Source organism: Lygodium microphyllum, chromosome 30, assembly GCF_053477565.2.
Source record: "Lygodium microphyllum isolate KBCC chromosome 30, Lygodium_microphyllum_v1.1.10, whole genome shotgun sequence".
Lineage (NCBI taxonomy): Eukaryota > Viridiplantae > Streptophyta > Polypodiopsida > Schizaeales > Lygodiaceae > Lygodium > Lygodium microphyllum.
Window position 1 is genome coordinate 34,154,907 of NC_141164.1, and position 144,179 is coordinate 34,299,085.

At 39.8% G+C, this 144,179-nt stretch overlaps 1 protein-coding gene across 4 annotated transcripts; it reads right to left on the reverse strand.

Moving 5' to 3' along the window:
• Positions 1-19,934: 19,934 nt before the first annotated feature.
• On the reverse strand, positions 19,935-109,604 carry LOC148009711 (uncharacterized). Of its 4 annotated transcripts, none has more exons than XR_015689789.1 (6): positions 109,246-109,604; positions 75,193-76,050; positions 40,265-40,437; positions 40,062-40,119; positions 39,812-39,898; positions 19,935-20,152 (listed from the first exon to the last, which is right to left on the reverse strand). XR_015689789.1 is itself a non-coding variant. In XM_087673458.1 (6 exons), exons 1-6 carry the CDS (start codon positions 109,435-109,437, stop codon positions 20,148-20,150), a joined length of 1,350 nt encoding a protein of 449 aa, XP_087529584.1. In that variant the 5' UTR covers positions 109,438-109,604; the 3' UTR covers positions 19,935-20,147. The 4 variants fall into 4 exon arrangements, 3 of the variants coding, with proteins under 3 accessions (XP_087529584.1, XP_087529586.1, XP_087529585.1); XM_087673458.1 differs by having other exon boundaries at positions 40,085-40,119; XM_087673460.1 differs by lacking the exon at positions 39,812-39,898 and having other exon boundaries at positions 40,085-40,119.
• Positions 109,605-144,179: the final 34,575 nt, after the last annotated feature.

Here is a 144,179-nt window from a genome sequence, read left to right on the forward strand (position 1 = left end):
ATAGGCACCAACCAGGCATAATCGGACATCAAATGACCATGTAGCATGAGCATAAAATGTAATGACAAGGGGCTGCCCTATTTTGGGCTACCTCTGGACTGTGTAAAAAAGTCAATGGCTGAGAAAATTCAGCCCCAAAAGCATCTCACATCATAGGCATGCATTCGCCTAGCATTCGGGGCGCATTTGGGACCAAGCGGGCAACCAATGTCAATGCCAACCAAGCATAAACATAAAGTGCTAATATAACACTATTTTTGGTTGCCTATAGACTGTGGAAAATAATCTTGGAATGAGGTAAATTAGTCCACAAATCAATGCCAATGATAACCACCAATGTCGAGCATCAAAGGGGGTGTTCCCAAGTGCCAAATGAAGTGTTTTCAAGCTGCCAATGAGTACCAAGGGAGGGTTGAAGTAAAAAACGAATTTTTGTGCAAGTATTCAAGTTGACCCAAACTAATCTAGGGCCTGTGGAAAGGCTAGGCAAGGTCAAGGCAAGCAGTCAAGGACCCCTAGGAGCTCCCGTTTGAAGGGAAAAGTCACCAATAGAGAGTAGGCATCACAAGAAGCAAGAGGGCATGGCTGCCCTACTTCATAAAACCTATGGACTGAAGTAAAATAACAAAAGATATCTCCAATACCTCTAAAAGAATGCCCTGAGGGTGCCCAAATGGACCGAGTAGGTGCTCGAGAAGCCGAGGAGTGATCAGAGCTCGAAGGAGTCGGATATGGCTACCGAGAAGGAGACCCAATGAGTGTAGGTAATCGATAGGAAGATGAAGGAGTCACGAACCAAGTCGGAATGCTCGAGAAACCATGCTCTGATACCATTGAAAGGTGAGAAGGATCGAAGCTTGCTTGAAAGAGTTATGGCGGGAGAGAAAGAGAAAGAAAGAGAGAGGGACCAAATGGGAACTCCAACAATCATAGTGTGCGACACTTCCTTTATTCAAATTTTCACTAAAAGAATAAATAATAAAGTGATGATAACAGGCACCCGCGCCACTTGGAGTGTGCATGGTAGGTACTGTCAGTGTATTAATACACATGCAGCTAGGCACAGGCGTCTTTACTCCCAACACAAAGGAGATCGCAACTCCCTCACTTCCTACCTATCTCAAGCACTAATTTAGGGAAAACCCTACTTCAATGCTCTATTCGGAGTGCCCAAGCACTCAAATCTTGAGTCTATTTGTCTCGCTAATGAAAATAGAATGTGGATGCTCATGCTCAATCACCAAGATCCACGAACCACTTATTATTTCAAGTATTTCAAGCCAAGTGCAATGGCTACCTCTCACATAGCCATGCACACTCTCACACCTACATGTGTACTGAGCTTACCTTCATGCTTGATCGAGTTTCCTCTTCCCCCAAGTACTCTTGTAGCTCCAAGATCCAAGGTACAAGCTCAAGCAAGCTTAATCTCCTCAAGCTCTAATCTCCATGCTCCATTGCCGCACTCAAGAGAAGAGAAGAGAAGAGAAGAGAAGAGAAGAGAAAAGAAGAGAAGAAGAAGAGAGGAGAATATGGATAGATTCTCCACCACGGTCCCTTACCCTCACACACTCACTCCCTCTCTTATACTCAAGCACAAGAAGAAGAAGAAGAAGAAGAGGAGAGCTACTTTTGGCCACATACAAGAATGAGCTTCTTCATTCACTTTTTTCCTTTTATACAAGCCCCTCATAAGCCCTAATCCCCTTTGGACACCATGATCGGCCATTTTAGCCTAGGTCCTCTTTTCCTATTCCCTTCCTATTTACAGTTTGCCTTCACCCATGCCCCTCTACATTTACAAATTGTATAGGAGGGAGCCTAGTGCTCTCTTACAAAAATTTAGGGTGCACCTTTGCATTTAAAATGTGCCTTTCCTCTTTTGCAATTGTTCTGAACTTTTAAGGTTACCCTTGCACTTTTGGCATTTTTTCCTCCTATTTCTTCAGTCGGGCCACCTTTTTCCTCTTTGCCTTACATCGTTTTAATCTTCTTTTGGCTTTCTTTGTACTGGGGTTAATACTTGGATTCTTTTATATTAGGTATCATTCTTTGGATTTTGAGCTAGTGCAAAGGACTTTGGGTAGTATTGGTATTAGTTGGGATGCATATGCATAAATTTTCTAACTAATGCAATCAAAAATATGAAACAAGGTCAAATATGAAATTCTTTACTTCTAAGGCCATCTATGATGAAGTCTATTAGACAAAGAGTTAATGGCAAGGTGATGGAAGTTTTTTGTAAGCCTTTCCATATCAAGGCCAACTTCAAGAGCAAGAAGAAATAGGTTGTTTACAATGAATTTAACAATATTTTCAATGATCTGCCTACCATGCAATGTTTGATGATTAGATTCTATGATTTATCTTTAGAAGAGGCACAAGGAGTAGCTAGGTTTGTGATTAAACTTGATGAAAGTGATATCTTAAAGTTTACAAAATTAAAAAGGTCCTCCATTACTTTGATGAATAGAGAGCTTTCATCAAGTTATTGCAATGATTCAATGTCATTTAGTATTCAATCTAAATACAATATGTAGTGGTTGGGAGTTTTTGAAGTAGACATAGAGGATTTTGATATATTGTATTGGGTTTTCTATCAAACTTCAATATCTAATGTGATTAAGAGGCAATAAGCAAGAGAAAAGCTATTTGTGGAGGGATTTGGAAACTAAAGATTGAATGGCACATAATTTCTAACTTAAAGATACTCAAATGCATGTGCAATGTGTCTAAAGGAGCAAACTCTAGATGTCCCTTCCTATATTTTATGTCCCCAGCTACATAGTTGAGCTCAAGCAACTAGAATAGAGCCCCCTTTAGACATATCTTTAGATATTTCTTTGGTCAATACTCACATATGTACACTTTATGTAATCTACAAAATAATTCAAAAGCTCATTCATCTTTACATAGGGTTTGCTTGGAAACTAAGACCCTTATCAACTAGGCAAGGTGCTTGGAAGCTGAAACCCTTATTAGTTAAACAAGATGCTATAACAAAGATCAAGTAAGCTTTATCTATAATTGGTTTGCATGGAGATAATGTTGTTGTTGAACCGAATCCTCAAAAGTCCAAGGATGGAAATTGTATCCCCAAAAAGCCATCTATTGGTGGGGTGAAAGCTAGAAGGTTCCTAGGCTTTCATGGAAAGCTTGGCAAGATTAACTATAGAAATGGGAATTCAACCATTAAATATAATCAATGAAATCCCTAGATAATACAATTAAGGATCATGCTAATAACAGACAGACTCAAATAGAAAAGCCAAAGTTTGGAAACACTAGATAAAATATTTTTTATTGTGATAAAATTGATTGAAAAGATGATGATCTCAAAGACTTCAAATATCAATTGAACCTTTTCAAGAAGGCAATGAGATAGAAGCTTGTGGTAATCAATACTTCACTCACTATATGATAAGAAGTTATTATGTTTGTATCGTAAGAAGATGCTATGTTTCTTCATTGTCTAACTCATATAAGAATTTTAACTAACTCTCTTTGTTTTTAATTATACAATATATTTTATACAATTATACTCCATATTTTATCAAACACTATGGAAGTCTATCTATCTAGTCAACCCAAGGCATGAAAAAATCAAATTCTCAAGAAAGAACAAAATACTTTAGGCACACAAGACATGGAGGAGGAAGAGTCAAAAAAATAGTTTATTAGAGGTCTTTCAATGATTTTAGAGACAAATTTGGCATAAATTCAAGCTTCAACATGCAACCACATTATGCAATACATTATCGTTAGCAAAAACCATACAAATAATTACACAAAAAAGGAAAGAGGGATATCTAAACTCTTGTGCAAAGCAAATATTTTTAGAATGGTTACAAACTAAACAAAGAGAAGACAAAAGATGGGTTTCAAGAAACCCTTGATTCTTTAGGATCTTTCAATCTATCTCTGTTGTAGAGAAATCCTTGGATTCATCCCACTCAACAAGAACTCTACATTTTAAAAACTCTTGCTTTCTGTAGCCTAGGAGAATCTTCAAATACTTTTCATCTCCCACATGGGAGAGTAAATAGGAGCTAAGGACTCTAAAGTATCTAGCTTTAGACCCATTGTAACCATGCATGTAGCCAAAAACCCTTATGGCTTCTTCCCTATCTACAAATTGTCTTCTCAACTCCTCTATCAAAAACTTTAGATCCAATGACTTTGCAAATGGCTTTTAAAGCCACCATTGGAAAACTTGGAGATCTTGAGATGTGTTGTGATAAGTTACAATAGTTTGATTATTTAAGCTTCCAATATGGTGACCAAGTCCTTGACTTTTTCCAAGCTTTAGTGGCCTAGAGCCCTTGGCTCTTCCAAGAAAGTTATCAGGAACTTCAATTTCAATCTGCATAGGAAACCAAAAAAAATTCATTGCCAATTGCTGAAAATATTAAAGTCACTTACCTTTAATACCTATTATGAAGATCTTTGAAATATCTCTAATATCGTTGGGTTTTCATCATCTTCAAGAAGTTTCTCATCATAGAAATTTATTAAGTTCTTTGGCTTCTCCTCTGATGGCTGCTTCAATGTGTCTTCATACCCCATGCCCTCAATGCCAAGCCTCTTTTGCACCTCCAAGAACTCTTCTATGGATAGCCCCTTCTTCTTATATTCCATAATCTCATTGATACATGCATGCAAGGCCATGGAGCTATCTTGAAAATTCTCTTCCTTAGAAACCAAAGCTACTAATGGACATGGTTCATAACTTAGGAAATTCTTATTAGTCTAGCCCCATCAACCCCTCCAGTAAAGTATCACTTTCACCTTCCCATTGTAAGACAACCTCATTTGAAATATGACAAACTATTGAGATATAGCAAGAGCACTCTAGCAAGATCTGTTGAGAAGTAACAAATGATGTATGCTCCAGGAAGAGATGTCCTAAATCCCATATGCAGAGTGGAGGAGAGTGGAGAATCTGAAAAGCTATAAAGATATGTACTTGGTTCACTTTTCAATGGAATGTTATTGTACTTTATACTTAGATTCTGTAACTCTATCCACTCAAGATTCTGTTTATGAGTCCAAGCTAATCTATCTTGGAACCTAATTCACTTGAGTGAAAGTCTGTGTCTAGTCATTAGTCTATATGTCTCTTGCTTACGAGTTCAAACCTCCATAGCTAAATTGTGTTCAAGTTCCATGTTTGTCAACATGGTATCATAGCCATGGTGAGTTCAGTTTAGCTCTTCTCCATGCTCCTTCAACTCTCTTGAATCTTAGATCAGCTCATAGCCACAGAAAGCCTTCAATCTTTAACTCTACTTTACTCAATTCACACTCTATCTTGAATTACCATGGATGTCTACTATACCTACTAATCTTGGAGGAGTCAATGTGAACAAACCAGACCATCTTAGCTCTTGCTCCTTCAAGAGATTGTTCTTCAAGTTGAGGTGCTTCTCCCCATAGCATTAGATGTCGACATTGCGCCCTACAAGACCTGACATTGTGAAAATACCCAAATCTGGCACAAATTTTGCCTGCAACAATTCCTACACTTTGCACGCACAACACACGGTGCAATCTCCATGACTTCCATAGGGCTTTGATAGCTCTACATATGAGCTATGTCCAACTAATGTAGCTTGACAAAAAAATTTCTCTACAGAGAGATATTACACAAACCCTAGCTATGTACTGTGTAGGAAGCCATAGCCAGAAATTTGAAAAATCTTGGCAACCTTGTCCCTTTCTCATTACCATCATCAATAGTGATTTTGGTCATCTGACATCACCTCTAAAGTCTATTGCAGATCTGGAAGTGCCAAGGAAGCTCAAAATTTACCTAGTAACATCAAGCCCAATATAAAGATCTAGTATTTATTGATACTCAAATAATGATTTTTAGCACTTAAGGTTTTTTGGCTTACTCAAGAGTAACTCATTTTCAGCTGCTTCAAAAGCCTATTCTTAGTTTGTAATGATTTGAATTTTTTATTGATCTAATTCCTTGTAAGTCTCAATCTCATTGTAAAAGGATAAACACTGCACGAGTATTCTCGTGGTAAGACTTCCTTCTAAGATGACTGAACTAGAACAGATAGCAAAGTTTAGTGGTGAAGGCTTTCATGCCTGGAAGGAGAAAACCATGTACCATCTCATGAGAAAAAACCTCTGGGATCTCTTTGAGGAAGATGATGCAGATGACAATGCTAAAGAGGAAGATGCTACAGAAGACCAGCCTAAAACAAAGGCATGGAAGAAGATGAACAACAAAGCTCTAGGTATTATTGCCTATGGTCTATTTGATGATGTATTACATCATATTTCTGGCATCAAGGATGCAAAGAAAGCATGGGAAGAACTTTAGAAGATCTTTGGTACACACAAGCAAAGAACTTGAAGGTAAATTTACTTATGCAGTTTTATAAGTTGGATGTAAAAGACAGTTCATCTATGGTTGTACACATCAATAAGTTCAAGAGCCTTAAAACTCAGCTAGCGACTCTTAAAAAAAACATTGATGAGGATGAAGCAATAGCAGTGCTACTTGCCAGTGTTAATCACGAACCATATGAGAACCTTGTTTCAACACTAAGTAATGTTTCTAATCTCTCACTTAAAGATATTGAGCACTCTCTTCTTGATGAAGAGAACAAACAGAAAAACAAGAATGCAAAAGATGGTATCCCATCATCTAGGAAAAATCTCTTATACACCAAAGGAGCTGCTAGACCCAAAGGAAGAGGTCGAGGATTCAACACTGACAACAAAAGTCGAATGACATGTCATTATTATGGTAAGACTGGCCATATTGTCAATGAATGTTTCCACAAGAAAAGAGCACAAAAAATACAGAATGACCACCACCAAAGTCAATTCATGAATGAAGAGGAAGAAGAAGATGCGTCTGCTACCATCAACAACTCTGACAGATTGTTCTAAGGAATGTGTTCCCATAGTGGATCTCTATGTTTCCCTTAGTGGATTTGATTTGTAAAAACCCTTGCCAAATATGTAAAGTCTCAAGCTTTAACTTGACTAGGCTGCCTATGAGCTAGTCTCCCAGGCCATATTATCATGTAGGGGGGGCAAAAGCCAGCAAGTGTAGGGACTCATCCTTTGAGGGGGGTGTTGACAAGTAACAAATGATGTATGCTCCAGGAAGAGATGTCTTGAATCCTACATGCACAGTGAGGAGACTGGAGAAGCTGAAAAGCTATAAAGGCATGTACTTGGTTCACTTTTCAATGGAATGCTATTGTACTTTGTACTCTATCCACTCAAGATTGTGCTTATGAGTCCACGCTAATCTATCTTAGAACCTAATTCACTTGAGTGAAAGTTTGTGTCTAGTCATCAATCTACATATCACTTGCTTACGAGTTCAAACCTCCATAGCTAAACTAAGTTCAAGATCCATGTTTGTCAACAAGATCAACTACCTCTATGGAAGAAATTCATAGTCCAAAGCAAAATCTTCAACAATTAGGTAGGTTTGCATACATAAATCTTACATTTTTGGATTCCTTTCTATTGTCAAATTAAATGCTTCTTGACTACTTACCTTCATTGTTATGCTCAAATGTGACATTCAATGTCGTATTAAACACAAAATTAGTTACCCTCCTTCTAATTCCATTGACCTAAACTCGAACTAGTTGCTTCACATTTCAATGTCGTTTGAAATGCAAGAGTTGTTGCCTAGTTTCTAATTACATTGTATTAAACTCACATTTCATATGTTGCTCTATCTCTCTCTAACACACACACACACACACACACACACACACACACACATTACATTTATATTTGTTGCTTGTGGGCCAACTAGTACAACTACAAATGTCTCCCAATGGTAAGCTCATGGTGTGGCATTATTGGACTCCACCATGACAAGCCATCCCATCTTGGAGAGAGTATATGGACTATGGTTCAAAGTTGTCTTTCTTTAAAATCGTGTAATGATGCACATTGAGAATAATGATGAGAACTCATAGACCTGCGAGATACAATCAGGTCGACGTGTGGATGCACCTCATCCCCCCATTTTATAATGGCTAGCAGTCGTGACTCCTGAATTGATGTGATCCTCTTGACTCGTGACATTGAATTGTTGCAATGACTTTGAAACTCTGCCATGTGAAATGTAAATTTAGTTGCAAGGTTCATTGTTTCTTTTTTCATTTCATAAATTTTGTGTTTTTTTTTTGTTATTTGATGAAGGAAACACAATATATATGATTTCATGTTATTGGATTCATTGATTTTCATGTTTTATACATTGTTATTCAATGTTGTTGCAGTTCATTAATTTTCTTATCATGTTGTTGCAATTCATTTCATTAAGCTATGGCTAGAGTTAAGGGTACTGTAAGGAAGCAGAAGATTGATCCTATGAACATTGTTGAGAAGATCCATCAGCCATCTAAGCCAACCAAGACACCAAAAAAGTATAAAAGGAGATTTTCACAAGGTGTAAGATGTCTTAGTAATTCCAGAGAGTGGTTAGGGAAATATGTGATAGACATAGTCTTGATAGCTTTAGGTGGATAAAGAGTGCATAGACATAGTCTTGATAGCTTTAGGTGGACAAAGAGTGCCCTTATTTGCATCCGAGAGGCTATAGAAGACTTCTTGATTGAATTTTTTCACGATGCATACGTTTATGTTGTCCATGCACATAGGGTGACACTTATGGATAAGAATATGATTATCCTACAAAGATTGACATATAAATCCTCCAAGGTTTTGGAGCTAGTTCCTCCTACATATGAGAAGATATATAATATTCTTAATGTGCCACCATATAGGACGGAGGCATCTAGAAGGCTATAGAGGACATATAATATTCTTAATATGCCACCATAAAGAAAGAGGGAGGACATAGGTCCTAAAGTGGAGGATGTCACACATGAGAAAGACACAAGATGGCATGAGAAGGAGAAAAAGGCTACACAAGAACAAGCAGAGAAATGGAGGGAGTATAAGAGGAAGAAAGTAGAAAAAAAAAGAAGTAAAGCAACTAGGACCTTTAGAGGATGAGCTTTTTGACATGCTTGAGAGGATCAACCCAATAAGTTTTAGTGTATATTGCTTCTTGCTTGGTGACATAGGCAAAAGAAATGATATTATTTTTTTGGAATCAGAATGTGTGCAGATCCTTAAGGATAAGAGGAGAAAAGTAAATGTCTCCATCCTTCTTGTTTGATTGAGGTATAATATATTTAATTTTATTTGTTCTTAAAAATGATATTTTTATCAATCATTTTTTTCCCATGTACTCACTATTTTATTGCTTTTACTAGATGTATGATGCATGACCTCCCTTTTGATATACAACAAAATGTTAAGATTCTTGATCCTTCAATCTCCCACTACATGAGGCTAAGTGAGCTTGAAGCAAATGCATTTGACCATTGGCTCAATAAAATTGATTTTGATACCTTGGACCTTGTTGTGATTTCATATCATGAAAAGTCGTTTGATATTTTTTCTACTTTCAAAAGAGGTTATTATACTAAATTATTTACCTATGATTATTTTCATATCAATTCTTTGAAAATAATACATAAAAATACTAAGATATAAGTTGACTTTTTCTAAGGCTCCCTTATCATTTGAATCTTTATCTATTGTAAGTACTCTAAATTTTATTTATTTTTTATATAAAGTTGTAAAAATATTAATTGAAGTTCTACAAAAAAAGTCTCACATGCCTTTTGATCTACTTGCACAAATAGAGTATATACAAGTTGTGGTAAGCTTTTTACCCAATACATCAAGATACTTAATTCCATAAACTACCACAAATAAAATGTATAGTTTTGCTTTGTGTTGTTATTTATAGAGCCCTCATCAAGCTAGTAGTCATTCTTGTGGTTGGAGAATAATTATAAATGCTAGATGATTGGTTAAGTTTATTTATTTTAATGATGACAAAGTTATCAAGGTAATTGGAAGATGTTTAATTTTAAGATATTATTTCACTCAAAAGAGAGTACATTGCAAAATACACTAAACTAGCATTCTTATCTTTCGAATGTGTGACAGTTTTGCAATGATTGTTATAACAATGAGCATGTTTGGTATGTACAAGCAAAGATTTTCAACTATATACTTGTCAATTGCATACATGAAGAACAAGGAAACAAAAAAGCCACTGATAAAGAGGGGGTAGAGGAGGAGGTAGAGAGTGTGAAAGTAGAGAAGGGGTCCTCAACACCTACGAAAATCAAAGCATCAAAGAAGGGTAAAAGAGCTCCTAAAAAGGATATTTCTCATTTTAAAAAATAACATTTATGTATTGTCTTATATAACCTCATGTATATAGGTCATGAAGAAAGCAAATAAAAATTTGCTGCAATATTTGAACTTGTATTTATATTGAAAGTAAAGAGATCTTTTCTTCAATGTCCTTACAATGTATATTTTTCTCTCTTCTCTTTGATATCTACAAAATAATTAGCATAAATGTTTACTATTCAAGAAGTGGAATCAAATATATATATACTATATATAACTTGATATACAAACTTACTTGTTTGTTCTTTAGTTAAAATGCAAATAAACATGGCAATTTGATATCTTCATTCTACAAATCCAACCTCACTTGATGTAGTGTACATGATAATCCAACCTTTAGTATTATAATAATGTGCTCGGATAGTTAGGATTCTATTCTATTATAATGGAGATATTCTCATACTTTAAGATAAGCTCATAGAAGTAAAATACAAATCCTTATTGTTTGTAGAAATAGATTAATAAAGTCTGATTATTCTTTTGGGTTGTAGTTTTTTTCACACTTTAGAATAATTTTCATAGTTAGGAGTCTATTTTAGTTTTTGAAGACTCATTAACACTCTAAGATAAGCTCACAAAAGTAAAATGAAAAAACTCTTATTTATATGAATGTACAAACAGAGTTTGATTATTGTATTGTGTTGGAGAATTTCTCACACGTTGGAATACTTGTGATAGTTGGAGGTTTATTTTATTGTCTTGGAAAATTTCTCACTCTTTGGAATAATTGTGATACTAGTTAAAACTTACGAGTTTATGTTATTTTATGGTGTTGCTAAATTTGCTTGGTATACCCTAGATTGTAATAATAGTTCATGGACTAGATTAGGCATATGTGGAAGAGTTGATGGCTACAACAACTTATTTGCAATTACAATGCAAGAGTCATAGCCATACATTTTCATGTTACGCTACACAAATTGAGTATTTTTTCAAGTGCACACTTCCAATAGTTGGCATACATATTTGCTTAAATAAATATGTAGTCAAAATTTCTCACAGTTTGGAATAGTTGTGATTTAAAACTTAAGATGGTATGTTAATTATGGTGTTGCTAATTTTGCTTGCTATTCGCATGGTTCATCGACTAGAGTAGACATATGTGGAAGAGTTGATGGCTAGAAAAAATTATTTGCAAAGCAAAAGTTGTAGTCACACATTTACAAGTAATGCTATACAAATTGAGTATTTTTTAAATGACTATTAGTGATGTGAATGGGTGCACATCTATAAGGGGAGTTTTGAGGTCTTGAAAATGCCTTTTAAGATGTAGAGAGACTAGACCAACGAGACAAAAGCCTTGTAACAAAAGTTCTATTTTTGAAAAAGTAAAAAATAATTTCATAAGTAGATATGCATACAATATTGCTATGAATTTTTATTATGAATATCTATTTTTATCATCTTGTAATTGTGATTATGACATCCTTCATATTACTAACATAGGGTCTTAGCCACTTTGCATTAATGACATATTTAGGATTATATGGTGATGAAAATTGAAACTAAATTCAAATTACCAAAAAATTTAGTGTCCATCTTATTTTCCTCTCTTGTTTTGTTGTTCTCATCTATTTTCTTCCTTGGTGGTTGCTTGTTTCTCTCTCTTTGCCATGGATACAGAAATTCGACCTTCGACAAGGTGCCCAAGCTCTGAAATCACACCCATATATGGGTTTAATGTAGAAATTTGGTCTGCATGTCCGACCATATTATAAATCTTCCCTAATTAGCTAGGGAATATTTCCTTTATCGTTGGGTCTATCTAACCCAAATGCTAGATCGACAAAGGTCACCTTTTTCCCTCTCCTCAATATGGGCCTTACAACTTAGAGTACCATTGATCATTGGTGGCACCTTAAGAGGGTGGGACATTGAGCGTATCTAACATTTAATTCATTCCAAACTAATAGAAGATGGATTCCTACCATAATTAGCAAAGATAGCTAAATTGCCATGCAATGAGAAAATTGTAAGAAAAGATAGATATGTGAGAGCTCCTTCATCTCTGCTTGGAAGGATAGGATTTTAAACTTGGAGCAAACAAGAAAAGCATAAAAGATGTTTTAGTACAACATGCATTTATGCATAGAGAGTTGCATTTGAGATTTGGAGCATCAAGTTTTCCATTTTATTCTCAATGTTTTTCTTTTATTAAACCTGGTATTAGGTTTTATTGTGACAAGTTTCGTTCTTATTTTTAGATATCTATCCTTTTAATGTTGAGGACTGGTAGCCCATACTTGAGTCTATTGTTGATGTTATTGATGTTATGCATGTTTAATTGGGAAAAAAATGTATAAAAGTAGGAGAAAAACATGACTACTAAATAATGATATAATTTTTAATGATCATTCTTATGTTATCTCTATATATAATGGCCAATGGAGAGCAATATTATTACTTCTTTTGCTTGATTTTACAAGCCTTGAGTAGTCTTTACCAAGTCTAGTCACTAGTAAAAGCTATAGATGTAAAACCTTTTTTGAGATATAGAAAACATTGAAACCTAATATCTCTAGTAGGCTTAGGAAGATTACTTTGTTTATGCATATTACTGTGTGTATTGATATATTTTCCAATATGGAGATACAAAGATCAAAGGCCATGCTGTCAATCTTCAAGGGGCTGTCATACGACCATGTCCTACAATTTGTTGATGACGGGTAGGATACAAGGATAGTTGCTACTCAAATTTTCATATTTACCTTTTATTACAATAGATGGCATTATGTTGGTTGTAGTCTAATTGCTTTGGATTAGAACCTTAAGCATTTTCGCAAAGATTTTATAGTGGATTTTGATGTTTGGCTCAATGTGTGAGGAATTCTATATTACAACAAACGAATCAAGATCTTCCACCTATAGTCTATCATAATTATTCTAAAATGTAAAACATTGTCTAATATAATGAAATAATCAAAATCACTTAATTAAAATTGTAATTATTTACTATAATTTTTTTATTATTATTAAATTATTAATATTTTAAATTAAAATTATGTATTATCAAATAGTTATATCAGTAAAAAATAATTAATAAATTCATTTAAATTAAAATAAATTTTAAATTAATTAAGTACAAGTAATTCTAAACTATTTAGCTAATGATTTTTCTTGCAAGATTTCTCGCTCTCTTTTCTGAAAGAGTTTGCCACAAGCACGTGATTTTATGAAAAATTATAAGAAATGTCAAAATGTTGAATTTCCTTCATTTTATGGTGGCACCTAGTCTTATTCTATCTATGGCCATCCAAGGTTGCTCTACTCTTTTTTCATATGAAGATGGCATTGACTATCTCATATCTAGGGTTCAAACATATAAAATATCATGTTTTAGATTTTTTGTCATTATGAGCAATACATTTTCTTAAGCTTGGGTATTCTCTTCTATTGTGAGCTTGAGCATCATCTTCGAAGGCAAGAAGTCAGTGTACGTTAAGGTGAGTGTTTCTTACTTCATTCAAAGTATCTCTAGCTCACACGAGATGAAACATAAGGGCCAAGCTAGTATGAGTTAATAGATCAAGGCATTTGCAATACTTTTAAGTTTTGCTTCCCACCACATGAGGCAACTTTTTGGGTTAAAAAACCATCCTTATTCATATGGCTACTTACAGCAAGATGATAGAGCATAAGATAGTCATAATAAGTCCCTCTAGTGGGCCTTCAGGTTTTGACATATGGGAAGGATGAACAAAGTTGCAATAAAGTAGAAAAGGGTAGAATATAGAAGAGGATCTTCTCATATTGATAGGGCCCTCCTCAAAAAGTAGGATAGCACCTAAGAATGTAGGGATGTTAGGGAACAAAAATACATGTCACAACGAGCAAGGATAAAGGGCTATTGTTTTAGATTTCGTAATGAATTCCTTTAAGACTATTTTAGGGTCCATGTTAAGCAAGGTCCTTGAGACAAAAGAAAGTGAAGACATGTTTGACTTAGGGTAATAACTAGGGTGAACCCCAATGGCTATTTTTGGGAGGTTTTCTAGGCTATATGGCTAAATTTGTGTGCTTAAAAACTCAAAAAATATCCCATATATAAAAATCTTACATAATTTGGCTTAAACTTTGCCCAAAAGTACTTTAACATAAGGTATTTTCATTACATTCACCCTTTTCCCAAGGATATTAGGTCATGCCTAATCTCCTCCTCCTTGTTAATGTGATCTTTCATTGTAGGAGAATCTACAACAACAGAGAGTTTTTGTAGCTTCAATTAGAGAGAGAGATGATGCCCAAATGTGTAGATCTGGTAAGGAGCCACGAATCTCTTCCAAACTTCTTCAAGGGTGTGGATATGTTCTACAGGTACAAGCACAAAATCTATTCAACACAAAAGGAGAAAAGAGTGAGCTCTAGCATTCGACCAAACCCATAAAGTTGTGGAGTCCAAGGTCACTCCAACATGGGGGCACAAAATCTACACAACTCAAAAGGAGAAAATAGTGGGCTCTAGCATTTGGCCAATCCCATAAGGTTGCACAATATGTCAAGTTATATAGAGCACAACAAAATCCCAAATGTGGTAAGTCTCAAGGATGCACTTAATTCAAATTTCTAAACTCTTAACCTTTGATTAGCAAAACATTCAACCACCTTTGGTATGGACCTCACTTTGTTTCAATAAAGCATGAAATTAGTTTAAGGCATGTTCTAATTTTCGTGTCAAAACTATTGTTCTATTTTTTGTGCTAAAACTATTGAAGTAAATATCATGATGTCTTACATCCATCTCTACCTTTCTCTATCTCTTTCTACTTTGCTCCACTTGGCTCTACCCCTTAATTTCTTTAGTTTATTCTCTCCTTGCCTCCTTTACCTCCATCTACCTCTATATATGGCCCTCTATCTCTCTAGCTTACTCTACCTCTCTTCCTCTTTCTACATTCCTATATCTTCATCTCTCTCTCTCTATCTTTTTTACCTCTCTTAACATTGATTTTTAGCATAGAATCCAAATCCTGAATGTGTAAATCATTTTGGAACCTTCTTATGAGGGGTTCCCCATATGGTAGGCTTTTCAATGCTCTTTGAGGTAACAACCCACTTTTAGAGGCCTTGTAATAAGATGATATGAAGCACATCTAATTTTCTATTGCTCAATATCTTTTTCTTTTGCAAAATATTAGTAACTTACTTTGAGCATACCACAAATAACAAACATCTCTAGTGACATGAAAAGTTTAAAAAACGGAAATTGTGCTTAACTCCATATTCCCTATGAATAATCTAAGCATTCAAAGCACTTTTGATCACGATATGGAATATACAATCATTTCAAGTTTCTCATATATTGACTATGCTTCTTGAGTTAGCATATCCATCGACTAGTTGAGGGTTGACTGAGGTAGATAAGTTCCATAATCACATGTTCTTCAATGAGAACATGATTATCTTTGTTGTGGAGAGAAATTTAGTCCAACATTGGGTATTGAGTGAGTATATTAGCCAATGACATGAGTTTTAAAGATCCCTTATTTTTCAAACTGTGCTGGCTATAGTATCTGAAAACATGAATTCAATTAGTGACCCACTGAACTTACACTTAATTGCATCAACAGTCCAAAAAGATCTAATCGTCACAAATATCTTTGAAGTAGAAATCACTTAAGGTGTAGCATGTCTCAAATATATAGCATCCTATATTACATATCATCATCTAGATTCATATTTATCATCAACTTAATGCTTCTGAACTTTCACAAAAAATAAATAAAAACATTTAGGATACTAAAAGTGCATATGAACTTATGGGATACTGTGCACACAAATGACCAAGTAATCGAGTACAATTGGGCATCATTCTCTTACTAACAAATCAACAAAGAAGTGTGTGCATGCCTCAACAAGGTAGCACACCATATTCTCAAAGGGCATAATTAATCACATTCACATCATTAAGTGCAAATGCATAAAACAAGAAAAGCTTGCACATCTCATCATATTCTTAAAGGGCATAATTTTTCTCATTCACATCATTAAGTGCAAATGCATACATCAAGTATAGCTAACAAGGCAAAGAACATAGCAACAAGTGAGGTTGTTAAATCCATATTCTTTGCCAAGTTTGCATTACTAATAATCGCATATGCATTGGAAATATGATATCGGATCCATAGACCTACTACATGGGTACTCTTGCACATTCTATAGTTCATCAATGACAGCAATGCATTTGAGAGAGAACAACATCCTAAGGCCTAATTAAGGTCCACACCATAATCTTTTGGAAAGTAAATTCCTTTCACAAAAAAGTGTGTTCCTATTTAAAACAATTTGTATACAAATAATCTCATTATCCCGTTGTGTACCCTATCACTTGCTTCCACTTGTTACTTTTCATAGATGGCTCGTACCTAGTAAACAAAGATGTGGTCCCTTCGTGAGTGGCAAAATATTGAGGTTGGCACACCCAATGCATAACCAAAACAACACAAAGGTGTTAAGGAGGCTAAAGATGATGAAGCAAGCAATTCACACATGGATAGTGTAATATTTTTTCTCTCGCGACGCATGGACACAATGGTTTTCGATGCCTTTAGATGCAAGGGTTTTGGATGCCTTGTATTGCTTAATGTATAGTTTTACTAATTTGATTGCATCTTTGGTTGTCATAGTCCATGTGGTTGCAAAGTGACAATTATTGCTTGTGGTTGCCACAGATGTGTCATGTATATCATGTAGATGATTGCTAAGAAGCTTCATAAGAGTAAATATTAAGCATAAAAGTTACAGATAATATTTACTCTTATGAAGCTTCTGTTATCTCCGTCACAAGGACGTTAATGGTTCAGAAGATAGTACTTACTGCCACTCTAAATCTGCGTGGCATCTAGCTGCTACTCAGCCAGTGAGCTTGGAGCGGGTTCGAGAGGCTTTTTCAGGAACTTTTGCAGGCAAACGGTGAGAGGAAGACCTAGCACTCCAATGATGGGGGATAGGAATAGAGAAGCCGGACAAGAAAGCAGACAATCCAATTCTCTCCCTAATCAAAGGGATGGGAAGTGACTAGCCACTTGCCCCAATTCTAACCACGTGAATGGAACGACTACAGCTGCCAAGAAATGCGGCAATGGTCCCGACTGGCAGGACCTAACGCTATACAGGGCGGCTTAGAAGCCATGGATCAAGCAATAGGGATTGTCAGTATGGAAAGAGGTGCTGGAAGAAACCGAATGGACAGGGCAGACGAATGGAAGAGGCAACTCGCACTGCTGAGAAGCATGTGGCTCTTTGGTGAAGCCTACCAAACCACTTAACCTGCCAATCATGCAGAAACAAGAAAGGACCTGTGCACAGCTGGCAAGCAAGACTATCTGCAGGTGGAGGAGCATATCGGCACTGCAGCTGGGCAATTCAAGGATCCTGAAACCGTGGGGATGGAGAAAAACCCTAATCCAAGGGAACTCCAAGGACTGAAGGGCATCGGACGTCAGAGAAGAGAAGATTGGCCTTCTGTTAAGGTCGTGTAAAGGACCAATCGAATCCTCGGCGATGAATAGAGGTAAAAGGCTGTGGAGCTTTTTAGGAAAAGGAGGGACTTCAAAAGGGGTGACAGAAGGATCTTCCTCAAAGTTGAAAGGAATGGAGGAAGGTAAAGTACCCCTTTCCAAACTTGGCACTTGGAGAGAAGAGAAGGATCAAAGGTTGGTGGACTGCATCTCCATCATCCTGATGAAGTTAGTCACCATAATCTTCCCGGCAAGGGATTAGTTCGCAACAGCGATTAAGGTGGGCTCAACTTCCTATGTAAAGGGAGTAAAGAGTGAATGGAACGTCTATTCAGGGTTTAATAATAAGATACGGATGCTGCTGATCTTCTTTGGGGAGGGGTCCCACAGGGATGAAGAGTTCCTACGGGCCTAGAGTCTAATCTTCCCAATGGTCATTTGGCACACGGATGTTTTAGGAACACGGCTCTTCAAGAAAGCACCTAATTCTCTAGATCTCTTTGAAACTTGAAGGGATGCCACTCGGCTGTGTTGAATGCCTACAAAAGAACTAGGAAGATGGCTCGAGTGTATAAAGTTTCTGCTATAGCTCTTAACAATTTTGCTGATTAGAGTTTAGGATAGACTTCCTCCTTTTTTTCCTGAGATAACCATACGCAACTAGGATAGCCCACAAGCCAAATGAACAATGGTCCTTGATCACACAGCAACCTTCCTAAGTGATCTACGGAGGAGGACCAACCGAGTAATCGAGCAGATAAGAGTCCAGGTTACATGAAACACCATGCAAACATTGGCATCCAACTGAGTGATCACTACTGCTAACCTTTTTCTTTGGTGGAACCATGTAATATAAGTACACGACTGAACATGAGAGAATGAATGTACAAAAAGGTAATATATTCTATGTGAGTAGTAAACCAACCTCAGATGCACTTCATAGAGAAACCAACCTTAGATGTGCAAAGGAAAATGGTATCTTAATCTTATCTCACGCAATAAACATGGATGCTTAGGGATGGTTGAATTATAAGAGCCTACATAACAAGAGTGCTAAAATAATTTACAAGAATGGCCAGATAGCATAGAAAAAATGTTACTGGTATCTTTATCATATCTCGCACAATAAACATGGATGCTTAGGGATGGTTGAATTATAAGAGCCTACACAAAAAGGATGCTAAGATAATTTACAAGAACCGCCAAATAGCATAGAGAAAATGCTACAGTCCAAAGCCGATGGCATGCATAGGCCTCCTAGAAACCTGCAAAAGAAGAAAACCCCAACTTCTTTTGCACATCATGCAACAAGCTAAAGGGCTGCATTGTAAAGTTAGTCCCACCCCTTGCAACAAGGGGTATATCATGAAAAAATCCCTCAAGCCTACATAGGGAAAGGGGATATCAATGTTAAGACCATTAGTCTCCTCAATATTGCTCAATAATCAAGCACCACTACCCTTCTTGAAACCCTCCAAGGGAAAGCATTTAGTATGTTTTGTGACCAGTGATAAACCCTGACAATTCAAGAAATCTTACCTGGTGGGCTATTGTGAGCTTTATAGCTCTCAAAGGATGGTGGAATAAGCTTTTCAATCTTACATTTACATCTACCACAAATTAAACTTGGACAATGATGTATCACCAAATAGGAAACGCCAAACATCTCAAATTCTCTGTCAGCTATTTTTGCCTCCTTTATTCATTTATAAAGCACCAAAGCAAGCAATCAAATACTCCTTAACAAACTTGTCCTTACAGATATGTACTTTTGCTATTAAAAAATGCTTCTCTGAAAAGTAATAAGATCATTTCTCTTGTGAATCCCTGCACTTTTCACAAATGGTAAAACGGTAGTGAACTTCAACTTATTATATCATGCATGGCAGTTACTACAATTATTGCAGGCTCATCCCTATAGTATAATAAACAAATCATGAATAAGTGTTCAATTGCATCAAAGCTTATGAGCATCAAAATATTGCAATGAGATTAATAAATTGTCATAAAATTTTAACAAGTGGATGGTAAATCTTCCGCCAACACTTAACAATAAGGAATCTTCAATGAGGTCCTATTTATTTATACAGATATCTTTAGCTTTGAGTAAAATATATGCATCAAAATATTGCAATGAGATTAATAAATTGTCATAAAATTTTAACACGTGGATGGTAAATCTTCCGCCAACACTTAACAAAAAGGAATCTTCAATGAGGTCCTATTTATGTATACAGATATCTTTAGCTTTGAGTAAAATACATCCATTACACTTTTTGAATAGATTTGTAATATAATATCCTCACGTTTTTTCTTGCCCAATGGGCCCAAGGTCCATGATTGTCTTTCAGAATTTCTATTACTCAAGTAACCCCAAGGTCCTCCAACTCTTTCTTCACACGTAAAAAATATGTTTCATCAGGCTACAAAGACCAGAAAACAAGAGCAAACTAATCAACAATATGCAGGTCATACTAACATCATTGATAATTCATTTTGAGGAATCCTCTTATGTAGGCAAAAGTTTACTCAAACTAATCAAGTGCCTTAAGAAGCCTAGTGATGAATGGGAAGAACCTCTTATCAACTTACTTTCTGTAAGGAAAGATAGACATTAAAAGCAATGGACTCTTAATACAATGAATCATGCAAGAAATCTAATATTATAACCACAAGAAGGAAAGCCCCATAAGTGAACCATGCATGAAGTCCAACACTAATGGTAATAAGGGGCTTCTAGGTGACACCATCAACATCCAAAGAGGTACAAGCAGCATCATTTCATGAGGTTATGTATCTAAGCCCTACAACCGATATGGGAGAGACTTCCAGTATATTAGTCACAATCCCTACTATAGCATTGAGAGGGAACTCTTCAACCACATGGTATGTAGCATTTACTCACGGTCTCACCATTCATGAAAACCAAGTTATTCCAATTCTTTTTTATTTCAGCCAACTTTCATTGTGAATGCACTTCAATAGTTATTACCTCCCAAGTTTTAACAGTAAATCCGATTATATAACCCACTTGCTCTAGGGCTTATTTGGAGTTTTATGCAATGCCTATAAGATACAGCAATGATTTGGAGGTATGCGATGACACCTTTGTTTAAATACTCTTACCCCAACCTTGCTGGCATGAGTGTAGTGCAACTACATCAACTTCAAAAACAGTAAAGCCATACAAACATGCATAGAGGCTTGGTGAGCTGGTGCTTGGTAGAAGAAAAACCATGATCTCTCTCTCTCTCACACATAAAAGGTAATTGTATTAATTACAAAAAAGGTACAAGATTACATAGTTACAAGATACAGGATGGCTCTAGGCCATCGTGCGTATAATCTGAGACATCACAGTCAAGGTACAAAGGAAGCAGAGTGACTAAAGGAGGGCAAAAGAAACTACAGTGTGCCAAGCAAGCAAATCCTGTCTAGGGAGAATATCTATTAACTCAATCAAGTGGAGCTGAAAGTGAGGAAATCCTTCAAGTGGGCTATATGACTCTGCACACCCGATGAAGCATCAAAAATGAATGCATTCCTCATAGTCCATATATGCCAACAACCCCAAAAGCGTAAGAAAGGAAAGAGCACTTTCATATCAGCCTGCACGGGGTCCACAAACTTGGGATGTCCATGTTAGATATGCTCAACGTCCCACCCTCATAAGGTACCACCAATGATCCATGGTGTTCTAAGTCGTAAGGCCCCCATTATGAGGAGAAGCCATGTCCCACGCATGGGTCCTAACTTGTATGTTAGATGACTAAATTGTCTTAACCATTGAGTCTTCACTCATGACGTGTAATGAATCATGATTTTGATCATATGACATGAAGACTCAAAATTTTTGTACAAAACTTCGATACATGTTGTTGTAGGATTGATATATTTACATATCCATGTAATAGCATATTTATTTTAGTGTACAATCCGAAACGTCGCTTCCCCGTTTCCAAAATTTGGCCGAAACTCCAAAACTCGGAAACTCCGTTTTTCTCGTTTCTGAAACTCCCCCGTACTATACAAGAGTGTAAGGACATGCAATATGAAACCATCGGCACCATGATTGTTTGCACTATTTTTCATCTTACGTGGAAAGGCCAAGCCCATTCCAAAAGACAAACTTATCCATAATATCCGAGGAGATCCAATCCATTAGCACTTTAGGCGAAGCCTACACTCCCAAAGGTTAGCCCAAGTGCCTAAAAAAGAAACTCTAAAAACCACCTCGCCTTGTCAACCCAAGGCCTAGAGATCACTCTTAGTGTAATTGATAAGGGCCGATTTAGATGCATTCACGTGTAGTCTTAAGGCAAGCGCAAATAAGTCCCATGTGGCCATCACTCTTTGTATATTATCTGGATCAGCCTTAAGAAACATGCAGGTGTCATTTGCTAAGGCCTACCCCACCAACTATTCCAGTGAAGGGAGAGAGTCCGACCACCTTACCATTGGCCACTAGACAAGACAACATCGTTAGAATGGGGTGGGTAGCCAAGGCAAAGAACAAAAGATTCAACAGGCAACCATACCTAACTAATCGACGAAGGCGGACGGGTGTTGTGACACCACCATTGAGCAGAACTCTTGAAGAGAAATTTGCATTGGTAGTATTGATAAGTCCAAACATTCTCAGACCAAAACCCATGGCTTGGATCAACTCACCCAAGAAGGAGCATTCCAAATGATCCAAGGCTTTTTCAAGGTCCAACTGAACCATCACCATTTCCTTTTTCATGTATTGACCATAATCCATCTCCATCTAGACATTCAAGATGTTGTGCAGAATATTGTGCCCTTTTATAAATCCATATTGGGCAGGGTGAATAATGGTTGGAAGGTGTTCATGTAATCTATTAGCCGGAACCTTGGTAAAGATCTTATACAAAGAGCCCATCAACGAGATTGATCACCAATGCTTCAAGGCTAAGGGGATGGCACTTTAGGGAGTAGTTTAATTAGACCCTCCTTCCAAGAGGGCAGCATGTGTCCAATTGTCCAAATCTACTTGTATAAGGCTGTCAAAGGTGCAGCCAAGTGAGTGGCATAGATCTCAAAAAACTCATTGGTGATACCATCCCACCCTGGGCTCTTATCTTTAGGCAAATGCAAGAGGACATCCATGACCTCATCTTGTGTAATATCCATATTCAAACTGCTAGCAACATTTGATGGGACTTGATCTTTAACCAAATCACAAAACAATGAACGTGCTGCACTAATTGCAAGAGAAACACAGGACTGCGATCCAAGCAAGTCCATGAAATAGATTCTATACATTTGCACAATTGCTCACCGATCTATGACCATTTCACCTCGGAGCCCCTCAGAAGGACCACATTTTCCCTAGCAAAGGAAGCATGAAAGCCACAATAAATTTATGTGACTGATACTTAGTGACTTGCACTCTCTCTAATAGTGTAGCAAGTTTGGCCTATTGGTATGATCTCTTTTGAAAAGTGTCAACAAGCTGTGCCAATCTTGTAGAGATGGAAAATAAACCAGAATTTTGGGGCGAATCCATCAAAAGAGAGTGTATCCGATCCAAGAATTTATTGGCAGCTTGCAACTATTGCCTCCGTAGGGTAGCATAATGTATTCCATATTGCCTAGCAACCATTTTCACATTATGTATCAACTGATCAAGGGAAGCTGTCCTTTGGGATGGAAGGTCCAATGAAAATTGATATAGCAACTATTGCATGTAGCCATCAAATATCTCATGCCAGAGGAAGCACGAGTTGAAACGCAATCGGTGCTTGCTCAAAAGGGCTCAAAAAGGATCAAAAGGATGCATATGCATCTCAAATAACAAGGGAAGTGATCCAAGAGAACGTGGCTCAAGACCGTCTGTTATTATAGGACAGTTAAGAGCACCAAGAGGGCTTTCAAAGATCACCAACACCATTGGAGTAAAACAAGGATGCCTACTCTCACCTACACTATTCGGCCTTTATATTGATGAGATAGCAAGCGACATTGATGGACTTGGAGGGAAGAGAGCTATCTTGGAGGGAGCATTGATACCCATATTATTGTATGCCAATAACATAGTCCTCGTCTCTAGCACACTCAAGGGATTGCAGCACCACCTAGATGCACTATAGGCCTTCTATAACTTAGGACAAGGATCTCACGATGTACCTTGGGAAAACAAAGGTTATTGTGTTTAACACTTCCTCCTAGTGGATTTGACGATTAGTATCCCATTTCACATATGGAAGAAAGAGAGTGAAGGTCATCTAGAGATATGTTTACTTGGGGATTACATTTGCAGGGCTGAGATTTACTTTGAGGAGAGAAGCAAAGGATAGATTGACACAATGCTATGTGGCTCTAGGGTCGATGGAGAGCTTGTTGGGAATAAAGAGCCATTGTGTCTTTTATATGTGCACGGGTGTGAACACACCCTTAGCACATTTGTACTTTCATATATATCTATCTAAAACCTAAAGAGGTACACTTGTCATTGTACCAAATATACATTGTGTCGTGCTCACACTCTCCTCTCTACTCTGCACTCGCTCTCTCTCTCTCTCCTATGAGAAAGCATTGTGTGTCTCAATCCTCACACTCTGTCATAACAAACTAGTATCAAAGCAAGAAGTGTCGCAGGCGAGGAGGAAGTTGCAGGTGACGCAGGTGAGCAGGAAGTGTCGCAGGTGAGGAGAGGTTGCAGGTGTCGCACGCAAGCAGGAGTTGCAGGTGTCACAGGGCACGCTACAAGTCGACGGGTAGGTTAGGTAACTAACGCGCTGCCAAGTGGACGGGTCAAGCAGCTGACATGCGGCAACAAGACGAGCTTCAGCGGGCGCTCCGACGTGAAGGCTGTGACCTGTCCGACAGGTCACACGTGAGGGCATGACCAGGCGTCATCAACGTTTTTTCTTTTTTTCTTTTTCTAAAATCTAAAAGAAAAGAAAAAATGAGGTTTCCTTCCCTTTCCCTACTCGACATTCGCGTGTATAAGCACAGAATACAAATCTATGCACATTTGCTCTTGAAAAATTGGGGTTTTTCTCGGATTTGGAGACTTAAATGCAGAACTGGACAATTTGACTTAGAAATTGCAAAATCGGTGCACATTTGCTAGGGAATTTTGGGGCTTTTCACATTTTAGTGAATTTTTTTTAATTTCACTGGAATTTGTGCATACTGAATTTTTTCAATTTCATTGGAATTTGTGTATATTGAACCCGAAAATTTTGGGGCTTTGTCCAGATTTGATGCGAGCAAGACATAACAGTGATATTTGTCTCAAAAATTGCAGGAATTTGTGACATTTTGCCTCCGACATTTGGGGCTTTTCATGTACATGAAAAAATTGGGCTGAAATTTACCCAATTTCTCAACATTGATTCACATTGAGCCCCATGCAATTTGGGGCTTTTGCTGTTTGGGCGAAATTTGTGCGCCATTTGGTCATTTTATGTACATGCAGGTTTAATTCCATGCAATTTGGACATCTAGCTCTTGGAAAAATTTGGGGGTTTTGCTGAAATTGCTCTATTTTGGCATAATTGATCTACTCTATGCATGTCAGAGACAGTGCAGATATATGGTTGATGCTTTGAGCACAAAAATTTTAGGTTTTTTGACCGTGCGTATCAAATTTTGTGCCCGTGGGTACATGTACAACAAAAATTGCAGCTAAAATTTGGGACTTCTCATGTAATGTGATGCATTTGTCCTTGGAACAGCTGCAATTAGTTGTGGAGTGCTGTAGCACAAGGTTTAGTGCTTCTGAAAATTTATCTGCAGATCTGAAATTTTCTGCTTTTACGTGGTTATTTATTGCTGGTTCGTGCTTTTTTGTACCTTGGTCACTTGTGTGACGGTTTGGGCGTGCATTTGCTGAATTTTTTTGTCACATTTGTACTGAAAATAATGGTTGGCAGTAGTGACAACAGTCATCTCATACACATTAAGAAGCTTGAAGGAGCACATAACTTTGCAGTCTGGCAAAAACGGTGCTATAATATCCTGTTGCAGAAGAACCAGGCAAAGCCGATTAAGACCAAAGGGGCAAAGCCCGCAGATATGGAACAAGAAGACTGAGATGAGTTAAATGAGCTTGCACGCTCAACCATCGAGCTATCGATTTGTGATGCCTTGTTGTTTAATATTGAAGGTTTGGATTCTGCCTATGCTATTTGGACTCCACTGGAAGAACTGTATGCACAAAAGAGTGCCGCAAGCAAAGTTTATTGGCTGAAAAAGCTTATGGATTTGCGTATGAAAGAGGGTACAGCAATGTCTACTCACTTGAGTGAGTTTAACTCCATTTTCAGCCAGCTAGTTGCCTTGAAGTTCATGATTGATGAAGAATTTAAGGCTAGGCTCTTGCTTTGCACTCTGCAGAGAGTTGGGATACATTCAGGACTACTATGAGTAATTCTAATGCGATCCTTATGTATGTTGATGTAGAGAGTGCTCTACTTATGGAAAAAATGAATCAGCAGAACAATGCATCTAGTAAGTCTTCCAATGCTTTGCATACTAGGGGCAAATATGATAGCAAGGGACGCAGTAAATCACATAGTAAGGATGTTGAATGCCATCATTGTGGCAAGAAGGGTCACTTTAAAACGTGACTACTACAAAAAGAAGAAAAGAAAGGAAAGGGCAAGAAAACAAATGATAGCAAGGAAGAGAAAAAAGAAAGTCAACCTAAGAATAGCAATGTCAAAATTGAAGAGGTGAATGTAGTCACTCATGACAGTGATAGTGGAAATGACGTACTCTTTGCCTCTTCACACTTTAGTACACATGCTTTACTTGCAGATACGGATGATGGCATGCATACTTGGAACGAGGGTGCGCTCACTTTTAATAAACAAACCACATTTAAATTTAAATTTACCCCAAAAAGTTTTTAAAAAACCAAAAAAAAACACAAACCAAAAACCAACAACAAACACCATCTTAATCATTGAAAACAAAAATTATTAAAATCTTTTTTTAAAACCAAAAATTTAAAAAAAAACAAACAAACAAACAAAAAACCAAACGAAAGCCAACCACAAACAAAAGAAACAGAAAACCAAGAAAAATAGAAATAAAAAACAACAACAAACATTTTTATAAAAAAACAAACAATATTTAACAAAAAAAGCCAAAAAAAAGAAAAAAAAAATAGCAAACATAGACCACACAAACACACAGAAACTACAAGTCCTGACATTGCCTTTGCAATGGAAGTGGTTAGCAAATACATGGCAAACCCTGGTAAAAAGCATTGGGAAGTGGTGAAAGGTATTATGGGATACCTCAAAGGCACAAAGTATTTGTGCATCTACTTTGGAAAGTAAAAGGCATTTGTCGTTGGCTTTACGGATGCAGACTATGCTGGTCATGCGGACTGCAAAAAGTTCACTTCTGAGTATGTGTTTACCTTCACAGGAGGAGCAGTCTCTTGGATCTCCGGGCTACAAAAGTGTGTTGCATTGTCTACTACAGAGGTAGTGTATGTAGCTGCCACTAAGGCATGCAAGGAGGCTTTATGGCTTTCACGTCTGGTGGGAGAGTTTGGCATTACAAAATTACATGTTCTCCATTGTGATAGTCAAGGTGCTATCATGCTAGCACGGAATCCCGTCTTTCATGCAAAGACGAAGCACATACAGGTGAAGTATCACTTCATTAGAGATGTACTTGACAGCAAGAGCATTGAGCTTGTCAAAGTGCATAAAGATGATAATCCTACAAACCTCCTCACGAAGGGTCTTCCAACAGAGCGGTTTGCTCATTGCCGACAGATGATGGGAGTTGGATAGGTATATGTATTTCAGCTTTGTACATACCTAAATTTAGCTGATTCTTTTGTCCTATTAAGACACATTGCCTTTAGGTGGGAGGTTGTTGGGAATAAAGGGCCATCGTGTCTTTTATACGTGCACGGATGTAAACACACCCTTAGTACATTTGTACTTTCATATATATCTATCTAAAACCTAAAGAGGTACACTCGTCATTGTACTGAATATACATTGTGTTGTGCTCACACTCTCCTCTCTACTCTGCACACACACACACTCTGTGTGTGTGTGTGTGTGTGTGTGAAAGCATTGTGTGTCTCGATCCTCGCACTCTCTATCATAACAAAGCCAGTATGCACACATACAATTTTAGGAGCCTCGGATGAAGCTCTAGCTCTTCAACACTCTGGTCACACCATGTAATACTTCCACGCAACTAAAAGTTAGTTGGTTAGTTCAAAAGTTAGTTAGTCAATTAATAAGTTAGTAAGGTTACTAACTAAAGTAAAAACTAACTAACGTTAATAACTAGCTCTTTAATTAAAAATATCAATTTAAAAAACCGAGAGTCGTAACCCAACATTTTTTCCGAATTGACAAGGAATGTAGCCACCCATCACGGAAGTTACAACGTGAACGAGAGTTATAAACCATATTAATCATTAGTGTCAATGTGTATAGTATAGATGGTCCAAAAATATTAGATTTTTTTACAAGACTAGTATATTTTAGATATTATTTATTGTAAATATCCTAAAAAGATACGAAAATTTTTAGAACAAGATGTCATGTAAAAAAAAAGCAAGTGATTTCTTTCAGCCAGTTTTGAAGATTTAATACAAAAAAAAGAATGATTGGCGAAATCGTGCACGTCATGATCGCAGTTTACAAACAGTAAACAGCACTTCGAACAAGGAGGAGCGATCTGAAAGATTTCTAACCAAGTGACTTAGTGGTTTTACCCCCCTTTCGGAGCCAACGGAACCATCAAATTTGTGATTTAAGCATCAAATTGCATCCCAGAAGTTTCAGATCGCTGATTTTACCAAGATCCTCTCCATAAAGAGCTCTTCTTCTCAGCCACAACCCATCTTCTCTTGTTTAGCTATAAATAGGAGGTATGGGGAGCAGTTTAGAAAAAGCACAAGGAAACCCCTAGAGACTGCGAGAGAGAGGTAGAAAGAGGAAAGTAGAAGGATACCCCCCCAAGAGGCTGCGAGAAAAAGCTTGAGAGAGAGAGAGAGAGAGAGAGAGAGAGAGAGAGGTTACCCCAAGAGGCTGCAAGGGAGAGAGTAGCTCAATTCCCCCCTATCTCGGTTTTCGACTGAGCCATCTTCTCTTACGCTCTCCCATCTCAAATTCATTCCTCCTTTGTCTCTCGAATCCACTTAAGAAAAATGGCTCCAAAGCGACGAGGTCGAAGGACCATGGGAACCATCGCAACTGAAACAGGTATTGCCAAAGATACGGGAGTGCCCGAGATTGCCAGAGTTACTACTACCAACGGAACATCAGGCGTGGCAAACGTGAGCACGGGCAAAGACGAAATTCCCAATGTCGTTATGCCAAACCAAGCTATTCATTACTAGGTTATTATTTCGTCACATAAAATAATAAGGTTTATGGCGAAATTTCACATCGAGAAAGCATACTAGTACATGCATAAACGATTAATCACTATGAATTGCAGCTAGATTAATTGAGATTCTAAATCGTAGAATCATGTTGAAAATAGTTGCCAGAGGTTATTGCACATATGTCTTTATGTGCACTTGATATAGTTATGGTCAAACGCGACAAGGTTAAAGTTAATTAATGCTTGTTATGAAAAGTGAATGTTTATTTAAGCATCTTATAAGTCATCTCATTAAGTTATTGGCACAATATATTTCTTTAAGGAATTTCGCTTATGTTGGGTAAGATAGCCCAAATGGAAAATTTATGCCTTGCTTAACATGTTGTAAGAGATATACTTAACACTTCTTTATGGAGAGGAGAATCCTCATTAGAATGTAAGGTTACCTTAAGATAAGGTCTACCTTGGCCATGTGAAGCTGTGAATTACACGATGGTGTGATTGTCATTGCATCATTTGATATACATTTGAAAGAACTGTTTGTGTTTGCTAGAATCTAGATCTCTGATTGAAAATATTGACGAACAAAATAAAAGAAAAGATCATGCTAAACTACCCCCAAGCTAGCTACAAGACCTACTCCAAGGGGATCATGATTATCGCTTCGAGAGGCTTAGACTGGCTCTGTTAGCGAAAGGTCTGTTCATAGGGATAGTCTCGTGTAGTAGGAAATGCAAGTGCTCGGGGGGGTAGCCTAGCATTGTTTTAGGGGGTTGGAATGGGATTTTGCCTTATGGGTAGGAGGTTTGACGTATCGCACTCCCCTCCGTCTCCTATTCTCTTTGAACCAAGTGCAAAGAAATACCACAAGGGGTGCTAATTTTGGGACCAACAAACTATCCAATGTCCAAGATTAAAGTGGTAACATTTGTATTTTCAGTTTATGTGAATTTTATGCTTGCTATAATTATTTATTAATCAAGTTAGTACCACCCTACCCAAGAAGGAAGGCTGGTTTCAAGGTTCCATCACTGGGACGCCATTAACTCCCTTAAATTGGTGGGCCCAAGGCACCTAGTTAAAGGTCAAAAGCTTTCTGGTGCTAATAATGTATTCAACTGAGCATTTATAACAAGAATGTCTTTAGATAGTGAGATGGATCAAGTAGGGATGATGCTTCTTAATCTGAAATTCAAAAAGTGTTGGAAAAAATGCAATGCCTAATCTTGGAATAGGCTTACAATATGGACAGCAAAGCTAACAATGTAGGTTTAGACCAAAATGTGGGAGGAATTTGATGACCTATATAAAGACCAGCTGAGGACAGCAGCTGAAATGTTTATGCAATTGGCAAAAGATTCTCAGTTCATGTGCTTTTTGTATATTGGGAATAAAGGCCTCGTGCCTTTTAAATGTGCTCGGATGTAAACACACCCTTAGCACTTGTACTTACACATATATATCTATCAAAAAAAAAACTAAAGGTACACTCTCGTCATTGTACCTGAAAACGTGTTCACTCTCTACTCTGCTCTCTCTCACTCTCTTTGTCTCTCATTGCACGTAACGACAGTGTCTCGATCTCCGTGCCTAACCGGTCCCTACAAACTGGTATCAAAGTTAGCAAGAGACAGCCAAGGTGTTACAGGAGTTCGACGAGTAGCAGTTGACAGTCGACAAGTATAGGGGAGTCGCAGGCAAGCTCGTGTGTTGCAAGAGTTCGACAAGTAGAAGTTGCGAGGCAATCGACAGGAGCAACGGACAGGTCGCAGGCAGGCTCGGTGTGTTGCAGGAGTTTGACGAGTGGCAGTTGAGAGGCAGTCGACAGGAGCAACAGGCAGTTGACGGGCTGATGAGCATGCGACGGGCTGGGCGAGCAGGTGACGAGCTGGACAGGTCAGTCGCGTGACCAAGCGGGCGACTTCACAGCACGCGACGAGACCAGCAAGCGACATGAACTTCACGGTGGGCGACTTAACGCAAGCGCGCCCAGTCCTGACCTAACGAGTCAACATCATACGTGACATTTATTTTCTTCTTGTCATTTTTCTGGCAAATTCTTGGAAAAAAAAAAATCTTCTTCCCTTGCCAAGCATTCGCGCGTACAAGCACAAAAGGTCAGATTTGTGCAATCTTGGCCCAGAAATTTGGGGCTTCTCCAAACTGAGTACTGTTCATGCAAAATTGAGGCATCTACGTCAAAAATTGCAAACATTGTGCGCATTTAAATTGGAAATTTCACCACAATTATTGAAATTTTGCTCATCTGAGTGAAATTTCTCAACATTGGATCCATAAAATCTGGGGCTTTTTCTAGATTTGGGGATTGTGATGCAGAACAAGCAAATTTGCCTCAGAAATTGCAGAAATTTGTGACATTTTGTTCCCGACATTTGGGGCTTTTCATGTACATGCACAAATTGGGCTGAATTTTACCCAATTTCTTGACATTGATGCACATTGGACCCCGTGAATTTTGGGGCTTTTGCAGTTTGGGCAAAATTTGTGCAACATTTGGGCATTTTATGTACATGTAGGTTGAATTCCACGCAATTTGGACATCAATACTTGGTAAAATTTGGGGGTTTTGCTGAAATTGCTCTATTTTGGCAAAACTAGCCTGTCCATGTATGACAGATGAAATGCTGATGTGTGTTTGATACTTCGAGCACTAAATTTTGGGGCTTTTGACCGTTCGTGTCAAATTTTATGCCCGTGGATACATGTACAACAGAGATTGCAGCTGAAATTTTGGGATTCCTCATGTAATGTGATGCATATGCCCTTGGAACAGCTGTAATCAGTTGGATAATGCTGTAGCACATGGTTTGGTGCTTCTGAAAATTTAATTACAGATCTGAAATATGTGCTTCTACATGGTCATTTATTGCTGATTGGTACTTGTTTATACCTTGGTCACTTGGGTGACAATTTTGGGCCTACATTTGCTGTTTTTTTTTGTCACATTTGGGCTGAAAATCATGGTTGGCAGCAATGACAGCAGTAATCTGATGCACATAAAGAAGCTTGAAGGCGCACATAACTTTGCAGTTTGGCAAAAGCAATGCTACAATATCCTGTTGCAAAAGAAGCAGGCAAAGCCAATCAAAACCAAAGGGGCAAAGCCCGTGGACATGGAACAGGACGATTGGGATGAGTTAAATAAGCTTGCACGCTCAACCATAGAGCTATCGATTTCTGATGCCTTGCTCTTCAACATTGAAGATTTGGATTCTGCATATGCTATATGGACTAGACTAGAAGAACTGTATGCACAAAAGAGTGCTGCAAGCAAAGTGTATTGGCTGAAAAAGCTTATGGATTTGCATATAAAAGAGGGTATAGCAATGTCTACTCACTTGAGTGAGTTTAACTCAATTTTCAGCCAGCTGGTTGCCTTGAAGTTCATGATTGATGAGGAATTTAAGGCTGATTTCTTGCTTTGCACTCTACCAGAGAGTTGAGATACATTCAGGACTGCTATGACCAATTCTAATGTAATCCTTTTGTATACTGATGTAGAGAGTGCTCTACTTATGGAAGAGATGAATCGGCGGAACAATGCATCAAGTCTTCCAATGCTTGGCATACTAAGGGCAAATCACTGTAAAAGGGCAAATATGATGGCAAGGGACGCAGTAAATCACGTGGCAAAGATGTTGAATGCCATCATTGTAGCAAGAAGGGTCACTTTAAACATGACTGCTACAAATGGAAGAAAGAGAAAGGAAAAGGCAAGAAGATAGATGATAGCAAGGAAGAGAAGAAGGACAGTCAGCCTAAGAAGAGCAGTGTAAAAATTGAAGAGGTGAATGTAGTCACTCATGACGGTGACAGTGGGAGTGACGTACTCTATGTCTCTTCACACTTTGGTGCACATGCTTTACTTGCAGATACAGATAATGGCATGCATACCTGGATTCTCGATTCAGGTGCTTCCTTTCATGTCACCCCTCATCGTGAGTGGTTCTCCGCCCATACAGGGGGTCGACATGGTGTTGTCCATCTTGGGGCCAACTATGCATGTGAGATTGCAAGTATTGGCAGTGTGCAGTTACACTTTCCGCATGGCTCTGTCTTCACACTTCAGCATGTACAGTATGTACCTCAGCTCAAGGAGAGCTTGATTAGCACAGGGCAGCTAGATAATGATGGTTTTCATACCACCTTTGGTGATGGAAAATGGAAGATCTGTAAGGGATCTAGGGTTATTGCCAGAGGTTGCAAGAGTGGTACTTTGTATCCACTTCATATATCTAGTGTGCGTAACCATGTGTTGCCGTGATTGAGCAGCCAAGCGTTTCTTTGTGGCATGGTTGGTTGGGACACATGAGTCAAACAAGAATGAAAGTGCTTTCTCGTTTGGGTTACTTGCCTTGCCTTCGTTATGCTGATTTTGAGCATTGTGATCATTGTATTTATGGAAAACATTTGAAATCTTCTCCTCTAAGGTTAGTACATTCGGATGTATGTCAAATGCCACAATTATCTTTAGGGAAAAAGAAATATTTTGTCACCTTTGTCAATGATGCTACACGGAAGGTATGGGTTTATCCCATTCGTAGCAAGGATGAAGTGCTTGATAAGTTTTAAAAATTCTTGGCATTGACTGAAAATCAGACAAATAAGACACTTAAGTGTCTTCACTCTCACAATGGTGGTGAATATGTGTCCAAGGCCTTTCAGGCATTTTGTGACAGCAAAGGGATAAAGAGAGAGCTCACTGCCCCTAATAATCCGCTCCAAAATGGAGTTGCAGAGCGTATGAATCGAACCATACAGGATAAGGTTCGTATGATGCTGTCTTATGCTACATTACCCCATGGTTTTTGGACAGAGGCTATTATGACAGCCGTTCACTTGATTAATCCATCACCAAACAGGTCTTTGGGGAGGATAGTTCCCCAAGAAGCGTGGTCGAGCAAGCCACCTTCATATGCTCATCTGAAAGTGTTTGGTTGTGAGACTTTTGTGCACATTCGTAACGAAAAACGCAACAAACTTGAGCCCAAGAAAAGGAAAGTAGTACGTAGCAATGACGTTATCTTCCGAGAAGATCGCATGCACAAACAGCTCGAAAAGACTGAGAAGGTCCGTAGGGTTGTACTCCAGGAAGAAATACCTTTTGGACAGCAAAATGTGCCCACTGTACAATAGCAAATACCTATTGTAAATGAACCTGTAAATGCTGAAATGATCAACCAGCTATTGCCTATGAAAATGAGCCATTACATGTGCAGGAACAGCCAGGACAGCAAGCTGTTAATGCTAATTTGCAGGCTAAAATGCCAAGATAGCATTTGCAAGAATAGCTAGCAAACAATGACCATTGAGTTAGGAGATCGTCTAGGGCTACTAGACAACCTGACAGGTTTGTTCCTGGTGCAATTAATGTAGCTGATTATGTCATGTTGACAGACTATGGTGAACCGTCTTGCTTCAAGGAAGCAATGGACAGACAGGACTGCAAGAAATGGTATAAAGCCATACTATTAGAGATGGAATCTCTTGAAAAAAATGGCACTTGGGACTTGGTGCAGTTGCCTAAAGGGCAGAAAACCCTTCCATGCAAATGGGTTTACAAGATGAAGGTCACTTCTGCTTCCTCACCAAAGTACAAAGCAAGATTGGTTGCAAAGGGGTACAAGCAGAAGCATGGAATTGATTTTGATGAGATTTTCTCTCCTATAGTTAAGATGACTACATTGAGAACCATTTTGGACTCAGCTGCAGTTGAGGATATGGAGCTCATACAGATGGATGTAAAGACTGCGTTTTTACATGGTGATCTGCATGAAGACATATATATGCAGCAGCCTGAAGGGTTTGTTGAACAAGGGAAAGAAAAAATTGTATGTAAACTCAAAAGGAGCTTGTATAGGCTGAAACAAGCACCAAGAGAATGGTATCATAAGTTTGATACATTCATGCAGTCCCAAGGCTTTCATATAAGTCAAGTGGATCGCTACTTATACACCAAAAAGGCAGCAGATGGCAGCTTGGTTATCTTGGTTTTGTATGTTGATGACATGCTGATTGCTAGCAGGGATACTCATGCCTTGGATTCATTGAAGCAAAGTCTTCATGACAGCTTTGACATGAAGGATCTTGGTGATGCAAATCACATTCTTGGCATGCGAATACTCAAAGATAGATCAAAAGGCTTACTCTATCTATCTCAGCAAGAGTATATCTCCAAAGTTTTGCAGCGTTTCAATATGGAGGGGGCGAAAACAATTGGGGTTCCATTGCCTCCATATGTGAAACTTAGTATAGAGGACAGCCCTACATCTGATGATGAGAAGGCTGAAATGGCCAAGATACCATATGCTTCAGCTGTTGGCAATTCGATGTATGCTATGGTTGCTACACGTCCTGACATTGCCTTTGCAGTGCGAGTAGTTAGCAGATACATGGCAACCCCTGGCAAGAAGCATTGGGATGCAATGAAAGGTATTATGAAATACCTAAAAGACACAAAGGAGTTGTGCATCTGCTTTGGAAAGAAGAAGGCATCTGTCGTTGGCTTTACGGATGCAGACTATGCTAGTCATGCAAACTGCAGAAAGTCCACTTCTGGGTATGTGTTTACCTTCACAGGAGGAGCAGTCTCTTGGATCTCCAGGCTACAAAAGTGTGTTGCATTGTCTACTACAAAGGCAGAGTATGTGGTTGCCACTAAGGCATGTAAGGAGGCATTATGGCTTTCACGTCTGATGGGAGAGCTTGGCATCACAAAGTTACATGTTCTCCATTGTGATAGTCAAAGTGCTATCATGCTAGCATGGAATCCTGTCTTTCATGCAAAGACAAAGCACATACAAGTGAAGTACCAATTTATTAGAGATGTGCTTGACAACAAGAGCATTGAGCTTGTCAAAGTGCATACAAATGATAACCCTGCAAACCTCATGAAGGGTCTTCCAGCAGAGCGGTTTGCTCATTGCCGACAAATGATGGGAGTTGAATAGATATATGTATTTCAGCTTTGTGCATACCTCGACTTAGCTAATTCTTTTCTCCTCTTAAGGCACATTGCCTTTAGGTGGGAGGTTGTTGGGAATAAAGGCCTCGTGCCTTTTCGGGTGTGAACACACCCTTAGCACTTGTACTTACACATATATATCTATCTAAAAACCTAAAGGTACACTCTCATCATTGTACCTGAAAACATGTTCACTCTCTACCCTGCTCTCTCTCACTCACTCTATCTCTCACTGCGTGTAACGACAGTCTGTCTCGATCTCTGTGCCTAGCCGGTCCCTACATTGTACCCCTTAAGAGAGGGCAACAAAGGCAAGAAGAGAAAATCATCTTCAAAGAGCTTCAAGATAGCAAGATGCACCAAAGAAAGAGTCAATACAGCAACATGATGTTTTAAACATGGATACTGAGCATAAGCAAATGATGCTAGTGGGGCAATTCATGCATATGCAAGGCCAACTTGGAAGTGTCAATCCAATGTTTTTTGGATGGCAAGGCATTTATTCAATTATGGAGCAGCGAGGTTACTTTGGTGGTGGCACTAGTTTCCATGTTATGGTGGGTCAAGGACCACATATTGGGATGTATGGCACAAATCCTTATGGTATGCAACAACCAACGCATGATGTGCAAGGCCCAATGTATCCGTGTATGGCTAGTAATATGTGTAACCCCATGTATAGTAATGTTGGTATGATGTTGGGGCACAAAGTGGCAATGTTGAAAATGCATATATGCAGCCCACTATGATTGAGACTCTGTTGTATTAATGTTGGTCATGCAAATGCTTCATATAGTGCTGGTCATGAGGGAAATGCAGCTAGTAATGCATGCAATGTATAGGAAAATGTATCTTGGTATGGCTGGTAATATGCAAATTCCCATGCACACTCACATTGCAATGGTCTAAAGTATGCAAACAAGAATGTTTTCTAATGGATCTGGTGCTCCTAGCATGCCAGGTACACATGAGGGGCTAGTCAATTGCATGCAATGTTGCACATTAGTTAAGTTGGAATTGCAGCAATGTGAAAGTTCAAAGGATCTGTGCGCTCCAAAGAGACAAAGACCTAGAACCTAGTAGAGATTTTGAAGTAAGTAAAGTTAGACATAAAGTATCCATGTGCTTCTTAGTGACGTTTCAGCATTGTTTCACCTATGAAAAATTGCAATTGGATGGAGGAGGATGACATGATAGATTATCCTCAGTGATACACTTTACCTTAATGTATTCCAATTAGAGCCGATTTTGGATCACGCTCTTTCAGGTTCAGCAAAGCATAGAAGGTCTAGAGTCTTGCCAGATGCTCAAGGGAAAGGTTACATCTCCACTCCCCTAGTGGACAACTCGATTATGTAGTGGATCTCGAATGTACTTGGTTTGCATCCAAGGTACCATATAGTGATAGTATTTGTGCCATTGGGATCACCATTAAGTATATTAGTCACAATGAGTCAGTATGCATATGGTATGGTTTGCACATAGGCTCTGAAACTATACATTTGCAAGGTTGTTGACATGTATGGAATACATGAAATGTACATTTTCATGTGATGTATATTTCGAGAACGATTGCAAGGACTTCAAGAGGGTGGTTTGTCACAAGGATGTGAAAATTTATTGCTTTTCTTAGCACTTCATTAAAAGATAATCAATTGTGCCAATGTGACTTGCACATGTGAGATGCACGTTAATTATTTCACAATGTGGGACCCAAGCCTCGAAATATCAATTGATGCCAAACGCAAAAGTTGTAATAAGTTATATCTAATAGGTACTAAGTGGTACTTGGTATCAGATTTGGACCTAGACCAAGTTATTGGCCACTAATATCAGTAGTCACATTAGAGACTAGGCATTAATTATTTAATTAATGCCGGTCTTAAGGCTAATAAGTGCTCAAGGATACTTGGAAGAAAAATTGGCCTAGCCAATTTAATTATTGACTGGTGAAATTAATTTTCTAAGCACTAGAATAATTATTAAATTGATTTCAGAATCAATATCCCAAAATTTAATTTAATAAGTTAGATAATGCTGAAAAATGAGATTAAAAGGCTGCCACTTAGCAAACTTGCCCATGAAAGTGGGGCAAATGTTTTTGGGGGATGGTGAAAGTCTATTCCAACCATTATTAGAGAGAAGGAGACTGTTAGAGAGCAAGGAGATGTTGCTAATGTGATTTGCAGCCACCAAGGAGCAGTCCCACAACAAGCAACAACAATTTGGAGCCCTTGAGGAGCAAGTGACACCAGCCCAAGGACCTTCTAGTGCAGGTGACAACATACAGGAGGGGACAGCAATATTTCTAGTGGTCCTAAGCTGTAGGTGACAGCTTCCATGGCTGTTTGAGAAGGGCAGTAACAATTTTTCAGCATTTCTCATAATAAAACTCTGAAATTTCTCTCTTTGCAGCATTCTCTCTCATCCCCCAACCATCCCTCAAGTTATCTCAGCACCATATATCATATGGAGTGTCACATCCATGTGACTCGCATCTCTTGCTTGGTTTTCAAGAACAAAAGAGAATACTATGTATGAATCCACATGCCACACTATAATGCTTTCACAAATACTATGCTCCACTAGATACATCAATCGCCCATGATGGCTGCTTCACAGACTTATGCCCACAGCCATCTCAAGAGATCCTTGCTGCTTTACAACATTTATGTGCTTATCTGGTGATGACAATGATCATCTAATAATGATTCCTTGTCACTTGCATCCTATTCCCATTGTGACATCTTGCTGAATTTCTGAAAACTCATTGTTCATTAATTATAGCACTTCAAAAGATGTGTGCTCACAACCTCCAGCCTCACCAAAGCAACCATAGACTTCCATACATCAGAAAGTTGATGAAATGTCGCAAGGACAGAACCATGAAACCGGCCTTCGGAAATAATTCAAGGATAGAGGAACATTTGGAAATAATTTAACGGAGGATGAACATAAACTAACTTGTCCTCCCCCTCATTCTGAAAGGAGGTTGGGTGCCTAGCAACCCGTCTCCTCTGCTGCATCTTAGGGGAGTCTATTGGAAGGTGGCCTACCATCCTGCACTCGAAATACTGTCCTAGGAGGACAATATAATACACCGTTTGAAGCATAAATCCCTTGTGCACCAAGGGAATCCGAATGGCCTAAGGAAGAGAGCCCAATGAAGAACTGGGGACCATAACTTTAACTTATGGGTACTATGGCCGTTCCACCATCCATCTGCAAAGATCATGTCCCTTTCAATGACATGCCCAAAAGATCTGCCAATCTGAGCTAAATGGGCCAAAAAGTACTCATCATAGAGTGATCATTGTACCATCCTGAAGCAGGCCAAAAACCTTATTTAGGAGGAGGTGGATACCTTATAAGCAACCCAAACTAGGTCACAGCCCTGGAAGAGAAAAGGGGCAGGGGGTAACAAGGACTGCACAGCAAAGATGAAGACAGGGGTGACGAAGGGACAGCACAGACCAACAGCAGTAGCTGTCAGGCGCATGGGAAGAGCACCAGCAGTGAGCAGTTCAGTAGCAGGTGGGCGGAGCTGAGGCTGGCAGGTGGTAGGCACGCAGGAATGCAGAAAGCCAAGTGTTAGGTGGAAGACAGGCAGGCAGGTGGGAGTGAGGCCTGCTGTGCAAGGAAAGCTAGCTGATGCAAAGAATGGGAAAGACTCTGTGAGGGATGAGGAGACAGGGCCAAGGATGGTGAGGCTGTAAGCAGTCACCAACTAATGGGAGCATGGCAGCTTGTCACTCACATTCATCATCATGATGCATATTGGAGCGATACACCACCTCTGTGGACAGTAACAATTCAGCTAGCTTGATCAACCATCTTTTTCCAACTGCACATTACAATTCAGGAAGCCTCATCATCCCTCTTTATCTCAAGTTAAAGCAATTTCCTTTTAGAAGGTGAAATTGATGATCATAAATAAATATGAATCCCCAAAAATGGCATACGTTTATTGCAAGAATGAAGAACACAGAGCTTTTCGAAAATCTTACATATCCATGATTGCTAGACCCACCATTCATGCTGGTTTTGTGGTGAATTCCTGCCCAACTACATGTGACATCAACACGTAAGGATAAATAATGGGAAAAATCTCAAATAGCAAGAAAAGCTCAGAAAATTTCAGTTTCTAGACCTCATAAATATGCCCTTATTGTAAGACTACCCACATGCAACTTCTTCAACTCAAACTTACGTGACGACATTAGCTTTGCCAGTTGTAACTGAGACTCCAATACGAAACAAAAGCCGCCGATCCCAGGCTTTCTTCAAGAGCTCCAAAACCTCTTCACCATCCTTATTTTTAGGAAGATATGCGACTCGTCTGGTGCCAGTATATGGCTTTCCAGGAGTTGGGTGCTCCTCCCCCTGTTTGAAATGAACCAGTGAACCTTACTCACAGAAAAAGGTGCACATCATTTTCTAATAAGCAAAAGTGCACTTTGAATTCTTATTAAACAGAAAAGGAAGGTTTCTTTACATGCCTAACACAAATAGGATGTAAAGCCATATAAAGCAATGAAATACTGAAGTGTGCCCATTTCTAAGCTTGATGGTAGATATGCTCAAGAACAAGAAGGCACGATTTGAGAACTTTTCTAACATTTAATGAAGCTGGAGTTCATTTCTCCTGATACTGATATACAGCATGCTGCACAGTATGAATCATGTCGCCCATGATGTTGAATACCCAAGCAATTAAGCATATAGGATACAACTTGACATGAATTAATGTTGGTGGAATTGAAGACCAAAGGTGGAGGAAGAACCTTCCAAACGTATATGCAGCATCTACTGTATTGACAAGGTGGAGGCAGTCGAAAGATCTTAGGCCTGGGCCCCAAACTGAGTGACCAAGCTTCATTATATGCAGCATCTACTGTATTAACAAGGTGGAGGCAGTTAAAATATCTTAGGCCTGGACCCCAAACTGAGTGACCAAGCATGAAGCAGGATCTACTATATTGACAAGATGGAGGCAGTTGAAAGATCTAAGGGCTGGGCCCCAAACTGAGTGACCAAGTGGCAAGCATGAAGCAGGATATGTGAAAATATTGATTGTGGTCAAAGGTCCAAATTAATAAAGGATTAAGACTTGGCAAGTTGATAAAATGCATGGACATTATTCAATAGTAACACCTTTTGGTTGATCACCCTGGTAAAAATGATGTAATTAGTCAAAAAATCTATATTGATTTTTCATCACAAGGGCTAAGGATTTGGCGGGGGGAATTTGAGGTCAGATTTGCAACAATTGTAATTTGAGCCTAGGAAAAAATGCTATGGTTTGCATCGAGAGCTTGAAGCTCAATTGAAGAGAGAAAGAGATAACCTCTTCTCTTCAAGAACCACATTTGGTCTAGGACATCACCTTTGAGTTGTGAGGGTACACTAAAGTTTGCAAAGAAAACACAGAGAGTGTAGCAAATACAACTGACACATTGAACTTAGACAAAATGCAAGTGAAGAAGAAAGAGACGAATGAATGCTGAATGAAGAAACAATGAACAAACCAAGTATCCAAAGTGTGATACAACAGATGCTCAAGGAGCAAAGGGTTGTGACACTATCCACTGGCCACCATCTCACATGGGAGCAGGTTGAGGGAAAGCATCGGAGGTGTCATCCTCCAAAATGGATCATTAGTGCAGCAAACCACATGTGATTGATGCTGGACACTAATGAAGAATGAAGCAAGGCAGCCACATGCTCCATGCTATATTTTCAGTGATTTCTTGCAGCACAACTGATTCATAGGTGCGCAATGACCTTGTCACCTTCTACCTCCGCCCTACTCCTAAACCCACAGCCAGCCTGTCCCTGGCCCTACCCCCACCCCAAGCCTCCCTCCCTTTGCCCCCAACCCTGCCCTGCCTGGCCACTTACCTCATCCTGCTCCTCCCTGGCCCTCGATTTGCATCCGTCCTAGTGATCTAGACCCCAACTTGCCCAAGAAAAATGCATTTGCACACCTGAAGGAGGGGGGAAAGAAAAATAAAATCAGAGATTAAAATCATTGCAAATAGATGGCAATCATGGATGCCAAGCTAGACACGCTAGAGAAAGCAATGAAAACACAAATCACCAACACCAAAAAAAAGTATTAGGGCCTCAACAAAGCACTAACCAAGTGTAGAGTAGCCTACTAGACAAGATCATAAAACTCAAAAATGAAGCCGAAGACTGGAAGAACAAAAAAGTAGCCATGTTAACAGAATACACAACTAAAAGAGGAGATTGTGGCACTGAAAAGCACCGGCGGATGAGAGGAAGGGAAGATCCAAGAGGACAATGACTGCCATAAAGGAGGAAATCTCAAGGCAGTGAACATTAAGCTTGAGCCCCTGCAACAACAAAGGGTAGAGATAGTGAAGAGGAACATCAAAAAGAAGGTGGAAAGACAATCAAAAGAAGGAGGTGTACATCATCGATGCCATGCTTAAAGAACAGAGAATAACACGAGAGGAAATTGAACGTAAGAGTAAATGGCATACCTGACAAAGAGGAATCATCGTCCATGGAGGATGGTAAGAATTTGTGAATACGCCTTAGATACAAAGAGGAAGATACAGTTCCCTTTACCAAAGTATGAAGTTGGAAAGGAACCACAAAAGCGCACACTCATTTTGAGATTCCGAGATGAGATGAAGAGGTTGGCCTTCATGAGGAAGAAGGTCGTACTACATAGACTCACAGGGGATTTCATCTACCTGGATGATGATCTTACCAAGATACAAGTGGAGCATAGATGCAAATATGTGCCCAAATAATCAAGGCTAGGAAGGAGGGCAAGAAGGTAGTGTATAGAGACAATCGAGTCATCATTGATGGCAAGGAGGTTGAATAGTGACGCGTGATCTATGAGATAGACACCTCACGGATACGGATGATAGTATGGAGCTGCAGTGGCTCACTATAGACACACCCAAGGAGAATGGAGGAGGTGATGGACAACAATGAGTTGATTCTAATCACAAAGACACATCAGTACCTAGAGGACAAGGATATATTTTGGAATCCAAATACATGAGTTGCACAAGACAACAAAGCACCACCCAAAAATCGAGAATGGCGGCAACATTGACCAGATGAGCTACAAGATAGAGTCTACATCATGCACAAGACCCTTAAGCATGAATGTGGATAAGAGTGGAAACCTCCCACGACCGGATGCTATATATTGCCCTCTGCTACTTCCCCCTGCAAGGGTCGAGATATGCTACTGGGGAGCCCTAGCAACAAGAGAGAGAGGAAGATGGAGAAGTGCCCACTTTCATGCACCTCTCAAACAAGATTATACACTACTCTAGACTAGGAGAGATTCTCATGGTAAAAGATTTTAAGACTAGAATGCAAAGCACATAGTGTGACACACATGATTTTGAGGATCTAGGGAGACTACAGGTGATAGAGGTGGAGGCGGCAAGCACAAGCAAGGTATCAATTAATACTAGGGGAGATAGTATTTGATATGGGCAGTACTTACTAGAGTTAGGGTCATGACACCATCTCGTTATTTAGAACAAAATGAAGAAGAGGCTCAAACCTGGAGCACTTGCTTGCTTCCACCCCACTAGCTTCAATATGGTGAGCTCGTTAGATCCTTCACTATCCCCCTCGCCCAATCAGAGCAAATTATACCTACCTATCCCTTGCCATATCCTCCTCCCCATGCCCACAAATGCCAGCCACCACTCACATCGAGCCCACCACTTTCTATTCTATACACGAATTAGCTAACATATATAACCACCACATCCATGATGGGCTTACACAGTCCAAGCATACTGCCCCCTAGGGACACTCGCCTCCAGCTCACCTCCAGTCTATACTCGAACACCCTCCAAAGCTTCTTACACTCCACACACACTAGCAAAGTCGCACGTCATAGGACCATGCCCCAAAACATATGGTACAACGGTGAATGCAGGGAGCTATACAAACACCTCTAACTCTAGAGAGCAATAGGGTCTATTACAGAGAGAGGCCTACAAACAAATGAGGATCCTAGCTCGCCATAAAGGGCGGGTGTATGAGGAGGTATAATGTTGGGATCTCTACCATTTATTCTACATCAGCACAAATATAGCCACAACATGGCGCAAACTATAGGAACCACATCGCCCCACACCCATTGGTGACCTAGAGATATGGCACTCTTGTGCAGAGGGACTATAAAATCCCCACCCACTATAGCCTGCCCCTACCACACTTTTCTTCTTCGCACATGATACGGTAAGCAAAGCTGTAGAGTGTCTACAACATGTGTCACCAAGACGTGAATTTTTAGTACTTAGCTTTCGCATTATTAAGTAATGCACATGTGATGTGCACATATGAAATCCAAGTCAATTAAGTAACAATGAATACCTTAGCGACCCAAGTGATCAATGGTTGACATTGGCAAAAGTTGTACAAAGTCATACTGGATAGGTACTTATGGGTGCCTATTGTCAATTTGGGTCTAGGCCATTAATTGGACCATTCAATGTTCAATGGTGACGTTGGGACTAGGCATTAATTATTTAATTAATGCTAGTCCTAGGCCAATTAATGTGTGGGACAATTGAATGTCCAATGGGGATCAGCTCGATTAATGTAAATGAATTAAAGCTGGAAATTACTTTTTGGAAGCTGCCAAGTGGCAAAACATGCTACCACTTGTCAAAACTTCCCATGCAAATTGCAAGACGGCTATTTTGAGGCTGGCTGATGGTCATTCCAGCATTCAAAGGCTGAGGCAGGAAGGAATAACCGTTGAATGAGCTCTGAGAGAGGTGGCAGTTGATCGTACAACGTGATAGGACAACGGCAGCAAGTTTCCTTCTCCACCTCAATGAGAGGTGGCAATAGAAGAGGACATCTCACTAATTGCACTCAAGTTTTACCCTCCTTTTGAAGTTGTTGGCACCATCAAAATTGCCATCAAAGCTACCAATCAAAAGATACTACTTTCAACTGATTTTCTCTCTTGTCTACCAATCAGCCCTTAGCAATTATCAATCAAGTCCAACTTGGGGTGAAGAGCACTAACAAAAATGGCTGCTAAAACTTGAATTTACAACAGAAATTAGGGTTTCCACATTCACCTTGGGATCCACGCCCAAATATTGAAGACCAAAAACTTGAAGTAGCAACTCAAGGCAAGATATTTGCAGCTGAAGGAGTAGCCCATTCTCAAATTATTGTGCTGCATGCAAGAGATTGTGTTCCAATCTAAGCCCAAATTGTTATACGATCAAGGGGCAAAATCGTGCCCAAGCAATACTGGTCATTTATGACAGCCCATTGTGTTGAATTTAAAGAGGGATCAGCCTTTATCTCTTGTACTTCAAATCAAAGCATAAAATGTAAAGAAATACCCCAAGAGGCAGTAGTTATTGGGGCCAATCGAGTGTTGGTTGTCTAAGATTAAGGGGGCAAAGTGTATAATTTCAGATTTGTGTATTTAATGCTTGCCGTAATTTACGTTACATCAAATTTATACCACCCTTGCCTAGAAGGAAGACTGGTTTCTTGGTTCCATTGCCCGGATACATCAACTCCCTTGAGCAGGTGGGCCCAAGGCACTTATGTGAAAGTCAATGAAGTTGCATATTGCTGAAATTGTGATCAACTGAGTGCACTACAGCAACCATATCTTCACTTAGCCATTTCATGTACTTTTTCTATAGTTCTATTCACATATCATTTTGCACTAACACATCTTAAAATTTCAGTACTCAGAATAATGGGCAAGAAGGAGAAAATGTTGATTTGGGGCAAGAAGTGGGTCCCTCAAGGCCACAAAATGCTGTTGACCAGAAAGGAAATGAGGAATATGATGACCAGTTTAAGGCTCGTTTGAGAACAGCAATAGGTATCTTTGCTCAGTTAGCCAAGGGTCCTTAGTTTATGAGATTCTTGAATGCTCCAACAAAGGACAGCAAGGGAAAAAAGATGATGTCTTTTCCTGAGGCTTTTGGACAACAAGGAGCCTTCAAAGAAAAGCCACTTCAGCCCCTAGATGTACCTAAAATTGATCAACAACACAAGCAACTAGTGCCAACGGGGAAAAACATGCAAATGCAAGGCAATCCTAGAAGTGCCAATCCAATGAACTTTGCACAGCAAGGCATGCACACAAATGTGGAATGGGGCAGATCTGAAAATAGAGCTGAAAAGAGGCAAAAACAGCAAGGGAACACTGAGAAATCACTTGCACAATGCAAGGAGTCAATGGCTGCAAATAAATTCTTTGTATGTGAATAGGATGTGCACATGATCATTAGACCATGGTCATCAGAATATGATCATCAAAGATTGATTTATCAGTTGTTGGTTTTCAATGTATGATCATCAGTTTTCAATGGTATTCAGTCGGTTCTATGGACAGCAGTGTGTTTCATGAATGGTATTGATAGTTCAGCCACGGTTGATGCTCAGTTTATGCATTACTATGGTTGTTTGATCAAAACACCTTTGAGATATAGTTAATGGATGTATCCATAGTGGTTCTGGCAGCAGTTACAGGTTCTTTTTGATCAATTATGACTTAGTTATGTGGGCTAGACATTTCACCATGAATTGGGAAATAGCATAGTAGAACAACAATGGTCAATGTTCTTTGACTATGATGCCTATGCTTTTTCCAATTCACTATTAGTTTGCTTCTATCACCTTGTTGTGCAATCAAGGATGATTGCAAGGATTTCAAGAGGGAGATCTGTCACGAGGACATGTATTTTTAATGCTTAGCTTCGGCATTATTAAGTTGTGCATATGTGAGATGCACATGTGAAATGCAAGTCAATTGAGTGAGTGAATATCTTAGTCACCCAAGTGATCAATGGGTGACATTGGGAAAAGTTGTACAAAGTTATGCCAAACAGGTATTTGTGGATGCTTGGTGTCAATTTGGGTGTAGGCCCTTAATTGGGCCATCCAATGTCTAATGGTGACATTGGAACAAGGCATTAATTATGTAATTATAGGGCAATTAATGTGTGGGACAATTGAATGTCCAATGGGGATTAGCACGATTAATGTAAATGGGCACTAGCCACTTCTTGGGAAGGGTCAAAATTTACTTACTTTTTAGAAATTAAATTCTGAAAATTAATTAATTAAAGCTAGAAATTACTTTGGAATGCTGTCGAGTGGCAAAACATGCTACCTTTTGTCACAACTTCCCATGCAAACTGCAAGAGGGTTGCTTGGGGGCCACCGGCTGAGGTCATTCTAGCATTCAAAGGCTGAGGGAACAAAGAACAGCCATCAAATGAGCTCCAAGAGAGGCAACAGCTGATCGTACATCCCAATAAGACAGAGGCAATGGGTTTCCTTCTCCACCTCGATGAGAGACCAAGGTAGAAGAGAAGGGCTCACAAGTCGCACTAAGGTTTTACCCCCCTTTAGAAACTATAGGCAGTGGCAATTGCATTTGGAGCTACCGATCAAAAGATACTCCTTTCAGGTGATGTTCTCTCGTCTACCAATCAGCCCTCAGCAATTCTTAGTCAATTCCAACTTGGGGTGAAGAGCATTTGCAGAAATTGCTGCTGAAACCTTAATTTGCAACAGAAATTAGGCTTTCCACAAACACCTTGAGATCCATGACCAATTACTAAAGGACAAGAACTTGGAGTAGCAATTCAAGGCAAGATATTTGCAGCCGAACCGAGGGGTAGCCTGTGGCCTGCATGTAAGAGATTGTGATCCAATCCGAGCCTACATTGTTGTACTATCAAGGCGCAAATTGTGCGCAATCAGTGTTCGTGACAGCAGGTTCTATTGAATTTGAAGAGGGGCCAACCTTTATCTCTTTGTATTTCAAATTAGAACAATATAGTTAAAGAAAAACTGCAAGGGGTTCTAGTTATTGGGGCCAATTAGGTGTCAGTTGTCCAAGATTAAGGGGGCAAATGACATTTTGCCAAGAAGGAAGGCTGGTTTCAGTCAAAATGTCATTTGAATAACCCTTCCAATCACAATCATGAATACATGCATAAATGAAGAAACAACCTTGAAGAAAAGGCTTAAATCCTTGGTGTCCCTTGGGTAAATAAAGATACTCTTGCTTGCCAACGACTCACAAAAGAGCTATCAATGATTATGCTTAATTGGGCAAATGAATACTTTGTTGGTGATGGAAGTATGCCCCCTCTCAATGGTGACAAATTGGGGAGCCAAAGGTGGGTGAAAGGTTAAGAATAGGGGTAGATCTGAAAATCAACTTAAAAAGAGATCAAAATAGCAAGGAAAGGGCTGGAAATCAATTGCACAACATAAGGAATTAAGGGCTGCAAATAAATGCTTTGTTTGTGAACAAGAGGGTCATGCTTAACATTGTTGGTGATCAGTCCAATGATGATGATACTACTGAGTTATACAAAGCATGGGGCAAAATCAAAGATCAACATGCTTTGATTTTATTTGATAATGGAAATCAAGCCAACTTTCTCTCTACAGATATGGCAGCATGTCTAGGCATTAGAGAGGATGAGATGGGACCCACAGGAGAAGTTGTTGTGGTATGCAAGGGCCATGTAAAGCTTGTCACACTGCTCATTGGAAAGCTTTGTTTGCACATTTAAGGATATGAGGATAGTGAAGAGTTCTTTATTGCCCCACTCCAGAGTTGTGATGTCTTGCTTGTTATGCCTCAATGCCATCGTATGCATGAAGTGATTAATTCACATACTAAAGTGATCACTATTCAGTATAAGGGCAAGACCTATACTTTGGATGTAAATGTGAAAGGGGAATCTATTCGGTTGCTGCCATTTCTAAAGTAATAAAAAATCACCTTTCAGCATACTTGGTTTTTAATAAGGATAAGGTTGATAATGAAAATGTTGGAAACATAAAGTTAGAAAAGGATCACATTTCATTTCTGAAAATGTATGCTAATTGCTTCTCTCAGTCACTTCTGGGGTAGCTACCACCTAGAAGGCCAGAAGATCATGGCATAGATCTTATCCCCAAGAGTAGCCCACATAATAAGCCACCCGCCCAGCAGGAGAAAATTATGAGCCAAGTGAATGAGCTGTTAGAAAAATAGTTGATTTCGGCCAACTCTTCACCATTTTGTTCTTCAATGCTTTTGGTGTAGAAAAAGGATGGTTTATGGTGTATATGCATTGACTATCGTGCTTTGAATAAAATCACGATAAAGAATTGGTTTTCGATCCCTCAGATCAATGATGTTATAGATAGATTGCAGAGGACAACCATATTCAGCCGTATAGATTTGAAAAGTGGGAATCATCAAATACACTTTAGACTAGAGGATATATCTAAGACTACTTTCACAACATCTTTTAGGTTGTATGAGTTTCTTGTCATGCCTTTTCGACTTACAAATGCTCCTGCCACTTCTAATCAAGTGATGAACCGCATTTTTAGGCCACATAGAGAATTTGTGAGCGCCTCTTTGATGACATGTTTGTCTACTCAAAGAATGAGGCAAAGCATAGAAAGCACTTGGACATTGTGTTCAATGAGCTGTATAAACATAGACTAGTTATTGATGACAAAAAAAGTGAATTCTTTTTCCATGAGATTCACTTGTTGAGACACATTGTATCAGCTAATGATATTTGTATCGACCCTTGTATCAGCTAATGATATTTGTATGGACCCTGCAAAGGTTGAGACACTACGCTCATGGCCACATTTGAGAAGTGTGCACAAGTTCGGTAGTTTCATGGGGCTATGCTCTTACTACTGAAAGTATGTGCACAACTTTGCCAAAATTGCATCTCCATTGCATGCTTTACAAAAGAAGAATGTACCATTTAGATGGACAGCTATGGAAATTTCAGTATTTGACAAATTAAAAGAAAATATGACTTCAGATCATGTGCTTGTGTTGCGCAATGTAAGAAAGTCATTCATGATTCAATGTGATGCATGTGGAAAAAGCATTGGGGTTGTTCTAATGTAGAATGGCCGAGTTGTGGCTTATGAGAGCTGTGTATACACCTAGATAAGATCATGCAATAGCTAATTTCTTGAGCAGCATTGAGTCAACAGACCCTGCACAAGGGGTAAATGATCAATTGCTTGATGGAGAGCTATTTAATGTTCACGTACATCAATTCAATTCTTTCTATGAACAAATGCGGAATTATCTACTTTATGGAGTAATACCTGCAAAATTGTTGACAAATCACAATGGAAGGTTAGCATTGCAAAGTCAATACTTTTAAGTTATCATGGGAGTGCTTTATAGGAGAGGTATTGACAATGTCTTGAGAAGATGTGTAACTGTGGAGCTGTCTTCTCCATGGTACAAAGAGCAATTTGCCAATCTATGAGAAAGAACTCTTGGCTGTAATTCATCCACTATCTACATGGAAACATTATTTGTTAGGGGCTGATTTCACAGTGCAAATAAATCACTAGACATTGAGGTATTTTTTGACATAAACGAAATTGTCAGAGAAGCATATAAGATGGGCAAACTTCCTCTCCATATTTCATTTTTAGATTATACACACCAATGGAAAAAGGAATGTTCTAGCTGATGCAATGTCAAGTAAGCCTCAAATTTCAGCCGTCAGTATGATTGCCATGAAGAATCGATATGCTACTAATTTAGATTTTGCCATTGGGTATTATCAACTTTGCAATGGCCAAAGGTATGAGAACTTTGTGCTTAAAGATGGTTTTTTAATGATGCATGGACACGACAAAGCACTTGCGTCCTAGGGTAATGATTGAGAGTCATGCTCCTCCTTATGCAGGGCATAGAGGGATTAATACCATAGTCAAGGCAATGTAAAATTTCTTTTATTGGCCAACTTTGAGGCATAATGTAGAGCAATTTGTCAGGACATGCATCGTATGTCAAAAAGTGAAGTATAATAGGCAAAAGATGCCGGGTTTGTTGCAGCCCTTACCTATTGTAGACATGCCTTGGCATTGCTATGGACTTTATCTTTGAGCTTCCTAGGACACCTACGTGGAATGATGGGATATGGACTATCATTTACAAGTTCAACAAACAAGCCCATTTCATTTCGGTGAGAACAAGAATAAAGATTGACCATATGGCACATTTATTTTTACAGCATATATATAAGTACCATGGTATGCTAGAGTCGATCGTCAGTGATCAAGATCCTCAGATAACCAGTTTATTTTGAAAGTAATTGTTTGGAAACATGGGTACCATGCTAAAATTCTCATCATCCTTCCATTTGCAAACAAATTATCAGTGTCTAAAGAGGCAAATTCCACAGTCCTAGATCTTTTGAGGTGCTACGTATTTGAGCATAGGACACAGTGAGAGGAGTATTTACCTTTGGTAGAGTTTGCATACAACAACACAGTGTATAGTTCCAAGCAAAGCTCCATTTGAGGTTGTTGAGGGTGGCAAGAAGATACCACCTATCTTGCACACTAAGGATAAGATCTTTGAGAATGATCGCTATGTGGAAAGCTTGGATGCACCAAAGGATGTATCTGTTGTAATTTTGCTTGAGGTTGAGGAGTTGTATGAGATATTGGTACCAAGAGTAGATTTTGGCACATAAGAAAAGAAAGATCGACTGTAGAGTTTCCAGAAGATATTTGGTGAAGTTTCAGAACTATTCACTAATGAATGCTAAGTGGGTAGAAGCGGATGACTTGGCAAAACCATCCTCAGTTGTTGCAACTTTATGTTAATGCTTTTCAATTAGAGCCGACTTTGAATTGCGCTCAAATTGGTTCAACAAAGCAGAGGTCCAGAGCAATGCTTGATGCTCAAGGGGGAGGTAGCACTTCCACTCCTCCAATGATGGACAGCTCTTGTATGTAGTGAATCTCAGATGTATTTAGTATGCATTCAAGGTACTGTGCTGACAATATATCTGCCATGAGGTTACTACTCAGTGCACTAGTAATTGTGAAATGTATGCAAATAAGTATGGTTGTTACTGCGGCTCTAAAACTATACATTTACATCAACTAATGATTACTTTATGATCAATTTCGTGATCAGCATATGATCAGTTTATACCTAGTTATCAATGGTTTTCAGCTACTTTCATGGACAGCAGCATATTTAAGGAATGCCATTGATAGTTTAGCCATGATTTATACTCAAATAATGCTTTACTATGGTTCTTTAGTCAAAACAGTTGAGAAACATGAGAAATGGATGCATCCGATGGGTTTCTGGCAACAGTTCTGGATTATTTTTCAGTTTTTATGCTATGTTTATATTGGCTGGAAATTTTCAGCAAGTGTTGACTATAATGCCTTATGGAAATTCCAATGTAGTATACATTTGGTTTGGCACATTGCAAGTGCAATCATGGACAATTGTAAGGAGGGGAGGTCTGTCATGGGAACGTAAAATTCTTGGATGTTTTGCTTATGCTAGAGACATTTGATTAATTTAATAATCAAGTGTGCAATGTTGAGATGCACATGTGATGTACAAGCAAGTATTTCACAATAACAAGCCCAAGACCCCAAGAAAACTATAGGTAACAAAAATAAAAGTTGCAACAAGTTATGTCACCTAGGATCTAGGTGAATGTTGGTGTCAGTTTGGCCCTAAGATAATTAATTGGCCTATAAGTGTTAGCGATGACACTAGATTAGGCATTAATTAATTAATTAATGCCTATCCATGGGTCAATGAAGGCTTGGAACCACTTGGCGTTGGAAATGGCCTAGCTAATAAATGTGTGGATGGGTACATCTAATTTTGGGCAAGGTCAAAAGGGACTAAAATCATTTTTGGAATTAATTAATCTTGAAAATTAATTAGATGGCTGAAAATTGTTGGAAAATGGAAAAAGAAGGCTGCCACTTGGCCGAAATTCCCATGCAAGAGGGGAGAAGGTTGTTTGGGGCTGTTTCATGCTCATTCAATGAATGCAAGCTGAGAGAGAGAGAGAGAGAGAGAACGGGCTGCTCATCAGTTTTCCAGTTGTGGAAGAGCCTTCTGAGGCTGGCAACTGCAGCAAATGCCCTATTGGAGGCAGGCAACAGCATTTTTGACATCTCCAACATCAAATGACAATAGTTTGATGCTGGCAACAGCATTTATTGCTCTTTCAGACAGCACGTGACAATCTTTTGGGCAGTTTGGAGAGGGCAGCAACCATTTCTAGGGATTTCTTGTGAACAAACTATGAATTTTCTCTCTCTACAACATTCTCTCACCTTCTCCAGCCTATGGTCTGACATTCTCAGTCATTTGGAGCAGATCTCGACCACATTTGGAGGGCAGCAGAGAAGTTTCTGCTGTAAACCCTAATTTATAGGAGAAATTAGGGTTTAGTAGCCACCTTGGGACCCGTGCCAGCAATTAGAGGCGTTGAAAACTGAAATCAGCAACTCAAATTCAAGGAATTGCCAAAGATTTCAGATCCAGCCCATCCCAATTGATATGGGGCAGCATTTGGCCAACTAAGGGCCAAATTAAGACAAGTCCTGGGTGATAAGGGCAAACTAATCAAAAGGCTTGTTGATCATTTATGATAGAAAGGGAAATTTGGTTCAACAGAGGAGATTGTAGAATCTTGGTTGTACTCCATCCAATTGCAATATAAGATAAAGAAATACTACAAGAGACGACAATTTTAGAGCCAACCGGGTGTCCAATGTCCAAGATTGTATGGTAAAGTTTGTATTTCCAGTTTTGTGGATTTATTTATTGATGAAATTAAGTGCTTAATCAGGTCTTCACCACCCACAAACACTTCTCAAGGTGTGTCCCCTTCGCACGGTGTGGGCATCGAGGCTTCTCTAAATCTATGTCATAGCTTGAAGAATGCTCCTCTGTCTCCTTCTTGGGCTTGGCGTTTGTTTTCTCCTTCTTCTTCTTCCCCCCTCCTATACCTGTAGTAAAAGCTTTCAAGGAGCTCGATCCACTGGCTACCTCTAGGCTCTTTCAGATGCTCATCATGGTCCAAGACAAGCAGGGAAAGCTCCTTCCATAGAAGAGTCTCACGGGTCCTCGATGCTAAGAAGGCTAGTGTAGAAGACATCATATTTCGAAGATGGCTATTGAGTCCAAAGAATCATGGCCATATCCTCTGAAGAGACGATCTTGCCAAGGGAAGAAAACTCATCCCTCATATCCTCCAACCCATTGATATGACCCTTCATGGAAGGCGAGTCATCAATAGAAAGCAATCATAATTTCTTCTCAAGAGTAATCCAGTAAACTTTTCTAATGGTACAAATAAGCAAAGCCACTTCCACTGTCTGTTGCAACTTGCACACATGCACTAGGATACATTCCTGTAAGCTCGTATAGAGGAAAGATCTAGCTCTAGAATTGAGCTAATCTCATAGGGCTGCACAATCCATTGTCAATCACACTTTGGGATCCTCCACAAAACAAGGAATAAGGTAGATAACAAACTCCTAAGGTCAAAGGTGTCAAGAATACACTAATAGAACCAAAGCTAATAATTTGATCCATCCAAACGTTCTTCTTGTCAAGATTGTGGGAGAGAAGGAAGGAGTCTCACTTGTAGCTTTCTCACTTACACAATGGGGGAATACACACAAAGGTGGAGGCTAAAAACAGTTTTTCCTTTTCTTAGTTGTGTAAGCCAAAAGAACTCTAGTACAGAGAAATAGAAGAACCCTATATATGGGTCTCAAACCAAACTCAACTAACTAAGGTGGCATACTAACTGAGCCACGAACTAGAGTAGATAAGGACAGCTGTCATCTAGCTATTATTCATGGGCGGTGTACCAACCGCATCTGCAGCTAACAAGTCGGTGACATAAATGCACAACGGTCACCCTGGCATATCATAAGTGGAGCTCGATATCTCAACACTCCCCCTCGAGCTCAATCCCAATTCCTACACACCAAGCAGGTCTCTGAACTTGCGCAGTTTCTCTGCACCCAATGCCTTCATGAATATGTCAGTTACCTGATCCTCTGTGCTGACATAAACTAGATCAATAAGACCTAGTAAAACCCTCTCCCACACATAGCGATAATGCCCCTCAATGTGCTTTGTTCTAGCATGATAGACTGGGTTATTTGCCAAGTGTATACTGCTCATGTTATCACGATAAATGACAACTGGCCCATCTGTAGGCTGATGCATATCATAAAGTAGCTTATGCAACCAAGCTAACTCACATGCAATCATTGCTGCACCCCTGTACTCAGCCTCTGTGCTCGATAAGGCAACTATAGGCTGTTTCTTGCTGCTCCAAGTGACTGCAGCACTCCCAAAAGAGAACACATATCCACTGGTAGATCGTCTATCAGAAATACTACCAGCCCAATCAGCATCAGTGTATCCATGCAACTGTATCTTAACCCCAGTCTCATAAAATAGTCCATACTGCAATGTGGACTTCACATACCTGAGTATGCGTCTAGCCGCATCCAAATGCGGTTTCCTTGGAGCCTGCATAAACTGACTTACCAATCCAACAGCATAGCTCAAATCTGGCCTGGTAATAGTCATATAAATCAAACTTCCTACTATACGTCTGTACATAGTAGGGTCTTCCAGAAGCTCGCATGCATCTGCGCTCAGCTTCACATTCTGCTCCAAAGGAACTAAAATAGGCTTACAACCTATCATCCCATATTTGGACAGCATGTCCAATCCATACTGCCTCTGCAAGAGCCGTATCCCACTTGGTGATCTAATCACCTCAATGCCCAAGAAATAACGCAGCTCTCCCAAATCCATCTCAAACTTCTGCTTCAATAGCATTTTCACATGAATGATATCTTCATCACTATCACCTGTTATAATCAAATCATCAACATAAATGACAAGCAACATAATACCTTTCTCTGTTTTTCTCACATAAAGTGAGAAATCTGCTTTGGAAATCTGAAAGCCAATAGTGACAAGATACTATCCTATCTTGTCAGACCATGCTCTAGATGCTTGCTTCAAGCCATACAAGGCTTTCTTCAACCTGCAAACAAACTCAGGATGAACAGCATGCACAGAACCTGGTGGCTGCTCCATATAGACCTCTTCTTGCAAATCACCATGCAAGAAGGCATTCTTTACATCCATCTGATGTAAAGACCATCCCTTTGATGCAGCCATAGCAATGACAGCTCTTACGGTTGCCATCCTTGCAACCGGACTGAATGTTTCTTCATAATCAATGCCATATGTTTGTGCATATCCCTTGACTACTAATCTTGCCTTGTATCTATTCACAGAACCATCTGCATTGTGCTTCACATTATAAACCCACTTACAATCAATTGCATTCTTATCTTTAGGCAAAGGTACCAATTCCCATGTAGCATTTGCTTCCAAGGCATCCATTTCTTCATCCATGGCTTTCTCCCATTTTTCTTTTCCCATGGCTTGCTCAAAAGAAGTGGGTTCTGGTTCCTGTATCACTTTGACCATATAGGCATAGTGAATGGTTGTAAATCCATCATATTTCAGCCTATCACAGGATACCTAGCTCTGGTAGATCTGCACAAAGTAGGTTCACTCCCAAGTGCTCTCAAAACATCCCTGGTCTTCCTTACTCCAGGTGTAACAATAGAAGGAATACCCAACTCATCGTCAATGCTCTGTTCTGAGCCACTAGATTCACCATCCACATAAGAGTGACCTGCATTCACATCAAACATGGGCTGATCTACCTTCTCTTTTCCTTTTCGTGAAACCTGCATACCACTATCTGCATTGCTTTGAGAAGATTCTCATGATCTCAATCTACCTGTCCATGGCGAAGAATGTGAACCACTGCTAGAGGACACTCCAGGTCCACTAATGTCTTGTGACTGCTGCTGTGAATTCTGTGCAGCATTATCATTTTGTGCATCTACATTATCAATCACATTTACTAGTTTATACCAGCCACTCATCTCATCAAAAACATCTCTGCTCATTGTAAACTTACGAGTAGAAAGGTTATAGCATCTATACCCTTTCTGCTACAGAGAGTAACCAATAAAGATGCACTTCTCAGCTTTTGGATCCAACTTGGATCTCAACTCATCTGGCACATGAACATAGGCAATGCAACCAAAAATTTTCAAATGAGAAATATATGGTTTCCTACAAGTATACCTCTCCTCTGGAGTCATGCCATGTATTGCTGCAGTGGGAGTCCTGTTCATTATGTAGACTGCTGTAGCAACTGCCTCAGCCCAGTAAAAATCTAACAGGTCTTTTTCATTAAGCATGGCACGAGATACCTCTCCAATATGCCTGTTTTTTCTTTCTGCAATTCCATTTTGCTGTGGGGTATGACTACATGAATATTGCTGCTTTATCCCATGCTCCTGCAAGAACCTTGCAAACTCATTTGAGAGCAATTCCATTTTGCTGTGGGGTATGACTACATGAATATTGCTGCTTTATGCCATGCTCCTGCAAGAACCTTGCAAACTCATTTGAGAGGTACTCTCCCCCTCCATCTGACCTTAGGCATTTTATTTGCAGACCTGTTTCTTTTTCAACCATAGCTTTAAGAGTTTTGAAATGCCTAAAAACTTCACTTTTCTTTTTCATAAAATACACCCAAACTTTTCTGCTATAGTCATCAATAAAAGTGACAAAATAATAACAGCCTCCAATAGATGCAGCTTTAGTAGTCCACACATCAGAGTGGATTAATTCCAATGGCTTCTTACTCTCTTGAACATATCTAGGAAATGGTTTTCTTGCCTATTTTCCAAATTGACAGGCTTCACATACCTTATGCATTTCTACAACCTTGAATTTAGGCAATCCTACAACAATATTTTGGTCTTGCATTGATTTAAGTCACTGTACATTAACATGACCAACGCGTTTATGCCAGATATCAATATCTGCAACTACACCGGTCCCATCTGCAAACATTGCTGCACTCAATTCAGGCATGTCTGCATCCAACGTAAACATTCTGCCCTTATTCTTTCCTTTTGCTATCAAGTGACCTTTATTTTTCATATCCTCAACAAAGCATCCATGAGGATTAAATCTGACCTGCAAGCCCTGCTCAACCATTTGACCAACAGAAATCAGGTTCTTGGTGATATTCGGGACATGAAATACATCCGACAGGTATTTCTTTTTCCCATCCTGCATAGACAAAGAAATTTTTCCAATCTGCACAATAGGATATGCAGTATCATCACCAGTCTCCACAAATCCTGGTTTTTTCATTTTCCTTGCATCCTGCATCCATTCTGCATGACCTGTCATGTGGTTTGATGCACCTGAGTTAACATACCACACATCGTTGCTTTCTTCTGCACTTGTCACAGAATTGGTCATGTGCTGCACCATAAACAAATGCTCATTTCTGTCATCACCCTGTCTACTAGAAAATGCATAATTCCCTTGTTGCAATTTTCCATTCATGATGTCATTCTGCTTTTTATAGCAGTCTTTAGCCATATAACCCATTTTACCACAGTAGTAGCATTCAACATTGCTGTTTGCATTTTGCCCTCTTTGCTATCCACCACGACCTCTTTGGCTCCCCCTGCCTCTAGAGTTACCACGTCCTCCTCCATAGGACTGGTTTTCTTGAGTTCGCTGCATATTCTGATTTCTACCACGGCCTCCAAATCGGCCTCCTCTACCTCTGCCTCTATCTTTTCCAGCATTTAAGTAGAAGATAGCTTCTTTTGAAGTTCCTCCTGAAGAAGATGCACCATCATTTCTCTGCTCCTCAGAAATTAGAAGAGCAATCAACTCCTCAAAATCAAGAAATATTTCACGGACGGAAATGGATATTCGGAACTGTGTATAATCCTTTCCTAGACCATTCAAGGTCACAGAAACTAAATCATCATCTTCCACTGGCGACCCAATGGAAACAAGTGCATCTGCAATCTTCTTCACCTTCATGTGGTAGTCATTGATGTTCATACTTTCTCTTTGCACATTGTGCAACTCTTGCTTGAGCTGCATTTTCCTGGCTTGCGTATTTGTGCTATACATTTTTAACAAAGTATCACATGCCTCTTTTGGCGTACTTGCATCCTGAGTATGCACAATCATAGAGTCTGAAATACTGATAGACAGCCAGTACATAACTTTTCTGGCTCTCTCATGCCATCCTTTAAATGCCTGCATTTGCTGTTGATTGGGAACATCAGGAAGAACTGGTTCTTCTTCATTTCCTACAACAAATTTCCAATATCATTTTCCCATAAGGAAATTCGTCATTCTAAACTTCCATGCTTGGAAATTGTTCTTGTCAAGCTTTTCAGTGACAATCTGTGAAAGAGAATCAGATGCCATTACAGAACACTGCAAAAAATTCTGTCACTGCAAAAAACACAGCTTCAGACTCACAAGGGAAAATCTGCAAAACTGACGAAAGTGGTATTTGACCACACAGTCACTTCCTAGTGACGATTTTGCATCAACAGGCAACAAGGATGATTCTGTAACTCCCAATGTCTGTGTGCACAAGCATACGATGCAATTTCTACGGTAACTTTTCACCGACCTATAGAACAATGGTCGCACAGCAAAAAACAGGGCCTTTTCTTGAGTGCGTGCGAAAAACTTTCGTCTCCAAAACAGGCCCCGAAATGGCCTCAAATCAAAAAAACAGGACAATCAAGGGCTAAAGCCCTTGCCCGCAGCATATACTACCCTCTTGCTACACTGCGAAGGGCGTCTCAATCTGAGACAATGCACTCTTGCACTTTCCGGTTGTGCTACCTGCAGAGACTTGCTCCCAAACTCGAAAAATGAAAGCAACACTGGTCCTCTTACCAGAACACCGTGAACTTGGTTTGCTTTCTTGAGCTCCTTACCACGAACCAGGCTCTGATACCATGTCAAGATTGTGGGAGAGAAGGAGAAGTCTCAATTGTAGCTTTCTCACTTACACAATGGGAGAATACACACAAAGGTGGAGGCTGAAAACAGTTTTTCCTCTTCTTAGTTGTGTGAGCCAAAAGAACTCTGGTACAGAGAAATAGAAGAACCCTATATATGGGTCTCAAACCAAACTCAACTAACTAAGGTGGCATACTAACTAAGCCACCAACTAGAGTAGATAAGGATAGCTGTCATCTAGCTATTATTCATGGGCGGTGTACCAACCGCATCTGCAGCTAACAAGTTGGTGGCATAAATGCACAACGGTCACCCTGGCATATCATGAGTGGAGCTCGATATCTCAACACTTCTTTGGGAAGAGAAGGAAGAACGAGCACCCACATTGACGGTGCCATCATAGGCATCCTAAGGCCAGAAGGATGGGCCCTCTGGAAGACATGTAGAGAGGGGAAAGGAGATGACTACTCCAATCTATGTGACCATGCAAGAGGGTTCCCGTTTAGAATGGAGCTAGGACCTCTGATCTTCGCAACGATCAGGCCACTTTTTAGAGAAGTGATGAGAGATCTCGTCAATTTCATCAAAGCCATTGAACCAATGATCAAACATCTTCAACACCTTCAGACACCCACAAAATTTTGCAGTTTGATATAAATGGTCCCAATCTATGAAAAGCAACTACACCTCCGTGGTAGATATCACGAGGATGTGAAATCTTATTGCTTTTCTTAGCATTTGATTAAAAGTTAATCAAATGTGCTGATGTGACTTCCACATGTAAGGTGCAAGTTAATTATTTCACAATGTGGTACTCAAGACCCCGAAATTTCAAGTGGTGCCAAAGACAAAAGTTATAATAAGTTATGCCTAATAGGTACTAGGTGGTACCTAATGTTAAATTTTGGCCTAGACTGATGTATTGGCCACTAATTTTAGTGGTGACATTAGAGACTAGGCATTAATTTATTAATTAATGTTAGTCTAAGGGCTAATAACTGCTCAACATTGGAACACAAATTGGCCTAGCCAATTTAATTATTAGCTAGTGAAATTAATTCTCTAAGCACAAAAATAGTTACTAAATTAATTTTCACGATTAATATTCTAAAAAATAATTTAATAAGATGAATAATGCTTAAAAATGATATTACAAGGCTGCCACTTAGCAAAACTTGCCCATGCAAGTGAAAAAAACGTATTGGGGGCCGGTGGAAGTCTATTTCAACCATTATGAGAGAGAAGAAGGCTCTTAGAGAGTAAGGAGACACTACTAATGTGATTTACAACCACAAGGAACCAATCCTACAACAGGTAACAGCACTTTGGAGCCCTCCAAGAGCACGTGACAACACTCCAAGATCCTTCTAGTGCACATGACAATATACAAGAGGAGGCAGTAGTCTTTCTGGTGGTCCTAAGCTATAGGTGACAACTTTTATAGCTGTTTAAGTAAGGCAACAACGGTTTTTTCAACTTTTCTTGTGATGAAACTCTAAGATTTCTCTCTCTACAGCATTCTCTCTCATCCTACAACCATCTCTCAAGTTATCTCAGTAAAATCCAACATTTGAGTCACTAGAGGATGGAGATATTGGAAAATCTCTGCTGTAAACCCTAATTCACAATAGAAATTAGGGTTTGATAGGTGCCTCGATATGTATGCTCAAATTTGAAGGCCTAGGACTTGAATTCTAGCAATTGAAATTGAGGAATTTCAAGGAGATTCAAAATGCCAGTCCGTCAATATCTAATTTGGGGTTGAATTTGTTTTTCAAGAAACACAATGAACGCCAATTCCCCAAGCAAACCAAGGGAAAATTTGGTTTGAAGGTTTGCTAGTCAGTTTTGATAGCAAGAGGTACTTGGATTAGCGAAGGGGACTAGAGAACCTCAATTGTACTCCATTCACTTGCAATAAAAGCTTAAAAAATACTGCAAGGGGCGGCAGCTTTGGGGCCAATAGGCTATCCATTGTCCAAGGTTGAAGTAGTAAAGTATGCATTTTTAATTTATGTGAATTTTATACTTGCTATAATTAGTCTTCAATCAAGCTACTTACAACCCTATCTAAGGAGGAAAGCTGGTTTCAAGGTTCCATCACCAGGATACCATCAACTCTCTTGAATCGGTGGGCCCAAGGCACCTTGTTGGAAGTCAAAAGCTTTGCTCTAGTACTGAAATTGTAATCAGTTGAGTACTATAGCACGAATCTCTTCAGATAGTGAGATGGGATCAAGTTATGATGATGCCTCTCAGTCTTAAAATTCACATGATGAAGGGAAAATGCAATTGTCTAATCTTGAACAAGGCACACAACATGGACAGCAAGCTGATAATGTTGGTTTAGACCAAAATATTGGTCCTTCTAGGCCTTTAGAAGCTAATGAACTGCAAGAGGGAGAGGAGTTTGATTATGAGTTTAAAGATCAACTGAGGACAATAGTTGAAATGTTTGCACAATTGGCAAATGATCCTTGGTTCCTATGCTTTTTTAACCCCTTAAAGGAGGGCACCAAAGACAAGAAGAGAAAATCGTCTTCAAGAGCTTCAAGACAACAAGATGCACCAAAGGAAGCATGATGTTGCGAATGTGGGTAGTGAGCATAAGCAAATGATGCCAATGGGGCAATTGATGCATATGCAAGGCCAACTTGGTGTTGAGTTAACATGTGCATTACATGTTGAATTAGCCACTTGAACAGCTCCAAAAATGCTTAATTAATGAAAATCCTAAAATGGTGTGCAAGTCAAGAAAGTTTTAAAATGGTGCGCAGTATGAGGTCCTAAAACTTTCTATAAATAGGTAGGTTGCCCTCCATTCAGCCCAATCTCGTTTTTGCAAGTTTTAGGCCCTCTAGCTTCGTTGCCCACAACCCATTTGCAGAGGACATCTCATCCAAGCCTGTACATCAGTCTGGCGTCTATTTCTAGCCTCCACCCTATTGTTCTCTCACCTTCCAGCCACCACCTTGTTGCCACATAGTTGTGTTTGTTGCTTGTCGGCCCCTCTCCATAATTGGCGACTACTTCTAGGCCACTTCCTACTACTGGAGACTATCCAAACATTGCTACCCTACTGTTTTTGCTGTCCCCTGGCTGGGAGAACAACATCAGCATTTGTGTTTGCAATTTTTCTGCTATCACCCAGTTTTTCTCTCCTCAGGTACTTGCGTTTTTAGTCTCTCTCTCTCCTCAAAGCCCATCTACATCAAATCCAACTTCCACAACTGTGTTTGCCAGTATTCAACCCTTAAGGCTGCCTTGCTATGTTTTGGGATCTATTCAAAGTATAACACTCTCTCTAGTTCATTACCTCTCCCTTCGTCCTTGAAACACAAGAGTGTGAGGTTCAATACTCATTCAGTGTGTAGTGTGTCTGCTGCATGAGCACTACATTTTCAATAGACATTCACTTCCATATTCTCTGAGTTACCCTAGCCCTAACTATATTCTATCAGTTTGTGCTTTGTTGTACAATTGTTTTTGTGTTTTTTGTGTTTGGAGCATTTCTTCACATGGTATCAGAGCCAAGTTCTCTTTGATGTACCTAGGACTTTGATGGGAAAGCTCATCCACAGAAGCAGGAACAACCAAAGGGTCAAATGACTTCAAACAATTCCATAGTACTTCAATCTCCACAGCCAAATATGACCAAAAACAATCAGAAATGGGCCTCCCAACTTGCCACTAATAGATCTGGCATGGCTGGAGAGACTTCAAGCTACCATGGAGTATTGGAGTAGGTGCATCCACATCCACATTACAATCATCTTTTCAATTTCATGCATTTAATAGACAAAAGAAACCCACTTTATTTCCCACTACTACACCCATCATAAATCCATTTGGTCTCAATTTTCACAAGCAAACCACATCATTTTCCACTTCCACACCAATCACAAATCCTTTTGGGCTCCCACCCATCCCGCCCTCATATTCCATTACACCTTTCTTTCAGCCTCCGTCAAGTGCACCACATATTCCACCACACACCACCTTGAGGGATTCCGCACACTTAGGCACAGCCTTTAGGACACCTTCCACCTATCTGGGCATTGTACCCATGATGGAGGCTCGGCCTCTCCCACACACACTTTCGGGCTATCCCTTTGGGAATGCATTCCAAACATACCCTTATGTGCCCCAATTGGTATCACAATTTGCCTCCATGGCATTATCTAGTGGACTCACCGGTTTATTTCCTAGCCGACATTTGGAAAGGGCTCACATGTCCTAGTGGCTCCACCTCCACCATTGGCACCTTATGGAAACATTCGTGTTCCAATGCCTTTACATCAACCAGCACTCCTTGGGCACTCACAATCTATTTCTGACTACCCACCTAATCCATTGCTCTCTTATCCACCACCATCAAATCCACCTTATCCACCTCCATATCCTACACCACATACCTACCCCCCACCAGCATCCCATTCATTCTCATTAGTCAAGCATGCATTTTCAAACGAGACTCGTTTTAATGAGTCGAATTTTACCACTTGGTCCAATTTGATGAGGCATGTTTTGAATTCCCAAGGCATGGACATCAACATCTTGGGAAGGTGCTTACTTCTCCTTTCACCGTCCGATAGTGAGAGGGGCAGTCTACAGCTTTCCCTTCCACTCTAAGAGGGGACGGCTTCTTTTCTTAACAGTGACGATGATGATGCTTATAGATTTTGACTTAGACATTGTATTTACTATACACTTTTTAATATTATATCTTCATCTGCATTGTCAGGATGACATGATTGTAAAAGGGTACTTAGACAAGTGAACAATTCCCTTGCAAGGGCATTGTCCAACTCGTACCATTGCATACCATTTTGCATGAGCATGATCACACTTGGATTGCCTCTTGCATAACTCCAATGCATTGGCATTTTGTTTTTGTAAACATACATTTGTGTGCATTTATCCCTTTTCGGTCACCTTGGAGTGGTTGACTCTCGATCCACTATATTCGCAACATTGCACATGGCAATCTCCCTTGCTTGCTTAGCTTCGCTAGCTTGCTTCCGCACATCTTTTTGTCTCTCCACATACCCACCATATTTGCTTCACACACCACTAGCCTATTATCTTCATCATTGACATCCAGTAGTGGTAGGGATAGCATGTTTATTTTGTGAAAGCCTTTGGGCCTGGCTATTATCTTCATCATTAACATCCAGTAGGGGTAGCAATAGCCTGTTTATTTTGTGAAAGCCTTTGGATTTGGCTACTAGTCTTCCATTTGTTACTTAATTGACTATACCCTCTACTTTTTGAAACAAACATTATCCAAATAAAAGAAAAACAAAAAAAAGTTCAATATGGTTTCATCCGCCTTTGCAAGACTTGGTAGATATGGACATGGAGAAGGTAGATATGGACATTTCTCACTCAATCTATGGCCTCTTGCAGGTACCTTCTTGATAGGAAGCTTGGAACGTGCCATGGTTGTGATGATGAAGGATAGAAAGGTGGAGGATAGAGTGAAAAGTAATGGGAGATGATGCCAAGAGGCATATTCCACGGTGGATTCCGTGATTATATTTATTTGCCGAGGCTCGTACACAAGGTGGATTCCTTGTGCGAGAAGTTGACGGGGACACCTGTCCTTTTTGGGCATCAGATTAATTTAAAGTGCACGTGGATGATTCCATAGCGGGTATTTCCATAAAATACATATTAAATTAATAGACGTTTACGAGTTTAGAGTGCGCAATCGAATTAAATTAAGGTCACGATGACAAAGTTCCAACTTATTTAATTATTCTGTAGCTGAAGACTTCTAGGTATTCACTTTTGTCGAGTTTTATTTAATTATTTTCTAACAATTGTGAATGCTTCAGTTGATGTGTAGAATAGGTGACGGTGACGTTGGGTAGCACCGGGCGATGACATGAATCCAAAAGCCTAGAAATTACTATTTTTGATGGACACGTGCCTTATCAATATGACCCACCATGAGAAACCCAAGCTGGATCATCTTGAATGTTCCTCGTGCAACAAGCAATGATAGCACAATTATCAAGTTGAAGTAGTAAGTCCTCTAGCAATCGTTTGAAATGATGATGGTCATCTTGTGGTGTATTATCTTCCATGCATGATTTATTTTGTGCAACACCTTGATGGTGGTCTAGTGCTTTTTTCGAGTTGAGGGCATTTAGTAGCATAGAGGTTGATCTTGGCATTCCATCTACTTGTAGATCACCATTTGCATGCCTGTGTAGTCGCTCCAAGTTCCTAAAGCACAATGACAATGAGGCAATTGTAAAGTTAGGAGGCAACCAACATGCACCCTTTGTCCAATGCCCTAGCCTGTGTGGGGTGACCACTTGGACTTCCTTGGTAAGATAACCATCGCCTCTGTAGTCTTGATAGGCCACTGGGCAATCACCATGCATCTTTTGTCTGATGCCCTGGCTACTTTGGGATGGAACGCCTTAGGCCAAAATACATAAAAACAAAAACACTCAAAACTTTAGGTTGCGCTTTCTTTCTAGCTCAGTTTTTGGGCCTGAGAGGTGGTGTTGAGCTAACATGGGCATTACATGTTGAATTAGCCACTTAAACAACCCCAACAATGCTTAATTAATGAACACTCTAAAATGGTGCGCAGTTCAAGAGAGTTTTAAAATGGTGTGTGCTACGAGGTCTTGAAAATTTCTATAAATAGATAGACTGCTCTCCATTTAGCCCAATCTCATTTTTGCAACTTTCAGGCCCTCTAGCTTCGCTGCCCACACCCCATTCACGAAGGACATCTCATCCAAAATTGTCGTCAGTCTAGCAACCATTTCCAACCTCCACTCAACTGTTCTCCCTTGCTGATCCAGCCACATAGTTGATGCATTTGCTGCTTGGCAACCCCTCTCCACAGTTGGCGACTGCTTTTGGATCACTTTTTGTTGGTAACAAACATTGTTGTCCTATTGTTTTTGCTGTCACCTGACTAGAAGAACCACATTAGCGTTTGCATTTGCAATTTTTCTACTATCACCCAGTTTTTCTCTCTCCTCAAGTACCTGCATTTTTAGTCTTTCTTTCTCCTCACTATCCATCTACATCAGATCTAGCTTTCACAGGTGCGTTTGCTCGTGTTCGACCCTCAAAGACTGCCTTGTTGCGTTTCGGGATCCATTCGGAGGACAACACACTCTACAGCTCATTATCTCTGCCTTGGTCCTTGAGACATAGAAGTTCAAGGTTCAATATTCATTCACTATATAGTGTGTTTGCTACATGAGCACTCTATTTTCAATAGACATTCAGTTCAATATTCTTTGTGTTCATTGTCTCTGAGTCACACTGACCCTATCTATATTCTATCAATTTGTGCTTTGTTGTACAATTGGTTTTGTGTTTTCTGTGTTTAGATCATTTCTTCACACTTGAAAGTGCCAATCCAATGCTTCTTGGACAGCAACGCATGCATACAATGATGGGGCAGCCAGGGTATTTTGGTGGTGGCACTAGTTTCCATCCCATGGTGGATCAAGGACCACATACGGGGATGTATGGCACAACTCCTTATGGTATGCAGCAACCAATGTCTGGTGTGCAAGGCCCAATGTATCCGATTATGGCTCATAATATGCATAACCCCATGTACAGCAATGTTGGCATGATGGGCACAAAGTGGCAAGTTTGGCAATGCATATATGCGGCCCACAATCTTTAGGACTCATGATATTAATGTTGGTCATGCAAGTGCCAGTCATGAGGCAAATGTAGCTATCAATGCATGCAATGTATGGGAAAATGTATCGTGGTATGACTAGTACTATGCGAATTCCCATGCACAATCACATTGCAATCGTCCAAAGTATGAAAATAAGAATGTTTCGTAATGCATTTGGTGCTCGTAGTATGTATATATGAGGGGCTAGTCAACTAGATACAATGTTGCATAATAGTTAAGTTGGTTGCAACAATGTGAAAGTTAAAAGCATTGCAATGCTTAAGAAAAAAGACCTAGAACCTAGTGGAGGTTTTGAGGCAAGTTAAGTTAGAGGTAAAGTTTCCGTATGCTTCTTGGTGAAGCTTCAGCATTGTTTCACCTATAAAAGAATGCAACTGGATGGAGCAGGGTGACCTGATAGATTATCCTCAGTGATACACTTTACCTTGATGTGTTTCAATTAGAGTCAATTTTGGATCGAACTCTTTCAGATTTAGCAAGGCATAGAAGGTCCAAAGTATTGCCTCATGCTCAAGGGAAAGGTTGCATCTCTACTCCTCTAGTGATGGACAACTCAATTATGCAGTGGATCTCGGATGTACTTGGTTTACATCCAAGGTATTGTATGCTGACACTATTTCTGCCATTGGGTTCACTAGTCAGTATACTAGTCACTGTGAGTTGCTATGCAAATGTGTATGGTTTGCACCTAGGCTCCAAAACTATACATTTATACGGTTATTGACTTGTATGACTACTAGTGTCATGGAATGTACATTTTGATGCAATGTAAATTTACAAGGCATGTAAAAAATACATGGATGGTATGCAATGTACATTTGCAAGTCGTGCAAAAAAAAAGTACAATTGCATAAATTACATGTGGTTTGCAACTAAGGTATGTTTTACATTACTAACATGTGGTACATCATTGCTATGAGATGTTTAAGCTCAATTTATCCATTACAATGCCTTAGTGCAGTGTTGGGTTTTGATATGTGGATACATCCCTTATGGTTCTAACAGTGGTTGTGATATGTGTGGATTGTAACTAGTTTAACTAACTGGAATTTCACATGCAGAGGGCATGAGCATGGTTCAACAATATGTGCATATGTTGTTTGACTATGGTGCTAGCATATATTTCTAGTAGTGGCAACACATGCTTTCGCACATTGCAATACAATGAAGGATAATTGCAAGGATTTCAAGGGAATGGTCTATCACGAGGACGTGAAATTTTATTGCTAATGTGAGTTGTACATGTGAGACGCAAGTTAATTACTTCACAATGTGGGACCCAAGACTTCAAAATATCAGTTGGTGCTAAAGACAAAAGTTGTAATAAGTTATGTCTGATAGGTACTAGGTGATACCCAGTGTCAAATTTTGGCCTACGCCAATGTATTGCCACTAATGTTAGTAGTGATATTAGAGACTAGACATTAATTAATTAATTAACACCGATATAAGGACTAATAACTGCTCAGGGATACTTGGAAGACAAATTGGCCTAGCCAATAAAATTATTAGCTAGTGAAATTAATTCTTTTAGCACTAGTGTAATTATTAAATTAATTTTTAAAATTAATATTCTAAAAAATAATTTAATAAGCAAAGATAATATCGAAAAATGAAATTAGAAGGTTACCACTTCGCAAAATTTACCTATGCAAGTGGCAAAAACGTTTTTAGGGGTTGGTGAAAGTTTATTCCATCCATTGTGAGAGAAAAGAAGGCTGTTAGAAAGCAAGAAGATACTATTGATGTGATTTGCAACCACCAAGGATTAGTCATGTAGCAGGTGACAACAGTTTGGAGGCCTCTAGGGGCAAATGGCAACAGCCCAAGGTCCTTCTAGTGCATATGAAAGCATATAAGAGGGGGCAACAATCTTCCTGGTAGTCCTAAAATGTAGATGACAGCTTTCATGGCTATTTCAGCAGGAAAGTAACGGTTTTTCAACCTTTCTTGCAATGAAACTCTTAAATTTCTCTCTCTACAGCATTCTCTCTCATCCTACAACCATCTCTTAAGTTATCTTAGCAAAATCCAGCCATTTGAGTCATCAAAGATGAAGATATTGGAAAATCTCTACTTAAATCCTAATTTACAACAAAAATTAGGATTCGACAACCACCTTGGAATATGTGCTCAAATTTGAAAGCCCAAGACTTGAATTCCAGCAACTGAAATTGAGAAATTTCAAGGAGATTTAAGAGGCCAATTGAAACCACCTTTCCTTTTGGGAAAGGGTGGTAATTCCCTAACTAAGCACTTAATTACAGCAATCAGAAAATAAACATAAATTAAAATGCGCAATTTACCTTAATAATCTTGAACAATAGACACCCAAATGGCCACAAAACTGACGCCCCTTTCGGTATTTCTTTAACTTTAATTGCTAATGGATTGAGTACAAGTTGAGATTCCACAATCTCCTTTGCTGATTCAAAAGCCCCTTGTTGTACATACAATCAACAAGCAATTTGGGCCAACTGCCCCTTGATTTTCACCCAAAAATTGCACAAATGGAACCAGCAATTGGCCAAATGTTGCCCCAATTTACAATGGATGGCCTGGCATCTGAAATCCGTGTCAATTCCACAAATTTCAGGTGCTAATTTCAGTGTACAATGCCTTTTCCTATTAGCATAGGTTCTAAGGTGGTGGGTAAACCCTAATTTTTGCAAAAATTTAGGGTTTATAACAAAGATCATTCTACTATCCACCAAATTTGGCTAAGATCTGCTCAAAATGACTGAGAAATGCTAAGATCTCCTGAGAAAGGGTTGGAGAAGGTGAGAGAAAGCCAAGATGAGAGAGAAATCTGATTTTCTTCTCGAGAAAACCCTAAATTTTACATATTGCATGCTCCAGCCTACATTTAATGCAGTCATCTACTGCCATGCACCTCCAAAATGATGTCACCTAATCAGCAATATTGTTGCCAGGCCCTGGAAGATGACTCCCTACTGTTCTGTGGTTATTAAGACCTCCAGATGTCTATCTTTTGTAGCAAATTATTGTTCTCTGATCAGAAAATGGACCAACGGCTCTCTCTCTCTCCCTCTCCCAAGTTGTAAACTGACTGAATGGCTGAGACCCAGCCCCCAAAACGTTTTGTTAGTTTACATGGGCATTTTTCCCTAAGTGCTAGCCTTCTAAACCCATTTTTCAATATTATCCACGCATTTAATTAATTTTCAAAATTAAATAATCCTAAAAATTAATTTAAGGCCTTCTGACCCTGCCCAAAATTAAATGTGCCCATCCATAATTCAATTGGCTAGGCCATTTGCAACCTCGAGTGGTCCCCAACCTCTCTCGACCCTGAGACTAGTATTAATTAATTAATTAATGCTATCCCTAGTATCACCACCCACACTTATTGGCCAAATAACTGTCCCAGGTCAAAACTAACACCAACTAACCACCAAAGCCCAATTGGCATAACTTATCACAACTTTTGTCTTTGATACCCACTGCATCCTCAAGGTCCTTGGCTTGTTACCATGAAATAATTGCCATATGCATCACATGTGCTTAAACAACCTTGCACATTTGATTAATAACTTAATCAAATGTTATCAACCATCTCAAAATTTCATGTCCCCATGACGCCAACTAGCCAATATCTGATTTGGGGCTGAATTTGTTTTTCAAGGATCACTGTGAAGACTAATTCCCTAAGCAAACCAAGGGGAAAATTGGTTTGAAGGCTTGCTAGTCAACTTTGACAACAAGAGGCACTTGGATTAGCAAAGGGGATCAGAGAATCTCCATTGTACTCCATCCATTTGCAATAAAAGCTAAAGAAATATCCCAAGGGGCACCAGTTTTGGAGCCAACATGCTGTCCATTGTCTAAGATTAAAGTGGTAAAGTGTGCATTTTCAATTTATGTGAATTTTATGCATGTTGTAATTAGTCTTAAATCAAGTTATTTACCAACCTATCTGAGGAGGAAGGCTAGTTTCAGTAGGATTGTACTACATAGATGGTCCACTTGTGTCGTATGGATTAATAGAACACAGAAAATCTATATTTCCGCAAAGGGACAAATGACTGAAAATCTATGTTTTCACTCTGGGGAGTCTCCTCTCGAATGGGTAACTCCATGCACTCACTTCAGCTCTAATACCATGTGAGAGTGCACAAAGGAAGAGAACCATGAACACACACACACACACAAAGAACAAGAGATAAAATAAAGAAAGCTGCACTAATTGAAGAAGAATGTTGAATACAAAGGAATGGACTAATCAATCCCTGCATGCAACCCAAGGTATCAATGAGGGCACTGGATCAATGGTGACAGAGATAGAGACGGAGAGTATGCAACCTATTGTCCATGATGGAGACGGAGAAGACTACAACAACCAACAGAGCACCTGCCAAAGGGGAAAAGAAGATGATTTGCCAACTAGTGGGGGGCAGCTATGTATGGCCAAAGACCCCCAAAACTGGCCAACTAGCATCAAAGGGTGCCAAATAATCAAGCCGACTGCAATTAATTAATTGCATTAAATACAGTCGACAGCAGCAAATAATGCTGAAAATGCTAACATAGTAGCAGTAATGCTCATGTGGCAATATGGAACATTGGCAATGTGGCAAGGGCAGCAAAATGACTGGAAACTAACTGACAAATACTCCTAAACAGACTAAAAGAAGAAATGTGGACTCTAGAATGAGCTGCCTCCTCTGTCAAAGCACATGACAGACACGTCAGAGCTCCTAATGTCCCCATTTGACTCAGACTAAGGCTCACAAGCAGGAGATGATAGTGCATGAAAAACACAACTCCTAACAGTTGAATCAATAGGAGACTGATTTGCATTCCAAGGTTACTGCAAGAGGCTCAGAGATTGAGACTACAAGGCCTCAAGGGAGCATATATTATGATCAAGACCATGAGAGAGGGAGTTCTACCAAATTGGTAAACAAATAGAGGCACCTCTCACACTTGGATCAATCGATTCTCTAGATGGAATATTCTTTTGGCAGTCTTGGTGACTAGCAAAGACAGGACATTTACTTTTATGGTTGAGGATGGCCATCTCCAATGAGGGAACCTTTACCAGACAGCATTCATTGGATACTCCAGACAAAGGAACAACATAGTGGCTCACTTCGAGAGGAAGTAGCACATTGACCTAGACCCGACCACCTGTCTAGTAGATGGATGGAGATATTGGGATTACCAAAAAAGACTTCCACAAAGACATGGTTTAGCATTACAGCCCACCGGATTAGTTGGTGATGTACTTGGTTACTCTTCACAAAGTTCCTTGTACTTTGTAATTTACCTCAAGCTTTTTGCCGAGGTGCTATTAAAAGAAATGTCTTCTATGGGGAAAAAAAAGTACCTACGTATGGATTTTTGGCTAAAACCCAAAACTCCTCCCCCCGTTTCAAAAATTAGGTGAAATTCTGTTTTTTGCCATTTCTTTTCCCGCATATAATATCCCTAGGATCCAACCTACACATGAGACATAATACAAGCCACATCCACAACAAAGAAAATAAAGGAAATGGACATCAAACTCACCGACCAATCATAGAGCCGAATGGACTCACCCTTGAGCCTGGAAGCTAGCAACATGTCAAATCATGACTATGTCCCAAGGGGATTGGCATCTCATACCAACAACCCACACCATCCAAAGTGCAAACGTGTGTTAGCCTATAGAAAATGATGTGCACAATAGGGCCTTAAGTCCCACAAATAAGCCTCGGCTTCCCTAACCCTAAAATGCCCCTAAAGCATTCATATTAGGTTACTTTGATAACCGCAGTGAACAATGCTATTACCACCCATCTAGATGTCCAACGATGTAACAGGTCTTGTAGTGTGAATGTTCGCTAGGGTTAGAATGGTTCAAAAATCCTATAAAAAGAGTCGAAGGCTCACTATGCCATGTTGTATGTGATTGGACTTTCTACCATGTGCACTCACATCCATACCGGATAGCATGGTTTGATAGTACAAGATGTTAACTTTTGTGATGGGATTCTTGAGGCCATTAATTCTCGGCTCATGGGTGAGCCCATTCAGTTCTATGGCAGCAAGCAAGTCCGGCGTCTATTCCTTCAAGTTTCTTTCTATGCTTGTATAGCTTGTACTCTGTCACATGTGTAGATTGAAGATATATGGAAGCATTTCAAATGGAGATATAATAGACTTGGATGAGTTGATTTTGTAAATGGGACATCTTGCTTGTGGTTGTAGCCTCATGCAGTTGGAGATCATTTACATTTTCTATTAGAAAGGATACAAGATTTTGAGAGAGATTATTGGCATGCAAGAGTATTTAGAATGTAACTCCTTAGCTCATGTAGACATCATATTCTTGTTGAAAACACTTTAAGGGACTTACAGATACTATATTTGGGATTGCTTCTTGGCTTGCAAGTATGGAGGAAAGCTCTTAGACTGGTATTTCAAGGCAGCCATGAAGGGATATTTGAGACCTAAGAAGTAACTGCTTGGCCCACCAACAACATTCTGTCTTGTAGCTACTTACAATCAAGCCGTCATTGTCGTATTACAAAACAACATAACAATACAATGCTCACTCAATAAAATATCTCAAAGATGGAGTAGACTGCAGAATATTGGCATATATTGAAGTGCGATGCTCACATCAATCAGAGGGTGAAAGAACTTTTTTCTACTATGTGCATATGTGTATCTTTTTGAGAAGAAAGGAAGGGAGAGGGAATATCATTTTTCACCAAACTAGGGCCAAAATTTCGGGAGAGCCTTTGAGATCAAATTTGTAGCAACCATTATTTGAACCTAGAGATCACAAAGCCCGGCATTCAGTTGAAGAATCCTTCAGCAACCACATTCATGACTCTTGAGGTCCAAAGAAATTTCAAATAACCTTCCTTGGAAAAGATTCTCTTCAAAGTTTCCATTAATCTCAATCAAAGAGCCCCAAGGTCAGTTGAAGAGAGAAAGACCTGGTCTCCTCTTCAACAACCACAACTGGTCTAGCACATGACACTTTGGACCAAAAGACACATCTTCCTTGGGGAAGGTTCTCTTCAAATTTAGCAAGGAAACTTGGAGAGTAGTACTGAACAATGCATCTACCATCAGACCATTCAAAAATACAGGCTGTGGATCCTAGGTAAGAGCACACTATGATACGAGCAAATCCTAAGACTGTTCTAGAGGACTGGAGAACAAAAACAGACATGCATAGACTTGGATGGTTAGTTTTCTACTGATGGCATCTTACATGTCATGCATATAGAGATCTTTCACCTTTCTGGGGTTAAACACTACTACCTATTGCAGTCACCAAATCTATGAGCACGGCAGACAACACAATGCCAAAGAGGGGCCCAAAGTCCTTCACTAGGGAGCAATTCTCTGCCACTAGCCACTAAAAAGGAGGATAGCCAAGAACAAATGATGTTATAATGCAGATCAGACTACTCCATGCTTAAGCTGATGTACCACAGAACATGTGTGACATCCTGTATGAGCAGTTGATCAGCTACTTGGTTGCATCAGTTTTTTGTGTTTATTTGGCTACAGCCTATCTTTGGAGGTTGATGTACTTTTTACCTTAGTAGACTCTCCTATTTCATAGAAATTTCTTTTCATTTAAGGATTTTAAGAATAAAAATCAGCAGCTCCTTTCCAATATCAAACCTAACTTCACATGCTCACCCCCTTCAGAAATATGAAGCAAACATACCTGAATACCACTCGGAATACAATAACTAATTTTTATAACATCTGTGTCCGCATAACCTTCCAAACCATACTTAGCTGCCTTTCTACCATATGTGATGTACTCAACTTGCATCTCTCCAGGCGGTTGAGTCCCAACAATGGTTCCATACACTGTCAGACACTCAGGACACGTAGGTCGACCTTCAAACCATCTTTCAATGCATTCTCTGTGATAGAAATGTTTGCATCTCATAAGTTGAGCTGCTGGTTTCTCTGACAAACTGTTTAGACATATTGAACAATGCTCTGTTGCAGATGGACTCTCATAGTCCACAATGTCCGCAGGGTTGTAATGTAGTGGCTCTTCCCTCTGATTATTTTTTTGTTGTGAGTCTAGATGCTGCCATGTGTTATAACATATGCCATCAGGCTGGTTGTGCAGACTTGATGAAGATGGCCCACTCTGACCTGAGTCAAAGGATCCTGCTCTGATTTGTTCTCCATTGTTAACTTGATTATCCACTGTTGTTTCATTTGCATTTGGCAAGCCAGTGGTCTGCATGGATATTTGCATGCACAGATTTCTCCGGATGCCTCGAGAAAACTGGGTTCTGGCATTGTGCTGGATCGCATCCACTTCGAATTTTATTTCATATTTTTGACCATTTATAGAGGACAACAGACCAGCAGGAACTTTTTCTTTTGTCCTACTACTGCTGAAATTTGAATCTGTCCATGCTTTTTCAATCTGAGCAGCCAGCTCTGCTTCATACGAATGCCAGCATTGTCTCTCCTCTTCCCACCAAAACCAATGTGCAGTATCTCCATTTCCCACTGTCCGTCTGTGGACTGGTCGAGTTCGAAAGGTAGACAAATTTCTCTGCATAAGGTATCCAAAGGAATAATGTTTAAAAATAATGTATTCTAAAAATCAAAGATGCTTGATACATTTTACCTGCTTTCCCAGATACAAAGCTACATCACTGGTGCTCTTGAATTACCTTTTAACTTCTCAAAGAATAGAAGAACTCTTACTTTGGTATGCAGTATTATCAGTACCAAAGCATCCATAAACTTTTATTAGTTCTAAGCATACTACATTGAGACATAGTCTAGCTTATGATGGTACTAACAACTCATTGACTTGTATACATTATTTGCATCGGTTGGTGCTGCCAAAGTATGCAGTATTATCAGTACCAAAGCATCCATAAACTTTTATTAGTTCTAAGCGTACTACATTGAGACATAGTCTAGCTTATGATGGTACTAACAACTCATTGACTTGTATACATTATTTGCATCGGTTGGTGCTGCTCATCCAAGTCCACTGTTGAATGGTTGCTCCAGCCTCCAGTGGTAACAGAGCTCCCAAACTATCACTACAATTCCTCAGCCACCTCAACACAATGTGGGTGGCTGTAAGATTCATTGCTAGATGTCCTGTGAAGAAGTATCACCTACACTGCTCTTAACATCATGCTATGTCTGTCCAAATCGAAGCTGTTGCCTGTTGAGTAAGGAGTCAATGTTTGTAATTTGCAGTCCCTAGGACAGGAGTTTTTCTGATTCTATTTTCATTTATTTATTTGATGATTTTCTGAGGCAACCCTTGTCAATTGTGAGTGTACGTAACGGAAGAGAAACATGAACACAGAGAGAAACACACACACACAGCAGAAGATGAAGAAAGAATACTGCACTAACTGAAGAAAAATGCTGATACAAAGGGGAGATTTAGACTCTGCTTCCTAAAGGCCTTGTTGAGCCCACACATTCTCCTTGGGCTTGCCAAGCATTCTATGAGAATAAACATTCTGAACAAAAAAAGAGGCCGCAAAAGAATGGTAATTAATTACAAGCCTCTGAATGCTTATTTCTACTCGACCTCTACAACATGTCATGGTTGTTCAGAACAATCAAAAAACCCTAATTTCACAGGTGTAGTCTAGAAAACCCTAATTTTACAAGTGTAGTCCAAAAAACCCTAACTTTGCAGGCACAATCCAGAAGTGCCATGTCATCACCTGCACAGTCCAAAATTGCTCCAGATCTATTCTAGTCTACCACATCAACAGCCATGCAACTCAAAATTGATCTGCTTTCTCTCGAGTTGCCACATCAGCACATTTTCGTATCTGTGCGGCTGCTATAGGTATACTTTATTATTTTAATCAAAATTTCAAGGCCAAGGCAAAGGGCTTTTATAAGAATAGGTCAATTTTTGCTTCAGCAAGTGCTTCAGTGCATGAGTTAAAGAAATTTGCAGATATTTGGGTAAAAAACTAAACAACCATGGTCACCCTATTCCTCTAAAGGATATCTTGATTAAGAAATTGAAAAAGGCTAATATTTTCAGTAAGTTTGATCTAAAATCAAGGTTCTGGCAATTACCACTCAAAGAGGAAGACAAATACAAAACACGGTTTTGTGTCCCACAAGGCCATTATCAATGGACAGTCCTACCTTTTGGCATTAAAACAGCTCCTACATATTCCCAAAGTTGGATTGATTCGGTTCTCTCCAAGTTTCCTTTTTGTTTGGTCTACATCGACGACATTTTGGTGTTTTTAGAAACAATTAAAGACCATATTGATCATCTCTTTCAATTTGCAAAAGCTGTGGAGGATGCAGGGATGGTTCTCCCACCCACCAAATCCATGTTCACTTCCTCAGTTGAATTTTTAGGGTTGGGCATTCAACATGGCACTATTAAACTACAAGATCATGTCCTAACCAAAGTCTTAGATTTTCCAGACCCATTAACCTCAGTCAAACAACTGCAACAATTACTTGGTTGTCTTAATTGGCTAAATTTTGCAACTCCTAATTTAGTCTTACTCAAAGGATCTTTATCCTTGCTCAGAAAAGGATAGTTTAATTGGAAAGCTCTTCATACCCATGACGTCCAAAATCTTATCCATCACCTTCCACCTTTGCATCTACCTACAGGGCTTCCTCTAATCCTCTACACTAATGCTTCAGATTCTGGTTGGGGAGCTATTCTTTGTGAAAAAGATACCACTATCTCACCGTCCGCTTTATACATTTGTCAATACGCATCAAGCATCTTCAATTCAACCCAACAATACTACCCATCATATCAAAGAGAAATCTTGGCCATGATAAAAGCAATCAAAGACTTTAGAATATTTCTTGAATTTGTCTCCTTTACCATCCAGACAGATCTTCAACATGTGCCAAGTTACCTAACCAAAAATGCTCCCAATGAGATCGGGAATAAAAGGTTTTTACGGCGGTCCCTCTTTTTTTATGCACTTAATATCACTTTTCGACATATTCCTGGCATGCAAAATACTGTAGCAGATCTTTTATCACGCAAACCACCATAATCAAGCAACAAACTTTTGTAAATATATTCTATGCGCACTAACCTACTTTTTGCGCATGTACCCAGCTAGCTCGCACTAAAAGATGCGCACTAACTCTCCACTATTGATCAATCATTCTTGCCACTAACTCAAACCTATATAAACTCCCCTCGTATACCATTGGAGAACAAGCATTTGGAAGAAATTGTATACTCTCATAGCCTTGTATCTCAGCACTCCAAAGCTTTGTATTCACTCAACTCTCTAATATACTTGTGTTCTCTTCACACTGCACTACACTGTCTTTGAACTCTTTATCCTATGCTCGTCTGTCGTAAGTTCTCCGTGTCAAATTTCAGCTTTCGCACTTCTATCGTACACTCTATGTCCTTGGTATCAGAGCCTTTGAAACATTTCCAGTAAGAGAGAAGTAAGGTTGTCAATGACAGTGTGAGGTTTTGCTCGTGTTAAGGCTGTTAGGCTATGTGTAGCCGTTGTTAGCCATTTGAGCATAATTCCTCTTTCTCCAATAAATCCTTCATGGCTTTCTCTAAGACTAGCTCCAATGTTTTCAGCTCTGCATTCAAGACTGTTGGAACGGTATAAGTCGCTGGGCAATTTGACCATCATCATCGATGAAGCACACCCAAGCTCTAAGTGGATTCTTCCAAAAATAGATGCAACCCAGATCTATGGAGAAAATCAACTCTTTAAGTTTAAAGCTTCAACATTGTATATTGAAGATCAAGGCATACTTATTGTAGGAGACACTCTAGCTGAGAATCAACATATTAATTTCTTATCTTTAGTCTTATCGAAAATCCAAAAACACCAAACAAAGAAAGATTATCCTTATCTGCACTTAGGATATATTGCTATAGGAATCATTCCACTCTTTAGGAGAGGTTTAAATGTCTCATGCATGGCTGCAATACTAGATACTAGGCATGTAGAATTGATGGATATGATTGTAGATGCTACAGTATCTCCTCTGTCTAATGGACCTATCTTCTTTGAGTTAAGACCTAATTATGGTATAGCTATGGATGATCCCTATCTCCCTGAACTACTCATGTTACATATCCGCACCATGGGTTTGCAAATGAAGGCTTCATCAGCTCATCTGGCTATTCAGTATCGTATGGTATTTAGATGTATGTCTTTAGCTATTCCTCGCGTAGTTGAAGGCATGAATTCTTCTTAAGGATAGAGAGCAAACCAAAGTCTAATGAGAGCACTCAAAGGTTTTTGCCTGACTGTGTGAATTGGTCAGAAATTGAGCTACCTCATGAAGGGCAACTAGACATTTCCTCACTGAAGAAAAAAGAATTGTTGCCTCCCAAGGTCATTAATGTACAAAATATCAAGGATACAACACTTCATCTTCCTCAAAGGCTTGTTAAAGAAGAAGAAGTTTCACTTAAGCATCTTGTACCTTCAATGCCACACCCACAGTTGAAAATTTCTCCTTCATAGAGAGTAAATGTATTAAAGCCCCATATTCAGCCTTGTGCACATCCTTCTGTTATCCATGGAATATATCAACACTGTAAAAAAATTGATTGAACAAGCCACTTCATCCTCTATTGTAAATGTCCTTTAGGAATTTGAATATGAAAATAATAAGTATAAGGCTACTCCTTATCTCAGACCACAAGATTCTGCTTCACGGACAACAGAACTCCAAGTAGCAAATTGGACGTACTTAGTCTTATTACGGTTAACAAAGAAAGTAGATAACCTGAGTATAGTCTGTGATAATATTCTTGTGCTTTGCCAAAAAATGCTCAAAACACAAATATCTCAAGTGCCTGTACAAACAAGTAGTGCAGCTCCTGTGATCCAATCTACATCTTTTTCTTCAACTCTTATTGACTGGTCCAATTCTTCTTCCAAAAGTTTACAAAAAGGATGGAGTTCCTATTTCTCCTCCCCATCTCCTAGTTCTCTAAATATGCATATAGAAGTCTCTTCAAAAAAGGAGGACAAAGAAAAGAAAATTTTCACATAAGGGTTTTATGATCTCAATGAGTTACCTTGTAATGAAAAAGACTCTAATGATCCAGATGGCAACTTCAAGGACTTACAACAGATCTACTACCCTTCACTGGTTTCAGTCATGAAAGGTGAATCTAGTACTTTAAGTACTAGCAATGAGCCAAGCTTATTCCAGCCTACACTACAACCTGATGAATCTGCCTTGGAATTGTCTGAATATTTGGAATTAATAATTCCTGAATGGTCAAAAAAAGATTATCAAATTGCTTTTGATCATATAGATGAATATGTTTTTGACAAGACCAAAAGACAAACTAAAGCAAATAAGGTTCTTGATCAAATGCCATTGTGCATTGATTCCCAAGATACAAGAAAGGAAGATAGAGCTAGATATGTGGAAAATCAGGTTAACTCCAAAGCCATTGGAGAAAGTCTTGACCACATTCCACCAATTGGTCCCTCTAACAGCTTACCTGCTTGGTATTACCAAGATTAAGCTGCTTTCCAACGCGCTGCATCCTATCCATTATCTTCTTCGAATGACGATGGTGAGAGCGTAGTTGATGATGACTTTGTGCCTATTAATCCACATCGACTTCTATCTGATTCATGTACTATTCTTCATGAAACACTTAATGCACATAGTCCTTCCTCTGACAAAATGGATCTTAATCCTATACCCAAACATCAATCTGGTATTGTAAATGCTACTTGGACTTCAAGAGCTTCTTAGTCATACACTAGCTTCTATAAGAAGATTGGAGTACCAGAAAAAGTTGGTTCATTCTCTATACGGTCTATAGATAGCAAGTCCCCAAAAGAGATAAAATTACTCATTTACATGATATATGCATATGTATGCCAAAAAATGCTTGACAAACCTCAAACCAATTGCATTAATATTCTCAATGCAATGATAATAATAAATGAGTAAGTTTCTCTCTCTTTCCTATCTTTCTCTCTCCAAATCTAGTCTTTCTCTCTCCTTGTCACTCTCTTTCTCTCTCTTCCTATAGTATTTCTCTCTCTTCTGTAGTCTTCTCTCTCCTCTTTCTCTCTCTCTAATTCACTCTCTGACAAGTGGTATCAAAGCATTGGCCTTTGATCCTTTTTTTTCCCTTCTATTTTTCAGTCCTATTTTCTTCCATCAACATCAATTTCAGACATGTGTTGTACAAGAATTTAACCATAACTAAGAATAGTGTATTGGTTTTTTTATTTAGGATGACTATAACTCTGCCATACTCAAAGAGGAGGCCCGCCTCAAGGAGCTTGCATTGCCAGAGGCAAATTATGAGGCAAAAAGAAAACAATTCATAAACAAAGAGCAAGATAAATTGAGGGACAAAGGATACAAGTACCTTGGAATAGCTAATCCTGCACATGGAGAGGATTTCTTTTCTGTTTTGTTTGCATTGAATTGGGATGACACGAGTTTGTTGGAGGATTGAAGCAATGGTGGATTTCAATTCATCCTCAGGTAAGTTGACCATTGTACAACATCCTGACCCAATTCAATTATTTTTTGAGCTTCTGTTAGGTGAATTAGTGGGCAATAAACTAGATGATGTACTTGAAGCCAGAGAAGCTTTCTTCAAGTGGAAATTGTGTGATCCTAGACAATACAAAGAGTATCTAATATATGCTTTGGTATGTTCTTTCCCTGAACCAATCTCTTTCTTCTGTAAACAAAGAATGAAACAGGAAAATAGAGATTTTTCAAACTGTTGGCCAAATCATACAAACAATTGAACAAACAATCAAAGAGGTCTGTCCACATCAGAAAATGACAGCTTTAAATCAGAAATTTTCTCAGTCAGTATGCAAGACAACTGCAAAATATGAAGAGGATTTTGGCCATACGCAATGTGCCTGTCAACCATACAATAATGGTTACTATCACACAAGATCATCCCACTATCATTGGGGAAGAAGTCACAGTTTCTTCAACAGGCAAGACACACATGACTATACTTCAAGGTACAACAAACACAATAGACACAGGAACCATGATTCTCGTGGATCTCGCAGACACTCCAGAAAATATTCTTCTCACTCTCATACTGAATCTCAAAAAACAAAAAAGAATAAAGGGCAAAAGCTCAAATGTTATCTGTGGAAGTTCCTCTCATCTTGCTAATACGTGTCCCACGAGAAGAAACAAAACAACAAAGAGTCTGCAAAGGTCAACATGCATTATCTTAGTGATCCTTCTTCAGGTACTAATACAGAAGAAAGGTCATGGTACAATCTCATGAAGATAGTGCTTCTTCTCTGCTTGTCCTGTGCTGAATGCTTGGCTCATCACTGCTGCTATCAGATAGAAAACAGCCTGTGTGCAAGGAAACTGATGGATGGGCTGCCAACAGGAAAGCTGACGAACAGGGCTGCGCAGGGTGACTGATGGGAGGGCACCAGAAATAATGGAGCAAGCACATGGTCATGATTTCAAGACTCGTCACAGCCAGGGAGGCAGGGCAAGCGCACCGTCTCTCTCTCTCTCTCTCTCTTGACGGTCTGATGTGACATGCTGGTCTGACATGACGTGATGCTGATCTGACGTGACGTGACGCTGGTCTGACATGGTCGCGCTATACTGACTGCAAGCTGAGCTCTGGACATGGTCATGCTGGACATTCTGGACAGATCCTCTCGATGGTCGCACAAGATGTGGTGACAGCCGCCTCCTCTATCCCACCACAGCCACCTCCTTGGATCACAGCAGCTGCCCTGCTTGCCACACCTCAACCTGCTTTGCCTGCACACTCTCCTCGTTTCCCAGCCATGGACACTTCCTCAGCCTCCTCATCCACCCTTGCAGACTTCATAAGATCCCTCGCACAGGCAACCTCCGTCTCCCCTTCCCCCTCACAACCCCAACAGGCAGAACAGTGGCAATACCCTGCACCATCAGACCAGGAAGCACCCGCACCACAGACACATGGAGCTAGCATTTCACCTGAGATTGCAGCCGGTCCTCCACCATCCCCAAGGGGTCCAGTGCAGTCCCCCCCGCACACACTCAGCCAATGCCATCCCCCCGATCTGCTTCACTCCAGACACAAAGCTGGCACTCAGGAAGAGAGTGACAGCCCTAGAAGCATCATCCTCGGCCTGCAGAATGGTTGGAGATTGTCCGCCGATCCATAGTCTTAAGGACTCCATCCAATCAACTCTTACCGGCACCCCAGCCAGGATCACGCAAGTAGTGCCCCTTGGAAAGGGATGCTTCAAACTCCAGTTCAGCTCACCCATGCAAATGGAGGCAGCACTCGCAACCAGCCCACTTGATGTCAAGACCTTAGTGGCATACCTCAACAGGTGGATCGAGGGTCGGGACTATTTATTGCTTGGAGATGGCACTGCCATCACCATCTCTTTTCCTAGCCTTGATGAGTAATTTACACCATACCTTTCCGAGATTGGCAATGCATTTGGCCACGTCATTCAGAGGGATAGGACCTTTGCTGACATAGTCTCAGAAGGTCCACACAGATACCCATCGGTCCGAGTTATAGTACCCACAAAGTCTTTGCACTACCTTCCCTAGACTATTAGGATTCCCTCCATTCACGGGGGCTTTCTTATCTAACCAGTCTTTTATACAAGCCTCCTTGGTCAGTGCTTTGCTTGCAGGATGATTGGACATCTTGTAGCAGAATGCCCCACAACACGCTGACGCCAAACCTCCTTCAAGGATGAGGGAGGTGGTAGACCCGAGATGCGATGCTGCGTAGGAGTGAGGTAGAGTGCCAGAGACGGCACAAGGCTAGACATAGGAGGAGACATAGTCAGCGAAGAGAACACGCTGACGAGAGTCAAGGGCACGAGGGCCTAGAGCCAAAGAGACAGACAGGGGGATGGTGGAGAGTGATTAGGGACCTCAGCCGTCAGACCATGCGGAGCCACGCAGCCCCCCACTGCTCCCATAGACACTCCTCTAGATACCCAAGAGCCAGAGGTCCCACAGCCACTAATAGTGGCAGCACTATATATTGATGTGATACAGCCCACAGAGGCAGCAACACCGGTAGCTTCTCAGGAGCTACAACAGGCTACAAATACGCCAATCCCCCAAACCATCACCTCGTCAGGTTGAGCTCCCAGAGCTTAGCCCATCTCAAGTACCTAACACTCAACAGGCAAGGGAGGCCGTGATGGCCCAGGACAATGAGAAGAAGGTAGAGGACTCAGATGCCTACTCTAAGCACTTCCCCCCATTACACCCCACAATAGAGATAGCGGAGAGGACACATGATAGAGTATATACTAGGAGGCAGCAAAGGCAGGCATGGGATGTAGAGCCACGCCGGTCCAAGAGGTTGAGACACACTCCATGAGGATACTCTCATGGAATGTATGAGGCTTCAAAGGTCGTCACTTCAAGCAGGGCCGGAGTCTCATGCAACACAATTTGCACACAGCTCTAGCAGGAGGATCGATTGATTTTCTTATGTTACAAGAGCACCATCTTTCGGCAGACAGGATATCCCGATGTTGTAGGAAGCTACTGCCAGGTCAGAGTCACACTTACTGGGCAGCAACTATAGATGTTACGGAGATACAAGCTGGAGTATGCATATGTGTTGGGGAGCAGTGGACCCAATCAGTACAGGGCTGGGGTATTCTGATTCCAAGGAGAGCCATGTGGGTCTCGATGAGAGTGGAGGAGGCACTCATTGGTTTGTTGGCCATTTACGCCCCGAATGGCCAGCGAGACAGCAGACAGTTTTGGACTACCCTTAGTCAATCTCTACCACAGGTTGATCATTGGATAGTAGGAGGTAACTTTAACATGGTGAAGGCTCTTGAGGACAAGAGCTCACTTCAATTCTCCAAGAGAGACAAGGCGGTAGGAGCCAAGAACTTCTCTAGGATTGATCGATTTTATGTGGATGATTGAGCCTGTGACAAAGGCGGCCTTACAGGCATCATACCTAGCACAACCCTCTCAAACCACTCGTCAATTCACATACTTCTTTTTGAGAGAGTAGGGGAACCCCATTCTAGTGTCAAGATTCCAAAGCAGATGATCTTAGAGAAATAGTCGCACAGACATGGAGATCTAGACCCTTCTCAGCTGGACAGCAATCTAGTGACTTGGATGAGAGCTTACAAGAGATTAGTTCCTTCTTCAGGGGAGGAGGCCACAAGGAGGAGACAGAGCCTTCTAGAGAAGGAAAGAGCTGTGAGGGCATCATTGGTTGCTTTAAAGAGGGAGAGGGAGAGACGGCCAAGATGCAGATGGATAGCTGAGAGGATGCATACGGCCAGGGCAAACATTGACTCCATGAAGGAAGCTAGATCAGAGTACATATTTCATGCGAGAGCCTCTTTTTGGACTCAGTCTGGCGACAAGGTTAATAGGGAGTTTTTCCGCACAACAGGGCCTAAACACTCTAGACAAGGTGTTCGGAGGCACAAAAGAGCTAATGGATCCATTGCACAGGGCCCTCTAGAGGCAAGACAGGTGGCCACACAATACTACACATCCTACTAGGATCCACCACTAGACCCCCTAGATATGAGAGAGATAGATAGACAGACAGACAGTTTGGTAGAGTACACAGAGGGTGGTTACAGACAAGATGAGAAGACATCTGATGGCCCATTTTACAAAAGAGGAGTTGAAGGAGGCACTTCGAGCACTACCCTCAGGCAAGTATCCAGGGGAAGACGGACCAAATAAGTCCTTTGTGAGCTATTGGGATCTTATCAAAATAGGCCTTCACTCAGCCTTTCAAGAGATTATGGCATCAAGGAGACTATGCCAGAGAGACTTTCTGAGGGGCTGATTCATCTTATCCCCAAAGGAAGTGGAGATAGATCGAATATCACACAATGGAGACCGATCACCTTGCTTGGAACTGCCTATAAGATCCTCACTAAGGCGATTAGTCTCAGGCTAGCACCATTGATGTTAGATATTATACACCCCACTCAAACGGGGTTCGTCCAAGAGTGCAGCATATTGGACAACATTTTCACCTTCTAGGAGACCACAGCGTTGGCTAGATCCACGAGGCAAGACCTTGTTGTGCTACTTCTTGACTTTGAGATGGCATATGATCCGGTGGATTGGGAGTTCTTGGAGGGCACAATGCTAAGGATGGGCTTTCTAGAGCAATGGGTCAAGGGAGTAGCGGCTCTCTATTCTTCAGCACATAGCCAGGTCATGACTAAAGGGGCAAGAGAAGATAGATTCAGCATTCATAGATCAATTAGACAGGGATGTCCACTAGCTCCTTTCTTGTTTTTATTTGTAGCAGAGGCCATGAGTTCCTTCTTGCGAGACAGATCTACAAGTATCAGAGGCATCAGGCTACCCATCCTCGAATTTAAGGAGCTTCTTGATGTGGAGTTTGCTGATGATACAGCAGTTTACTTGGAGGGGAATGAGGGCAACTTTAGAGCCTTCGAAAAAGCCATGGAGACATTTTGCAGAGCATCAAGAGCACTAATTAATTGGCACAAATCCTATGGATTTTGGGCAAGCAACACTAGATAGCCAGAGTGGCGACCACATGAGGATTTCACATGGGTTCCTTGCAGGACCGCTGTGAGATATCTCGGATGCCATGTGGGGATTGACATTACCTTAGAGCAGCAGCTAGCACCCCTCCTTTTGAGCATTAGATAGAAGCTTTTATATTGGAGCTCGGTGAGACTCTCATTGGCAAGAAGAGTAGTGGTTGCCAACCAAGTTCTTCTGGCAACCATGTGGTACATCACTTCTTGTTGGGCATTCACTAGGTCGTGCATCAGCCAAGTGAAATGCCTCATCAAGAACTTCATTTGGTCAGGAGAAGATGGGAGTCTAACCAGAGCGAAGGTGGCTTGGGATGTCATCATACAACCTAGATCCAGAGGAGGATTGGGGATCATAGACCCAAATAGCTTGAGCAAAGCCTTATTGGTCAAGCTCATTGTTAGAGGTCTGCTTCTAGGTGAGGAGCCCTAGAAGAAACTTCTGATGGCAAGGCTAGAGAACTTGACATGTACACATGGAGGACCATGGCAGCCCAGCATTCACTGGATATTTCAAGAGATTAGCACCAGAGATTTAGGGAGGAGCTTCGAGGTTAGATTTGCAGCTGCCATTATTAGATCATGGAGATCCATATCTCCAGGGCTCCACGAGCTCCCCCCGACTACTATTGAAGAAAAGAGGAGACAGTCTTTTCTCTTTGATCATTATTTGAGATCACGGTCAAGACACACCATTAGGCAGCATGCACACTTATCATGGGGGAGATTCTCTTTGTAGGTCGCTACATCAATGGGGGAGTGGTTTGCATTTCAGGAGTTACCACACAATACTCAAAGGCAGAGACTTCATGGTCTTAGGGGAGCCAGGGCTATGATTGAGGCCGTGATGGACGAGGTTCCACCAAATTGGCAAACTGACATAGCTTCCTCTCAGACTTGGATTGGTCCCTTCTCTAGAGGGGATATCCTTCTAGCAGTCATCTAGCAGAGACAGGACATTCACTTTCACAGTTGGGGAGGATGGCCGCCTCCAATGAGAGGATCTTGACCTTACAACCCTCAGGTGGCTGCTCTAGGCAAAGAATTAGAGTAGTGGCACACTTTGAAAGGAAATGGCACATAGACCCAGACCCAACCACTTGTCTTATAGATAGATGGAGATATTGGACATACCAGAGGAGGCCTCTACAGAGACTTCAAAGGGATCTGGGAGAGTGGGTTTGGAGGGATCCCTTCCCTGATAGGCCATGCGACATTTCCTTTTTTGGCTACACCAATAGATTGGAACGGAGGATACAGATGAGCAAGATTAGAGCACAGCCTGCAGCCACCCCTCATTGGCATAGAGAGGGAATCTCAGAAGAGTTTTTATATGACTTTTGGAGGCAGCTACATGACAGCTTCAGGCCCAAGAAGATATCCCTCTTTCTATGGCTTCTAGCCCATAGGAGTTTAGCAATTGGCACTTGGCTTGGATATGGCAAGGAACCAGTGAGGACACTCATGGGAGCATTTCTTTTCTCATCATTGGACAACATCTGAGCTGGATCCCTACCCCAGACTACTCACAAACACAGTGGACTCAGGGACATTATCACAAATGGGAGTTGGTTTCCAGTATTATAGCTTGGTACATATGGACTGCGAGATGTAGCTAGGTCATTGATCTTCAGGATATACCCACTAGGGAGTCTTTATCACCGATTTGGACAGAGATAGTCCACACTCTCCGTGGGAGATGGGATAGGATGCAGGGCAGCTCTGAGAGGATGAGGAAGAAAAGAGAGGCTTTCCTGCAGGTTTGGGATTCAGACACCTTTCATATTACCCCTCAGATGGTCTGGCACTTTAGCCCACCAGATTGGTTGTTCACACAACCATTGTATCTTTAATGTACTCAGTTACTCTTCACAGAGTTCCTTGTACATTGTATTTACCTCAGGGATTTTTCTTCGAGGTTTTATTGATAGAATTCTCTTTTCTTGGAAAAAAAAAAGTTCATGGTACACAGCAGAAATTGCTTCTGAGCATGACAGTATTTTAGAAACAGCTGCAGTGCTTTCTAAAGCTTCTGAAGACTCCCAGACAGATGAAACACGTATACAGAATCCAGTCTGGATACTCCTACTTCGTCCGTGACTGCTACATCTGAAGAGCATGATTCCCATATTAATTCAGATACATTTGTCCCTGTTAATGCTCATTCAGTGCATTTTTCAGGAAGAAAAGATTAGATTTTCCTTGGTGCTACTACTTCTTCAACCTCTCGGTCAAGAAATAAAGGCAAACAAAAACAATCAGATTCTGAAGACACTGATACCTCCACGACAGAAGAATCTTCAGAGAAGAAGACAAGAAAAACTCAGACAAGAGTTTTTCCATAATCCTTATGAACTTCCAAAACCAGGCACGTTAAGTTCTGAAACAAAATCTACAGCCAATATGTTAGTTCCTCATAATCTGGAAAAGCTTCATCATCCAAGAACAGCAACTCAACTTCTCCAATCTTTACAGCACACAACCACTTCTACCCACCAAGAGGGCATAGACATGCTCCAAGCTTTTACAACCGTGCAGCAGAAATTACATTCTCTCTGTAAAGTGTTCAAAAGACTACTAAAAGGCCAAAAACAGCTTGCTCAGAATACTACGGAAGTTCTGACTGAATTACAGGTACAAGCTACAGCTACACCCCCAGAATCTTCTGTAAAACCTCTCAATCAGATTAGACTCTCCTCTTCTAAACAGCTACATAAAGTGAATGCTCTGACCACGGGAGGACCCATACCTATGATTTGTGTCAAATTAAAAAATAGGCCTCAATTTTCTCTTTATATGGATGCATTATTAGATACACGTTCAAGTCTCACAATAGCTCCATATGAATTGTTTCCTCCTACTATATGAAAGTTACCAGTCCTATCATAGTGGAGCGTTCCAACAACAAAAAGGTCACTTTAATACGTGTTACTCAAGCTCATCTCCATCTTGGCCTTATCAAGGTTCCCATAGAAATCCACCGCATGAAACAGATGAGATATGACTTATTGATTGGGACTGATTCTACAGCACTTCGTGCCCTATACTTTTTGGTCTGAGCACATTACTGCTTCCCATTTAGGTTAAAAGGCAGATGTCCCTTTTCTTCCAAGAATTGGTCGCAGTATCTACTCCATATCAGAAGGCTCTCCTCCTCAAAAATTTGCTACCAAGGAACAATGGATCCAAAATGATCTCAAACAATATGCTGCAGACATTACCAAAATCACTGATCATCTCAAGACATTTATGCATGAGGATCCTATGATGTTTAAAGAAAAAAGGGTTTCTTTTGCCATTCCTTTTCCTCTCAAACCCAATGCCATCCCTACCAAAGCAATTCATTCTAGTATGAAGGATGAAGACTTGGAACTCTGTAAGCAGGAGATTCGGACTTTGCTTGCTAAAGGCCTTATTGGGCCCACACATTCTCCTCGGGCTTGCCAAGCATTCTATGTGAATAAACATTTTGAACAAAAAAGAGGCTGCAAAAGAATGGTAATTAATTACAAGCCTCTAAATGCTTATTTGATCGGCCATGGTCACCCTATTCCTCTAAAGAATATCCTGATTAAGAAATTGAAAAAGGCTAATATTTTCAGTAAGTTTGATCTAAAATCAAGGTTCTGGCAATTACCACTTAAAGAGAAAGACAAATACAAAATAGGGTTTTGTGTCCCACAAGGCCATTATCAATGGATAGTCCTACCTTTTGGCATTAAAACAACTCCTATATATTTCCAAAGTTAGATTGATTCGGTTCTCTCCAAGTTTCCTTCTTGTTTGGTCTACATCGACGAAAGTTTGGTGTTTTCAGAAACATTCAAAGACCATATTGATCATCTCTTTCAATTTGCAAAAGATGTGGAGGATGCAAGGATGGTTCTCTCACCCACCAAATCCATTATGTTCACTTCCTCAGTTGAATTTTTAGGGTTGGACATTCAACATGGCACTATTAAACTACAAGATCATGTCCTAACCAAAGTATTAGATTTTCTTGACCCATTAACCTCAGTCAAACAACTGCAACAATTACTTTGTTGTCTTAATTGACTAAATTTTGAAACCCCTAATTTAGTCTCTTACTCAAAGGATCTTTATCCTTGCTCAGAAAAGGATAGTTTAATTGGAACCCTCTTCATACCCTTGCTGTCCAAAACATCAAAAATCTCATTCGTCACCTTCCACCTCTGCATTTACCTACAGGGATTCCTCTAATCCTCTACACTAATGCTTCAGATTGAAGACTTGCTGGTCGTTTTGGACAACAAGGGGAGTTGGAATACCGAAAGGGATTGGGAGAATCCCATTGTACATCAACTTCATCTTCAATTAAGTTAAAGAAATGCCGATACGGGCACCGATTTTGGGGCCAACAGGATGTCCATAGTCCAAGATTGTAAGTTATTTTGCGTTTTACAGTTTTGTAATAAAAGTTATTGTTGTAACGAAGTTACTATAACAAAGGTTACTGTTGTAACGAAGTCACACCCTCCTCATGAAAAACCATAGTTGTTAGGGGTTTTCAAAAACGAGAGGTATGAAATGAAATCAAAGGTTTTGTACAAGTTTTCTAAAACATAAGAAACATGTTTCATTCGAGATGGAAATTAATGAATTTTATATACATATAAATATACATCAAGCCCCATAGGCCATAGCAAAACACATATTAAACATGATTACATTGTATATACTATAAGTGGACACTCAATACACCAACAATTCACAGATACCATATTTCACCATCCATTATCCATGAATATAAAAGAAGCATAATGAAACTAGCCTTCCTTCTTGAGGGTGGTAAAACCTGATTAAGTACTTAATTACAACAATTAACAATTTCACAAAACCGAAAACGCACACTTTACCGCTTTAATCTTGGATATTTGACACCATGTTGGCCCCAAAACCGACGCCCCTTATTGCTGTATTTTTTTAACTTTTATTGCAAATGAATGGAGTACAACTGAGATCCTCTCACTTCCTCCCCTAATCCAAGTGCCTCTTGCTGTCATAAATGACTAGCAAGCCTCCAAACCAATTTGTCCCTTAGTTGGCTTGGGGATTTGCCTTCACCCTGCTCCTTGAAAGACAAATTCAGCCCCAAATTTTAGATTGGCAGGCTGGACTCTTGAATCTCCCTGAAAATCCTCAATTTTAGCTGTTGGAGTTCAAATCCTAAGCCTTCAATCTTGGATATTGGACACCATGTTGGCCCCAAAACTTACGCCCCTTATTGCTGTATTTCTTTAACTTTTATTGCAAATGAATGGAGTACAACTGAGATCCTCTAACTTCCTCCCCTAATCCAAGTGCCTCTTCTTGTCATAAATGACTAGCAAGCCTCCAAACCAATTTGCCCCTTAGTTGGCTTGGGGATTCGCCTTCACCCTACTCCTTGAAAGACAAATTCAGCCCCAAATTTTACATTGGCAGGCTGGACTCTTGAATCTCCCTGAAAATCCTCAATTTTAGCTGTTGGAGTTCAAATCCTAAGCCTTCAATTCTGAGCACACATCCGAGGTGACTGTCAAAACCCTAATTTATACTATGAATTAGGATTTACAGCAAAGATTGACTAAAATCTCTTTCTTTGATGGCTCAAACAACTGGAAAATGCTCAACTCTGATGGCTGGGCAAATGAGAGATAATGCTATAGAGAGAAATTTCGAAGTTTCACCACGAAAAATGCTGAAAAACTGTTGTTGCCCTACTCAAACAGTTATGAAAGCTATCATCTACAACCATAGTTGTCAGGTACGAAAAGTAAGGTATGGTACGATACGATAAAATACGGTACTAAATGGTACCTTAAGATTTTATAAGGTACGGTACGATATTAGTACGAAAAAAAATTAACTTCATTATTTTGAACTATAGATGATAGAACATATGTTTAAAGTCTAAATAGCAATGCTATTGGAGTATATAAAATGAATACTTGAGGGTAACACGCCAAAACCTCTATGGCATATGCCGCATGCGCTACAACTTACAAGTACATACACAGGAGCGGATACATCATACATGAATGATCGTACAAATAAGAGGCATGTATGCTTGAGAGAGAGAAGGTTAAGAGAGAGGGAGAGGCGAGAGAGAGAGATGAAATGACATGAGATGCTTTATTAACGTCTACAAGAGGCCAAAATGACCTGTGAGACCAACAGTTACCAAACAAACCACCAAAGGTTTTGGTAAAAGATTTATGAATTTTGTTATGGTTTTGTTTGGCATTGCTAAGGCTACAGTAGCTACCGATGGTATATTCACTAATTCGTGTACTCTCAGAAGGTACATTAGGCCAAGCTATCCTCCGGCCTAGTTTTATTAGCAATGTGTGCTAATGCTTTGGGTTGGGTGGTGCAAAATGAGCTGTGAATAAAGGTAAAATCAATAGGATTAAGCTACTTGATGATTCTCAAATGGTGCTGAATTTATTTATTGATGACACTAACATATTGTGAAAAATGATGGGACGTCAATTAGAAACGTTTGGAACTACTTGAATACCTTATGTATGGCCTTTGGCTCTAGGATAAATCATAACAAAACATGTATGAGGAGTCTAATCAATCTTCCACCCCCTTTCTTGGTTGATCGATCAAGGCTACAAAATCACCACCACCACAACAACAACAACAGTCAACAACCCAAACCACCACCAACAACAACAACCACGCCCAAAAAAAAAGTGCTTGTTTTTTTATACGAATTCGTACGGTACGGTACACTACAAACCATATAGTACGAACCAGTTCGTACTACATACAAGTGCAACTGTGCCTACAACTTAGGACCACCAAATCCGATGGGCACGACAGGTCGTAAGCCTATCGGCAGGCAACGCGAAGATCAAGCGACACCAGGCATCAGATCCAACAGGCCTTGGTCAACGCCATGACAGACTCGTCCTTTTTTTCCCCCCTTAATTTCTACCATTCTTTTGCCAAGCATTCACACACACAAGCACAACGTGTCCAAGAAAATTGGGGGTTCTCTCTAATTTGGCGACTCCAACATAGGACAAGATAATCCGACTCAGAAATTGCACATTTGGTGCACATTTGCCAAAGAAGTTTTAGGGCTTTTAACATTTTAGCAGAATTTCTTCAATTTCACTAAAATTTGTGCACTTTGAATCCAAGAAAATTGGGGCTTTTGCAAAATCCTATCAATTTGTGCAACAAATGTTTGGTATATGCACTTGGGTACAAGTATTGATGCAATCTAAACGGATTACCCTCTAAAAATTTGGGGCTTTTGGAACAGAAATTGCTGTGAAATTTTGGGGATTTCACATGTAATTGGTGCCTTGGTACCTAAATGTGTTAGTAATTGCTTGAGGAGTGCAGCAAGACATTTTTTTATTCTGAAAATCTATTTGCAAATCTGAAATATCTCCAATCTTGGGATTTTCACTGTTGGTTGGTACTTATAGTGTACCGTCGTTACTTGTGTAACATTTGGGCTTGCCTTTGGTAACTGCTTAGTTAACTTGGTACTGCAAATTATGGCTGGAAATAGTGGCAGCAGCAATCTTTTGCACATCAAGAAGCTTGAGGGTGCACATAATTTTGCAATATGGCAAAAACAGTGCTACAATGTCTTGGTGCAAAAGAAACATGTAAAGCCCATCAAAACAAAGGGAATAAAACCAGCAGACATGGAACAAGACGAGTGGGATGACTTGGATGAGCTTGCCCGCTCTATCATTGAGCTCTAGTATCAGACAACTTGCTCTTTAACATTGAGAAGCTGAATTCAACATATGCAATGTGGCCAAGCTTGAAGAATTGTATGCTCACAAAAGTGAAGCTAGTAAGGTCTATTGGCTGAAAATTTTAATGGACTTTTGCATAAAAGAAGGTACAGCCATGTCTGTACATTTGAATGAGTTCAACTCAATTTTCAATCAGCTGATTGCTTTGGATTTCCATATTGATGGTGAGTTCAAGGCTACTTTCTTGCTATGCACTTTGCCTAAAAGTTGGGATACTTTCAGGACAGCTTTGAGTAACTCGAATGCTCAGCTGTTATACTCTGATGTGGAGAGTTCTTTGTTGATAGAAGAACTCAATAGGCAAAATAACTCAGCAAACAAGTATTCTAATGCATTGCACACTAGAGGCAGATTTCAGCAAAAGGACAGTTCTGAAAATAGAGCACACACCAAGTCTCGTGGCAAAAATGTGGAGTGCCATCATTGTGGCAAAAAATGGCACTACAAACGGGACTGTTTTCAATTGAAGAAAGAGAAAGGCAAAAACAAAAACATTGAAGACAACAAGGCCGATAAAAATGACAGCCAACCTACAAAGAAGAGCAATGTGAAAATAAAAGAGATTAATGTAGTCACTTATGAGAATGACAATGATGGTGATGTACTTCTTGCTTCTTCTTTGAGTGCACATGCATTGATTGCAGATTCTGAGGATGATATGCACACTTGGATACTTGATTCATGTGCATCTTTTTATGTCACACCACATCATGAGTGGTTTTCTGACTACAATGGTGGTGTACATGGTGTTGTCCACTTGGGGAATAACTATGCATGTAAAATTGCAAGAATTGGTAGTGTGAAATTGGAATTTCAGCATGGCTCCGTGTTTGTTTTGCATAATGTGAGACATGTACATCAGCTCAAGAAGAGCTTGATAAGCATAGGGCAACTAGATGATAAAGGCTATCATACTATCTTTGGGGATAGCAAATGGAAAATTTGTGAGGGCTCTCACATTGATGCCAAGGGCTCCAAAAGTGATACTTTGTATCCTTTGCATGTATCTAGTGTGCATAACCATGTAGTCGCCATAACCCAACAACCGAGTGTTTCTTTGTGGCATAGCCAGTTGGGATACATAAATCAAACTGGAATGAAAGTGCTTTCTCGCTTGGGTTATTTGCCGTCTTTGAGGTATGCTGATTTTGAACAATGTAATTATTGTATTTATAGTAAACATGCTCCAACGTCGCATCAAAAATCTCTTTAAATTATTCACCCTTAGAGTTGGTACATTCAAATGTATGTCAAATGCCAAGATTATCTCTAGGGGAAAAGAAGTACTTCATTACCTTTATTGATGATGCCACACGCAAAGTATGGGTTTATCCAATCCGTCGCAAAGACAAGGCCTTCGATAAATTTAAAAAATTATTGGCCCTTGCTGAAAATCGGACCAGCAAGACATTAAAATGCCTTCGCTCTGACAATGGTGGGGAATATGTGTCCAAAGCCTTTCAAGACTTTTGTGACAGCAAAGGGATTAAAAGGGAGCTCACTACCCCTCATAATCCACCCCAAAATGGTGTTGCAAAGCATATGAACATGACCGTTCAAGACAAGGTCCGTACAATGCTGTCACATGCTGCTTTACCCCCATGGATTTTGGGCAGAGTCTGTTATGACAGCCATACACTTGATTAATCGATCACCAAACATGTCTTTGGGAGGGGAGGGTCCCTCAAGAAGTGTGGTCAGGTAAGCCACCTTCGTATGCAGAGTGTTTGCCTGCGAGCCATTCGTGCACATTCGCAAGGAAAAACACAGCAAACTTGAGCCAAAGTCCTGTAAATGTATTTTCCTAGGATAGGGTAATGAAGGTGAGATGGGGTATCCATTATGGGATCCCAAGAAAAAAAAAGTAATACGCAGCAATGATATTATCTTCCAGGAAGATCGCATGCATAAACAGCCCGAAAAGACAGAGGAGGTCAGAAGGGTTGTATTCCAAGAGGATGTACCAATAGGATAGCAAAGAATGTCCATTAGGCAATAGCAAAAACCTGTTGTAAATGTTCCTGAAAATGCAAAAAATGGTATTGAACATGGTCAGCAAGATCTTGCCCATGATATACCACAAATTCAACAAGAATATGTGCCTTTGGAAAAACCAAAACCAGCTGTACAGCACGCTAAACCTACAGAACAGCAAGCTGTTAATGCAGATTTGCAGGCTGAACAGCCAGCAAATCTTGACCATTGAGTCCGTAGGTCGACCAAAGTGCAAAGACAATCAAATAGGTTCGTTCCTGGTGTAAACTATGTGGCTGATTATGTCATGTTAATAGATTGTGGTGGGCCGTCATGCTTCTAGGAAGCAATGGACAGAAAGGATAGTAAGAAAAAGCATAAAGCAATGTTGTTAGAGATTGAATCTCTCATGAAGAATGGCACTTGGGATTCGGTGCATTTGCCAAAAGGGCAAAAAGTGCTACCTTGCAAATGGGTTTACAAAATGAAAGTCACTTCTGGTTCTCTATCAAAGTACAAGGCACACCTGGTTGCTAAAGAGTACAAGCAAAAACATGGAATTGATTTTGATGAAATCTTTTCTCCTGTAGTCAAAATGACTACTTTGCGGACCATCTTGGGCTTGGTTGCATCTGTGGACATGAAACTCATACAGATGGATGTAAAAACTGCCTTCTTACTACATGGTGATCTACATGAGGAGATCTATATGCAGCAGCCTGAAGGTTTTGCTCAAAGGGAGAAAGAGCACATGGTATGTAAACTCGACAAGAGTTTGTACGGGCTGAAGCAAGCACCACAAGAATGGTATCACAAATTTGATACATTTATGCAATCTAAAGGGTTTCATCGTTCTCAAGTTTATCACTATTTATACACCAAGAAGGTAGCAGATGGCAGCCTGATTTTCTTGGTTTTATATGTGGATGACATGATAATTGCAAGCAAGGATATTGACCCCTTGGACTCCTTGAAGCAAAGTTTACGCAATAGCTTTGATATGAAGGATCTTGATGAGGCCAATCACATTCTTGGCATGCGTATACTCAGAGACAGATCGAAGGGTCTTCTTTATCTGTCACAACAAGAGTAAGTCACTAAGGTTTTGCAGCATTTCAATATGGAGGGGGGGAAACCCATTAGTGTACCATTGCCTCCATACGTGAAACTTAGTGCGAATAACGGCCCTACATCTGATAATGGAAAGGCTCAAATGGCCAAGATACGTTATACTTCAGCTGTTGGTATCTTGATGTATGCTATGGTTGTTGCACATCCTGAAATTGCATTTGCGGTAGGTGTGGTTAGCAGGTACATGGCATATCCTGGCAAAAAGCATTGGGAAGCAGTGATGGATATCATGAGATACCTTAAGGGCACAAAGGATTTGTGTATCTGCTTTGGTAAGCAGAAGTCATCTATTGTTGGGTTCACGGATGCAAACTATGCTGGCCATCCTAACACAGCAGAAAGTCTACTTTATAAAGATATGTGTTCGTTCACGTTCACAGGTGGAGCAGTCTCTTAGATACCCAGGCTGCAAAAGTGTGTTGCATTGTCTACTACAGAGAAAGAGCATATGGCTGCCACTGAGACATGCAAAGAGACTTTATGGCTCTCATGTCTAGTGAGAGAGCTTGGTATTACAGAGGTTCCTATCTTCCATTGTGACAATCAAGGTGCTATCATGCTAGCATAGAATCCTCTCTTTCACGCAAAGATAAAGCACATACAGGTGAAGTATCACTTTATCAGGGATGTACTTAACAACAAGAGCATTGGGCTTGTCAAGGTACATACAAATGATAATCCTGCAGACCTCACAAAGGGTCTTCCAGCAGAGCGATTTGCTCATTTGCCGCCAGATGATGGGGTTGAATAGTATGTGTATTTCAGCTTTATACATACATAAACTTAGTTGATTCTTTTCTCTTCCTTCAAGCACATTGCCTTCAAGTGGGAGGTTGTTGGGAATAAAGGCTTACTGTGCCTTTTTTCAGTGTTCGAGTGCAAATGTAGCCTTACTCTATTGTACTTTATATACTATCTAAACCTAAAAAGTGGTACATTTGTCATTGTACCAAATACCCATTGAGTCATGCTTACACTCTTGTGACTTACTCTTTTCTACTGCTCCTTACACAAAATCTGACACTCTCAATCCTAGGTCACTCAATCTCGATCCAACAGCTCTAATAAACCGAGGATGGTCTGCCAAGTCATCCACTTTGCATCGATTGGTGAAACAATGCTGAAGCTTCACCAAGAAGCATATGGAAACTTTACTTCTAACTTTACTTGCCTCGAAACCTCCACTAGATTGTAGGCCTTTCTTTCCCTTAAGCATTGCGATGCTTTATACTTTTACATTGCTGCAATTCCAACTTAACTAATATACAACATTGCATCTAGTTGACTAGCCCCTCATGTACCTAACATGCTAGGAGCACCAAATGCATTAGTAACCGTTCTTATTTGCATATTGTGGACCATTGCAATGTGACTATGCATGGAAATTTGCATACTACCAGCTATACCAAGATGCATTTTCCCATACATTACATGCATTACTAGCAATATTTTTCCTCGTGACCAACACTATACGGAGCATTTGCATGACCAGCATTAATACCATGAGTCTCAAGCATAGTGAACTGCATATATGCATTGCCAAACTTGCCACTTTATACCCCAGCATCATGCCAACATTGCTATACATGGGGTTATGCATATCGCCAGCCATACTCGAATACAATGGGCCACACATTGGTTGTTGCATACCATAAGGAGTTGTGCCATACATCCCTGTATCCGGTCCCTACCTCACCATAGCATGGAAACTAGTGCTACCGCCAAAGTAACCTAGCTGCCCCATAATTGCATATATGCCCTTCTGTCCAAAAAAACATCAGATTGGCACTTCCAAGGTGGCCTTGCATATGCATCAATTGCCCCACTAGCATCATTTGCTTATGCTCACTACCCACATTTAGAACATTATGCTGCAGTATTGGCTCTTCCTTTGGTGCATCTTACTGTCCCGAAGCTCTTGACGTCAATTTTCTCTTCTTGCCTTTGCTGCTCTCTTTTAAGGGGTTCAAAAAGCGCATGAATTGAAAATCATTTGCCAATTGCACAAACATTTCAGCTATTATCCCTAATCTTTAAACTGATCATCAAATTCCTCTTCCTCTTGCTAATCATCAGCTTCTAAAGGCCAAGAAGGACCCGCATTTTAATCTAAATCAACATTATCAACTTGTTGTCCATGATGCATGCCTTATCCAAGATCAAGCATTGTATTTTCCCGAACACTTTGTGAATTTTCAGATTGAGAGGCATCATCCTTGCTTGATCCCATCCCACTATCTAAAGGCATTCTTGATGTAATGCTCAGTTGAATACAATTTCAGCACTAGTGCAAAGCTTCTAACCTTCAATCAAGTGCCTCGGGCCCACCAATTTGAAAGAATTGATGGTATTCCAACGATAGAACCATGAAACCAATCTTCCTTCTTGAAGGGGGTGGTGAAACCTACTTAAGCACTTAATTACAGCAATCAACAAAGTCACAAAACTGAAAATGCACACTTTGCCACTTTACTCTTGAACATTGGACACCCTGTTGATCGCAAAACCGACGCCTCTTGCAGTATTTCTTTTAACTTTTATTGTAAATGGATAGAGGATAACTAATATCCTCTAACTTCCTTTCCTAATCCAAGTCCCTCTTGCTATCATAAATGACCAACAAGCCTCCAAACCAATTTGCCCCTTGGTTTGCTTAGGAATTGGCATTCACTCTACTCCTTGAAAGACAAATTCAGCCCCAAATTTAACATTGGCTGGCTGGCCTCTTGAATCTCCCTAAAATTTCTCAATTTCAGCTATGGAGTTCAAGTTCTAGGCCTTCAATTCTGAGCACACGCGTCCCGAGGCGGCCATCAAAACCCTAATTCTTGCTATAAATTAGGATTTACAACAAAGATAGACTGAAATCTTTCTCTGATGGCTCAAACTATTGAAAAATGCTCAACTCTGATAGTTGGGCAAATGAGAGAGAATGCTATAAAGAGAAATTTCAAAGTTTCATCGTAAGAAACGCTAAAAAACTGTTGTTGCCCTACTCAAACAGCTATGAAAGCTGTCACCTACAACTTAGGACCACCAAAAAGCCTATTGCCCCCTCTTATGTATGTTGTCACCTACACCAAGAGGAGCTTGGGTTGCTGTCGCCTACTCTTGGAGGGCTCCAAACTACTATCACATGCTGAAGGACTAATCCTTAGTGGTTGCAAATCACATCAGTAATCTCTCCTTACTCTCTAAGAGCCTCCTTCTCTCTCAAATAGCTGGAATAGACTTCCACCAACCCCTTAAAACGTTTTTCCCACTTACATGGGCAAGTTTTGTCAAGTGATAGCCTTCTAATCCCATTTTTCAACATTATCCAGCTTACTAAATTAAGTTCACCAGCCAATAATGAAATTGGCTAGGCCAATTTGTCTTCCAAGTATCCCTGAGCAGTTATTAGGCCTTAGACTAGCATTAATTAATTAATTAATGTCTAGTCTCTAATGTCATTATTGACATTAGTGGCCAATAAAATTGGTCTAGGCCCAGGTTTGACACCGGGTATTACCTAGTACTTATTAAACATAACTTATTACAACTTTTTCCTTTAACACCCACTGCATCCTCAGGGTCCTTAGTCTATTACCATGAAATAACTGCCATGTGCATCACATGTGCTAAACAATCTTACACATTTGTTTAATATCATAATCAAATATTATCGGCAAGATTAAAGCATCTCAAAATTTCACGTCCCCATGACACATAATACCATATATTAAAAGCAACTCAAGCATATAATGTATAATTATTAAAATTACAATAACAATCTATGTCTCTATATGATATATTAACATACAAATTTTGGCTAACCTCTATCACTTGATGTAAGAAGTTGGAAATAGTTAAAATGTTGATAATATGCCATGTCACACTGACATTGGTATATAAGGAGATAAGTTGTAAATTTCCACATCTTTTGACATATTAATACATTTACAATCTTTCTCTCCCTTCTTGCTCCAAGCTTCCATGGCTTCTTCATCTTTCCTGTCTTTCTCTCTCCAATTCTAGTCTTTCTCTCTCCTCGTCATTCTATTTCTCTCTCTTCCTGCAGTCTTTCTCTCTCCACTGCAGTCTTTCTCTCTCCTCTTCTTCTCTCCCTAGTTCTCTCTCTGACAAGTGGTATCAGAGCCTAGGTTCTTGGTCCCAGTTAGTTCCTCATTTTTACCTAGTTACAACTTTCTAGTTACATGGAATTTTGAGTCACAGGTACACAAGTACGGGGAGCAGTAGGGGAGTTTCCAAAGCATCTCTGGACCACAAGGACTGCATGCAGAAGCATTAATGACAGCTTTTCTTGGGATTTTACACCTCCAGACCACAAGGACTGCATGCAGAAGAATTAATGGCAGCTTTCATGAAGACCACATAGACCTTGGCAGCCTTTCTTGGAGTCTTAAATGGAGTTTGGACCAAAAATGGAGGCAGACATACAAAGATGGTAGCTCGTTTTGCAAGCTCATGCCAATTTTAAAGTATTTCTTTCAAGATTTCATGGAGGAGATCAGTCCATTCTCTCCATGTGCCACCATCTGCAACAACAGTTAGAAGAAGGATCATCCTTCATCTTCATCATCTTCAACAAAGGAAGAGGAAGGAGAACACAAGGAGCTGCTGCCAGAAAGTTTTCACAAACGCTACAATCTTGCTGTGAGCACTAGCTCATTTTTGGATCTTATTCAGAAGAAACAAGCACCCTTGCCATATCCCAATGGCAAAAGAGAGGTGAGAGTGAAGACTCTTGAGGCAACTGAGGCAGCCAGAAGGCAAGAAGAGAAACGAGAGCAGGAGCGGAAGATGAGAAAACTGGAGTGCAATGAAGCTAGAAGTACAGAGTCAGAGTGTTTGTTGAAAGCCAAAGTGATGTAGCTAAAGCAAGAAGGCTGTGGAGAAGAAAGTTCTCGAGGCTCTCAACTCCTATAGCAGATCTAAGATCTCCCTCTCTTGGTTGTGAAGAGCTGTTTGAAGGTCTTTAAGTACTATCTCTCCCTCTGATACAGCCGAGAGGCGCTCTCGGCCCGCATCATCCTTGTAAAGGTCATTGCCAAGGGAGACATCACTGGCATATCCTGCGGCTGTGTTGAGGTCATCATCATCCTTGTCGGCAGCATCAAATCGCTTGTTCAGGGGCATTTTGGAGCCGGATGCACTTCGTTTGATTTCGCCTGCTTCTACGCCTGCATTGTCATCCCAGAAGTCGTCATCGTTGTCGCTGCTGTGCTGGAATCCATAGGCTCATCGTTAGAAGGTCATCGTCATCATCGCCGCGGCCGTGCCCCTTTCCTCCAGAAGGCGTCTAGGATCAGGTCATCAAGATCAGAAGATGGTTTCGACATGGCAGCACAGGGATCTCTACCTATCGACCCTGAAGTGCACAGTCTCAGTCTTCCACAGACGCAAACACAGCCAGAAAGAAACGCCACTAATGCAGAGGAATGAGCAGAAATAGTAGCATTAAATCTTTCAAATGTGACCGACGACTCTCTCTCATGAGAATGAATCATGTCACTGAGGCCTTATGCAATTTTCTGCCAGCTTGGGGATTCGATCAAGGCAGAGCTGCCTGTTTGAGCTGCCTCCCTAAACTCTGAGACCTCCTCCACATCCTTGTCCATGGTCTTGCCGTGAGGGTTTTGACGAAGATCTGCATGCCACCACGAAGCCTCAGGACGAGATGGGGCGTGCTCTCTTTCTGGATGTTGTAGTCAGCGAGCGTGCGGCCATCCTCGAGCTGCTTGCCGGCAAAGATGAGGCGCTGCTGGTCGGGAGGGATGCCTGCAAAATCTCTGTCAGGAAATTCAGCATGCACTTGTTTGTTGATGTGTTCATCACCTACAAACGTATTAACAAGACTTTCTACATTATCCCTCAATGTAGTTTGAACACATACAAATCCTCTGCAACCAGGGATATTTCTCTGTCTCTTTCCCTTGAAGGGTCCTCTGTTAGAAGCTTATCCATGGAGTCAACCTCAATAACCGGTTCTGCTTCTATATTGGAAGGAAAATTTCTGTAGGGAAACTCAAAATACTTCTTGCTGGTTTCTGTTTCAGCAAGACTGCCATGCTCTTGTTCTGGGTTTGATGCCTCAATCCATGAAGCCTTTCCTGGCAGAAAGCTTGATGTTGCAAACCACCTGCATCAAGTGAATTGTCGGTAGACTCACTTTCTGCAAGAATCTCCAGTTTGTTTGGAGGATGAATGGACAACGCAGCATTGGAGGTTTGTGGAGAAGTTCCAAGGACAACGCAGCATTGGAGGCTATCCATGGATTCCGCATTAGATGATAGCATAGCAAGGCCAAAACATGCTGGATGAATAGCTGTTGAAGTGCCCAATCCTGCAACATCTTCTCAATATCCTCCTTGCTCAGTCTTCCCTTGTCATTCGTGATGGTTATTTTGTTCTTCTGGCCAGTGGTCCTATCCTCTGCAGAGACATTGATGATGCCATTGGCATCAATGCCGAAACATACAGTAATTTGAGGGATGCCACGGGGGCAGGGAGTATGCCAGATAGCTCAAATTTGCCAAGCAAATTGTTGTCTCTGGTCCTGGCCCTCTCGCCTTCAAATACCTGGATGAGAACTCCAGGAATTTTGTTCCCTTGTTGAGCAAAGGAATCTTCTGGTGGTCTGACAATGTAGTAACTGTTGGCATCTTCAACTCCTCCAAAACGGGTTACAGATTGTTAACCACTGCCTGAACCATACGGTACATCATGTGAATGGAGCCTAAATTTAGTGCGCTCATGCATCAGCTTCATGACAGAACCATATGTCACCTCCTCGGATTCGGCACTGGATGATGCTACCGCGGAAGAATCTCTGATGCAGAGAAGAAGCAGCAGCAGAAACAGGGAAGGCTCCATGGCCAGTCCAACACCGCAGAAACAGAGATACATGGGCTTTTGGCTATGTGCTCTATGACTTTGGTCCTGAATCTACTGTGTTTGATGTTGACGAAGGAGAACCTCACACAGGCATAATTGCTTCCATCAGTAATGACAAGCCTGCATTGGTATCATGTGTGGATGATGATAGGTTGCCATCCTTGAGTTGCGGGAAGGGCCGAGAAGTTTGATTATGCCCAATCTGAAATACCACCAAGTTTGATTGTGCCCAATCTGAAATACCACCATAGATGCCAGACTGTTTTACAATGGGTAGTTTGTAAATTTGGTCTGTAAATGCTAGATCTGCTCACTGTAGTCATAGGGCCATGTTGAGAGACTAGAACTCAAGCTCACAGATTGATAACATAGACAGACACAGTGAGACTGACTGACTCCACTTCAGTTACTGACTGACTCTAATCGCTCCTACAATAATTGACATCATTGAAGTCACGATCCCCAGTGGCCACATCATTTCCCTGTGGCTCAGCAAGATTTTGTGTGGCATGCTTAGCAGGATGAATTAGACTAGTCTCTCCAATGACACCTTCTTGTAGTGCATGTTCCTCATTTTCAAATGTGGTGTGAGATTCCTGGCACCCTTCAATTCTGTTGGTATCATCCTCTTTAACCTCTCTGATCAGCCATAACAAATAAAAACTGGTGATCGTGTGGCATAGTTAATCTTGGAGCGGATGTGATTGCTGCTTTCTCATCTTTTCCATTGAGGCTGAGAGCTAGCAACAAAAGCTGATGGCCCCAGAAGTGATGTCCAATCATCTGTAGTAGATTCAAGTGAAGGCAATACAGAGGCAGTTGGCATGGCAGGCCATTGATTGCACACCTAACCGAGTCGCCGGTAGCTGTGAGAACAAAGGGGAAAACTGGAGACCTTGCAGGCATTGCATCAAACAGTCTGCCTTGAAATCTATATGTACCCTGGGGAAACATATGCTGTTGGCAAAGTGGCTGTGTGACCACACCCCTCTGCCTACTACTGTGGCAGTTGGTGTGAAACCAGAATTTTAAGGCAAGGACAGGAAAAACATATCTCTTCAACTTGACTGCAATGGCAGCTAAGAACAATAGCTCCAGCTCTAGTGAACAACGTTGGCTTCAAATACATGCTAAAATGGACAAACTTGGACAAGGTTGGCTTCAAACACAGGCTAAAATGGACAAACTTGGACAAGGTTGGCTTCAAACACAGGCTAAAATGGACAAACTTGGACAAGATCAGCTTCAAACAAAAGCTAATATTGACAAACTTGTAGTTTCGATTCAACAGTGTATTGCTCTTATGGGAAAAACAGCAGGACCTGAATCAAATGGTTATGCTCATGGCCAGCATTTATATGCTGATGGTACACACTATGATCCATATACATCTTATGAATATGAACAGCAACAATATGCAAATGAATATGAGCAGTATGCAAGTACATCTGGACAGCATGTTAATGCTTATAAATATGATGTACCATATCATAATGCAGAGTATCATTCCATTGAACCTTGGCAGCAGAATGGTTATTATGGTCAACATGCTTATGCTTATGAGCATCCATCTCTTCAACAACATAGTTCTTATGGATGTAACAGAAATGGTTATGCCTATCAGTACACTTCTAGCTTTGATCAACAGCAAGCAAGTGATTATGACCAATACAGTGGGATCAATGATCAAAGGCAACATGCTTACGAATGTGAGCAGCAAACTGCAGTGGAAACAACTGCATATGTTCAACCTAACTGTCCCTCTGATGTGCAGCAGGACTATTATCACCATATGCAGTATGGACAGCATGAGCAATATGGTTATGAGTATGGACAGCCATCTGTTGTACATGATGAGCATGGGCAGCCATCTGTTGTACATGTTGAGCATGGACAGCTATCTGTTATGCATGAACAGCAAGATGACTATGAGCAGCATGTCAAAACTATCATAGAGCTGACCAATGGTGATGAACAGGTGTGTAAATTGCTATCTAAAGCTAAACGTGTTAGACACCTTACTAGTGATACAATACGGGAACTGCATGCTGCGGGCTTATGCTATCGTTGTGCTAAGCCACTATCTTGTAATCACCAAGCCACATGTAGGGCAAAGTCTGCCAAAATAATCTTGCTATTTGAATATTATGATGTAAATGATGGAGAACATCTTGTTGAAGACCATTCTGGTATGAGTCCACAACAAGAAGTTCAACAACAAGAAGTTCAGTTCAAGAAGGAAGATTATGGACAGCATGTGGACTTGGAAGATCATCATGCAATGGAGACTTTATTAGTGAGTACTATCATGATGATCGTGTTTCCAGCAGTATTTGATTTCGATCTTATGAAAGTTGATCCTATGCATGGCAAAGATACAACTTTTCCTTTTGATCCGGGAGGCTACAGGCTGATTTTGACCTCCTGTATAGATTAGTACTACTATTAAGTATTAGGTAATCTTTTCTTTTATCCCTTGTAATGCTGTACAGAGTAGTACTCTGTTCTATCCATCTCCTCTTTAGCTTGTTTCTAGGTTTGTTTTTTAGGACAAAAACTTTTGGGAAGGGATGGATTGTAAGAAGTTGGAAATAGTTAAAATGTTGATAATATGCCATGTCACACTGACATTGGTATATAAGGAGATAAGTTGCAAATTTCCACATCTTTTGACATATTAATACATTTACAATCTTTCTCTCCCTTCTTGCTCCAAGCTTCCATGGCTTCTTCATCTTTCCTGTCTTTCTCTCTCCAATTTTAGTCTTTCTCTCTCCTCGTCATTCTATTTCTCTCTCTTCCTGCAGTCTTTCTCTCTCCACTGCAGTCTTTCTCTCTCCTCTTCTTCTCTCCCTAGTTCTCTCTCTGACACTTGAACATGAAAACTCAATCCAAACGTTTCCTACATTTTAGATACATACAACCATTTCTAGCATTTCCTACTTGTGGGAAGCACGTTTCTTACAATAGTGTAAGACCTCGTTATCGACAACAACGTTGACATTCTTCACCCTTGTCTACATATTCATCCCCATCGACCACTCTGTAGAAAATGCATTTCTTTGCAATACTATGGTGACCTCGTCATTGATAGTAACGTTGATATTCTTCACCCTTATCTCCATCTTTATCCTTATTAACCATTTTATCATCTTCAATCTTAAGATCCGGTCATGGACAAAGGCATAAGAAGAAGAAGAGCCTAAGTCATTATGTCAACTTGGAGAGAAGATCGAATTCAATATGTATGATGACTTCCAAAATCCTAATCTTCATCTTAAGTTTATTTGTCAATTTCAAATCTTATATATGGTCGTGACAAAGATTTAAAAAAAGAAACAATTAAATTTGCAAGTCTACATTTGACCAACCTAGCCCACACTTGGCGGGGTTAAAACACAATCATGCTGCCCCAAAATCTTAGTGGTCTTTCATTCGCATGATACAAGACTAATTTCTTCCCATTCATTTCAAAAGAGATGTAACAATGCAATGGAAGCGGCTCTAGGAAAGGAAAAGTCACTTAATGGCCATACAAAGAGGTTTTAGGAGCTACTTTTGAATATCCAACACTTTATCTAAGCCATTGTGTATTATACTTAATTTTTTGTTTTATCTAACCAAGCATAGAAACATGAGTAACTTAAGCTTTCATCAAGAAAATCAGCAACTCTGAAAAGCTTGGGAAGTTTAAAGGAGGTTTGCACATTTAAACTTTATATTGCTCTTAATCATTATCATTGTTCTAGTCTCAAGGAACTCATTGATCACGTTGAGACGTGAAAAATGAAGTGCAATGGCAATAAATCATTCCAAAAGAATGATTAAAAAGTACAATTGATCATGAGAAGTATTCAACCTCAAAATAAGGACAAAAATAGTAGCAAAAGCAACCATCATATCAAAAGAAAATGGACCCTTATGAGCCTCCAAAGGTTCCTAAATTCCACTTGAAAGCTTTGTTTCCTCGGAGATGGCTAAAGAGCTCGGATTAAAGAATGAAGAGATGAAGACCCCAATTGAAGTTTGCTATGCATTAAACGCTGATGAAAGTGACATAGTGAAGACCATAATGGCCTACATTGGCAAGCTCCAAGGCCACAGCAGCAAAGATGCCTTCCATATTGTAGCTCTCTCACCTAACATTTGGAGGGGTCTCGCGGAGGCACCCCCTTATGGACAAGTACAATTGCCATTTCGTTGCAGAATAAGTCATATTGTAAAGATTTATGGAAGTCAACTATTGATGAGTAGGAAGGTGAACTGTGACGAAAATGTGAGACATATTCGAGCAGCATTGAATAAGGACGGTTCAATTCAAGCACAGCTAATTGTATTTCAACTGGAAAGTGCTGAATTGCTCACCAAGACTTCAGAATTGACATCTTTCCAAAAACAGGTGGGCATTTGGGGATACCTTACCTGCTGAGCAGCGGAAGGCGTGAATTTGATGGTGTAGGAGGATCGGCCTATTACCAGGTCGACAGAAGTTTTGCCGGACTGGAAGGCATTTTCTATAGTGGCAGACGAACAAGGCAGATAGGGAATCCATTCAAGGCCATCTCCACACCATTCCCACTGCACCAAAGCACCTGCGCGTGCCTCCTCGTTCATGATTATCGTATCTGCCTCTCTGTCTCTTCTTCAAGTATGTTCAGTGAGAGCATTCTCCTGCTGCTGCTGCTGCTTCTTCTTTTCTTCTTGTGCATCCAACCACAAAATGGTAGTCCAGTGTTGTTTTGTGAATGCCCGATGGAGTTGCGCGAGGCGTAAGCGTTACGCTCCTCTTGGTGGAAAAAGTAAATTACATTATAAATAAAAGAACAACTAATAATTTTTAAAATTTAGACGCTAAAATATCGCATTGATAATTATTACTGGTTGCTCCGAGTGATAATTATCACCTTTCTATTAACATTAAATTATATTTCTGGAACAACAAGTGATGATTTTTATCATCAGGCTGACCTTTCTTACACATGTAGCTTAAGATTAGTAACACAAAAGCATAAACTCATAGATCTCAATCCTGAAGTACATCAACATGTGAGTCTGCAAAGACTGCTACTCTTGTAAATGTGAAGATGCACGTTAGATGATGGGAGGAAGTTCAACTTAGTCTGCGGTGATGAAAGGATTTATTTAAGGAACCGCTGATGGAGTAATGAAGTACTTCAAGGAAGTTGCTTAAAAATGTGTCATATGTGATCATTCCATGGGCTCCATCTACAACTACAACTCTCAATCAAGATCAAGTTCAAGTTTCAAGTTTCTACATGTGCATGTTAGGGGCACAAATCCTTAGGACTTGAATTCTATTAGTGACCTTAGTTTATTACATTCATATATAGATATAATGGTTTGAAATCAACCTATGTAATTATGTCTTGAAATGTCATGGGACAGAATACCTATATGTCAGGCATTGATTCTTATATGCAGGCGGTCGTATTCCTGATGTCAGTCGTGTGCGTTCAAAAATACAAGAATAGGCAGCGCCATGTTTTTATGGTCACTCTTGGCTATTCTCAATGCTTGTGTCATGTTCTTTAAGTGTATGAATCTATGTTTCTGCATTATGGGATCGTAAAAGGTTTTTGATTATGGATGATGAAGCATATACAGAGAATATGTTTGTGCTTATGTTCTTTATTTTAGCACGATGGTGTGTTTATGTATTCTCTACATTCTTGTTGTGTATGCCCTAAACACTTTGGCGATCCTTGCCAATTTCATGGAAGTCATTTCCCGATTAAGGCACAGACTTGGAATAAACAATTATTAGATCAGGTGATAGGTATGCTGATGGCATTGATAAGGTGCCTTCTATTAGAATTCAGAGAGAAAGAGATGGACAAAGGCACATGTAGAAAGGGTAGCACACATGCTCCCTTCTCAATTCATTCCATCAACACACAGTAAAGTCAACTGTATGTACAACACACATACAAAGATCAAGAGACCTAGATCTAACCATGGTTAAGTCAATGTGACTTAACCTTATTCAACTAAGGTAAAACACTAACAGAACACTACGAGCTTGAATCTCAACACTCCCCCTCAAGCTCAATTTCACTCCAAGTAGCTCTCTGAAATGCACGAACTTATCTTTACCCAATGACTTGGTAAAGATATCTGCAACTTGGTCTTCTGTCCTCACATGGACCAAATCAATTTCACCTACAATCACTTTTTCTTTGATAAAGTGATAGTGTACCTCAATGTGCTTAGTCCCTGTATGATAGACACGATTACTAGCTAGGAGCACACTACTCATATTGTCACAATAGAGTGTGACAAGCCTCACTTCCTACATCCCCAAATCATCAAGAAGCTTCATGAGCCATGTTGCCTCACATGCAGCTAGTGCAGCACCTCTATACTCTGCCTCGGTACTAGAGAGAGCAATTGTAGGTTGCTTCTCATTGCTCTAGCTAACCATACTACTACCAAGGGAAAATGCATACCCACTAGTACATCTCCTATCATAGACTCTTCATGCCCAATCAGCATCTATATATCATGTAAGCTCCAAGGGCTTACCATGCTCATAGAATAGGCCATAATCTAATGTAGCCTTCACATATCTCAAGATCCTCCTCACTGCATCCAAGTGTGGCTTCATAGGCTTTTGCACGAATTGGCTAATCAGTCCAATTGAATAGCCAAGATCCAATTTAGTAATGGTAAGGTAAATCAAGCTACCCACCATTAGTCTATACATAATGGCATTCTCAATCTCATGTCCAACATCTGCAAGTAGCTTAACATTTTGTTTCAATGGAGTGCTCAAAGACTTGCAATCCAACATACAATACTTGGTTAACATGTCTTGTGCATATTGCTTTTGTAACAACCAAGTACCATGAGGTGTAGAGACAACCTCAATCCCAAGAAAAATATTTCAATTCACCCAAGTCTTTGACCTGAAATTCAGCAATGTAACATTTCCTTTATCTCTCCAATTCCTGTGACATCATCACCGGTAATGATCAACTCATCCACATAGATGACTAATATCACATAACCAGCCCTTGTCTTCTTTGTAAATAGGCTATGATCAACCTTGCCCATAGTGAAACCAAGTTTTGTAAGCATGCACTCATCTTAGCATTCCAAGCTCTAGGTGCTTGCTTTAGCCCATATAATGCTTTCTTCAATCTACACATGTGTAGGAAAATCTGGATGTACATAGCCCTCAGGTTGATCCATGTATACTTCCTCAACCAAATCGCCATTGAGAAAAGTATTCTTCACATCCATCTGATACATACTCCATCCTTTAGATGCTACCAAAGCAATCACTGTCCTCACAAATGCCATTTTAGCAATGGGGCTGAATGTCTCCTCATAGTCAAGACCATATTGTTGTGCATACCCTTTTGCCACAAGTCTTGCCTTGTATCTTTCTAATGTGCCATCTGATTTGCACTTCACTTTGTACACCCATTTGCAACCAATAGCCATTTTGTCGGCAAACCAACCAAATCCCAAGTGTAATTTTCAGCCACTACTGAATATTCCTCATCCATTGCCTTACACCAATGATCATCCAAAATAGCTTCAGAAAACTTTGTGGGTTCCTTGAAGCTAGTGACTTTTGCCATATATGCATAGTGCCTCACTGTATAACCACTATATGTAAGCCTATCCATAGGCTTCCTGACTCTTTCTAATCTCCTCAAGTGAGGTGCAGTATGAGACTCTCCTCTCTCATGAGGTGGTACGTATCTATGTCTCACACCAGGAGTCACAACTGATGGAATACCAAACTCACTATCCAAGTTGTCAGTGCTATTGTCAGTGCTAGGTGAATCATAACCACAAGTGAGTGGCCCTGTAACATCATCAAGTTTTCCTTTGCCTTTATCCACATTTCTCCCCCTCACTGACATACCCGTGTCAGTGGGGACAAAGATGCTAAAGTCCTCAATCTACCTATCCAAGGACTAATTGATGTATTAGCATCTTTAGAAGACCCAAAAACTTCTGCACTTTCATTTGTACTTACATGTACATAAGTCTCCTGACAAACATCGTCATCATTCATTAAAGTGATATTCTTGTCATGCCATGATTTCAACTCATAAGATACTACATCTCTTGAGACCAATGTCTCATGAGTAGAAGGATTGTAGCATTTGTACACTTTCCTATCTTGTGCATACCTAATAAAGATGGCCTTTTCTACCTTTGGATCAAGCTTCTTCCTCTTTTCATTTGGAACATGTACATATTCCAAGCATCCAAAGACCTTAAGATGGCTAATGTTCCCATAAAGCCTCTCACGATGAGTCACCTCATGTATACCTACTATTGGTGTACGATTCATGGCACACACTGCAGTCATTACAGCCTCTGCCCAATATGCATTTGGTAGGCTCTTCTCATTCAACATGGCTCTAGCCGCTTCCATGATTACCCTATTTTTCCTTTCTGCCACACCATTTTGTTATGGTGTGTACCTGCATGTCAATTGCCTTCTAATCCCATGGGCTGCCAAGAAGTAATCAAAGTCTTTAGAGACATATTCTCCACCACTATCAAATCTCAAGCATGATATGTAGCAAGCCAATTCTTTCTCCACATGTCTCTTAAAATCATGAAAAGCATCCATGACATCACTCTTATTCTTCAGCACATATACCATGTATACCTACTATAGTCATCTATGAATGACACATAGTAACGTGATCCCAAGAGATGCATTCTGTGAGAGTCCCCATACATCAGAATGTACAAGTTGTAATGGTCTAGTAGTAGTGCTTACATGCCTCATAAATGGAAGCCTTGATTGCTTCCCAAATTGACAAGACTAACATACATGTCCCAATTCTGCATGCTTGAACTTAGGGAGTCCAAGTACAACTTGCTTATGCTACATATTCTTCAACTTTTGAACATTTACATGACCAATCCTTTTATGCCATATCTCAATGTCCCTTATTGCAACATTGTCATGTGAGTACATAGCAACATTCAATGTTGGAATTTTCGTATCCAATGTAAATATCCTGCCATTTCTTTTGCCTTTAGCAATGAGTTTGCATCCTTGACCATACTCTTCAATGTAGCATTCATCTCTATTGAATCTAACTTGTAGATTCTGTTCAACCATTTGTCCCACAGAAAGCAAGTTTTTGGTTATGGAGGGTACATGTAACACATCACAGAGACTCTTTTTCCTGCCACCGTGCATCATCAAGGGAATAGTACATGTATGCATAATGTCATGCTGCATATCGTCCTTTGTGCAAATATATCCATGAGCACCTTCTACCAATGTGTCAAACCACTCTCCATGAAGAGTCATGTGGTTAGATGCCCCTGAGTCTATATACCATACATTATCTGGCTTGCCTTGTGTAGGCAACCCTTTTGTCACATGTTGCATGGCAAACAACCTGTCATTCTCCTACATACCACTAGAAGAAGCATAATTACCATGTTGCTTCCCTCTTGCTCTCTGATCATTCTGCTTCTTGTAGCAATCCTTAGCTACATGCCCATATTTGCCACAATAATGGCAATCCTTATTTCCATTTGATTGTTGTCCATGACTCATTTGAGGCTGCTGCCAAGTGCCTCTTCCTCTAGTTGAATAACCTCCTCTTCCACCACGAGCATTTGAAACACCTCTATTTGCTTGAGGCTACATATGCATTTCCAGCACCTCTTCCTCTAAAGTTTGATCTTCCTCTTCCACCTCTACCCCTTTGACTTGAGTAGAAGACACTATCCCTGCTGTTTTTAGACCTACTAGAACTTGTATTGAGTCCAAGTTTCACTTCTTCATGCAATAGAAGTGCTACAAGTTCATCAAAGTCAAGCTGCTCTTGATGCACTAAAATGGAAGTGTCAAACTGCTTATATTCCTGTCCAAGTCCATGGAGGGTAGTAGCCACCAAATCATCATCCTCAACTTCAGCTCCAATTGAGCCTAGTTGTTTTGCAATGGATCCAATCTCACTAACATAGTCTTCAATAAACCTTCCATTCCTAGATATGTGGCTGAATTTTTGCTTCAGTTGTGTCTCTCGCATGAGTAACATGCCCATAATTCTTCATCAATAAGTGCCAAGCAGCTTTTGGGGAAGTACAATTTGCAATTTGCCTAGCTTTTGTGTCTGACAACCAATGCAAGACCTTGCTTGCCTTTTCCAACCAAGTCATGTGTACCTTTAACTGATCCTTTTTTGGAGGTCTATCCCTCGGTAGCTTGGGCTCATTTTCAAGACCTGTGACTAGGTCCCAATAGCCTCTTCCAATTAAGAAATTAGACATCCTAAATTTCCATAGAATGAAATTGTTGTAGTCTAGCTTCTCACCAACTATCTGAGTGATAGTGTCCTTCTCTCCTATGTTTGCCATTTCAAAGTCTTCAACTTTGTAAAATCTGTCAATTTCTCAAAACGCCAGTAGGCAACGTACTTCAATACCTTGTAATGCAACCAGTTTTTATTGTAAAACTTCCAACAATGACCACTATTGCATTCTCAGTAAGTACATGTGCTCCTATTCCCATTCAACTGCAATTACAATGCATCAACAACTTTGCATTTCAATGATTGCATAAGATCCAATACACGCAGGAAATAGATACTCAGTGTTCCTTCAATTGACTACTGAGAGACATGTTGTACAAGGTAAACATGACCTGTAGAAATTATTGCCAGCAAAGCTTTTACATGCATCAACAATGGGTCTGTAGCCAATACACCTGCAGATATTACCTACTATGGCAGATTGGATCATCTCCACTGACAAGATTGGGATTGTGTGCAAGGGTTTGCAAGTATCCGTATTTGAAGTGTCAGACTGTGCACTGTTCAGCCAAGCATACATGAACATATGCATTCCGGGTGTGCAGTAGCCACACTGAGAGCCATGAAAACCTGCAATTCTTTCTTGCTCTACATTTCTCTATCTGTGCCCTAGCACGTCTTTACAAGTGCAACTAAATAAATCGTGAACTTGTCATCTGTTTGTGTAGCAACAATGTGCTACTTCTGCAATTCAGAGTGCTACCTCAAGTTACCTCTGCTTTAAGTTGCCAAGTCGTGCACCCTGCTGTGTTTGTCATTTCAGAAAAGCTGAAAATGAAGATCCCAGGCAATGGTAATAGCAAAGGGGACATGATAGCATCAAGATATAATAGGACACAAGTGCAATAAAACAACCAACATTTCAATGAACTTTGCCACCATTACCCATGTCTTCCCAACCATATTTTCCATTCTCAAAAAATGCAAAGCAATTTGCACAAAGCAATTTGCAACCCTCTATTTTCACAATTGATGTCAATTTTGATGAAGATGGTTTGGTATACTTTACAGACAGTAGCTCCAAGTATCATAGGAGTGGCACACTTCTGACAAGCAGTGTCTTGTGATACTAGTTGAAAGGCCCAAAAACAGGTACATTGGAGTAGTTTGCATCATTACCAGGATATCCAAACAACATTGTGAGGACAGAAAGAGGGGACTTTTGGGTTGCAATTCATGCTCAGCCAAATTTCATCATGAAGCTACCTTTAGTGGTCCTCAACTCTGAGGAAGGTGGCATCAACGATGATGAGATTAGATGCGCCGAGTCCTGGGCTTCCACCCTAATCACTGGGATCTCTCACCTCAAAAATGATGAGTCTGCTGCTTTCTTTCATTATCAAATCAAGCCTTTGTTAGCTGATACAGATCACCAAATCTACAAAACCAATGACTCTGTCAACTTTCGTTCTAAGAAAACAGCTACTGGCCAGTGAAGGAGACATGGCTTGCACAATGCAACTGGAGAGCTCCTCTGCCTTTCAAGTCGTAGAGGCTAGGCCCCTCTTCGACCTGCAGCTCGTCTCTTCTGCTCGAAGAATGGCTCTCCCTGCGCATCTGATGCCCCTGCGCAGTGTCTCGGTCAGAGTTGCCATAGTTGTGGCTTCTAAGTTTACAACTTTGAATCCTTTGGGAGATAGGGTACTTGTAAAGATCCAATCAGTGCAGGAAAAAAAACTAATGGAGGTATACTATTACCTTCCATAGCAATGTCAAAACCTCAGGGAGGTGAAGTGGTGGCAGTAGGTGAGGGATCAAAGCTCTGACACCATATTAGAATTCTGAGAGAGAGAGAGAGAGAGAGATGAACAAAGGCATAGGTAGGAAGGGTAGCAGACATGCTTCCTTCTCAATTCATTCCATCAACACATAGTAAAGTCAACTCTACGTACAACACACATACAAAGATCAAGAGACCTAGATCTAACCATGGTTAAGTCAGTGTGACTTAACCTTATTCAACTAAGGTAAAACATTAACAGAAGACTACGAGCTTGAATCTCAACACCTTTTATGGGCAGTATTTATGTTAAACAAGTACCCTTATTTATCCAATCCTATCCTCATCAAAAGCAGATCTCGAGAAATCAAGGAGGCCTTAGCAAGACAGCAACAACAAGTTACATGGTTGAATGACAGGAGTGAATTAGAAGGCTTGGGCAGGTTGGATGAGAAGCAGTTTATTGATGCAAGGTAGACTTCTGTGGACGGGGGTACCTCTATAGGTACCTCAACAAAATATCATTCCCCTGCCACTTCAACAGACTCTCCAAATTTGTCAGATGATGAGGGAATATTACCTCTTGGAACAATAGGATACTCCTCCTAGGTAGGCATTTGAGAGGCTACAACATATAGTGATGGGAAGAACAATTTTGTTGAGGAATGTTGAAATTCCAACTCAAAGGGTTCTGAATCTTAATCCTTTACCACCTCAAAGGAAGCCTAAGAAACAAACCATAATGAATCCAAATCAGCTAGTTAATCTAAAGGTTCGAGCATCTAAATTTTCAAGCAAAAGGAAGGACCGTGACTGCCATGTGGCACAATTCGAGACAAGGTGGATAGCCAGTGGATTCAACGAGATGTATGGGGATCATGTTAAAAAGCAACAGTTTGATGCTACCTTTCAGGTAAAGGCCATGGATTGGTTTGCTAGTTATGGTATGGTAGCCTTCAATTCATATGATGCTTTAAAAATAGCATTCTTGGGCAGGTTTCGTAAGGAGAAGACTTCGGGAGATATTCTTAGGAAGATTAAGAAGATCAAACAAAAGACTATGTTGGTGGAGGACTATGCCCATAAGTTTAAGAATCTATTGAACAGGTTGGATGTTGATGATGCACCTTTAATGGAAATGCAGATCACTTATTTTATGAAGGGCTTGAGGGCTAAGATTAGGAACCAAATTACCAATGTGGAGATAGGTCAAAATGATACTTTGGATACATTGATTAGGGCTGCTATGAGAGTGGAAAGGAGACTTGGTACTTCAAGATCTAAGACCAGTAAGGATGAGGATTCTTCGGATTCAAATTCTGATGAAGACTCAGATTTAGATTCAGATACAGATAGTGTTGATGAGGACAGTAATGCTATGTAATATCTCCGTGCCCCATAGGAACCCCCCCTTTCTTTATTTTTCTTTCAAAGAGATAGGTCAAAATGATACTTTGGATACATTGATTAGGGCTGCTATGAGAGTGGAAAGGAGACTTGGTACTTCAAGATCTAAGACCAGTAAGGATGAGGATTCTTCGGATTCAAATTCTGATGAAGACTCAGATTTAGATTCATATATAGATAGTGTTGATGAGGACAGTAATGCTATGTAATATCTCCGTGCCCCATAGGAACCCCCCCTTTCTTTATTTTTCTTTCAAAATTTTTTTTCCCTCTCCTTTCTCCCCTCGACAGTACGTCGAGGAGAGGGAGAGAGAGAGAGAGAGAGAGAGAGAGAGAGAGAGAGAGAGAGAGAGAGAGAGAGAGAGAGAGAGAGAAGTAGGGAAAGGGGGGTGCATGCCACCCAGGTGGCGGCGTACAGCTGCGCCCCCCTTTAAAAGGCCACCCCTCCTCCTCCTCGTCGATAGGCTCCCCCCCCCCCCCCCCATTGCTGCACATCATTTGGACACTTCTATCAAAATTTATGGTAGATTTGGTCCAGCAGGGACTGTTTACTCAGCAAGCTGTCTACTTTGTTCTGGGATTATTTGTTGAAGACTTTATGGCTCCATTTGCTTCTGAAGTATTTCAAATCATGTATATAGCTGGGGCTTACTTCCATTCTTCAAATTCAGCTCATGTAGTGGTCATTTTTCATTCATTTCCCATTTGTAAAGCTGTAAAACAGAGTAGTACTCTGTTCTATCCATCTTCTTTCTAGTTGTTTCTAGGTTTGTTTTTTAGGACAAAAACTTTTGAGAAGGGATGGATTGTAAGAAGCTGGGAATAAAAAATTAGTGTCAATAATATTGATATTATCCCATGTCACACTGACATTGGTATAAAAGGAGAGAAGATGTAATTTTTCACATCTTTTTAACACATTAATACAATTACAATCTTTCTCTCCCTTCTTGCTCACAGCTTCTATGGCTTCCCCTTCTTTCCTGTCTTTCTCTCTCTAAATCTAGTATTTCTCTCTCCTCGTCACTCTTCTTCTCTCTCTTCCTGCATTCTTTCTCTCTCTTCTGCAGTCTTCTCTCTCCTCTTTCTCTCTCCCTAGTTCTCTCTCTGACAAATATTAAATGGCTAATCTTATCAAACTTTTTTGCTTTTGAGTATCTTCACATTATGGCAAATAAAGGTTTGATTTATGCTTTTTGGATGACTTACATAGTGATATCATTGTTAGTGTTTCAATTGTCAATAAATTAAAATTTGCATATAATTTCATCTTTTTTAATTCTTTAATTTGGGACATGCATGGACTTGTTATCTAAGTCAATTTAATTATTTTGGTCATGATGAATTTGAATCACTTTCTATTGCTAATCTTATTGAACATAACCTATTTCATAAATTTGATTGTTAATTATTGATTGTTTGTTTGTGAATTAACATTGTTAGTTAGTTGTTGAAATATAATATTTTTCTGATGTAGTGTATAGTCATGACATTTGAAGATATGCAAGAGTCAGATGTTAGTTTATATAAATTGACAAGAAAAAGTAAGGGGAATTCTTACTTGTATTGAATACATCAATACTATTTATTTTGTGAATTGTTTATTTATAAAAACTCAATATCTCTCTAAGTCTCATTTTTTATTCAAGAGTTGTATCATCGTGGCATGTTTAAATGCCTTAAGGAAGCTCCACGTGCTGGAGGAGTTCTTTCTTCTGCTTGTTGACATCAAGATGTTGGGGACTTAGACAAGATGCTTGAGTTGAGGCAATCCATTAAATGTTTGGTGTATAGATAAATGAATTTGGTTTAAAATTGGATTGTAATATGCTTTCTTGATTTAGTTTGTAATGCTTATTATGATTACTTTATGTGAGTGGTTCTTGTAGATGATTGCACAACCCTACCTACTGGAGGTATTGAGATCATGCCTCGTGTGTTGGAGGAGTGGCTTGATCTACATAGTGATAACTATATGAACTCAAAGACATTATTTAAACAAAGCTAGGGGTATCCATGGTGGCATGTGGGGTACCCTTTGAATTAAATATCCAAGGATTAGATTCATCTCTAGAAAAGTATGTTTTAGGGATCTATTGCCTTGTATTGTCATATGTGTTTCATACGTGCATTGACAATTGCACTACCTATTTGCATTGCCATTGATAAAGGATTTAAGGTAAAGATAGGACAAAACCATGTGCAAGAGGAGACATCAAGGTTGACAAATGTAGAGGAGGCTATAAATACATCAAAGGTCCTAAAAGTAAAAAGAGATGATGAAAAAGGTGACTTTTGCATAAATCATATATAGACTAAAGAAATTTTAGGTATCTACTTTTAGCCAAGAGTAATATGTATACTGGATACCAAGAGGAGTAAATATATCAAATATTCAAAGACTAGGTAGAGAACTAGTACACACTATCATGTTACAGTTAGAGACTATAGAAGGTATAAAAAATTAGAAATCAGTTTTCATTTTTCAATAAGTTTGTATCCTTTTCATTAAGCATGACCAGGAGGCTAGAGAGAAGGTGGGTCCATACAAGTACCCAACCACTCAATTCCTCTTAGAGAAACATCATCCTAGAGATAGATTTAAGCATACAAAGATAGATGGTGCCCTCTCTGTAGGGGTGGTGTAGAAAAACTACATTTTTAAAAAAATAAGTATATTAATTATCAAGCAAGAAACCCATACTTTACATCTCCATCAATTGACTTGCAATTATTACTCAAACATTATATGTTTTTGCAAATGAATATTAGAAACTTTACAATGGAAATGGATTATATGTTCGCTATTTTTGTAGGATATGGAGGGCTTGGAAAAGCATGTGCTGAAATGCACCACTTTTGTAAGTGACTTGAGGGTGACTTCAATGTTTACAATTAGTGCTTTAGTACATGTGATATGCCAAACCCCTTCTAATCATAGCATTCAAAATAAGTGTTATGGAGAGATATATTCTATGATAATATCAATTGTCTTTTGGTTGATAAATCGTCTCAACATGTTTGGATTCAACTATTATAGCATTATTGTTTTCTTGTTGAGCACCATCATTGTTTGTAATTATCCACATGCATTGGGATGAGTGACTATATATCATTCCTATATTTAAATATAGTAAGTTGTATTTGACACTTGAATAAAACAAAGATTATATATATTTTATATAAAATTATTAAATAATTAGCATAAAAGCATTAACTAATTAACAGAAAGAAATGTATTGTATACAAGAAGCAAATCAGTCTATGTATTCACATATGTGTTCCATTTCAAATAATGATTTTGATCCAAAACTGTGTTGCGAAAACTCAAAAGATTCAAAGTTACTTTCAAAAAATCCAAAAATATTTACAAAAAATCTAATTTAAGGACTTGCTAAATAATTGCACTTCCATCTCGAGCCTTCCTAGTGCATAAGTAGTAATTGATTCCAGTATTACCTTTGACACCACATAAAGGCATCAAACTTATGATACCATTTCTTGGGACCTTGTTTCAAACCCCATAAGCTCTTATGTAGCTTACACAGCCTTCCATAGTAGAACCCTTAGGTTGCTACATGTAGATATCCTCATGCAAGCCCCAATGCAAGAAAGTGATCTTTACATCCATTTAAATCAACTCCATATCCTCTTTAGCGACCAAAGCAATGGCCCTACGAAGGGTGAGCATGTTGACTACAAGTGAGAAGAGATAATCAAAGGTAATCTCCTTCTCTTGCTTAAATACTATGGTCACTAATCCTACCTTGTAGTTAGGCAATGCATCAGATGGAGATATCTTTAGCTCTGGTAGACCCACTTACATGGCATTGCATGTTTTCCTTAGGCAAAGGAACTAACTTACATGTAGCATTCTTTTCCAAAGAATCCACTCTAAGTGCATACTCTTCTTCTGCTTATGATTGTCATCCCTAATCATAGCCTCAGTATAATAAGAAGGCTCACCACAATCCATGACCAGACATAGTCTAGAGATGGAGTACATCTATCTACTAGCCTCTAGAAATCATCATAGACCTATGTAAAACTAGCTCAATAGGTACCTCTTGTTGTTCATCATCCTATGGCACTCCACATTAGCATTAGCAAGTTATCCAAGTCCTACATCATATGGAACAAATCATACAATCAGCTCATGTGGTGCTAGCTACACATCCTCCTAAAATACCACTCTATGGATCTCAATCATTTTGATAGGCTACTTATGCATCTTATCCTCATCAAAGATGACATCAAAAATTCATGATTCCACAAGCAATAGCCCATTTTATCTAACTTTGCATAGCCAAGAAAAATATATTTTTGGACTAAGGATCACTCTACTTGTCTTTAGGTATATGCATAAACACCTCACAATACAATGCTCACAAAAGCTAAAATGAGAAAATTTTAGAGATGGAAGATAATGCAAATGGAAAATACCATAAAGATCACAAAAATTTAGAGGTGAAAGATAATGTAAAATGCACAAAGCTTTCATTCTAGTGAATGAAATATGCCCCAAATGGTGATGCCATAAAGAAACATATTGCTATTTAGTGATAGTGACAACATGGTCTTTAACACCAAAAACATGTAGAGTACCAAACTTTGGCCATTTGGCCACAATAAGAGATCCCTTGAAAATCTCCCACATGATCACCAAAGATCTCTATATAACCACAATCATCATGCTATCCTATACAAATCAAACTTTTTGTCAAGTCTTGAATATGTCATACATTCTATAAGACAAAGGAAGAACCATTTGGCAATGAGAAGTATATATCTCCAATACCAACAACATTACATACATAATTATTTCAAAGACAGATGCATCCTTGCTTTCTAGAATCATAAGTAGAGAACCACTCCCTATGTGGAGTAACATGAAACAATGCTCTAGAATATAGAAGCTAGTTTCGAGGCATACCATTGTCCATGGCAACCAAGAATTTGTTGCCCAAAGAGGATACATACAAAACATCATCATCATCATCACAACTACATGTATTTATCTCTTCTATCTTTGCCTTGCTTTGCTCTTCCTTTTGGCTATGCCTCATTTGCATTTTTTCCCTTTCGCTTGGTCCTTCCACTTGTAATAGTCTTTTTTTATGTTTTCCTCCTTGTCACAAAAGAAGCTATCTATCTTCTTTTGTTGCATGACTTGTTTCTTAACTTGCCTCTCCCATAAGAGTTTTTTTTCCCTATCATTTGACCTTCCTCTCACCATAAGTGCACTAGAACTCTTTGACCAACATTATTATTTCCATTCGCTTTCTTAGTGAGCAAACTATTCTCAATATCAGCACTTGTAAGGCTACCTACTATTATAGATGCTGAGTTAATGGTAGTCCTAAAAGTGTCCCAACTCTTAGGAAATGTGATTAACAATAATATGGCCTTCATTGGATCATGAAAGAAAAGTAGACCAAAATCACAAATTGAAGGGAATTTGATCGATTGAAATATAGTAATTTTCTACTAGTAGTTGATGTGTAGTAATTTGTTTAAGTAACTTATAATTATTATATTTGGTAAAATTCAAGTAAATCATTAATTCTTGATCAAGTTTATTAATTAGAATTGGTATTACTAAGCCTTTTAATTAACCCATAATTGTCTAAAAGTATTATTCAACTCATTGAGGTGATTAGTCATTGAAGCCCCTCCTTCATGTGGAGATCGATGAGTTTTTTCAATCAACAAACCTACAAGGCTACACTTTCCTTTTCATACAAATCACTAAGATTTTTCCATACACCTTATGCATCTCCCATGTTTTTCACATGGACTTTGAGAGTATTACCATAATGGTGGCACATGCCAGCTTATCCAATTCCTTCCATACATTTGGATTCATGTCCTAATGCTTAATCCCACTACATTTTGATCGGCTTCACTTACTTCGTTTGGACAAGTACATTGTATATTTTCTCTTTTCAATTTGAAAATTTTGTTCCATCAAGATTTTCAATGTTGAGAAATGTGTTCTCTAAACTCGATGAATAAGCATATTGACAAAATTATATCGGCATATACCAAAAACAACAATATATACTCAATTGCAAGCTTAAAATAGGCCAATGGATTGCAAATGGAGTGTCCTACAAAAGCAATAGCTATTGGAATATCAAACCATCATGATATTGATTCAAAAATGATATTCTAGTGCTTCCAAAGGCATATGAACCTTTTACAAGATCTTTTAAATATTTTGGCTATCTTTTGAGCATAAAACAACCACTGCAAGTACATGCAAACTACTTTCACAAATCAATTTCAACTCACATAATCTCTACAAAAGTGAGCATAAACTAGTATGAAAAATCCTTTAAGTTGACAAAGTTTTCAAAATTTATGTGCAATTCAAAGCTGAAAATAATATTGGATCCTTCAAGTGTGAATGGATTGTAATCTCTTAAGGTTTAAAAAAGGAGGGGATTACTTTTAAAAGTAATGGCAACCCATTGGGAATTTAAAAAAGGGCATGAGTCTCCATAAAATTCATATTTGCTCCAAGAGGACACTAAAAATCATGTGAGTGCATTTTGAGACTCCACATGCTTTGTAGATCAAGGGGTTGAGAGAAAGAACTCTCCTAAAGAGTAAAAAGGTGGCTCGATGGTCTTAAGTGTATGCATACATATCATTACTAAATTACAGTAATAATTTTCCCCTAAGAGTGATGCAATGGACAAAAACTAGCACTCATGTACAAGGAAGTACCATGCCTAGTGGGTTAGATCAATCCACAAAGGGGAATAAGCATAAATATTTATGGAAATCTTCAAACTTCTCATAGCAAAACCTTTGTGAACAGATCTACAGGGTTATCTTGTGTTGGCACATAGGCCATGCTGATCTCTCCTATAGAGAGTCTCTCCTTGACATAATGATAGTGCACCTCAATGTGCTTAGTACATACATGGAATATTGGATTTTACGCAATTAGCAATATGCTTTGATTGTTAGTGAAGATAGTGGTGGAAGGTGACAATCCAGCACCCAAATCAACCAAGAGGCATCTTAATCAAACACAATCATAGATGTGAAAGCTATCTTGTACTTAGCTTCACAACTAGAAGTGGCTATAGTGAGTTGCTTCTTACTCAACCACGATATGCATGCTAAAGCATGAAGCAAAAACCACTTATGGATACACAAGTATCATAATGGGAAACCTAATCAAAATCTTAAAAAGCATGTAAATCTAGTGGTATTGATATTCCTTTGGGATAAAATAGCCCAAGGTGCAAGTATCGCTTTAGTGAAAGATTTGCTTCTATGCATGCCAATGCTTAATGCTTGGGCTATGCATAAGCCTTCTCATCTCTGAGACTATAAATTAAATGTTAGACCTCATAATGCATACATAAACCAATCATTCAACAACTTGCTAATAGAGAAAGACACCAAAGAAGTCTACAACATCATGAAAGCTCAAATTTAAACTTGTCTCTATAGGAATATCAATGGGCTTGCAGTCTTCAAGACCAAATCTCAGCCATAGTGTCTCAACATACTTTTTTTGACACAAAGCAATACCTCATTATACTACTTGAACATAATTCCTAAATAACGATGCAATAGACCCAAATCTAACATGTCAAAAGTTAAATCAACTCAACCTTAAAATCAACAATCTATGTCTCATATAGGACTAGTAAGTAGCATATCATCGATATAATGCACAATGATTAGAGGCACATCACCCTCGTGTATAACATATAAAGATGGTTTCAATTTGACTATTTTAAGAACCATGCATAGTCAACTATATATGTATCTTCTCATTGTTGGGGATAAAGGCACATGTGCCTAACCACCCTTGTATTAGTTACACTAACAATACTTGCATGCCCGCACATTTGTACATTGCAGGTGTGGCAGGCGCCCATCATTGTCACTTCATTCTTTATTCTTTCAGTAACATTTGAATAAAGGGAAAGTCGGTCACACATTGTGGCCATTGGAGTTCCCACATCTTGTGTGTCTATCTCTCTTGCTCTTTCTCCTTCCACCATAGCTCTTGCTTCCACTTCGTGCTTCTACTTCAGGACTCACTCCCTTCAACTAGCATTAGAGCCATTGCATTGGTAGCATTTAGGAGCTTAACTTGACATTGCTTCAACTTACATTCAAAGGTTTCTTCATTGGCAACCATGACTTCTCATTCAAAGGTATGCTTTTGATACTCCATGTCTTCCAGGCCACTTCCATCAACGTTGGACCTCTTCTAGGCCTTCCTTGGCAACCCTTGAAGCTTGCCTTTGCCCACCATTTGCCCCATTCCACCCAGCAGAGGTAGCAAGAGTGGCTAGCAATTTAGTGTAAATTGTGGTTGCTTGCTGCCCCTCTTCCCTTATCAATTGGGGCTAGAGATAAGGGAGTTGGTAGCAAGAGTGTCAAGTACCTTTATGAGTTTGGCCATCAATTGGGGCTCTTGGGTTCAACCATTAGCTCATAGTTTATCATAGTTTGTTATATTACAGTTTTGGACAGTCCTTCACTCATTGTCTGGAGGTCACTTATACTTCCCGAGATGTCTATTTGATGCCGAATCATTTGGGGATGTTATGCCAATGTATTTGAATGCTATGGGACTGATTTGAGCACTCTTTTGCTTTGTTTTATAGAGGTTTTTACTGATGTAATAAGCATGATTGAATGCTATTTTATCATTGAAAGCATATGCCTATTGCTCCTGAGTGCTTATTGATTATTCGGGGTGATGTATCAATGCTTATGGATCATGTTACATGCTTGTTTATGCTCCCAAATTGCTTTTGAGAAGAGATTGAAGTTTTGAATCTTAACATTGGTTGTTATTCACTATTATGTATGGTTATTTGATGCTCCAATAAGTGCTTTGCAAGTTACTTGGGTCAGATGCTCTTGGATATATGCTACTTGAAACTTGGATGTATGGATGCCTTCCACATGATGTTTTAAGCTTTGTTTCCTTGTGTGACTTTCAGTTTTTTTGTTCCATTGGGAGTTTCTACTTAACACTTGGATGTTACATTGAGCATTTGGTTACATAGCTGAGTTGGAGGGTCTTACTATGAGACCATGGGACTTGGTGACATATACATGCTCTTGTCATGCTTTATGTATGCAGTTGATGCTTAGTGGCCTGATGTGACATTACTTTTGGGCTAGCATCTAGCTCTATCGTCACGATGTTGTCAATGATGTATGCATCTTAGTTGGTTATGTACTAAGCTTTAATTATGTTGCTCAGTCCACCATTGTGTCTTTGGTTGGTCTCTTCTATTACCCGTGAGACCCACTTTATGCATGATGGTTATGCCTATGGGATGTATCTCAGTCCTACACACTAATTCATTGATATTTCTCGGTGTCAGTTGCATATTTACCTATCACTAGTTGGAGATATTCCCTAGTGGCAGTCCATTTTGTCTTATATCAGTGATTGCCCATCTTTGGCATTGATTTCTTACTATTATACTTCAATTTTAGCATGTTGTAATTACAATTTATTGCATTGTTTATGCAAGCAGTCACCTTCATTTGACATTTCTTTACATTGAGTTGGTGGGCACTTCATTACTTGGTCAGTACCCCTTGTTTCTAGCCTATTTAGCAGTGGTTTAGGGGTGTTTGCTATAATTACAGCAGCCTCCTTTGACAATTTATGCACTTATTCACCTTCATCATGACTGGTGGCTCGAGTGATATTGTTATCTTTAATTTTAACAAGTTGGATGGCACCAATTGCAGCTACTAGAAGGCCCAAATTTGACAAGTTTTAGTGCAGAAAATGCAAGTTAGGACTTTGAAACATGTGGATGTCAACCCCAAACTTATTTATGTAGAGGATTGAGCTAAATTAGATGAGCTATGTAAGTCCACTATCATATTATCCCTCTCCAAGAAGGCATTCTATAATGTTCTCTTTAATAAGTAGTCCACATGGGAATTACGAAAAAAGATTTGCAATGTCTATGACAAGCAGAGCCCTGCTTCTTAGATGTATTGGATGAAGCAACTCATGGACCTTCGCATGAAGGAGGGCACTTCTATGTCAGCTCACTTAAATGAATTTCATTTTATTATCAAACATTTGTCTTTACAAGGGATTGAATTCAAGGGCACTCTCCTTCCCTTGTTCCTCTTAGTTACACTACATGAATCATGGGATGCCTTTCATATTGCTATGTGTGCCAACATACCTAGTGATGGATTACAATTGCAAGATGTAGAGGGTGTGCTCTTGATTGAAGAGGTTAACAAAAATAATATCGATGCTTCCCACACCTCTCATGCTTTGACAGTTAGAGGCAATAATGGTAGGGGTAGTAATGGCTACCATGGGAGAGACTCTCGATAGTCTCACTCTCAATCATGTGGACAGTCTTGCAGTAAGTCCCATGGCCATAAGTCCTCATTGACTTGTCATTATTGTGGGAAAGTAGGGCATATTCAATCACAGTGCCATAAGATGTGTGAGGACAAGTGCAAAGAAAAGGGCAAGGATAAAGTACATTACAAAAATGACGATCTCAGCATTGTCCCTGGCAAGTCCAATGTTAAGATTGAAGAGATTAATATTGTGTAGACTAATTCTGATGATGATTTCATACTTGCAATTTCTTCTCTTGATACTTCACAGCTGATTGATACTTTCTCAGGGTATACCAAGTGCTGGCTCATAGATTCATGGGCTTCTTTTCATGTGAGCCCTCATAGAGAGTAGTTTTACTCCTATCATAGTATGATTGGATCTACCCATTTGGATAATGACATGGCATTGTAGATAGTTGGTATTGGTGATGTCCAACTACAGTTTGGTTCAGGTTGCATGTTTACTCATCATGATGTACGTTATGTATCGACTCTCACCAAATAGCCTTATCTTTGCTAGCACTTTGGATGGTGTAGGTTATGTAGTTTCTTTTGGTGATTCCTCATGGAAGATTACCGATGGGAATATTGTCATTACACATAGTGTTAAGTCCAATACTCTATATTGGTTGCTTGTATCTGGGTCAGTTAACTATATTTTGGTAGTGGATGCAGTTCCACATGTATCTCTTTGGCATCATCGCCTTGGGCACATGTCCTTCAAAGGAATGAAAATGCTTGCTCGTTTGCAGTATCTTCCGCTCATTGACTATAAGTTCTTTGAGTCTTGCGATCATTGTTAATATGGTAAGCAAACACATAATATGCATAAAATGTCTGGTATCACACGCATGGGTCAGCCTTTGGCTCTTATTCATTTGAATGTATGTAATCCCATGCACTATTAGTCATTAGGTGGTGGCACAAAGTATTTCGTTACTTTCATTTATGACTATATCCATAAGGTCTTGGCATATTCTATTAAGCAGAAATTGGAAGTCTTGGCTACATTTCAGCATTGGCTTGCTTTGGTTGAGAACCAGTATGGGTGTAGGTTGAAATGCATAAGGTCAAATAATGGGGGTGAGTATGTCTCAAAAGACTTTGAGCAATTTTGTGACGAGAGGGGTATTTAGCATCAATTGACTACCCCATACATCCCACCCCAAAATAGTATGGTTGAGCACATGAATAGGACAATTCAGGCATGAGTTCACAGTCTGCTTAGCCAAGCAAACTTACCACATTATTTTTGGGTTGAGGTAGTTACTGCTGTCATATACTTAATAAATCGGTCCCCATATACTATTCTTGACTATTAGGTTGCAGAGAAAGTATGGTCTCGGAAACCTTCCTTGTATGCTCATTTGTGTGTCTTTGGTTGTGAGGCTTTCTTCCATGTACCCAAGGACAAGTGCAATAAGCTAGATTTTTAAGAAATGCATCTTTCTTAGTATGGGGATGCAGGTGAAATGGGCTATCGCCTATGGGATCTCAAGCACTCGGAAGGTTATCTGCAGTGATGATGTTGTTTTTCATGAGGAGAAAATGCATAAGCAGCATGAGTATGTCATTGAGGTACGCAAAGGGATATTTTAGGAGGAACCTCCTGCTACTGTATAGCCAGCATTGAGGCTTTTAAGGAGGCTCTATCTACTACAGAGGAAAAGGGATGTATTGCATAATCAGAGTCAATGTATCCCATGAATTCTGTATCCTAGCCACCATCACAGATGCACATAGCTCCTATGCCCTTCAGGTACCTCATGATCCCATGACTCATGTAGTAGTTATGGTGGCCCTTTCTACTATAGAGGCAAAGTATATTGCTGCCCCACTGAGGCTTTCAAGGAGACTCTCTAGTTAGGCCATTTGGTGGCAAACCTTGGCATTAGTGATGCGATCCCTAAACTGCATTCGGATTCTATGAGTGCTATTAAGTTGGCCAAGAATCCAATCTTCCATGCAAAGATAAAGCACATTGAGTTGTGTTATCACTTTATTCGAGAGGTCATTGAGGACAAGTCCATTGAGCTTGTCAAGATCTCAACTGACCAAAATCTTGCAAATCTACTCACTAAATGTCTCTCAATGGAGCATTTTTCCTTTCTTAGGAAGTTGATAGGTATTGGATGAGGAGATGACATCTTTCCTCATCTTGTTGTACTTATGTACATTTATACTTTGTCACTTTTTTCTTATTCTCTCCTCACTAGGGGCACATTTGCCTTTAAGTGGTAGGTTGTTGGGAGTAAAGGCACCTATGCTGTCTAGCTGCCAGTGTATTAGTTTGATGGGACCTAAAATGGGCCAGCACTTGCTATGGCACTAGCCGGACCTCATGCCCACAATAGACAACCCCACCACATGGCCTTGCGGGGGCTAGGAGCATCTGTAATACATCAATATACACTAGATATACTTAATTATGCGTTTGTAGTTGATATGTAGTCCAATGTTTACCTTCCCTTCTCCTCAAGGGAGATCCCATAACATGTAGGAATAGTGCCTCGTCACACAAACATCAGAAAGCTCCCCTTTATGGTTGATTGTCGTGGCTCTGCTACCACTCTCCTACACCTCGAGGATTGGCCCCAAGATGCGTCGCCTTCAACATGTAAAACATAACTCACAAACTCCACTCTTTTCTTGTTTTGTATGATCCAAGAATGTATAAATCCTCACCAAACAGTCCTAAGGAAAGCGTACAACTGCCCTACAGCAAGGCTCTTTTTCACTCCACGTATAAGTCATATACTAGGAAGACAATTGCTATGCAATCTAGGACTGATATCATGTCATGCATTATACATAGTGCATATGATCCTGGTACACAAAAAAGATTTAACAAATCAGCATTTCGTGATGTGGGAAAAAACAGCCCTTTCATGATTTTCACTAAACGTATGCTTCGATGTATGGAGACTAGCACCGATTCCTCATGCTACTAGCCTCTTAAAATGAAATATCGCAATTCTAAATGGAATGCACAATCAAATATTTCAAAGATTCACACCTTCTCATCCCTCTCAATCTCTTAACCTCACCCTTTCCCTCTAACGTTTAGGTTATGCTGCGTTGCATAGGTGTAGGGTATTTATGTATTTTTCGCATAAAATGGAATAAAACCATGAGCTATAACACATACACAAAGCCAAACTGAAGTCAAACTTCATGCCTAAGCTTTTTTATACATCCACAATCACAACTCATAATTTTCTTGATTTTTATAACATGAAAATCCTATTTTTCTCTATTTTTAGCTATTTTTCTTTATTTATTTGTGCATAAAAATAGATTTTTTTGATTTATGATTAGTGACTGATTATTATAGTTGAAAGATGTTTTTTTCATAATTTTATCCCATGTGCATCTCTTTTTCCCACCCGAAACCAATAAAACCTTAATTTTTACACTAAAAAGGCACTTTTTCGGGCTATAATTTAATTATTGCCACTATTTATGATTATGGTTCTACATTTTTTCAATTCACATCCTCAATAATAATGGAAACTCCGAACAAATTTTTGTTCCATACGAATTCCATTTCAACCCATCAAACATCAAAAGGAAGCAAATTTTCTTTGTAAAAATGAGGCATACCACTTCTGTGCGTGTTGCGGGTTTTTTAATAATTGATACAGACTGCCAATGGACCATCCATAAATCATTCTTCAGTGCTGAACACCTTCCCTCAGCTTCCTCTTGATCTTGGAGTAATCCGATCACCGTCGGACATGCATCCTTTAGCCCTCTTCTTCATGATTTCTCCCACATGAACAGAGAGAGGGAGGAGAGAGAATGAATGGTTTTTGATCTTTTGATTTGGGAAGCCATTTTTGAAGCTGAGAGTGGTGATGAGGAGTGTAGACAACCAGCATCAAGCCGATATAATCAGATCATAGGAATGTATAGAGATGCCATAACCCCCCTCTCAAAAATCACGTCGCCCTGCAGCCGCATTCATCCTCTTTTTTTTCATGGGAAAAAAAATGCGCCCCCCCCCCCCCCCCCCTCCCCGGTCTCATGAAGAATTGGGAGGTGGAGGCCCCAAGGGTCACCCCCTTTGACCACAAGTCCTTTTACACTTGGCCTTCTTTGGCCCTTGGACCTGGGGCATCCCCATTTCCGCATCCGACGTCCGATTTTACTTCTAAAAATTTCTACTCGACTGTCTCAAAGTCCCCCACTTCTAGACATCTCCCAAAGTCTCATATGATAGTCAAAATAATTATGAAAATTCCCCAACTGTTGCTCGATGGGTCTTTAAAGCACTTTTGGGCCTTGCCGCTTAAAATCGTAATGATTACAGGTGCTGCCTTCGAGGAAGTCTATTTTTCCCTTGAAATTCAAAATTTTTGGCTATTTTTAAGCACTTCTTGGTGTCAAAAATCATATGTCATTGGTGACCATGGGATAGGGCGACTCAGCCTGCCAAATCCCACGAACAAATCTGCACATACAAAAACACAAAGAGCATCAAGCTGATACAAAAAATAGTCAGAAAAGCACATAACAACTCTCACCCTACCCCCTAACAAAACCAAGGCATGAAATCCACGAGGAGTAGGCCTAGCATAAGCTGACAAAAAGCCCAACGCTAGTCACAAATCGGTTGCTACAACACGGCCAAGCCAAAAAGAACTATCAAAGAGGCCATCCTAAGTGGTGGTGTGAACTACCTACCTAACCAAGGACAACTCAATGAGGAGCTCCTATGTAAGAAGTTGGCAAGTGTAGGAATTTAGTGTGTATTGCCATGTTACACTGACATTGGTATAAAAGGAGAGGATATATAAATTTTCATATCTTTTTGACACATTAATACAATTACAGTCCTTCTCTCCCATCTTACTCACAGCTTCTATGGCTTCTCCCTCTTTCTTGTCTTTCTCTCTCCAAATCTAGTCTTTCTCTCTCCTCATCACTCTTCTTCTCTCTCTTCCTGTAGTATTTCTCTCTCTTCTGCAATCTTCTCTCTCCTCTTTCTCTCTCTCTAGTTCACTCTCTCACAAGTGGTATCAGAGCTTCGATCTTTGATCCAGTCTTCTCTCTCCTTCCTCACATCTAATTGTAGTTTTCAAAAAAAAAAGAGAGAAAACCCTAGTCAAACATGTATAGGAGCTGTAAGGAAAATTAATGGATACCACAAGGTATTGGTAGCTTTCTTGGACTCCACACAAGCTATGGCAGGAGGCTCAGTTAAATTTGGAGGCAAGGAGACCAAAAATGACAGCTCGTTTTTAACTTTGAGGTAAAATTTTAGGGGTTTTGGGTGAAGGAGGTCACTACAGGACTTGACAGAGGTCTAAATGGGGTTACTCTCCAAAAGTGAGTCTTCTTCTTCTTCAACTTTCAAGCTTCTCTTCAAGCTTTCATGGTGCAACCAAGATCTCTACTCCATTTCTTGTCAGAATCTTCATCTCTCTGCTACAATGGATAGCATGGGACATTTCCTTCCTTGCTAAGCTTCAAATCAAGCACCATAGGGATTTTGGGTGAAGAAGGTCACTACAAGACTTGACAGAGGTCTAAATGGGGTTACTCTCCAAAAGTGAGTCTTCTTCTTCTTCAACTTTCAAGCTTCTCTTCAAGCTTTCATGGTGCAACCAAGATCTCTACTCCATTTCTTGTTAGGATCTTCATCTTTTTGCTACAATGGATAGCATGGGACATTTCCTTGCTTGCTAAGCTTCAGATCAAGCACCACATACAGCAGTATTCAGAGCTTTATCTTCCTTGCTGACTGATCTTCATCTTGTTGAAGATCAGCAACAAGTGAGCACTCAAACACTCGTCCTTTCAATCCATCAGCTATAATCTTGGTCCCCTATGTCCTTGTAACCAGGGTCTTTCTAATGCATCATTGAGTGAAGATCGAGGGAGCTTTCCCATCATACCAGTCTTTCTTGGAGAAAGGATCGACAACTTTCTTCTTACCTCCAGGGAGATTGGAGATCTAAGCTGTTTTACCATGTCCAAGTGAGCAATAGTGACCATAATGCCTTATTATTCCAAATATTTGCAGAAGAAACTGACACAGAATGGTCTATGTGATCCAATGCTGTAGTAGAAGCAGTCCGCATGTCGATTTGCAGGAGGTTCTCTCACCTTTGTCGCAGTTACAGACGGTTTCACAAGGGAGGTTCATTGAGAAGTACTCTGACATCAGCAGCACTCAAACATCATCAAGTTCGAAGAGTTTCTTAGTTGAGCTTTCCTTGGATTTCTCAATATTCTTAGAATGAGAAGAGAGTTATCAGATTTTCATCAGTCTATTCTTTTGCATCGCCATCGTCTTGAACGTCTTCACAACTAGATCCTGTCAAAAAGATTCAGTAGCACTTCATTTTCTTTGTCAACAATCCGATTGTTGCTGGTCATTTTTCCTTTGGACACAAGCTTGATCAGAAGAAGCATTCAAGTTTCCTGAGCTTAAAGATGCAGAAAAACTGATTTGTGAATCTCGATGAAGATAGATTTACTTAGGACCCGGGCATGAGGACTTGGTATTGTTCTCCTAGGGTATAGATTAGAAACTCTACTCCCAGCAGCGAACGTGGAGGAGGAAATGCATCACATCCGACTGGTTCTTGTTTGCGAAGCTTGGCATAGATTGTTTCACTGAGAGAATGTGTTTCTCATGGGGTGTACATTGACTGATTCTTGTTTGCGAATGTTGACCACCGAGTAGCCTTTCTTAAGGCAATTTTCGATTGAAATCTGAGGTCTGTCAGAGCAACTTGATTGATAAGATAGGGGAGAGGCTTCCTAGTCCCGATCTCCCGATCTGCAAACATCAACTGATGCAGACGTCTCTCTGTATGGGTCAAGCCAATTGAGAAATCAGTTTTGACACCTTTTCTATCATCAGTGCTTTTAGCACATTGGACAGCTGCTCTTTGATGGACACCAGCTTTTGTGCATCATCAATAGGACCACCAGTAACTTCGTCAATTACATACACTACACATGCTACCCTTGCATTGTGAGTCCAAACCTCAGCAGCAAATTGCACTTGAGGCTTGTGAGAACAACAGAGATATCTGCCGATCAGTGCCAGTCAACTCTATGGATGTGTGTTCAACAATCGATTGAACACCCACAGTACGTCCCAAACACATTCTTACCTATGAACTTGCAATTGTTCTTTTTACTCCCAAAGCCTGTTGCATATACTCAATTAAACTTTCATATGTAAGTTTGTGTCCAAGTTGATCTGTAACATGGAAAACATCCATGAACCAACCACCATCTGAGGATATATAGGCTTTGGATATGACAAGATCAAGATCGATCTGGTAGCTTGGTGTGCTACCTGATGGCAAGACTCTATGGTGCTGCACTCTTGCTGATAGATCTATTTGAGAGTGGCATTGTTTCAGGCACCTAAGCTCAAGAGGATGCTGATTCACAACTTGATGTACTCAAACTCATATGGAAATGGTTCATATGAAGACATTTATTTCAGTCTTAGCAGAATAAAATCTGTGTCTGACCGCTATAAATTCAGATCAAAAGTGAAGGGTAGTACATCTATGGCCAGAGATATCACTCTCCAGTTTGCCGAAGGTATCTTGATGATTGTGGTCACACGGTTGCCAATTTCAAAAGATCTGGCATACCACTGGATGTATTGGTATGCAATGCTGCAGATGGTTAAATGGCATTCTTGCATTGCTCAAGCAAGGTCACAAAGCCACCAACATTACTTTGAACATATGCAATAGGATTTTGGGGGCTAGAAGAAGGGGGTTCTAAACACAGTTAGAGAAGCATCAGTTTTTTATGCATATGTGTGTAGCAATGGGCAAGTGAATGCAGGCTATGATTGTAGTTGGGGTTCTATACGAGAAAGGATGTGAAGAAGTGTTGATAACAGTGAATTATTTGCTTGCAACATTAGACAGTGTGTTTTGAGAGTGCTCTCAGTTCTCTTTGTGAGTATTCGAGGTTCAACAAGGTCAAAGTTGGATCTATAGACCTCTTACAGACTCATTCAAAACACGACAAGTTGTAGCCAGTTTCAGTCAGCCAACTTTGGGCTATCATAACTTTTTTGACCTGCTCTGAAATTCGCTGCTAAGAGCTTTGTTCAAAGAGGAAAGTGTTAGTTTCAATTTGAATCAAAAATTTTGTCAATCGAAGGTTTATTCAAAAGTTATGGCTGATTTAGTACCGATAGGTACTGCAGGACTGCACTTTCCACAGACAGGGAGACATAGTATTATGGGTCTAATTAGAGATGTTGCTTCTAAGAGGTTGGTTGGTAGACGTTATAAGTACTTTGGCACATGATTTTATGACTTATGATGACTCTAAAATGGCATTGGAAGAGATATATGTGAGTCTGGTTGAGCAAGTACTTATCCATCAATTGCAACCACATACCTCTCAGTTGGTTCAGCAAGGTGTAATGCAGACTCTTATCAATATTTATGATAACAGTATCTTACAAGAATGTATATGCAATGCTGAAGCTAAATGCATGTTGTTGGGATTACTAACCATGGAGAATGTGGAGTCTCAAGCTGATTTGTGGGCATCAATGAAGTACTTTTGTAGTAGCGGTATTGCTCTTTTGCAATCTTTTCAAGGCAAGGATGTATTACATTGGTTGATATCATTGCTTAATCACTCGTCTCACCAATAGTTAAAATATGCATTGGTATTGCTTTCTACTCTTTTTGCTGAGATTGATGACAATGAGTGGGCTACGACAGTTCATACTCCTCCATTGGTTAGTAAGTGATCATGGAATTCATTAGAAAGACAGCTAGCATGGGAAACATTGGATGTTGGTACAAATTCATTGGTCCAACTTCTTGGCAAATGTTCTACCAAGTTAACGGAATATGCTGCTTTCATCCTGATTCGTATCTCTATTTACCATGAAGGAATTTGTGATTGTGTAAAGATGGCTATTAACCTTTTGCTGAAAAATGCTTCATGGAAAAAGAAAATTCTTACAGCAATTGCTACTTGGTGCATTAACCTCAAGGATCGGGTTCCGCCTACTCTACAACATGTGATTCTTTCTTTTGAATACTTTGATGCTGCTTTTATGTCTAAATATGCAGAAGTAAATCATGGACAGCAAGTACACTTTGTATAAAGCCAGAATGAAGAGAATTATTCCATAGATCTTGGACAGCAAATCGATGGGAATCAACCAATTGCAGTGCTGAACTCTTTGTCTCCTCAAGGTCAACCATATGAAGAAGGCCAAGTTGATCAGCAAGTTGATGCTGTAGTTGAAGCCAATGTATATGAAGATCACTTGGTAAGAAATCAGTATTTTGGACCATCTAAGGAGGAATATGCACCTACTGAAAATGAAGACTTTGCAGTTCTTGATCATGCTTATGATGGATTAGTTGAGGATATGCATCAGTTCACACTCAATCAGGAACTACCTCAACTAGAGGAAGAGTAAGATGCATATGACCATGGTTATGACAACTTGGATAATGATTTTGATGATTGGTATGCTGATAATGAGGATGTACATGAGATTCATGATGGTTATAATATGACGGATGATGGATATGCTTATGGGGATCTTTCGTCCTACCCATTTGACCCGAGTGGTCAAGATTATGAGTTTGATGACAAATCTTCTCCTCTTGATCATTATTATGATGGTATACTCCAGGAGGTTCTAAGCAGGATTTTGCACCTTCATTAGGCCAACGTCCATATTGGGGTTTAAAATCTTCACCTTTCAGAGGTTTATTTGGCTGAAAATGAGTCCATTTATCTCTTGTTCTACTACAGACAGTTTCTGGATAGCTTACTGTTTTGGCTCAACTTCAATTTTGATCTGATTATAAAAGAAGGATACCTATATGGGATGCAAGTATGTCTGATGAGTTTTCTTTTGACTCATAGCACACTTGATTTGGATATGCCCATCACAATATATCTCCATTTTACTATAGCAGGTTCTGTAGTAGATAGCAAGCTGTCTATTGCTTGCAGGTGTCCTTTCTTGGAGTTATGATGGTTTCGTTTTCAATTTTATCATTTCAAAATGGATGTTCATATGGTCTATTCATTTTTCCACTTCTGATTCTATCCATTATAGTACAAATTGGTGCTTTTTCTATTTTTGTAGCCCTTGTATCAGAGTAGTACTCTGTTTCATCCATCCTTTTACAGTCTTTATAATTTGTTTTTGAAGGCAAGAACCTTTGGGATGGGATGGACTTTAAGAAGTTGGCAAATATAGGAATTTAGTGTATATTGCCATGTCACGCTGACATTGGTATAAAAGGAGAGGATATGTAATTTTTCATATCTTTTTGACACATTAATACAATTACAGTCCTTCTCTCCCATCTTGCTCACAATTTCTATGGCTTCTCCCTCTTTCTTGTCCTTCTCTCTCCAAATTTAGTATTTCTCTCTCCTCATCACTCTTCTTCTCTCTCTTCTACAGTCTTCTCTCTCCTCTTTCTCTCTCTCTAGTTCACTCTCTGCCATCCTACTAGGCAAGGACTCCTATAGCCTGATAAAAAAGTATTATCGTAAAAAGGTGGGAGCTGAGCGTAGTGACCCAACGAGAACAAGGCATCGGCCTCAAATCCTATCTTGGTATCCAAGAACCTACCAAGCCCTCACAAGGCAACACTTAATCCTTTTCTAACGCTCACTTTTATTTTCACTTTAACTGTCTCTTACTCTTATTTTTCTAGTTAGATGCTACCCCTAGGAAGACAAGGCATCAGTTACTCATCCCCAAGAACCTACTAGGCCTTCACAAGGCAATGAATAACTACTCAAGGATTTTTTCTTTCTTTCCTTTTCTATTTTTTATAGGGGTTAAAACCCCTTTTTACACACCTCCGTATATTATCTTTCGGATATTTAGGGTTTTTCCCTTTGTATCATCATTTTGTCTAGCAAGCTTTTCTAACTACATCACAACTAACAAGAACTCCTAGCACGGCCACCTAGCAGGTCAGCAGAATAGGGTCACTAGAACTCCCATCTAAAACATGCATTTCAGTGCCAGACAATGCCAGTACATGAGGCAATGACTACTCAGGCCTCCCCCAAACATACAAAACCTAAACTTGGGACTTCATGCCTTGACTTCTGGTCTCCCTAACAAAAGAAAATAACCCTCACAAACACATATATCATTATTTTCTTAAGAAAAAAGACTCGAAAAGGGGACGAAACCACGTGGAATGGCCACAAGAAGCTCCTCCACAGTAAAGACTCCCTCCAACGACTTCGTCAACCTATATGATGCAGTCACTAAAACAGTAAACTATTTAACGTACGTGCATCAAACAGACATAGGGCCCTCTTGGCCTAAAGAAATAACACATTTTACTACAAATTCACTGGCCCTTTTGGCCTAAAGAAAACAATCATGACACTTCACACTGACTGGCCCTCTTGGCCTAATGAAATTAGACATTAAAACTTGAAAGCAATTGGCCCTCTTGGCCTAAAGAAATCAAGCAAACTAGCTCCCATAGATCCCTCCTTGGAAGAAGGCAGATATACAAAAATACGCTCTATTCCAAGGGGAAAAATAGGGCTCTCACCCCCAACCTAAATGCATCAAGTCGTGACCCATCCTGCCTGCATATATAGCAAGAGGCATACGCATAACATGTCATCTGACCAACCTATGGGTCCAAGATAGTAGTGGTAGATGGGTTTCGGCTACTCTTCGCATTACCCATATTAACCATCGTCTTCCATATAATGCATGGTCTGATAATACTCCCCACAAGTGACCGGGTCCTATCTCATGATCAATAGCAACATCCAGACTAGGACCATAGTTGAACAAGAGGTCCTCCTCATGAGAAAATTTGGCTAATGAATCCGTAAACTGATTCCAGTAACATGGAATCAGCTGAAGAGAGACGCTCTCAAATTCATCAAGTAGGGTTATAGTAGTTCAATGATACATGCGAAGGATAGGATTCCGAACTGTATATGTCCCATTTAATTGATTTACGATCAGCTAGGAATTCTTTTTTACTAACAACCATCGAATACCACCTTTCTTGGCAATATTTAGTCCCATAATCAAGGCATTATACTCTGCCATGTTGTTAATGAATCCTACCCTGAGATAAACAGCTAATTTCATTGTAACTCTACGTCGGGGATCTCGGATAACTACTCCATCACTCCCTTTTTTATTAGGATCCTTGGACGTTCCATCAAAGTATAATGTGTAAGTCCACAATGGGTTTACATAGCCATCCATCAGGAACTCCTCTATTCGTAATTATGATAGTCAAAATTCAACATATTTAGAGAATGAACTGATAGCTCCATCCCACCTTCTTCATTAAATCCAACAGGGATGCTTGTCAAAATTTGTAAAGAGTGATGGCAGGAAACTTTGATCTCTCACACAAAGGTACCGTCTTCTTGCTCAATTACTTTGTATCCTTTGCTCCACCAGATAAGCTTCCCCTGATGATATCTTTGCTCTTGATATGGGTGCTCCAAATAAGGGATTAACCACCCCATCAACCACTTTAAGCTCTCCTGTAGGTCTCAGATCAACCCCAGCACGGACCTGCAATGCATTTAGCACGTAAGCATACTAAAAAATAATAAGGTTTCTTATTAAGATTAACCTTATTTTTAAATTCCACTCCCTATAGATCGGCTAATAAAGCCATGGACTTATTTTTACCTATCCTAACTATCTTGTAAGGGCCATCCCATCTCGGTTCCAGCTTTCCAGGAAGTACGTGCATCGCAGTATAGAACTAACTGTCCTTTCTTAAAGGTATATTTCTTCGCTTTTAGATCATTCAACTGCTTCATCCAACTCTTAGCTACCTCCTGGTGCAACAAACTCTGCAATTTAAGCTCATCCAAATGGACTACAGTCATAAACCACTCGAATAGGGCATTTTCATCACCCAAAGAATGATTGATTGCGAATCTTATGGTCAGAAACTCAATTTCCAAGGGTAAGACACACTCCTCCCCATAAACTAATTTGAATGAGGTGTGACCAGTGGCTTCTTTAAATGTTGTGTTATACACCCAAACTGCCACATATAATTTTGTATCCCAGTCCCATTTCTTTTCAAAGACTATCTTGGATATGATACCCACAAGCTACTTATTGGTACTTTCAACTTGTCCATTGGCTTGCGGATTATAGGGTTTCATCTTGTTATGCTTGATCTTCCATGCTTCAGTCAAGCTTTTAATCACCTTATTCAAAAAGTGTGTTCCATGGTCTGATACTATTTCCTTTGGGGGATCGAAATGGCAAATAATCTACTCAAGTAGGAATTTGCGTTGTCTTGCCTTGTCACCCATTCTTGTGACCACTTTGTAAAGTAATCAGTGGGGCTTCTATAATGTATCTCTTCTAAGTGGTAGACGACGGGGTAATAGGATCCACAAAGTCGATGCCCCACTTCTCAAATGGAAGGATAGCCATAATAGGCGTAAGTGGTCACTTCCTATTCTCTCTACTGTCATATCTTTGACATGTATCGTATCTCTTAACATACTCGAATGAATCTTGGAAGATGGATGGCTACCAATAACCAACTCTTACAGCTTTTTGTGCCCTCAACCGCCCAACAAAGTGCCCTCCACAAGCGGCATCATGGCACTCCTCCAAGATAAATGGAACCTTGTTAGGCATCACACATCGGTGATAGATATCATCAACACCCTGCTGATATAGTGTTCTTGCGATCAAGGAAAATTTCAATGCTTGTTGTTTAATTTTCCTCTTCTTGGATTTGGATAAAGTAGCTCCAGTCTCTCCCGTAGATAAGTAGTGTGTTATAGCAGCATAGCAAGAGGGAATAGATGCCATATCAATCTTAAACAAAGTTTCCATGTCACTTCCTTCTGCCAAGATCTCTTTTGGCTCACCAAAATCCACTAGACATTCTACAAAGCCCTGTATGACAGAAAGCTATGCACCTCCTTTGGAGTACGTAGTGGACTTATGGTGATTATGATCTTGATCTTTTCAGGTCAGTCGCAATCCCCACTGAACTAACCACATGGCCTAACAATAGCCCATAGGGCACTCCAAAGATACACTTCTGTGGGTTGAGAGCTATGCAAAATTGTATGCACTCAAAACACTTCTGCAAAATAATCAACTGCCTTTCTCTTGTGGTGGCTGCCCCCAAGTCATCAATGAATACTTTCAACTCCTCTGGGGAGATGTCACCAAAGGTCTTGTTAACTGTTCTTTGCCACAAACCAAGTGCATTACATAAACCAAATGCCATTACATGGTACCGAAAGGTACCAAAGACAGTAATAAATGTTATTTTAAGCTTGTCTTGCTCAGCAATTGCCATTTGATTATATCCCGCAAAGCAATCCATGAACGAATATACTTCCCTACCCACTAATTGATCCAAAATTTGGTCAATAAAGGGAAACGGGTAGTATTCCTTGACTGTTTGCTTATTTAACTCTCTAAAATCTACACAAAGCTAGATTTGATTATTATTATTCTTTCTAATCACCACTGGTGAACACCATTCAGTATGCTAAACATGCAAGATCAAACCCACTTTTCGCAACTTTTGCAACTCCTCAAACAACCCGTCCCTTAATTCAAAAGGCATACGCCTTACTTTCTGACATACAGGATGGGTACCTTCCTTTACAAGAATAGTATGCATAGTCAACAGAGTGGGGGGGGATGCCCCTAAGTTCTTCATAGCTCCAATCAAAGATGTCACGGAACTCCTGAATCAAGGACACATACTCCTCTCTCTCTTTCAAACTGAGCATGGAACCTAATTTAATTGGCCGCGATTCATTAGGCGTACCAAGGTTGAACTGAATAATGTCCGTGTCTCTTATTTGATCTTGAGGCTCTATCGGCTCATTCAATGTTATTTGATAAATGTCCTCTCTAGTGGAGTCTTCTTTAGATCCATCACTCGATGACGTCTCACTACCAAATGGATCATCTACTGTTTCTAGTTCAATAGAGGATAAAGGAGCTCTCTCACTTTGAGGGGACTCAGGGTAAGCATCCACTATTGCACGATTGGCACCTCTACCTAGAATCACTCGACCACGGTTATATTGACTTGGCAGTCTGTTCATAAGATCCATGGCCTACCTAGAAAAACTCAATAGCTAGGACGTCCTGCAAACCTTATCACCCTAAAGTCCAAATAGCATTCTACACTCACAACTATAACATGGAATTTAGTGATGCAACCTTGTGGTTGTCTTAGGCTATCATCCGCCATCCTAAGAAGTGTGGAGCTGTCTTTTTGAATTTCTAGACCTAGCCTCTCCATCAAGTTTGAACTCATGATATTGACGGATGATCCAGTGTCCATGATAGCGTACTCTACTAATATCAGGATTCAGAACTTCCTTTCCCCTAGCATCTTGCTTAGGGTTTCCCTCGACAGGTTTTATAGTTCCTTTCTTACCTTCTTTAATCTTTTGACCCCTTGTTATGGCTTGTAAATTAGAAGTTTCAATGTCATTGACACATACAGTCTCAATAAGACTGACTCCACTATTGTGAGGTA

What these genes read in the sequence shown, in the direction of transcription:
- LOC148009711 (XM_087673458.1), bottom strand. Translation starts at nt 109,437, where the DNA reads ATGAACGAGGAGGCACGCGCAGGTGCTTTGGTGCAGTGGGAATGGTGT. An exon ending in GTATTCCGAGTGGTATTCAG is followed by an intron (nt 40,438 to 75,192) that starts GTATGTTTGCTT and finishes CATTTCAAACAG; the next exon opens with GGGGAGGAGCACCCAACTCC. An exon ending in GGCAAAGCTAATGTCGTCAC is followed by an intron (nt 40,120 to 40,264) that starts GTAAGTTTGAGT and finishes TGTCACATGTAG; the next exon opens with TTGGGCAGGAATTCACCACA.